The sequence below is a fragment of the Macrobrachium rosenbergii genome, chromosome 46 (genome assembly GCF_040412425.1).
Source record: "Macrobrachium rosenbergii isolate ZJJX-2024 chromosome 46, ASM4041242v1, whole genome shotgun sequence".
NCBI lineage: Eukaryota > Metazoa > Arthropoda > Malacostraca > Decapoda > Palaemonidae > Macrobrachium > Macrobrachium rosenbergii.
The window spans coordinates 51,865,877-52,010,055 of NC_089786.1; the positions used below are offsets into that span (position 1 = coordinate 51,865,877).

At 37.6% G+C, this 144,179-nt stretch overlaps 4 protein-coding genes across 6 annotated transcripts in view; 3 read left to right on the plus strand and 1 right to left on the minus strand.

Moving 5' to 3' along the window:
• The first annotated feature begins 18,922 nt into the window (after positions 1-18,922).
• Positions 18,923-23,559, plus strand: LOC136830495 (UDP-glucosyltransferase 2-like). Its single transcript, XM_067090033.1, has 5 exons — positions 18,923-19,122; positions 19,424-20,048; positions 21,514-21,612; positions 22,765-22,888; positions 23,289-23,559. The coding sequence occupies exons 1-5, from the start codon at positions 18,923-18,925 to the stop codon at positions 23,510-23,512; spliced, it is 1,272 nt and encodes a 423-aa protein (XP_066946134.1). The 3' UTR covers positions 23,513-23,559.
• Positions 23,560-28,494: 4,935 nt separating this feature from the next.
• LOC136830338 (UDP-glucosyltransferase 2-like) lies at positions 28,495-34,949 on the minus strand. Its single transcript, XM_067089777.1, has 7 exons — positions 34,660-34,949; positions 32,595-32,845; positions 31,343-31,961; positions 30,854-30,952; positions 30,426-30,549; positions 29,530-29,749; positions 28,495-29,175 (listed from the first exon to the last, which is right to left on the minus strand). Exons 2-7 carry the CDS (start codon positions 32,843-32,845, stop codon positions 28,884-28,886), a joined length of 1,605 nt encoding a protein of 534 aa, XP_066945878.1. The 5' UTR covers positions 34,660-34,949; the 3' UTR covers positions 28,495-28,883.
• Positions 34,950-43,831: 8,882 nt separating this feature from the next.
• LOC136830339 (uncharacterized) lies at positions 43,832-113,823 on the plus strand. 3 transcript variants are annotated; one of them, XM_067089780.1, is made up of 12 exons: positions 43,832-44,517; positions 55,638-55,748; positions 60,050-60,149; positions 62,144-62,232; positions 63,809-63,877; positions 65,782-65,920; positions 67,944-68,092; positions 69,689-69,788; positions 71,686-71,752; positions 73,424-73,688; positions 105,944-106,096; positions 109,504-113,823. In XM_067089780.1, the coding sequence occupies exons 2-12, from the start codon at positions 55,647-55,649 to the stop codon at positions 109,570-109,572; spliced, it is 1,302 nt and encodes a 433-aa protein (XP_066945881.1). In that variant the 5' UTR covers positions 43,832-44,517; positions 55,638-55,646; the 3' UTR covers positions 109,573-113,823. The 3 variants fall into 3 exon arrangements, with proteins under 3 accessions (XP_066945881.1, XP_066945879.1, XP_066945880.1); XM_067089778.1 differs by having other exon boundaries at positions 43,846-44,058; XM_067089779.1 differs by lacking the exon at positions 43,832-44,517 and adding an exon at positions 46,057-46,184.
• A 12,901-nt stretch (positions 113,824-126,724) lies between these two features.
• Positions 126,725-144,179, plus strand: part of LOC136830341 (WAS/WASL-interacting protein family member 1-like) — a 45,798-nt gene continuing 28,343 nt past the window's right edge. The window contains 2 exon segments of the mRNA XM_067089784.1: positions 126,725-126,916; positions 141,718-141,930. Of these exon segments, the coding sequence (XP_066945885.1) occupies positions 141,738-141,930 (193 nt within the window). The 5' untranslated portion in view covers positions 126,725-126,916; positions 141,718-141,737.

The window sequence follows — 144,179 nt, forward strand, 5'->3', positions numbered from 1 at the left end:
ACACAAACATTGACACACAACAAGATCAGCTGAGGAATGCGGGAACAGACAGGTCATTGTTGCATGACACTTGAACGTTCCGGAACAATACTGTTTTTTTCAATATAGTACTTCTTCCTTTGAATGCAGTGGTAATAAAGGGTCCCCCGTCCTCATACGTCGAAATGTTTACCCAAACGTCAAATTAGAGTGATTGATACTTTATTGACGTTTTAAAACGTACAGAGAAAATGGGGAGGTTTGCCAATTTAAAATGTCGAAGTGTGTCATTTCAACTGGCATTTATTCGGCGTGGGGTACCTTCTTATTACTCTAATTGTTATGGTTATAAATGATTGTTCTTCTCCTTTTTGCTCTCTTCTTCTTCTTCTTCTACAACATTCCATACGTGCGACAAAAAGCTTATTTTGTGGGTATTGTACTCTTGAAAGTCTTAGAATGTTTATGTACCGCCAGGCGTTTTTCATTTATTTTTCATTTGTTCGTTTATCTATCTATTTGTCTATTTATTTATTTACTTGTTTATCTATTTCTTTCTTTCTTTATTTATTTATTTATTTATTTATTTGATTGCAGAATTCTAAATCACAATTGCGGTAATATATATATATATATAAGACAATTCCTGATCTGATCATTTCAAAAGAAATTCACAAGCAACATTACCACCATCATAGATCGGTATTTTAATACCACTAAAGAGTACCAGAAACCTGATTATATAAACAAGAAATACAAAGAAAGAGAGAGAGAGAGATAAAAGTTAATGATAGCAATCAATCGATCAGTTAATACCAGCGGGAGCCTAAAAAGGCGCCTAGCGGGATGCCGTGAGGCTCAATGAATTCTTGCCTGAAATGTCTGACCTGTACCAGCCCACTGAAATATTTCCACCATTCCTCTTCTACTTTCATTCTTCTCAGCCATTTCTCCCTCGTTCTAGTACACCTCCCATGGCTTTTCCTACGGTCTGCTCTTGTATATATACCCCAATTTTCCCTTCTCTTAAGTAAAATGGCCCATACGGTTCTTTCAGGACAGCCCGACATATTGGTCAATGATTGCACTTGAGTTGTTGTTATTATTATTATTATTATTATTATTATTATTATTATTATTATTATTATTATTATTATTATTATTATTATTATTATTATTAAGGAGACGAACCCTATTCGTATGGAACAACGCAACAAAAGGGGGCAGTGACTTGAAAATTCAAGATTCATTATTATTATTATTATTATTATTATTATTATTATTATTATTATTATTATTATTATTATTATTATTATTATTCAGGAGATGAACCCCATTCATAGGAAATAAGACCATGGGGACCATTGATTTGAAATTCCAGATTATTATTATTATTATTATTATTATTATTATTATTATTATTATTATTATTATTATTATTATTATTATTATTCAGGAGATGAGCCCTATCCATATGGAACGAGCCCACCACGGGGGCCATTGACTCGAAATTTAAGCTTTCAAAGAATATTATGGTGTTCACTCGAAAGAAGTAGCAGAAGGTAATGGGGAATACAAAAAGAGGAGATCACTTATTAGAGAAGCAGATAAGTTAACAGATTAATAAACAGACAAATGAAAATGTTAACAAAACACTGATATACAAGTTGGATAGTAATAGGGCAGTAATGCATTGCATCTTCGCTTGAACTTCTGAGGTTTCAACTGCACGACTTGATCTGGGAGGCTGGTTCAAATGTCTTCTTCAAAACTTTGTTTCCACTTTAACACCTGAGCTTTTGTGTCTCTATATATATGTGTATGTCTAACCACAGACTTATAAACAACAGAAAAAAAGAAACAAAAACAAATGAAAGACTATTACTACCACTTATGGCCATCATTGACCAAACTCCGTCGCTTAACTTAGTCGTAAACAAATGCCTCTTAATGGCTCAAGTTCCTGAACGCCCGGTGATGAAGGGGAAGTTTTGTTTACCTAATTCCTTATGGCTTTATACGGGGTGTTAGGGAGATGGTACGGGTGTAATATTAAGTAGGATATTAGGTTGTTGGGTTGCTGAGAGCTAGTGAGTTGTTTTATACATATATGTATATAATGTATATATATATAAAGAATTATTGGACCTCATTTAAACGGGACGGTGTCTAACGGAGATTTTATTCTTTAAAGGTACTGACTTTCAAGGACTGACTGTCCCCATCGTCCTATAGCTGTACGATGGTGAGGGCCTTTTCTTTGAAAGCTTGTAACTTTTGTGAATAAAATCTTATGTTAAATACCATCATGCTTCAGTGAGGTCCTGTAACCCTTTACATATATATATATATATATATATATATATATATATATATATATATATATATATATATATATATATATATATATATATATATACTGTTTAGCTTTCTACACCTCAGCCATATTTAGCCAAATTAGACTGACATTTTTCGTCATATATCATATTCCCAGACGTAAGATACGCTACGCCAATTTAACATAATACAATGGTAAAGGTATTATGGTACCATGACACAGACGAGGCTACCATGCTCCCTCGGTAAGTGTCAGCCACCTTTAATATTAATTTCCATGTCTGTTCATTCATTCTGCTTCTCTGAAATACATTGATGTACATAGCATGTTTGGTTCGCGTACAGAACCGAAAACGTAATTATAGAATAATGGCGGTGCTTGAGGGAAAAAAAAAACTACATGAATGGAGAAAAGAAACCTTCAAAGGATCTATGGAAGGGGTTTTTATAAGAAAAAAACGCCATGAAACCCTCAGCGCCTGCCAAAGAGAAGTTAACCATTCGTGTTTTTTTTTTCTGCCGTCAATAATGAGGTTAATGTTGGCACGCCTGAAAAAGGCTGTCAACGGTTCCATTGAGGTCAGCGCCTTGTTATTCTTTGATATCACACTGCCAGGTATACAAGAGAGAGAGAGAGAGAGAGAGAGAGAGAGAGAGAGAGAGAGAGAGAGAGAGAGTTCAATACGTTGACCATATTGTTGCAAAACAAAAGTCTCAATAATGCCTTCGAAATAATATAACATTGAAAAAAAAACTCTTCTCATACAAAATCTCTCTCTCTCTCTCTCTCTCTCTCTCTCTCTCTCTCTCTCTCTCTCTCTCTCTCTCTCTCTCTCTCTCTCTCTCTCTCTCTCTCTCTCTCTCTCTCTCTCTCTCTCTCTCTCTCTCTCTGGTCCCAGTAAGAATTCTCTCTATCTCTCTCTTGGTCACAGTAGGAATTTTCTCTCTCTCTCTCTCTCTCTCTCTCTCTCTCTCTCTCTCTCTCTCTCTCTCTCTCTCTCTCTCTCGTAATACTAGTATGTTATTTGTACAATAAGATATTTTTCTTAATGACACCATCAAAATTATTATAAGACGGAGCATATTACAAAGTGAGAAAGAATAAATACAATGGAGTCAATATCAACTTATATCTCTCTCTCGATAGCCGGGTGGTCAAAGTCACTGTCTATCTGTTTATAAACCAGGCCACGGTTCGAATCCTTCCTGGGACGGAAGAACTTATCAATTGTGATAGTGAATTCGATATGAAACGGTATTTGTGGTTTCATATTCGTGGATTCAAAAGTCAGGCGTGTTTCAGCGACTAAAAAAATAAAAAAAAAATAAAAAATAAAAGAAAAGTAGATGAAATCATTTATTCCAACAAAGACAAAAGATAAACATGATTTGATAGATTTTTTGGCCGATAAACAAACATACGTACGCACATAATCTACAGATAAAGAACTGATAATTCAATTGACGCCAAATTATCTCACTTTTTTTGGTAAGCGAAATTCAACACGCGGTTTTTAGTCTTCTATTAAAGATAACTATTGTGCCGACTTTGTCTGTCCGTCCGCACTTTTTCTGTCCGCTCTCAGATCTTAAAAACTACTGAGGCTAGAGGGCTGCAAATTGGTATGTTGATCATCCACCCTCCATTGATCAAACATACCGAATTGCAGCCCTCTAGCCTCCTCAGTAGTTTTTATGGTATTTAAGATTAATTTAGCCATAATCGTGCATATCGCAACGATATAGGACATGCCACCACAGGGCCGTGGTTAAAGATTATACGCCGTAGCGGCTGTACAGAAAACTCGATTGTGCCGAAGTCAATTAAAGTATTTCTTCAAAAAATGTAAGTATTTTTATGTGACTTTTAAGTTAATTTAATATAGGTGAATTTCTTCTAAAAAATTCTCAGAGAGAGAGAGAGAGAGAGAGAGAGAGAGAGAGAGAGAGAGAGAGAGAGAGAGAGAGAAGGCTAAGTAATAGAAAATAAGAGAAACAGCAAGCAGAATATGTGGAGAAAAAGAGAAAGAAAGAACGGGGTGAATAAAAATTAGGATGAGAGAGAGAGAGAGAGAGAGAGAGAGAGAGAGAGAGAGAGAGAGAGAGAGAGAGAGAGAGAGAGTCGAGACAACACATCCCGCTGACCACAAAAATAGTCTTCAAATATCCGTAATTGATGGTGGCCATAAATTACCCTGACTGGCCACAATTACCCGGTAATTATCAGAGGTTTATCTAAACATCTACAGGCAAGTGTTAGTTAGTTTTCTTCTTATGTGGTGAAATATTGCTCTAATATGATTCATTCAAAATGCCAGATTTTTCCTTCTTCTTCTTCTTCTTCTTCTCTCTCTCTCTCTCTCTCTCTCTCTCTCTCTCTCTCTTCATTATTCTTCTTCTCACTGACTTTTTCTCACTCTCCCTCTCTCTCTCTCTTTTCTTTGCAATCTAGTTTGACGCTATGATTTTAATCTCTCTCTCTCTCTCTCTCTCTCTCTCTCTCTCTCTCTCTCTCTCTCTCTCTCTCTCTCTATTTAACCAAGATTATTTAATAATAATAATAATAATAATAATAATAATAATAATTATTATTATTATTATTATTATTATTATTATTATTATTATTATTATTAGCTGCAAACACCCTTCAGTAACGCATAAACTGCCCAACAGGAGGTGCACCGACGGCACTGACCCTCTGTTGGTTAAAATGTTGGTTAAATAAAAAAAAAAAACACAAGTAAAAAAATGCGCCGAAGTGTCTTCGGCGCAATCGAGTTTTCTGTGCAGCGTATAATAATCAAGGCCACCGAAAATAGATCTATCTTTGGGTGGTCTCGCTATAACGCTGTATGAGCCGCGGCCCATGAAACTTTAACCACTGCCCGGTGGTGGCCTATCCTACATCGTTGCCAGAAGCGCGATTATGGCTAACTTTAACCTTGAGTAAAATAAAAAATAAAAAACTACTGAGGCTAGAGGGCTGCAATTTGGTATGTTTGATGATTGGAGGGTGGATGATCAACATACCAATTTGCAGCCCTCTAGCCTCAGTAGTTTTTAAGATCTGAGGGCGGACAGAAAAAGTGCGGACAGAAAAAGTGCGGACAGAAAAAGTGCGGACAGAAAAAGTGCGGACAGGAAAAAGTGCGGACAGAAAAAGTGCGGACAGAAAAAAGTGCGGACAGAAAAAGTGCGGACAGAAAAAAGTGCGGACAGAAAAAGTGCGGGCGGACAGACAAAGCCGGCACAACAGTTTTCCTTCACAGAAAACTAATAAAAGCATTACTGAAAATGATTCTCCAATGGTTCCTAATACATATTGATTGCTTTCATTCGTTTCTTGTCCCTTATTGACAGACAAAATGTGTTGATAATTTATTTTTTCAAGGACTGGTAATTTGACAAATTTGACAGTCCTTAACGAAGGCGATTTGCATACAATAACAATTAGATTAGAAATCATTTGTCTTTTTTTTTTTTGGTAAAGTATTTTAATAATTTTTTGAAAATTATTGGTAATGTGACACTCTTCAGCGAAGGTCATTTGCATGCAATAACAATCAAATTTGTAATACAATTATTATTAGACAGAAATCATTTTTCCATCAAGAATTATTTCAATAAAATGTCAATAAATTATTTATTTGAGCTAAGAAGAGGAATGTTTATCATTTGTGATTATCTGACAATTTATGAAAGTGAATCTAATATCTTGCTCGGCGGAAGAGGACTTGGAAAGCTGAGAAAGCTTAGAGCTTTCGGTAAGGTCAAGTGAATATCAGGGATTCTCAGATGGCTTGGTCATGTGGGGAGAATGTAAGACAACATGCTGGCATGAATAAATATATGTATGTATATATGTACACATGTATATATGTAGATATATATACAGTATATGTATGTATATACATATATAAATTTATTCATACCAGCCTATTGTCTTCCACTCTTTCCACATGACCAAACCATCTGAGAATCCCTGACATATACTTGACCTTACCGAAAGCTCTAAGCTTTCTCAGCTTTCCAATTCTTCTTCCGCCGTCCAAGATATAAGCTTCAATTTAATAAATTGTCACAATCACAAATAAACAATAATAATAATAATAATAATAATAATAATAATAATAATAATAATAATAATAATAATAATAATAATAATAATAATAATATTATTATTATTATTATTATTATTATTATTATTATTATTATTATTATTATTATTATTATTATTATTATTATTATTATTATTATTATTATTAAACTTACCAGAATATAATTCGCACTTCTTAAACCGTAACGCAACTCTAAAAGTCCTAACACTCTTAACAGCTACTGAGTCGTGCTTGAGACTAATCGAGACCTCACGAATCTTTGAGGAGCAAAAAAAAAAACTCAGCTAGGAACCAGAAGCAATGGCGCCTGGTGTAAACACAGGTTTTTAAATTTCGCGTGAATTTCGTATGAGGGTCGCGTTCGTGTGGCCTCTACACGCTCGGGAATGGAATATAGAGTTTAGGCTTGCCAAGCACTGGGACCTATGAGGTCACTCAGCGCTGGAAAGGAGATTGAGAGTAAGAGGTTTGAAGGGTGTAACAGGAGGAAAATCTCAAAGCAGTGTGAATCAATTGTTAGGAGAAGGTTCAGGAAAGTCAGATGGAAGAAAGATAATATGAATAGGGCTCATCTTCTGAATAATAATAATAATAATAATAATAATAATAATAATAATAATAATAATAATAATAATAATAATACTAATAATAATAATAATAATTGTATTTATTCTCACAATGCAGTTTAAACTTCCGAAACCAATAAAATCGATTACTTTCGTGCACGAGGTGTTTGCTTAGTGTAGTAACAGGTCACAACAAGGCCTGAGTAAACAGCAGACTGTATCAACTCTTGCAAGACAAAATCAACTTTACAGAGAGAGAGAGAGAGAGAGAGAGAGAGAGAGAGAGAGAGAGAGAGAGAGAGAGAGAGAGAGGAGTGTTTTAGGGGTGGGTGGTGGATGGGAGGGGGGAGTACGAGACAGTGGGAGAAGGGGTGGGAGAAGGGAAAGTGTTAATACGTGCCATTACGTTAATTATCTCCTCGTAGGAAGCCTTTAATGGGAGAAGTTTTCTTTTTCTAATGAAACTATCATAAGATTAGAGTGATTTCCAAAAACTGTAGGTAAGAGTCTCTCTCTCTCTCTCTCTCTCTCTCTCTCTCTCTCTCTCTCTCTCTCTCTCTCTCTCTCGGCAGACGAGGTAGGTGGGACGTGTCGACCTTAATAGTGGAATGGGTTTCTTGTAGTTAGTCGACTGTGGTGGGTTGTTTCAGTGAAATTATATATATAGATATAGATATAACAGATAGATAGATAAATAGATAGATAGATAGACAGACAGTTGTGCGGACAGAAAAAGTGCGGACAGAAAAGGTGCGGACAGAAAAAGTGCGGACAGAAAAAGTGCGGCCAGAAAAAAGTGCGGACAGAAAATTGCGGACAGAAAAAAGTGCGGACAGAAAAAAGTGCGGACAATAAAAAGTGCTAACAGAAAAAAGTGCGGACAGAAAAAAGTGCTGACAGAATAAAATGCGGACAGAATAAAGTGCGGACGGACAGACAAAGCCGGCACAATAGTTTTCTTTTACAGAAAACCAAAAGAGTTAAATTGACTGGGGCTACACAATAAACTATTGATCATATCCTGGTTCGTTTTAAATGAAAGTTCCTCTCAATTATGAACAGGAAGTAATTTCAATAGGCAATTATTCTTCTTCGTTTCATACACGGTTTTAAATAAAAAAAAACTTTTATTTGCCAATTACATGAAGTTATTGCTACAAAGGAAATTGAGAGCAGAAGGTTTGAAAGGTGTAACAGGAGGAAAACCTCAAAGCAGTTGCACTATCAATCAATTGTTAGTAGAGGGTAGAGAGTAAGATGGAATAAAGAGAATATGGAAGGAGGTACGGTAAAAGGAACGAAAGGGGTTGCAGCTAGGGGGCGAAGGAACGCTGCAATTGTTAAGAAGAGCTTTGAGCTTTGAAATGGAATATAAAATTTCTCTTCTGTATCGAGATCATTCATTTTGAGCTGATGAACTAAAAATACACTTTAATTCAAATTTATATGAATTTGAAATCGTTTTCCTGTATTGTGGAGATTCTATGATGAGTTGAACTAAAATTATTAATTTGAAATTGGAAGAATTATGAAAGAAAAAATCTAACAGTGTAATTACAAAATATTGTATTAATTCTAGAAACATAGTAACTACAATCTGAAAATATTTACTAACCATTTGGTGAAGATTTTGAGAAGATAAAAATAAGTTATCAAAGAAATTTGTAGTAATTCTCTGAAGTTAAGTATAAAAGAACGGAAATTTAACATTCATAAGATTGCTAAGGTAATTAAAACCAGTACGAAAAAAGTAAAAATTACAAATTTTAAAAAATTGAAAATAATTAAAGATAATCTTTTAATATTTGCAATAATAATTCAAAAAACAGTGTTAGCTGATTAGAAAAAACGTGCAGTATTTTGAAAACTTTTTAAACTAAAAATCAAAATTCAAAACTCACAATTTAGTGCCTGTCCACTTATCAGTTCAACTGGAAAGCTGTCCGGGTCTGGGAAAAGTCTTTTTTGACTCCTTTTCTCTCTTGGAAAACTTTCTCTTGAAAACTGTTTCTCTTGAACAAACTCTCTTGGAAAACTCTCTTGAAAAATTGTTTCTCTTGAACAAACTCTTTTGGAAAACTCTCTTGAAAAACTGTTTCTCTTGAACAAACTCTCTTGGAAAACTCTTGAAAAACTGTTTCTCTTGAAAAAACTCTCTTGAAAAACTTTCTCTTGAACAAACTCTCTTGGAAAACTCTCTTGAAAAGCTGTTTCTCTTGACCAAACTCTCTCTCTCTCTCTCTCTCTCTCTCTCTCTCTTGAAAAACTGTCTTTCTTGAAAAAACTGTCTCTCTTAAAAAACTCTCTTGAAGAAACTCTTTCTCTTAAAAACTGTCTCTTTTGAAAAACTGTTTCTTGAAAAACTCTTTGTCTTGAAAAACTGTCTCTTGAAAAACTGTCTCTTTTGAAAAACTGTCTCTCTTGAAAAACTCTCTCACCAGTAAAAGGGAAAAACTGTCCCTCTACATACTGATGGAACAGGAAAAACTGCCTTCCCCTACTTTTTGCTTTGCAAACACAAAAAGACTGTCCGTTTCACCAATAAAACGTAAAAAAACAGTTCATTTCATCAATAAAAAGTAAAAAAAAAAACTAGTTTCACCAACAAAACGTAAAAAAATTTCCTTTTACGAATAACATGTAAAAAAAAACCTGTCCGTTTCACCAATAAAACGTAAACAAAACTTAGTGTTACCAATAAAACGTAAAAAAAAACTGTTCGTTTTACCAATAAAACGTAAAAATAATTTCGTTTTACTAATAAAACCTAAAACAACTGTCCGTATTACCAGTAAAACCTGTTAATTTTACGAATAAAACTTTTAAAAATCGTTTCACCAATAAAATGTAAAAAAAATTAGTTTTACCAATAAAACGTAAAAAAATGTAGTTTCACCAATAAAACGTAAAAAAACTAATTTCACCAATAAAACGTAAAAAAAACTCTCAGCAAGTTTTCCTTGATCCCAAGAAAAGAAGAAAAAAATTGTCTTTTTTGGGGACAATCTCTCAAAGCTAGCTTTCCGTAACTGTCTTTTATGGGACACAGTAATATAGTCTTCACACAAATGCGCTTTCCCGAGTGGCAGTTATAAAGAGTACTGTCTATAAGACAGACGGTGTTGACGGACGGACAGTAGGTACGTCCTACCCCTCAGACAGGCCACACCCAACTGTTTACACAAAGGACAACACGGGTCGTTTCTCCCGTTTGAGTGTAATTCGGTCGGAGGGGACCTCAAGAGTCCTCTCTCACGCGACCGAGCATGCGCAGTAGGCGTGGCCGTAGCTATAGGTGAGAAAGTTTGCTCTCTCTCTCTCTCTCTCTCTCTCCCTGACTATGTGACTGACTGTTCCTCAGTGTCATTGCGTCTTTTATTCACGTTTCCGTTCCTTATCTCTCTCTCTCTCTCTCTCTCTCTCTCTCTCTCTCTCTCTCTCTCTCTCTCTCACACACACACACGCACATCCATAATCACGCAAATGACTACCACTCATTATAAATGAACGCCCTCAAAACAACCTTTCTTCATGCTAATAAGAACATATACCTTCTATTATCACCAAACGTCATCAATTACCTCACGACTCCACGAGATAAACCTAAGAACCCGAAGAAGGTAATTAAGAAGCAATTACGATATAATTACCTTATCGCCTGGTATCAGCTCTCGTGTCGTATAGTACTATCAGATTCACCCATCTCAGCGTGAGCGTGACCCCAGGTTACATCGAGGCCAAGAGAGTGAATGGTGGTCACCCTGACCTCTTTTAAGCTGGTGGATAATAATAATAATAATAATAATAATAATAATAATAATAATAATAATAATAATAATAATTGTCTTAAAATCTCACGTGGCAACTATAGGACCAAAAGTTGCCAACAAGGTATTTTTTGTCTTGATTATATGCTACAGGCTTTTGAAGTTCCAAAGGATTCTAACGTTCTGATTATTATTATTATTATTATTATTATTATTATTATTATTATTATTATTATTATTATTATTCACTGAATGAAACACCACTAACTAAAAAAAAAGCAAAAACTACAAATGAAATTAATATAAATAATTAATGAACTGAATATCACATCAGTCTAGTATCGAAATCTGTTCCCCTTCCGATCTAATTCCTGATAAAATCAACTAATCTTTCGTTTATTTTTTATCAAATCCAGAGAAAATTCTTCATCGAATAAAATTCGTCCTAACACGAAGTATAATATAACTCAATACATATATAATAAGTATATCAATTGTCTAGGTGTCAAAAGTTGCAGGAAATATCACCGTATATATACGTTCATTTAAAACACATTTGTGGGGGAGGATCACGCCTCTAATTAACTAAATGCAGGTTTACATTTTACATTTTTACCTGTGCTCTGAGATACGAGGAATCTATTACAGTAGTTCCCGCTGGTCTAAACACGGAATTATGGGATAGATTTGGAACAAAGGTACAGCACTTTTGGAACGAAATGCCCATTTCAGAATTGCATTTTGGCTTACACCGGTTTAGGCCGAGGCCAAACTTTCACAGAGCAGAATGTTGTTATACTGTTTTGTTACTGTTATACTGTTGGTCTAAAATATAAATACTGAATTATGGGATAGATATGGAACAGAGGTACATGCTCCAATTCAGAACTGTGTTTTCGCTTACACCAGTTTAAGTCGAAGCCATCCTTTCACAGGGCAAAATTTTGTTCAACTGTTTCAGACGTTCCCTTGGTCTAAACAGTGAATTTACGGAACAGAGGAACAGCACTTTTGGAACGAAATGTCCCACTTCTGAACTGCGTTTTCGCTTACGCCGGTTTAGGCCGAGGGCGAACTCTCTCAGAGCAGAATTTTGTTCTACTGATTCAGTAGTTTCCGTTGGTCTAAACACTGAATTTGCGGGACAGAGTAACAGCACTTTCGGAGTGAAATGTCCCATTCCAGAAATACGTTTCTCTTATACCAGTTTAGGGTGAGAGAATCCTTTCACAGAGCAGAATCTTGTTCTCGTGCTTCAGTAGTTCCCGTTGGTCTAAACACTGAATTACGGGACAGAGGAACAACACTTTTGGAGCGAAATCCCCCACTTCAGAACTGCGTTTTCGCTTACACCAGTTTAGGCCGAGAGCAAACTTCTGCTTTGTAAAATTTCATTCCGCTGTTTCGTTTTTCCTCTCGTACATTCAGTCTCGGTTTCGCTTTGCAAGGATCGTGAAAAAGTACAAAGACATTGGCTCTTCGTCTCTCGAAGTGGTCCATTTAAAAATTTTGTGTTGACGTTTCTTTAACTATCCAGTATTAACCCGTCTTTGAATAGCTTCGTTCCTTCTGCTTTATTTTTCTGTTACTTTTTCATTTATATATATATATATATATATATATATATATATATATATATATATATATATATATATATATATATATATATATATATATATATATATATATATATATATATATGTATACATATATATATATATATATATATATATATATATAGATAGATAGATAGATAGACAGATATGTATGTATATATTATGCAGACATATATGTATACATATAAGTAGCATATATATGTATGCATAACATTGTTTTTGTATAAAAACATGCTTCAAATGTTTATAGGCACTGATATTGGAAAAAACAGTAATACTTCTCTCTCTCTCTCTCTCTCTCTCTCTCTCTCTCTCTCTCTCTCTCTCTCTCTCTCTCTCTCTCTCTCTCTCTCTCTCTCTCTCTCTCTAACCAAATGGAGACCCATTACTTAATAAAAGCTGTTTCACGCAAACAACTCATTATCATACGCCCATTTCTGGGTACTCAGTTCTAGCAAATTATATATATATATATATATATATATATATATATATATATATATATATATATATATATATATATATATATAGAATGCATGTGTATATATATATATATACAGTGTATATATATATAAGTCCTTTTCCTCCAACAGGGGTGGTTCCAGTAATTAGACAAGCCAACAGTCTCTGTCTCATTCATACTTTAACTGCTGAATTGAGAAGGCTAATTGGCAACTCGCTGAGTCCCCATACACACACTGCGCCACTCACCTCTATTTTGTACGGAACCTCTCTCACTCCCAGATGCTGAGGGGCCGTTCTATCACCTTTCCCAGTGGGTGTTTAAGGTGATATATACATATATATATATATATATATATATATATATATATATATATATATAGAGAGAGAGAGAGAGAGAGAGAGAGAGAGAGAGAGAGAGAGAGAGAGAGAGAGAGAGAGAGAGAGAGAGAGAGAGAATTCTCACTCGAGCAAGTCTGACTTTATATGAAACGGGAAAAGAATGAAATTCTAATACATAACCTTCCAAAGAATGTGATTTCAATTTGATAAATTAAGGAAAAGGAGATGAGAAATATCAAATAAATAAAATGCAAATAAAAATACAAGATAAACACACAAACTTAAATAAGAACAAACGTCAGCAAAAAGAAGCATTAAAACTTATCGAGACTAATACGAGACACCTGTTTTTGCCTGAAGGTAAGTCTTGAGAATTCCCTGTCACTAATACCATTAAAAGTACGAACTTTTTTTTTTGCTCATTTATTAATATTATCCAACCGTACCCTTGCTCCTAATCTGCAGTGACTCTAAAGCCTCATTTGGACCCAGGGTAACTTGAGATACACATAAGGCCTGCTATGAGTTCCTATGATTCTTTAACAAGACAGTTATATAATTATGTACCTGGTATTTGTATGTGTTCTATATAACATTCTACGCAAATGTATATCAATGCATTTTTATCTATTTATTCATTTATTAATTTATTTTAATAAGCGAGATCTATTCTTTCTGTATTTCCCCTTACTTCCTCTTATTTGTTCCTTATGAACTCCATATTTTTTGGAAGTTTGAATTTCGATTCAGTGGCCCCTTTTGGTGGACTTGTTCCATGTGAATAGGGTTCATCTTCTGAGTAATAATAATAAATATACTGTGTACCTGTTTCCAATTACCCGGTATTCGCGTATCTATGCAACATTCTACGCAAATACAATGCCTACCTGCCCTTATCAATTACCTGTAATTAGCTAACTCAAGCTCCTAAAATTTCCCAGTGACGTCACAAGGTAAACAAATAACAGTTCCGCGCCATCCCACGAATTCGCGGTTCCGCATCCTCGCGCGTGAGAGAGACGCCTCGTCGGCGCCCTGCTTAGAACAAAACGAAGAAGAAGAAGTTGTTGTCGAAGGAATTCTAAGTAGGTCGTTGTTGTTCGGCAATCTCCATTCGTCATGGAAGTTTCCCAGACACGCGAGAAGTACCTATATAAATGAAGGACTTATAAATGAATGAAGTGGTAAGTGACGTTCTTACGAGGGGAGCTCATATTTTATGAAGGGTCTCGAGTTCCAACGCAACTCCAATCCTCCGTAATGGAGGGTAATGAAATGTCAATAGTTTGTTGTTTATTGTTCTTTGATTATTTATTAAATGGAAAAGCTGAAGAAGAAGAAGAAGAAGAAGAAGAAGAAGAAGAAGAAGAAGAAGAAGAAGAAGAAGGCGAATGAAGGAAAACAGAAAGAATGATATCCAGAGATCATTCTATTTCTAGGAGATGAATTAAATAGATGAAAGAGGTCACTAAGATATTAAAGTAAATTAAAAACCATGATTTTATAATAAGAATTCTTATCTCCAAGCCCTATCTCCACCCACGTCAGGTCCATGGGGAACCAGGCACTGGCTTCTGATGACTTAATAAGTACCTTCGCAAGTTGGAGGGAAATGGAGTTTTTTTTTTATATAACTTAGCTTTTCTCAGGCAGCCATGATGGTTTGTTTGCTAGTTAGAGGAAAGGTTTTTCATATTTTTATGAGAATGAAGTTTTTTTTTTTACAATAAACCTTCCATTTTGCCCAAAACAGTCAATTCAAAAGGGACGGTAACATAAGAGACGATCAAGACGGAAAGTCCCAACCCTATGGATGTTATGTACCGTTCCAAAGCTCAGACTAAAGTTACCTTATATAAGGGGTCAAATTTGAGCGTGGCTGGGCCCGGGTTGGATGATGGCAAATCCAAGAGTGGAGTTTATTAACCATAGACTGTTTTTATATAATAATAATAATAATAATAATAATAATATTATTATTATTGTTATTATTATTCAAATATGGATAATGATCAGAATAATAATAATAATAATAATAATAATAATAATAATAATAATATTATTATTATTATTATTATTATTATTATTATTATTATTATTATTACCTCAACATGAATACCAAAGACAAAAGGAGTACAGTAAACAAACAAACAAACAACTAAATAACTAAAACCAACAGGTAAATAAACATCACATGACAAAACCACTCCAACTTTTGGCCACTCCAACTCCCTCCCACCCCGTGTGATTGCGCCCCATAGAATAAATAACAGGGGCCAAGTGATTTGTCAATAGCGCGTAATAAGCGTAACTATATACATCATATTTCATGGAAATTGTATGGCAGCCATTTCGAGAAGGTGATGAAAGGGTTAATGCCATATAATAGGTGTTTCTTTTGAGGAGTTTGCAGGTGTGTGTGTATACGTATCTGTATATGTATATGTATGTATATATATATATATATATATATATATATATATATATATATATATATGTATACATTTATTTATATATATATATATATATATATAGAGAGAGAGAGAGAGAGAGAGAGAGAGAGAGAGAGAGAGAGAGAGAGAGAGAGAGAGAGAGACTCAGGCTTGCCCAACAAAAAAAAAAAAAAGACTGTTCAAGCTCACAACTCTCTCTCTCTCGCTCTCTCTCTCTCTCTCTCTCTCTCTCTCTCTCTCTCTCTCTCTCTCTCTCTCTCTCTCTCATACTTTAACTCTCTCTTTTTTTCACCTCTTCCTTACTTTGACTCTCTCTCTCTCTCTCTCTCTCTCTCTCTCTCTGGACCGAGGTACAGCACTCTTGGAACGAAATGTCATCTATCAGAACTGCGTTTTCGCTTACGCCAGTTTAGGCCGAGGGCGTCCTTTCACAGGGCAGAATTTCGTTCCACCGTTTCTGAAGTTCCCGTCGGTCCAAACATCGAATTACGGGACAGAGGAACACAACTTTCGGAACGAAACGTCCCGTTACAGAGATCCTTCGGAAGTTCTCTTCTGGGAAAACATCACGAATGGCGCATGGGTCTAATTCACACACTCGTTCTGCTGCCACTTTGTGACTCTGGCACCTCCAACTATCAGCAGTTATCGGGACATTCTATTTCCGGTATTTGAGAATGAAGGCACTCGAACCGGAACATGAACTGTTTGTTATTATCTATCATAAACTTCGATTTGATAGCTATTAAAACCTTTCAATCTAAGGACGAGGAAAATCTAGTATTATACATCGGTATATATAAATAAAAACAAAATGTTCAAGAACGACCTAAAAGATAAAATCACTGTCTTAATTACAAATTAGTTACCTTATATGCATTTTCTATGTATTCGTGCGTTTAATATAATTTTTATTTGTGAAAATGTTCATCGTCCAGAAGGAAATTATTGTTCTTATAGATTTATTTTTCAAAAATCTGTTGTTTTGTTACGCGGTAGTCTCCGTGACGTAGGCCTAATTAAGTTTGTTTCTGACGTAAATTTTGATTTTTATATATTTTTTTTTAAACTGACTGGATTTAAACTCCGATTACCCACCCTACAGACACAACATTAATTTATCTACGAGCTGTTCTTGGAGCAAGAGTCCGTGATGGCATAAGGCCCGCTTAATCTACAATAACATTGGCTGCTCCCTCGCTAGATAAATGATACTGTTAGTTGTGCTGTGACGTAAAAAGTTTTACTTTTTACTGACGCACTTTTTATATGAACTATGAATGGAATGACAAGCACTATCATTGAAAACAAAAAACAGTAGTTTGTTCTTGCAATGATCCCCAAGGTTAATGTCAGGACATGAAGAGATAGCACATTACACAAAGATTCATTTGCGAAGTGGTTATTATTCCTCACGTGCCTCCAAGCAAGCAGGGGGCCGTGACCTCGAAGAACTGTCAGCCCCTGGAAACTTGTTTTGATCGCAAGCACAGGTGTAATACACTGTAGATCTATCAGTCGTGTGTGGAATAAGTGTTGGGCTTGAACGTACGTATTCTCTGGCGTCGCAGAATGAGACAGGTTGCGTAATTCACAGAGGTAGATGTAGTAAGGTTGGAGCCATCTTTTTCTCGAGAAAAATGAAAGAAGAATGAGCGAATGCAGATCATTTTTTCTTCCTCTCTCTCTCTCTCTCTCTCCCTTGTAAGTCGTCTCCCTTCTACCTCGCTATCTCCCTACCTGGCAGGATATACTCCCACTCCTTCTCTCCCATGATCTTCCTTGATGACCTTTTCCGTTGTGACGTCAATTTACTCGATAAACAATTCGAAACAAATTCTTTCCGGGAACGAAAATAGATTCTGCTTGCAGCAACAAACAAAGGATGTCCACTTTAGACTCAGGGTTATAACGGAGAGAGAGAGAGAGAGAGAGAGAGAGAGAGAGAGAGAGAGAGAGAGAGAGATGTAATACATTAATTCTGGAAGGGTGTCATAAAAACTGCATTGTAAAGCTCTGTCTTCGGTCTAGGGTTTTAGATCAGATCAGAGTCATTTGGACTTGATCGCTTGACAAAGGCGCGTAGCAGTGCTCTTCGATCATCCGCCCTGACGCCGCCTCCAGCTACACATTTTATATATTTCTCTGCTTCACCTCGATTAAAATCAGTTGTCAAAGTGGGTAATTATACCAATTTACAACTAATTTTTATCTAATAACCTCTCGTTTGCTCCGTTTTGTCATGCTCACCCGAGAGATGATTTCTCTGGAGAGCTAAATTTAGGAGTTGAAACTCGCGTCGTGGTTCTTGAGTCCGAACTGAAAGGTGGGGAAGAAGAAGTGACTAGAATTATGTATGGTGCTGTTAGTAGATTATAAACGAAGAAGAATAAATGTATCAAAAAGATTCCTTTACTCTTGTCTCAAGATCTTAACTCCATTCAAAGAAGTTTGTATTCTCTCATATATATATATATATATATATATATATATATATATATATATATATATATATATATATATATATATATATATATATATATATATATATAGTATATATATATATATATATATATATATATATATATATATATATATATATATACAGTATATATATATATATATATATATATATATATATATATATATATATATATATATAGAAAGAGAGAGAGAGAGAGAGAGAGGTAAAGTGGGTAGCATAAGAGAAGGTAAAGTTTAGAGCGTTTTCAGGTGGTTTGGTCATGTGGAGAAAATATAGGACAACAGGACAGATTTGTGATAAGAGTGTACAATTTAGAGGTTTTATGAGGAAGGAGGAGAGAGAGAAAGATGTAAGAAAAGTTGGATAGATGCGGGTGAAAGGGGTGTTAGGCAGAAAGGAAGGCCTCTACATTCAGGAAACAAGAGAATGAGTGGATGACAGAGTTGAATGGTGCTGTAGGGGGCTCGACGTCCTGTTGAAGCTGAATTGTGTTGAACTCTTGGTGCAAAAGAGATTTTCACTGCATTATCCAGCAGACCTTTGCTCTAAGGAGCCAGTGTTTTTGCACTGGGGGCAAAATTGAAATCCCACACTTCTTTAACATGACATCACCTGAGTGCAAATAGCAAACAAAGCCTCTGTCTTCTGTAATTAAAACACTACTTTATGCCTAAGCAAGTTAGTCGTCTGCAAAGAGTGAAGGAGAGTTCACGAAGAAGTACCAGCACTGTACAAAGTAATGTTCCTCCATCTCACACTAGATATCTCTTCTGTCTTCAGGGAAGTCAGGCGAAGATATGGCCTGTCTCTCGTCAGTCCTGGTAGCAGGGATCTTGGTCTCCCTTGTGGAACCTTCCATTGCCAAGCAGCACAACTTGCTAGTTCTGTGTCCAGTTGGGTCACGCAGCGTCTACCGCCTGACGCTTCTTCTTTCCGAGATCCTTGCCGACGCCGGTCACCTCGTCACCCACGTGTCGACTTATGGACCTTCCTCCAAGTAAGACAGCTGAGTTTCTTACTGTTGTTGGTTTGATTAATTATCAGTAACTGGTTCTCAGAGGAGAGACTTGAGTATGATTGTTGGCAAGAGTAAGCTCATGAGGATAAAATACTGATACTTGCAAAAATGGAGCCATGAATGTTAACTGGGATGCTGAAAGAATAGAAGTTTATTCATGTTCAGAAGCTTCTATATATTGCAGTTTGACTACCATCATGATGTTTCATTTCATTTTGTCCTTATTTTAAACTTTGGATGTGAAGTATGCTCTTTGTTGTAGGAAATTTTCCCATTTCAGACACCCAAACGTCACAGAAGTTCCCATAGGAGTTTCTGTCGAGCGCTTAGAAGACACGAACATCTTCCGCTATAGGAACACCCAAGCTGGATTCGACTGGATCAGTGACGTCACTAAAAAATCAGGGCACAAAATGTGGAGGAACGAGCACATCAGACGCCTCTGGGAGAGACGGCACGATTTCGACGCTGTTGTGATTCTCAGCGCAATGAACGAAATTGCAGGTCCTTTCCTGCTGGATTACAGGGGAGCGTTTGTTACCCTGTGCTCCTCTGGAGCTGCTGTAGAGCTCCTGAGCTTAGCCAGCCAGGGCAATTGGCTCCCTCTGTCTGTGATACCGAATAATAAGTTGGTGTACGACGAAAACTTCTCCTTTCTTGAGAGGCTGATAAACCTGTGGAGCACGTGGACCCTGTACAGTGAATACGAGCAGAAATCCACCTCCGTGGCTCAGAAAATTCTCGAAAGATACTTCCCTGGCATGCCCCCAGTGGAACAGCTTTTCGAGAGGGCCCACCTGACCTTGATCAACGGTCACTTCGCGCTAGACGGACCTATGCCCTTGCTGCCCACTCAAATTGAGATCGGAACTATCACTGTAAAGCCTCCCAAACCTTTGCCCAATGTAAGTCTACCAAAAAGAAATCAGAATATTGTCACCAGTCTGTAGATTCACAGGATATGGTGCATTGTTTACGAAAAGTCCAGTTTTACTAGAGAAGTTGGAGGTGGTGGCAATAAAAGTTATTTTTGCTCGTACCAATGTTATGTTAAAGGCTCTGCTTGCTGTACAGTCAGAAAATTCAATTAAGCTTGCCTACCTTCAACAAATTTTGAGATGTGTGCACTAAAAGATCCCAAAGTTGTAAGAGCTTTTTGAAGGCAGTCTAAGTCTAGATTTGAGAGTTTTACCACTAAGAGCCTCTACCCCTAGTCTGAACCATGTCTTTTGCACTTAAGTCACTTCTGAACAGCTAATGGGAAGAGATTGACTTTAGGTAACTTAGAGTTGTAACAACACTTTGGAGTTGTTGCTCTCTGCTGCAGTTATATTTCATAAGAGTTAGTGAGGACATATACCAAAAGAATAAGTTATAGATGAAAGGATTGACCTCCCTTGGAATATAACCTAAAACTTGAGGCTCAGAAATACTGAATAGGTAAATCTAAGGCAACCCCAGACTTGGAATCATAAGAATGAATTGAATGACTGAGTGACAAATGAATTGAGACACTAAGCTTATTCAGACACTGAAAACCTCTAGAGGACAGGATAAACTCCTCTTTAACAGCAGTGATAGTAGTAGTGGCGGTAGGGATTTGTCTTTGGAACAGCTCTCTAATACTTGGGTTCAGTTAGGTTAGGTTTTTTAGGGCTTAGGCTTTGCCTTTGTACCGGCACCTCAGTCTTTCTGTCACATATGATGCAGCATTCCCTTGTTGCTTCTCAGTACTGTCTTCAGTAAATAAAAGTTTTGTCAGCTACTTCTCACTTTTACATAGTGTGGATAAAATATAAATATATCTTCTGTATTTTCACAAAAAGGGGACTTAGTGCTTCTTTATGTATGCCTCTTTATAATATTTAAGCATTATGCATTTGTTCTTGCTACGAATAACGTCACATGCAAAAAAAAATCTTTGGATGGCCAGAAAATAGTACATTTAATAGATATCACAGATATGGTAAAATGGATTAAGCGCAGTGTGCTGTGAAACTTTATTTGGATAACTGCAATTGTATTCTTCTCTGATTCTCCCTTTCCATTCCTTTTACAAACACGCACACATACACACACTCTCTCTCTCTCTCTCGCTCTCTCTCTCTATCTCTCTCTCTTAAATACATATGTGTATATATGTGTGTATGTATATATGTGTATACTTACACACATACATAAATATATATTCACTCTGTTCTCCAAAACCTCCCTCCTGCTATGCCACTCAGAACTGCGACATTCTGTTCTATCTACTGACATAACAGACAGAGTAATAAGCTATAGAAAGACTATACAAATATATATATATATATATATATATATATATATATACAGTATATCCCCTCACACGATCTTCTCTTGTTTTAGGATCTCGAGGAATTTGCTGAGTCGGCTGGCGTCTCGGGCATCATACTTTTCACTCTGGGCAGCTTCGTGAAGAGCAGAGACATACCCCACAACCACAAGGTGAATTATTTTGTGGATTTCCTGCTGACATGATCATTAGTGAGAGTTATCATTTCGCGAACTGTCTGTAACGTGAGAGACTACACACACACACACACACATATATACATATATATATATATATGTATGTATATATTTCTGACTCACATCAGGATCGAACACGGGACTTTCAACTGAAAGGCAAGGACGCTGCCCACTAGGCCTTACGAGTCATAAAAGAAGTTGGAACCTGAGCGCCACTGCACACAGGAACTTCTTTTACGACTTGTATGGCCTAGTGGGCAGCGCCCTTGCCTTTCAATTGAAAGACCCGGGTTCGATCCTGATGTGAATCAGAAATTTATTTCTATTCCACACGTGATTGTGTGTTGGTTATTTCTATAAATGTGTTTCACACGTGATTGTATGTTGGTGATTATATATATATATATATATATATATATATATATATATATATATATATATATATATATATATATATATATATATATATATATATATATATATATATATATATATATACATATATATATATATATATATATATATATATATATATATATATATATACTGGAGTGAATGCAGACAATAGAGAGAGAGACAGAGAGAGAGGGGTGGGAGAGTGATTTGATTTATTAAATTTAGGCTGCCAAAAAAACCCAAAAATATCCAGTTGCTCTTTTTGTCCACCAGACTGGAATAAGTAGCACCAGTCTACTTTAAATTCTTAAGCACATTTACACCAGTGATTCTTTGTAAGACATTATTATTATTATTATTATTATTATTATTATTATTATTATTATTATTATTATTATTATTATTATTATTATTATTATTATTATTATTATTATTATTCAGAAGGCGAACTCCGCTCATATGGAACAAGCCCACCGCAGGGACCATTGACTTGAAATTCAGGCTTCCAGAAAATGTTACAGAGTTCATTTGAAAGAGGTAACAGAAGATAATGGGAAATACAGAAAGCAAAGATCAGCTGTTAGGCAAAAATATCTTAACGAATTAATAAATAAGTAGAGAGAAAAAGGTAAATAAATGACGGGAGTAGGGCAGTATTCATTACATCTTCGCTTCAACTTTTGAAGTCGACATTCCAAAGAGTTTCGAAATCTCTGTTTGTTTTTCTCCCAGGTCATTCTCCTCGAGGTCTTCAGAAGACTGCCCCAAAAGGTCATTTGGAAATACGAGGAGGATGACCTCGATCTCCCGCCAAATGTCATTACGAGGAAGTGGCTGCCACAACAGGACATCCTGGGTGAGAATGAAATTTTGTTTAGTCAAAATGGGTGATTGTTGAAATAAACTTTAGCATCAGGATCACCCTGAACAACCATCCTTTTCCTTCACACTAGGTGACTGGTGATTGTCACAATGAATTTTAGCATCACGATCACCCTGAATAGTCATCCTTTCTCCTTCTCCAAAACCAACCTGGCAAAAATTTGAAAAATATCCCTGAGATTTAAACAGCAGTTCTCTCAGAGCAATGTCAAGTTAACAGCTATACTTTTTTACAAACTTTGATAGTACTTTGACAGTACCTGGCGTCTCTCAACCACACTGGATGCAGTCAATTGTTCTTGTTCTTAGGCCTATAGAACCATGACTTGCCTCTTCGTCTCGCGCAACTCTGTTAATTCCACTATCTCCTCCAGGTCATCCTAAAACACGGCTTTTCATGTCTCACTGCGGTAATTTTGGAATTCAGGAAGCGAAGTACCACGGGGTTCCAATCCTGGGTTTCCCTGTAGCCTTCGACCAGAACAGTAATGCGGTTCAGATGGCCAGCAAAGGACTAGGTCTAGTGATCAGATGGGAGGAGCTTACACACGAGGTGCTCTTCAGTTCAATCCAGACTCTTCTGAATGACCCGTCGTGAGTTTTGTGTGTGTTGGTTTTTGTTATCTGTCGTCTTTTTGATATTTTTCGTTCATGGGCCATCTCCTCTGCCCCCTTCTCAAGCCGGTTCCGTGTTTCACTTAACCCTGACAAAAGTTAGCATTGCAATTCTGGATAAGTTTGACAGATTGTTGTACTCTGGAACCAGCAAGACGGTACTTTTACCCTTTATTGGGAAGTGCTGCTTAAAAGTTCAATAAAATCTTGCATACAACCACAATAAAAATACTTATCTGTCATTCAGTACTTTGGTCACATAGGTATTTCAATGCAAGACGGTTTACATTTAAAAACCTATCTGTCATTTAGTACTTTGGTCACATAGGTTTTTCAGTGCAAGACAGTTTACATATAAAAACCTGCCAAAAACCTGCCACCTCTTGCTTCCCTTGCAGATACACCGCCAGAATGAAGCAAGTGTCACAGGCTGCTCAGGACCAGAAGGAGACGGCAGCCGAGAGAGCCATCTGGTGGATTGAGTACGCCATTCGCTGCAACGCTCGAAACTGCTCTTACGCAGAGTACGGGGGCAAGACGCTCCATTTCCTCCAGTACGTGATGGCGGACGTGGCAGCTTTCTTGGTGCTAGCCTTCCTTGTGCTGGTGTCTTTCTCCTGTCACGTCTGCTCGCGTGTGCGCAGGCTTAGCTCCAGGGTCTGGATGAGGCAAACAAAGCGAAAGATCAACTAACAGTTAGGTTACTCTTGTTATTAATCAGAACACGAACCCTTTTCGTATGGAACAAGCTCACTAAAGGGGTCATTAGCTTGGAAATCAAGCTTCCAAAGTATAGTACAGTGTTCATTCCCAAGAGGCAACAGAAGTTAATATGAAATACAGAATTATTATTATTTTTCAGGAGATAAGCCCTGTTCTTATGGAACAAGCCCACCACAGGGGCTCTTGACTTGAAATTCAAGCTTTCATAGTATATTACAGTGTTCCTTCCAAAGAAGCAACGGAAGTTAATATGAAATACAGAATTATTATTATTATTAATATTCATAGTCTTATTATTATTATTATTCAGAGATAAGCCCTGTTCTTATGGAACAAGCTCACAACAGGGGCTCTTGACTTGAAAATCAAGTTTCCAAAGTATATTACAGTGTTCATTCCAAAGAGGCAACAGAAGTTAATATGAAATACAGAATTATTATTATTATTAATATTCATAGTCTTATTATTATTAATATTATTCAGAAGATAAGCCCTGTTCTTATGGAACAAGCCCACAACAGGGGCTCTTGACTTGAAATTCAAGCTTCCAAAGAGCGTTACAGAGTTCATTTGAAAGAGGCAACGGAAGGTAATAGGAAATGCAGAAAGAGAGGATCAGTTATCAGAAAAGAAAAAAAAATAAATTAACATATGAATGAATTGATAGAAAGAAAATTAAACAGGTAAATAATGCTCCGAAGTTTCTTCGGCTCAATCGAGTTTTCTGTACGGCATATAATCAAGGCCACCGAAAATAGACCTGTCTTTCGGTGGTCTCGCTATAACGATGTATGAGCCGCGGCCCATGAAACTTTAACCACGGGCAGGTGGTGGCCTACCCTATATCGTTGCCAGAAGCACGATTATAGCTAACTTTAACCTAAAATAAAATAAAAACTACTGAGGCTAGAGGGCTGCAATATGATATGTTTGATGATTGGAGGGTGGATGATCGACATACCAATTTGCAGCCCTCTAGCCTCAGTAGTTTTTTAAGATCTGAGGGCGGTCGGACAGACATAGCCGGCACAATAGTTTTCTTTAACAGAAAACTGAAAAAATATTCAATGCAATCAGAAATGGTAGCAAGTGTATAGTTTCCTCTTAACGCTTCTGTTGACTCCTCAATAATGTATGAAATTTATTTAGAATATATGTAACATGTAAAGTGTTGGGTGCTGCTTTGGCTTGTTATCTATGCGTCACCTCCAAGGGGTTAGTACTAAGCATGGCGGAAGATTAGTGGGACACACCGTGTTTAGTACTAGCACCTGGGAGTAGGTGACGCCTAGGTAAGAAGCCAAGGTAGCACCAAATTTTCTTTAAACTAATTTTCTATACAACGGTGACTGGGACAAGTCAGCCTGGATTTGAGATGTGATTTGAGCCACTCTGTTTATGCTATAACCTTTAGTATTTTTGTAATTATGAAATTTCAATTTCAGAATAAAGGGACTTCTTCTGTGCTCATATTCCTGACCTGAAATGTTACCTGTTATTATTATTATTATTATTATTATTATTATTATTATTATTATTATTATTATTATTAATTATTCAGAAGTTATATGTATGGAACAGGCCCACAGGGGACATTGGCTCGAAATTCAAGCTTCCAAAGAACATCACAGATGTTCATTGAAAAGGAATTACAGAAGATAATAGGAAATGCAGAAACAGATCAGTTATTAGAAACGAAAAGAGATAAATGAATAAATGACAAAGCAAACAGATAAATAAATAGAAATAAATGAGCAAAAGGATTCCAGAAATGTTAGACTAAACGGGTCTGAACTATAGACTCATAACTGACAAGTATATCCTAAGTTTACGTTGCCCAGAGTGGTAGAATTCTTTAGGGGGTGAGTTATATTAATAATAGTAATAATGCTGTCTCGTCTCTCTTATATCATGGCCGCTTTTGCCGAGAGAGAGAGAGAGAGAGAGAGAGAGGCTACATACAGGTCCCGTAGCAGAGTTGAACCAGCGGTCAGTTCTGGTTGAATAAATGAACACGCTGGATGTGTTATTGCGCGTTCAGTCGAATCTACTTGTGAGAACGGAAAACAGTTCGGTGTGTGAACGTTATCTTCGTAAGCGTGCATCTGCGAAATTGATTATCTTATTGTTTAAACAGTTTTTCAAAGTGTTCAATTTAACATTCTTAGAGACAGACCTAAGTAAATCATTTAATTATATAACAGCTTTAAAATTACTACTTTAAATTAATGATATGGGAAAGATGTCAGATAAATCCAGAGTATTTGGCTAGAAAAAGGTTTAGAACATCTGCTCTATTTGGACAGATGACTGAGAATAAAAACTGTCAAATTCTTCATCATAATAAATTATCACTCAATCACTGATTCTGCTGACCTTGCAAAAATCATTTTGACCCATCTCCATTCCCAGAGGACCCCCCAAAAAGTTTTTACAAGTATGTAAATCATTCTGGCCCACCTCCATTCACAGAGGACCCCCCCAAAAGTTTGTTACAAGTATGTAAATCATTCTGACCCACCTCCATTCACAGAGGACCCCCAAAAGTTTGTTACAAGTATGTAAATCATTCAATAATATATTATTGAATGATTTACAATGCATTGCCCATTCTAGGGCTAATCATTAGCACTGTAAGCACAATCTCTCTCTTTCTCTCTGTCATTTCTCCGGCCATCACAGACAAGGGAATCTAAACTGCATTATGTAATAATAATAATAATAATAATAATAATAATAATAATAATAATAATAATAATAATAATAATTCTATTGCCCTGAAAAGTAGGTCAAGGTTACACACCTTGTGATTGTGTGGAAAGGTCAGACAGTTAGTGATGCGTACCCTCTGTTGTCAACAGATATGCGTCTAGGCTGAAGCAGATGTCAGAGTCCAGATGTTCTTAAGGACCAGAAAGAGAGCCCAAGAGAAAGGGCCGTTTGGTGGGTCGAGTACCCACTTCGCCACAGTGGCCAAAACGCTTCCCACTTGGACTACGTAGGTGGAAAGCTACAATTCCTTTCAGTACATTGGGGCAGATGTGGTAGCGTTTTGGATGGTGGTTCTTTCGCTCTGGGCTGTACTCTGCTACAGAGTCTGTTTGAGACTGTGGTCATTGGAGTCAGGAAAAGAGACGCAAGAAGAAGAAAGTGAGTTGAAAGTGGCTGTTTTGCCTCAGAGCTCAAGAGGTGCCGTTACATGGACAAGTACCTCCACTAAGCAAAGTAGTACTATAACTACTACTATTGCTGACGTCGGTTGCGTTCTACATAATCAAAACTGCGTCTTTCCTAGCAGTGGGATTTTGTTCATAATCCATGTTAACCAGTAGCTGAATGAATCAATTTTAAAAATTATATATGTAAAATCTGATCTCGTAATTGAGGTTTGAGATTATTTCGCTGTCTCAGAACTTTGATATTATATTATAATAAATCATATATTATATTGCATTATATTTTATGTATCATATTGTATTATGTAGTTCCATGGCATATTTGGGTAGACATGATATTCTGTAATGTTTCTATGGCAATTTTGTAACCGTTTTTACAAAATGTGAAATATTTAGTGAACATTGCATTTAACAATATACAAACTCCATTGTATTTCTTTCAACCTAAGCATCGGTTAGTCGATTGTGCTGGGTAACAGACACGGTAGAGAAGAGTGTGAGGCCAGCAACCTCATCCCAAAACACTCATTAGGAAAAATAAACTGGATAACAAAAATAATTAGATATACAATGTAATATTTATTAAATTTACCCAGATTAAGGACATTATGATATTACATCTTTTACAGTAATATAATATTAAATCTTATCACCATGATTGTCCATAGATCTTTTTATTAATGCCTATTCTAATTGTTGGATTAATTAAACATGATTTTTTGCAATACTGGTCTTATTCAAATCTTTTTAATAAAGAACACACATGTGTGACTGACTGTGTATATATATATATATATATATATATATATATATATATATATATATATATATATATATATATATATGTATATATATATTTATATCTATACCTATAAAATATGGGTGAATGGCAGTAGAAATTTCAGTTTGAATTATGCAAGGAGATTACATATTTTAATTCATTTGAAAAATCCCGTGGGATTAATATTCATAATGTTACAATTTGGTATGTTAAGTCTACAGAATGAGTAATAACTAAAAAAAAAATTCTATAATAATATTGCACTCCTCTCACCCCACCCTCCCCCTCTCTCTCTCTCTCTCTCTCTCTCTCTCTCTCTCTCTCTCTCTCTCTCTCTCTCATATCTGATAGTGCACCCCGTATAAATGGACCGATTACGTGCTATTTTGGACCGGCAGCTACAAGGACCAAGAAAAAAGTTTAATCTTGGAAAATGTATTGAGTATATTCATGCCCTGCGTTCTTTATGAAGATCTTCCTTCCATGGGCGTGAGGCTGGCAACCTCACCTCCAAATTCAACGTCTGGACACTTGGAAAGTCTCAGTGGGTCACAATAAGACCCAAGTTTATTCTCCATGCCTTGAACCCTGAGAGAAACAACACAAAAAAAAAAACAAACTGCAACAGACTGTATCACAGACATCCAACAACTGTTTCCCCTCTAAACTTCTCTTTAACTCATCTTCTTCTTCTTACTTTTCCTTCCATGACGGCAGCGCCTGCACCTTCCCGCGCAGAGGAAGTAGCAGAGTGCTATCCAGAGGTGGAGAGCAACTGCCCAAAATGCTATCACGTCTGCTCCCACGTACTGCAGGAAGTGCAGCTTCCTGCCCGCGTACTCGAAGTGAGAAGCATTACGCAGGTTGTGACGGATGGCGTACTCGACCCACCAAACGGCTCTCTCTTTTGGGCTTTCCTTTTGGTCCTTCAGGGCTTCGGAGACCTGCTTCAGCTTGGCTGCATAGCTGTTAATAAATAGATAACCAAATGAATAAACAAAATAGTCTCCTACGATTACTGTGAAAAAAAGTTTTTCCAAACACAGGCGTCTCCGGCGGTCACGAAAGAGCAAGATGGCTCCCCGCACCCCTTTCCTCTACTGCTATATTTCATTTTCATTTCTTTTCCCTTCTTAACTTTACATCAGCATCTCCCTTTCAATCTGACAAGCTACTAGGTCTATTCTATCCCACGTGCAAAGGAGATGGGGATTCTAGTGACTTCATAAAGTGAATCAAAGAGTCAAAGACACTCACACGTGGTCTAGCGGTAGAGTCAGTCAAGAGTGTCCACTCACTGAAGATTAATTAATTACTTACGCTGGATTGTGCAAGAGTGTCTCGATAGCTTCTACTATACTCTCAGTGGTCATGTCCTCCCAGTTGATCACCAGCCCAAAGCCCTTCCTGGCCAGGCGAGCAGCGTTTCTGTACTGGTCGAAGCTCACTGGAACAGCAAGGACTGGGACCCCGTGGTACTTGGCTTCCTGAGTCCCGAGATTCCCACAGTGGGATATGAAGAGTCTGGTTTTTGGGTGACCTGAGGAGGGTTTGGCAGTGAAATTCGGTATCATTCTTCGGTGAGAACAGACACCACCCTACTTACGAACGAGTGATGAATAGTTCATAAGTTAGTTACTGTACTCTCCACGCCTATTGAAGTGCAGTATGACATAAAGTCAATACAGCACTGTATGTTTTTTCATCCTAAAATCCAATACACTGTACAAACAGTATTGCATTTTATAGAGTACTTTATTAATACAAATGATACATAAAATCTGAACTTGCGGGTAGCAAAGGGAAGTGCTTTGAACACAATTTTAATTTGCAATCCCATTTGTTCGTATCTCTGAATGTTCGTAAGTTGAGTGTTCGTAAGTAGGGTGTTGTTTGTAATGTTTCATGATCTTGATGCAACTCATGTATACTGCTCAAAGGTACAAAGCTTGATGTCAAGCAATGTCAAGAACATGATCTTGATAGGAACGGAAATTTTTTTGGAAGAATTTTCTGCAGCGTTATAACTTCTGTCAATGTTTACAGGAATTCCCCACAGCCCTTCAGTAACTGTGCAAGTATAGAGTTTACAGAAGGACAGCAATTTGTATCCATCAGTGCTCTAAATACCTACTGACATTTATAGAACCTGTTGGAAGACCGAAGGCCACTAGAGTAAGTAAGAGTTGGTAAGAGAGATAGACTGCATTCCTTACCAAGAATATCCTGCTGTGGCAACCAGCTCCTCGTGATGACGTTGGGAGGGAGGTCCAAGTCGTCCCCTTCATATTTCCAGATGACCTTCTGGGGGACGCGACGGAATGCCTCCAAGAACATCAGCTGTGGAAAAATGGAGTGTCAGGGATGCTCTGAACACAAATTGAATCTGTCCACCCTAAGCTTTTCTAGTCGCATGTGCGTAGGTGTAGCTTCTGCAAGTGCAGTTATGCTACGTGTCCAACGTATGAGCAAGAGAGTTCAAGCTAACTTCTGCATGTCATACGTATCATCATAAATCTTTCATCTTGGGTTTACAACAATTTCCAGTTACAGAATATGATTAGGCATGTCTTCTTTCAGACTGTATTAATGTAATCTTCGAGGCTGTCTTTGCAATAAGTGCACCAGAACACAGAATCTTAACCTTGTTCTGAAGAGGTATGTCCCTGGCTTTAGCAATGCTGCCTAGACTGAAGTACAGGATACCATCGTCGCCTGATGATTCTGCAAATTCTTCCAGGTCCTGCAACAGATCAAAGGTTTATGTTACCTATAAAAGTTCAGTTTTTTGTATATTGCTCTAAACATTTCTGTAACCAGCAATGGAAGGTAAGGTTTAAAGAAGATGCCACTAGGTAGAACCAGGTTGCTGAAAGACAGCTTCTTAAAGTGTCTATACATAACAGAAGGAAAAAGTAATAACTTGCTGTCCTTCCAACACCTACATAAAGTGAGTACAATCTGCTAAGAAAACTTGAATGAGTTACATGCTAAAAAATATATTTTCTTCTGAAAGAAAACTTGACCTGAACTGTTGTTTTAAAGAAAATAAAATCTATACACTGAGAAACATTTTCAGCCTAGGAACACATGCAAAAAGGTTCCTATTGGCAAAAAATATTCACCTTCTCACCTTAGGCAACGGCCTCGGTGGCCTAGCATTTATAGTTCCAATTTCCACCTGAGTTGGCAGCAAAGGGACAGGTCCATCTAAGGCAAAATGCCCATTAACCAAGGTCAAGTGACTGCTGTCGTAGAGCTCAGGTATAGAAGGCATCTGAGGGAAGAACTCTTCTAAGACCTTCCTGATGGCCGGCTGAGTCGTGTGCCTGTAGAGCAAGTAGGTGGCCCATGCCACCCAGGGGTTCACCAGCCTCTCCCAGAAGGTCATGTGCTCGTCGAAGGACAGCAGGATTGTCGGCGTGACGGACAGAGAGAGCCAGTTCCCCTGCCTGGCGATGGTGAAGAGCTCCACCCCGGGCGTGCACAAGTCAACGTAGGTGCCCTCGAAGTCCAGCAGGAACGGTAGGGCTATCTCGTTGACGTAGCTGATGATGACGATGGCGTCGAACTCTCTCCTCCTTTCCCAGAGCTTCCAGATGTTCTCGTTCTGCCACATCGCTCTGCCGACGCTGGTGGTGACGTTCATGACCCAGTTGAAGATGCTGAACGTTTCCCGGAACTCGAAGATGTTGAAGCCTTCAAGGTACTCAATGGGCGCTCCCGTCGGGGTTTCTGTGATGTTTGGATGGCTGGAAAGGAAAGTGAATTGGTTTTCTGTGACATAATGGTGGGTGGAAGACAAAATCAACTTTATAATTTTTTCATCTCTATTGATTTTTTGTTGGTGTGTTCTTTTACGAGTTTCCGACATGGTATCCTGTCTGTAGAAGCTTGTTTTGCAAAGTTAATAGCACTTGAAGGCTTGGTTAAATATGTAAGAAATACACATTTTGAGCAATGATAATGAAAACACTAATAACTGACTAATGACAGCTGTTAAAACCTGCAATTCATCGCTGTAACAAATATTAAAGACTGATGGATTAATCCCCTAACAGACAAGAAGGAAATGAGTTGACTGATTTCTGCATCAAGGTAAACCACACGAGTGCTTTACCTCCAGTAAATGTAAAATCAACCTGTGATAATCGACGGAAGATTTCCTGTGGAACCAAAACAACATTGCTCCTTGACCGTTCCTTGATTTCCTAAACCTAGGCTCAAGAACCTTATGAAAATTCTTGTGCTTTCAGATATTATTAGCAAGGCATACCCTACAGATGCCTTCTCAGCTGTTTATGTGCGTATGTGTGTATGCCTCTGTTTCAACAGGTCAGTTAACACATGATCAAAGACTTATTACGCGGGGCCTTTGTACTCACGTGGACGAAGGCTCAAACGTAGAGACCAGCGTGACGGAATGTCCGGCATCTCCAAGGGCCTCTGAGAGGGACTTTGTCAGGTGGTAGAGGCTGCGACTACCGACGGGACCCAGCACCAGCACCTTGTAGGAGGTTTTGGAAGGTCCTTCTGCAGTTGTCGCCAGGGGAACTTCCCCTGGGGAAGAGTCTGAGGAAGCTCCTGCAGTTGACAGAAGAGCTACCAGAGCCGTTGAGAGCCACAGCATTTTCATCTGAAAATGTATTTTTAAGGAGTTTTATATACACACACACACACATATATATATATATATATATATATATATATATATATATATATATATATATATATATATATATATATAGGTTTTAGGAACTGGGGAAAGTTAAGTATATCTTAGTTTAACCAGACCACTGAGCTGGTTAACAGCTCTCCTAGGGCTGTCCCGAAGGAACAGATTTATTTTACGTGGCCAGGAACCAACTGGTTACCTAGCAACGGGACCTACAGCTTATTGTGGAATCCGAACCATATTATGACGAGAAAAGAATTTCTATCACCAGAAATAAATTCCTTTAATTCTTCATTGGCCGCTCGGAGAGTCGAACGCTGGGCCAACGGCGTGCTAGCCGAAAGTTCTACCCACCCCACCAATGAAGAACTAGGAAAACTGAGGCAGAAAGTGAATTCCAAAGCTTGGTAGTAGGGGGAAGAAACAATATACATGCACATATATAAGCAGAGAGAGAGAGAGAGAGAGAGAGAGAGAGAGAGAGAGAGAGAGAGATAAATTAAATGTGACAGTAAACGTAAATACTATAATAACCTGTACAAGAAGTATTAGAAATTCAACGCATTTACCATTATTATTATTATTATTATTATTATCATTATTATTATTATTATTATTATTATTAAAAAGGATGGCTGTATTATGCGAATTTATCTCATATAGTGTCTTTTCTATCCTCCTTATGATTCGCTTTTCAGGCTCAGCGATGTTAGTCAGTAACTGGCCGATATTCATGTTGGAAAAGGACAGTGTGCGGAATATTGGAAGTCTTTTATTAAAATATCCAATCAGAAATCGTTCGTCTGGGTTCAGGTTCTATTTCTGATTGGATATTTTAATAAAAGACTTCCAATATTCCGCACACTGTCCTTTTCCAACATGAATATCGGCCAGTTACTGACTAACATCGCTGAGCCTGAAAAGCGAATCATAAGGAGGATAGAAAAGACACTATATAGGATAAATTCGCATAATATAGCCATCCTTTTTAATAAGACCTGTTTAAAAGAGGGTCTACTCCCTTCATATTATTATTATTATTATTATTATTATTATTATTGTTATTATTATTATTATTATTATTATTATTAAAAGTAACAAAAGATATAACAAACAATGAATAAGAATGCAACCAAATAAAGATGAAAATAATAAAGTAGTAACGAATTATACAAACCTTTACAACGGCGCACCTTCAGACAAGCCGCGACTCGGACAAAAAATTACTTCCGTAGGCAAGATTCAAAGTTGTCTTTGGGTCACTTCTTGCATACCCGGGTCTAGTCTAGGGAGATGGGAGGGGATGATGGGTTGTGGGTGTGTGGGTGGGATGGGGAGAAGGGGGAGAAACATGCAAAAAAAGCCAAGGAGGGTTGGGGTGAGGTTAGGTGGGGTTTTCCTTATGGGGTGTGGGGAGGTTTGATGCACGACTACTATATATGTATTCAAAACCAGTCCTGTTGTCCGTCTGTTAATTATACAAATGCGTTCATATTCTTTATATATTATTATTTATTATAGATAGATTCTAAAATCATCCATGATCACGTCATGACGCAACAAGCAAAAAATTAGATGCAGGCATTCTCTGCAATCAGCCTACGAAAGCAGAACCCAGAATGATTGATATAATAGCTGATTGCGATTGATCTGGCGTCATAAGGGCTGGAGGCTATCAAACCACAACACTATAGACCTGTAATGTATAATAACGTAATGTAATTAGTTTCTGAAACTACGAAAAGAATAACTTAGAGATTTCATTCAAAACTTACCGTTAATTATACTCCTGAAGAAAGCAGTTAATTGATGACGTCCCATGAAATCGTTCTTATGGACGCGCTTTGAACCATAAATTTCCGTCTACAAACATTATTTTCACTTCACATTAAATCCACGATCTTGTATATTTTAAAAGGAAAACGTTCAGTCATAGGCCACATGAATATTATAAACTGTCTCGTTCGTTTTCGCACGAAAAATAAATCGAGCGTCCAAAGGAATTTGTCGCTAAGACTAAATTCTTCTCGACGGTCTTACTCGGCATCGAAGTATGACCTCGTACGTCTTCCAGCCACACTGCTTGAGGGACGTGAGCCCCTTTGCCCGCAATTGTTGTACCAATTCTTGATTCGGATCTTTGTCACAAATCACCTTCCCTTTTTGATTGATCATACTGAAACATAATCCAAATTTTATACGTACCATAGAGGAAATATTTCAAAAATAACGTATCCATTCTCAAAGCGGAATCAAGAGCTCGTAAACATTCCGTTTCATGGAAAATAATAAGACTAAGCCATGACCATAGAAACGCATTGAAACGAGTGATGTATGTACATGGCAGTTTCGTCTGCCGAGTAACGATGAGAAATGCTTTGGAAATGACGGACGAATGTAACCCCAGGCAATCTGATCCACTTTGAATCACACGCAAACGTGCACGCTGCTTTTTGTGCTTTCATCAATCGTAGACATACATACGGTTTCTAATTCTAATTCAAATAACATTATTGCAGTCCAAGTGCAATTTCCTGACTGCTTGTACAAGCGAAAGTGTTCGAATACGTTTAATGAAAGCTATTCTATTGTTTTTGTTAGTACCATTATATAAAAAGGTCTGTTTAACTACGCAGATAGGACAAGATCTTCACACAAATTGAATCACCCCCCGGCGGAATTTCTCGAAGGCTACTGAAGAGATTTGTACCAAATTTCCAACAAAAATCGACGGTAAATCAAAGACTTAATGAAGAAAAAAATGTTGTTTATTCTTCAGACATTCCCCAAGACAGAATTCCCTCGAGACAAACGGTCAAAAAGGGCCTGGATAATAGTAAAGAGAAGTAGAAAAAGTGCGAATCTGAGTTATTTTCGACTGAGGCGCATCATTACTAGAACAGAAAGGAATCTTTGCCTCTCTCGGCGAAGGATGACCCCAGCATCTTAAGAGCATTGTGTTCGAGTGGCCTTGGTGGATTTGCGTAATTGGATCTTGACACAATCTATAGATCAAGGTAGAGAGTATTCTTGTATCCATGGAGGATGACACACACACACACACATATATATACTGTATATATAAACAAATTGTCTCCAGGAAAACGAACAACATGCACGGTTGTAAACAAGGAGTGCCATCAATTTTTAATCAAACTCAGTGGCATGGCAGTTCCTCAGTTCAACGCCAAATTATCTTTCTGCTTCTGATCTTCCTGATTCTTGTTTATAAATCTTATTAATAAGCTTTCCTCTCTGATTCCACACATGATTTCTGATCTCTCTTTGAATCTTATCAGTGCTAAGGTCAAATTAAAGATATAGGTCTATCCAAATTCTGTCTTTGTTCTTTTATTGGTTGACTCTGAACAACAGGCAGTATTGAGTACACTGAAGATCTGAACAACAGACAGTATTGAATACACTGAAGATCTGAACAACAGACATCAAGAAGTACACTGAAGATCTGAACAACAGGCAGTATTGAGTACACTGAAGATCTGAACAACAGACAGTATTGAGTACACTGAAGATCTGAACAACAGACAATATTGAGTACACTGAAGATCTGAACAACAGACAGTATTGAGTACAGTGAAGATCTGAACAACAGACAGTATTGAGTACACTGAAGATCTGAACAACAGACAGTATTGAGTACACTGAAGATCTGAACAACAGACAGATTTGAGTACACTGAAGATCTGAACAACAGACAGTATTGAGTACACTGAAGATCTGAACAACAGACATCAAGAAGTACACTAAAGATCTGAACAACAGACAGTATTGAGTACACTGAAGATCTGAACAACAGACTCAGTCTTGTATGGGTGAAGATATAAGCAAATGCATGAAACTGAATTAGCTTTGTCAAATCCCATCAAAAACATATTTGAAGCCTTTTTATCAAGTATTTTGGTAATCTGCCAATGTTACTGTACTGATTTTAAGCTGCTCTGATATACCAAGAGACCACATTACATATTTTAAGGAATGTTGCACCTGCAGATGGGTCCCCCCAACTTCTTGCTCTCTTACTGTAACTGGAGTCTCTTTCCTTTCATGGCTAGCATCCCCAGACTTGACTAGTGCTAGTTAACTCAGATGATCACAATATTTCCCAAAAGTGACATTCCATTCAACTGAATTTTTCCTTCCTACCCCCTACCTTTCTCCCCTTGTAACACCATCTGCAAAGCCGTGCACAGACAGAACAGATTATTGCAATAGAAAGACCGAGAACCACTACCCAGAACGCGAGGAAGTGGAGTTTCCCTTCCCAGCTAGGATACTACACTTAGACATTTATTTTCCTAGATACAAATAATAATATCAGGTCTCAAATGTGCCGTTGCAATGACAACCTTCCATACTAGGTTTGTTTTCCTCGTTCTGTTGATTCATATCTAACAATCAGCATGCTCTCATAGAATTACAACTTTAAATTTATTTTAAAAGACCACTGTCAAATATTTCTGGTGACGTGCAGTATATCCATTTGTTTTATTGCAACTAACCTTAGGCAATGGCTTTGGAGACTTAGCACTTATAGTCCCAACCTCAACCTGAGTAGGGAGCAGTGGAATAGCCCCATCAGGGGCAAAGTACCAATTAATAAGCATCAAATGACTGTTTTCATAGAGGTCTTTTATCGCCACCACCTCCAACTTTTCTAGTAAAACTGGACTTTTCCTAAACAATGCACCATTTCCTATGAATCTACAGACTGGTGACAATATTTTTATTTCTTTTTGGTAGACTTATACTGGGCAAAGGTTTGGGAGGCTTTGCAGTGATAGTTCCGATTTCAATTTGAGTGGGTAGCAAGGGCATAGGTCCGTCTAGCGCAAAGTGACCGTTGATCAAGGTCAGGCGGACCCTCTCGAAAAGCTGTTCCACTGGGGGCATGCCAGGAAAGTATCCTTCGAGAATTTTCTGAGCCACGGAGGTGGATTCCTGCTCGTATTCACTGTACAGGGTCCACGTGCTCCACAGGTTTATCAACCTTTCAAGAAAGAAGATGTGTTCGTCATACACCAACTTATTGTTGGGTATCACAGACAGAGGGAGCCAGTTCACCTAGCTGGCTAAGCTCAGGAGCTCTACAGCAGCTCCAGAGGAGCACAGGGTAACAAACGCTCCCTCATAATCCAGCAGGAAAGAACTAGAAAATTCTTTCATTACGCTGAGAATCACAACAGCATCGGAATCACGCCGTTTCTCCCAAAGGCGTCTGATGTGGTCATTCCTCCACATCACGTGCCCTGTTTTTTCCGTGACATCACTGAACCAGTCGAATTCGACTGCGGTGTTCCTATAGTGGAAGATGTTCATATCTTCTAAGCGCTCGACAGAAACCCCTGTGAGAACTTCTGTGACGTTCGGGTGTCTGAAATGGGAAAATTTCCTACTACAAAGAGTATACTTCACATCCAAAGTTTAAAATAAGGACAAAATGAAATGAAACATCATGATGGTAGTCAAACTGCAATATATAGAAGCTTCTGAATATTAATAAACTGCTTCTATTCTTTCAGCATCCCAGTTAACATTCATGGCTCCATTTTTGTAAGTATCAGTTATTTTCTCTTCATGAGTTTACTCTTGCCAACAATCATACTCAAGTCTCTCCTCTGAGAACCAGTTACTGATAATTAATCAAACGAGCAGTAAGAAAATCAGCTGTCTTACTTGGAGGAAGGTCCATAAGTCGACTCGTGGGTGACGAGGTGACCGGCGTCGGCAAGGATCTCGGAAAGAAGAAGCGTCAGGCGGTAGACGCTGCGTGGCCCAACCGAACACAGAACTAGCAAGTTGTACTGCTTGGCAATGGAAGGTTCCACAAGGGAGACCAAGATCCCTGCTACCAGGACTGACGAGAGACAGGCCATATCTTCGCCTGACTTCCCTGAAGACAGAAGAGATATCTAGCGTGAGATGGAGAAACATTACTTTGCACAGTGCTGGTACTTCTTCATGAACTCTCCTTCACTCTTTGCAGGCGACTAACTTGCTTAGGCATAAAGTAGTGTTTTAATTACAGAAGATAGAGGCTTTGTTTGCTATTTGCACTCAGGTGATGTCATGTTAAAGAAGTGTGGGATTTCAATTTTGCCCCCCGTACAAAAACACTGGCTCCTTAGAGCTAAGGTCTGCTGGATAATGCAGTGAAAATCTCTTTTGCACAAAGGGTTCAGCACAATTCAGCTTCAACAGGACGTCGAGCCCCCCTACTGCACCATTCAACTCTGGCATCCACTCATTCTCTTGTTTCCTGAATGTAGAGGCCTTCCTTTCTGCCTAACACCCCTTCCACCCCCATCTATCCAACTTTTCTTACATCTTTCTCTCTCTCCCCCTTCCTCATAAAACCTCCAAATTGTAGGCTACACTCTTATCACAAATCTGTCCTGTTGTCCTATATTCTCTCCACATGACCAAACCATCTGTAAACACTCTAAACTTTACCTTCTCTTATGCTACCCACTTTACCACTCTCTCTCTCTCTCTCTCTCTCTCTCTCTCTCTCTCTCTCTCTCTCTCTCTCTCTCTCTCTCTCTCTCTATATATATATATATATATATATATATATATATATATATATATATATATATATATATATATATATATATACTGAGACAGAGATAACACCTACCTCTTTGAATGGTGTTAAGTTCTCGAGACAAGAGTAAAGGAATCTTTTCAATACATTAATCCTTCTTTGCTTATAAGCAACTAACAGCACCATACATCAGTCTAGTCACTTCTTCTTCTGCATTATTTCTTCCTCACCTTTCAATTCGGACTCAAGAATCACAACGCGAGTTTCAACTCCTAAATTTAGCTCTCCAGAGAAATCATCTCTTGGGTAAGCTTGACAAAACGGAGCAAACGAGAGGTTATTAGATAAATTAGTTGTAAATTGGCATAATTACCCACTTTGACAACTGATTTTAATCGAGGTGAAGTAGAGAAATATAAAATGTGTAGCTGGAAGCTGTGTCAGGACGGGTGATCGAAGAGCACTGCTCGCGCCTCTGTCAACCGATCAACGGTCCAAGTGACTCTGGTCTGTTCTAAAAACCTAGACCGAAGCCAGACCTTTACAATGCAATTGTTATGACAAGCTTCTAGAATTAATGTATGATATTGCCTCTCTCTCTCTCTCTCTCTCTCTCTCTCTCTCTCTCTCTCTCTCTTTCTCTCTCTCTCTCTCTCTCTCTCTCTCTCTCTCTCTCTCTCTTCGTTATAATCATGAGTCTAAAATGGATATCCTTTTACCTGCTGCTCCAAGCAGAATCTATTTTCGTTCCCGGGAAGAATTTGTTTCGATTTGTTTATCAAGTAAACTGACGTCACAACAGAAAAGGTCATCAAGGACGATCATGAGAGAGAAGGGGTGGGAGTATATCCTACCAGGTAGGGAGATAGGGAGGCAGAAAGGGAGGGAAAGAGAAGGAGAAAATTATATGTATTCGCTCATTCTTCTTTCATTTTTCTTGAAAAAAGGATGGCTTCAACCTTACTACATCTTCCTCTGTGAATTATGCAACCTGTCTCGTTCTCCTTTTAAATAAGAAATTAGTAACTATATCTATTCAAAAATCCAGTAGGAGGATTGGAGAATTATCTGCAACGCCAGAGAATACGTACGTTCAAGCCCAGCACTTATTCCACACGCGACTGATAATCTATAACAATTCCCTTAAACCTGTGCTTGCGATCGAAATAGGTTTTCAGGGGCTGTTAGTTCTTCCAGGTCACGGCCCCCTGCTTGCTTGGAGGCACGTGAGGAATAATAATCACTTCGTAAATGAATCGTTGTGTAATGTGCTATCTATACATGTCTTGACATTAATCTTGGGAATGATTTCAAGAGTTTGTTATACATTCTCCTTAGACCTAGAGCTACATGAGCCACTTGACAGAAGAATATCTTCTCAGATACTTCGCTTGTTTCAAAATTCTTGTACAGTTAACAAAGCTGGTGTTTACATCTCAATGTAGTATTTGTTCGTGGACGTAATAATTTATCTTGTATTCTAGTTTTTGGCCTGAAAAATATTTAGGCCTATTTCAAGCAAAAAAATGGCGGGGTAATGTTGCTAATCATTTGTTCGTTTAGCTCAAACCCAGATTGGAGCAAGAACTGAAGAGGGGAGGGGAAATTAGGAGCTTTTTCAAAGACGTACACTTATTACTACTACAATTATCGCAATCTTAAGCCTTTACTTAGAACTACTCTTTCAAATACTACTACTACTGTAGTAGGCTACTATTGAAACCTGGAGCCTTAATCTAGGCATAGCTCTACAGCCTGTAGGTAACCCATTGCTACCACTACAGGGAACTAACTCTGAAGAAAACTATCAAACCACCTCGTTAAATACAAAACGTTGTAAGATATAAATTAAAAAGCAATTAGGGACAGAATTCCACTAGACCTATAAAGTCGTGGACTGCAGAGAGTGATCTAACCCGTCTCTTGTATTCCCTCCATTTGTGACAGAATGAGCACACCAGAATACAACTCATTACGAAAAGTAAATACCACATACACGCATATAAGTTATGGATATAAACAATTACAAGCTTGTGACAAGTATCACAAACATAAAGCCTTTCTCGACTCGGATAGATTCGGACGCTACACGCACACACACACACACACACACACACATTGTTACGTATTAGCCTCGAAGGCAGTAACAAAAATTATTTAATTTAAAACCCAAAGATGTTGAAAGGATTTTATGGGTTCAATTGGGATCCCAGGGCTACGTGAAGAAAGAAGTGAAGGATAATAAGAATAAAGAACTATAAAAAAATAAATTATATTAATAATAATAATGTAATGATAATAATAGTAACAATAATAATTAACTTCGGCTAGTATGACGATACAGGACCTTAGATAGATAAGGTATCCGGATGACGATGGATGGGTCCAAGAGCTTCTATCACCAGGTCTTCGTGTTGCCAGAGACTTCCAGAAAATTGCAGAACAGCCGTTCTTCTAGTCGTAGTCTTCAGTAGTTCGACAGGGAGCTCTGTCGGGATGTTTTTACGTCGCATAGCAATTACGACGGGAAGCCACCTTTATAATCAGAGGAACTCAGGAGCAACTTCCAGCAAGGGCAGGATCCAGTTCGGAGCCACCGCGAGGGATCCACCAGTCTGAACCAGCCAATTACACGAGAGAACAACTAAACGAGAATAATAAATATTAATAGATAATTTACGGCCATCAATGAACAATTAGTCAAAAGGGTTAAACTGCCATGATTATGAAAGTAAAGCAGCTAAGTAACCACTGCAGCAACAAATATACGGATGTCAACATCTGATAAACAACCAACTATCGTTGACGAGTGACTAAACTATCGTTGACAAGTGACAACAAATAAACCCTTAAAGGCAGCTAATACTAATTCAAGAAAACAAACAACACACACACACACACACACACACACACACATATATATATATATATATATATATATATATATATATATATATATATATATATATATATATATATATATATATATGTCTCTGTGTGTGTGCTTTTAGTAAGAAAATAAGTTTTTACGTCACAGCAAAACTTACAGTATTATTTATCTAGTGAGGGAGCAATCAATGTTATTGTAGATTAAGCAGGCCTTATGCCATCACGGGCTCTTGCTCCCAGAGCAGCTCGTGGATGTATTAATGTTGTGTCTGTAGGAAGAATAATCAGAGTTTAAATCCAGTCAGGTTTTTAAAAAAAAATAAATCTAAGAATGAACATTTACGTCACAAACAGTCTTAAATTAGACCTACGTCACGGAGACAATCGCGTAACAAAACAGTTTTTTTTAAAATAAATCTATAAAAATATAATTTCTTTGGAGAGGCAAAGTCATAACGAAATTCACCAGGTGTTCAGTTGTTACTGACGCGTGTCACCTGCCAAATTGACTACAGATGAACACTTAGCCCTTTCGTGTGTTCTCTAGGTGCTATCTTGACACAGGAATCTATATCTATATATTAAAATCAAGGCGGTATATCACATAGGCCTACGCCAACTCGATTAACTCGAGCAACTTTGTTCGATCCCTTGACCAGTCTCTGGGTGTCCCTCTTTTAAATGCAAATTAATTATTAAAGAAAAATAGAGGGTTAACATGAAAATCAAGGATAAAACTAGACTTTTCTCGAGTGTAAACCTTGGAATGGGAACTGTAGCCTTCCTAAAGCTTGAGGAATTTAAAACTATATTTAGCCATATTAAGATTTACATTAAGAAAACGGTCCTATTTTATACTTGTCTTTAAAGAAAATGGTTGTTCTTCACAGTCTGCGAGCCAGAATTATTGGATTACCGGTAGGTCCTAAGGAAAATGCTTATGAATGACAGATTTTTGGACGGAGACAAATATTGCGCAATGCTTTGAAATGTCCGACCGACGTATCAGAGCATGCGCACAGTGGTCTTAAAGGTCCAAAACTGCCGCGTCATGCTTTTCGGCAATTTAAAAGCAACGTCATTAAATCTTAGCAAATTTAATATCCTGAAATGAGATGAATAAACTCGACGGACGTAAATTAGAAATTAAAATAACACCTGATCATTAGCAATACAGGGGGGCCCTTCTCCAAAGCAATCGCCCTATAGGTCTAAAGTTTGGGTTAATTTCGTTATTTTATAATAATAATGGTAACAAGGTTCGTGATTTGTTCAGTAGGATGAAGAAAGATACTTGATACGTATATACAGTATATAATGATGTAGAATACTAGATTTTCCTCGTTCTTAGGTTTAAAGGTTTTAATATCTATCAAATCGATATTCATGACAGATAATAACAAAAAATATGTCCGATTCGAGTGCCATCATTCTCAAATACCGGAAATAGAATGTCCTGATAACTACTGATAGTCGGAGGCGCAGGATTAACAGAGTGACAGAAAGAACGAGTGTGTAAAATAGACCCATGTATGTGCCAGTCGCGATGATTTCCCTGGAAGAGGAATTTCGCCATCATTCAGTCAGCAATCACAAGTGTCCAAACGTCGATGAAGCAGCGGCGGCAACATCGTCATACTTTCCCTTTCAGTCGCCTCTCGCGGATTATCAGACGAGAGGAATGACGTCAATGGCGGGCGTGCTTGAGGCCATAAAGAGGGTGGGTACGTTGGTGCGGTTCGTTTGGGCTGGGTGAAAAGACGCCGCGTTTCATAAATATACGAAGTAGTTTGGTGATCTTCGAATTAAAGCTTCATTAAATAATTAAAATTAATTGTTTTGACTAGTTGTGGCGTTATCATACTGATAAAATGAAAGAATGCGATGCCTCGACACCAGTGAACGCACCCAAATGCCTTTCGTGTTATGACGTTGAACCTTATCGATTGTTTACGTAAAATCGGACATTGTCATTACCCCGAGGGGCATAAGTGTACTTGTTTAATCTACCACTTTGCTTGAGACTACATCGCAATTATGTTCAGCGTTTCGAACGGGATGAGTGGGCGACTGTTGCCATTCAGCGTTGCCTTGACTGTGTCCCACTTTTCGGAAGCCCAAAGACAGGACCAACATCGCTTCATCTAGCTTCAAATTCTACAATATTGCAGTTTATTCGGTAACTGAGGCTTTTGAAACGTTGATTTAAGCTTTGCATGGATTTAATTTTAACAATTATCGCTATTGTCATCTCGTGTTTAGTAAAAGTTAATGAAAGAAGATTCGTCTAGACTGATATATCCAAGAATGGGCGTAACATGACTCAATAGTAGCGAAAACTCGCTACTTTTCGTCGCCCCTCCGTAATCCTGACTTCGAAAATGGAGGAACATTTTTGCAACCTTTAAATTTTATAGTTCAATTTAGGTGGATGTATGTACGTAGTCCTTTGTAAAACATCACATTACTACTTCAAGATCAGAAATTCCCAATTGCCAATGCGACTTTCGACTTTTTTCTTTTTTTTGAAAATTGACATTTGCTAACTATTTTCAGTTAGGCCTAAACAGGTTCGATTGATTGCTTAGATAACTAATAGTTATTCAGTCAGCCCTTCTTGGTTTTGAAAGACTTGAGTAGATTATGTTTCTAAAATAGTAGTTGGCATTATATGAAGGTAAATTTGATCTGCACAAAGCTGTACTATATTTAGATGAGGCCTTTTGCAACTTACTCTCTTGATTTAGATAGTATATATGGATGATATTTTGACATTGTGGATCAGGTTTGGGGGGACATGAAAATTCTGAGCTTCTAGCTCTGAAATGCTTCATGCTAAGAGAGTACAAGACATTTACAAACATTAAGCATATATATATATGTGTGTGTGTGTGTGTGTATGTGTGTGTGCGTGTGTACTGATGTGTTTATATGTATGTACGTGCGTGCATGTCTGTGCATGGTCAAGCTCGAAAGTGTAGGTCTAGGAAAGGGGAAACATCAGAGGATTTTGAGATGGCTGAGTCTTGTGGAAAGGAGGGTGTATGATTCAGAAGTGTTCATTAGGTGGAAGGAGTAGAGGACAACCCCCCCCCCTCCAAAAAAAATCCCAAGATAGATCGATTAAAATTGATTCTGGAATGGAAGAACCTGAGTGACAAGAAATCAAAGAAGAACGCTAGGGAGAAGTAAATGGCATAGGCCTAGGTCTGTAAGAGGATTTGGTGCACTACAGATGGGCCTTCTGTGCATGTGTGGGTAGCTACTATTCTTTTTGGTGGTTTTAAGAGGCTCATTCATAATTCACCAATTGAAATATGAGTGTAGTAGGAACAGATTTTTATCACCCTGGTGTCACCAATGTATATATATATATATATATATATATATATATATATATATATATATATACAAAGATAAAAAGGTCCATAAAACACTATTTGAAAGCTGCAACAATATATTTCAAGTACTTCCTACTGTGCCCCTGTTCACTGGTAAAAAATTACATTTTACCAGCGAACAGGGCCACAGAACGAAGTACCCGAAATATATGGCTGCAACGATCAAACAGCGTTTCATGTGCCGTTTCATCTCAGCATTATACCGTTGCATATTACAGTAAAAGACATATATATAAACATATCGACATTTTCGAGTCTCGCTAGTATTTTGGCGCGACGGCTATGGATTGGCAACGCTGCCTCAGCTTCCTAGCCCCGGAGTTCTTCCCGGCGACCGCAGAAGAAGAAGAGGAAGAGGCAGAAACCCAAATAAGACCAAACGTATTAAGCAATTCATCAGTAGTGCTTCATTGACAGTGATAAAGAGTGCACGTCCTTAATCCTAGTGAGTGAGGAAATTAGTGTATATATACTTGGGATATTTACTTCTATACTTTCGCCAGGTCGTAGGATGGATAGGTTAGGATTAAGCCTAGGCCATTGTCCCTCTTGGTATGGCTCTGAAGGACAGTAGGCTTACAGGATCTGAGGGTAAAAGTACAGGGTAACTTGCATAGACGCCATTTTGTTTTATGAATGGTTCTGCGCATGCGCAGGTCATCAGGGAGCTATATGTTTAAGAAGGGATTTTCTGAGGGAATCGATTTTAAAAGGAACTGTACTAACCTAACGTACCCTAATCTAACCTAGCACGCCGTGTTGCTTAGTTGGGGGCTTCGCCCCCCCAAAATCCCTCCTGGTGAAGGGAAATCCACAACTCCCCTTTTTTTTAACCGAAAGCTCCCCTATAACACCGCATAATAAAACGGGTAGAACTATATAGTAGCTCCGCGGCCGCGACTACCTTTCTAACTTAACTTTTTCTACAGGATTTTGGTTGCCAATTATGAATTTGCCTCTAATTTTTGGCGCTCGAGTGTAATTAACCTGTAATTAACCCCCGAAGTCCATCCAACAAGGGGTTTCCATACGCGATCTTCACTAGACAGAGCACGGGTCTGTTTCGAACGGTTCATATCCCGTCCGGCAAGTGCAACAACTTGTTAACGTATGGGTACCCAACCCTTCCCGGGCCAGTACTAAACACGGCGAAGGGACATTCCATTTGGCCGACAACAAACGGATGCATCGCCAGTATCAGAACCCCTAAAAGTGTAGAAAAAACCAGTTGGAAAGGTAAAAACAGGCGCGGAGCTAATATATAGAATTACCTTATAGGAACTTCATATACTAACCTAATGTACCCTAATCTAACCTAGCAGGCCGTGTTACTTATTGGGGGCTTCGCCCCCGAATCCCTCCTGGTGAAGGAAAATCCACAACTCCACTTTTTTACCAAAAGCTCCCCTATAACACTGCATACAAAAACATATTTCTGAGGCTAATTACATGTTAATTAAAGGTTAATTACAGTCCACCGACAAAAAATAATGGTAAATTCTCGATAAGCAAACAAAATACTATAGGTAAAGTCAATTTCCAAGGTCATACCCCCATGCGGAGTTGTACTATAGTTCTACCGTTTCACCTCCTAAATTTCGTCCCACCAGTTTGTATACCCATCTGATATTTATTGTTACTTGTGGTTGGGGAGGGGAGGGGAGGGCAAAGCCACCACCCCCTCGGGCAGGTCAGGGCACGGTGCCCTATGTCAGGTTAGGCAGGTAAGGCCTGGTTAGGCCAGAATAAAGTATTCTAGGAAAGGTTAGGTTGGGGCCATGTACGTGCACACTATGTAGTATGTGGTCATAAATTAATTGGGGGGTGTCCAATGGTGCAAAGCACCCCCCCCCCCTTTTCCCTGGTCAGGTGAGGACACAGCATCCAAGGTTAAGTTAGGTAAAGGTAGGTCTAGTTAGGTCATATTCCCTCTGAAATGCCTACTAGGCCTACAGCAGCCCTGACCGCTTACTCTGAGTTCAGTACAACCAATAGGCCTATTACTTTATGATGTTATCGTAGGGATTGTTTTAACCCTTAGGTTGCATCAATATGTATTTTGAATTTTCCCCCTGAATGTGTAAAACTTCATAAAAAAAAATAAATGCTCCAATTGGCTTCATGTAACTTTTGCTATAAGAACAGACCCTAAATTTTCTATATCTTAATTTATTTTTTTCTTGAAAGGTGATTAAAGTACTGAAAAATGCTAAGTTTATCAGAAAAATTATAAAAAATGGCAAAAAAAAAACAATAAACCTTAGGATGGCATCATACACAATTATTAACCCAGCATTTTTTGGGGAGCTAAATCTGAAGAAAAAGCATGTGGATTAAATTTGCAACCATCTGCTGATAAATAACTCAATACAAAAATTATTTGTTTTTCAGTGAAATAGGTACGTTTTTACATAAAAATATTTTGAGATTTTGTAGTGTTGAAGAAAACACTGGAAAAGAATTTACGATATAAATTTTATTTTATACAAGACAACTTTTATTATATGAAAACAAAGAAAACCTCTTTTATATGATGTAAAGACAGGAATGAAATCTAACAATATTGAGAGCATTATAAAAAAGTATTTTTTTCTTATATACTTTCATCTGTGAGAATTGTATATATAAATGAAATAGGAATTTTCATTCAGAAAACTCTTTAAAACAAAATTTCAACTAACCACTGGTTTTGCATAGCTTATTACATTCGCAGGCCTTTTTATACTTGCTTTGGTATATTTTGAAACACGGCAAAATACACAAAGGTGGCTTGTTAGGACAAGTTTCACAGAGACATGTTGTTTGTCTTCTTTTGCACAGCCCGTTTTTCTTCAAGCAACATCACTGCTTCTTATACTGTAAACAGTACAATCAGGCTTTTGAGTTTTGTCTGCAAATTGAGCAATGACATTCCTGCCTGTGAATCTTTTAATGATGATTCCAGTTTCCTCTTACTAATCGGTGGCCTTTTTGAATAAACCTCCAACAATCCATTTACTATAGCAAAATCCACTCTGCTTTGCAGATAAGCCATGCCCACTGATTACTTCACAATCATTCCTTGAAGCTGATTGGATGGCAACGGTTTCGAAAAGTTGGTTAATCTGTGGTTCTTTTCGTCTTCATTTATTTTGCAATGGTTGCTTTACCAAACTAAAGTACGTTCTGCTGATTATCAGAAGGAAACCTCATATTATCCCCTGAAACAAAATCATAATGCACATCTTCCTAAAAAGAGTAAAAAAAAAAAAAAATAGGCAATTGTGAGTGAAGTCAGGACTGTTCCGTGAGGCTGCAATGCTCTTTTTCGTAAATTGAGGTTCACCTGAATACGGAGATGACACGGGATGTCTGTGTTCAAATCAGTACACTTGAATTGCAGGACAATGATAATTACCATCTGGTGCCGTCAAGCGCGTTCACCATTCTAATTTAAAGACAAAGACTCTCAGAGCTGTGCAGACTGGTATTTCATATTGATTTTAGAAAATTTTATTACATTTTAATAGTCATAAAATCAATTTCATTGCAATCGTTTACACATCCGTTGGGGCGACAAGCAGTGACTGCACTCCACAAAACCAGAATAGGCCTACGTTTAACTCGAAGTTACAGGATGATAGGCTAAACAAGTCATATTGGATACAATTTGCTGAGAGTTTCCTTAAGGACATTTTCTCCTTTCAAAATAACAGGATCACAAAAAATAACGTAGACCTATAATGTCTACGTTATTTTTTATGATCCTGCTTACGTAGCTTATGACGTTTGGATTATAGGCCCATCTTATATTCAGCCGTTTTATTGTGGTTCTTGTTGATGTTATTCGTGTTTTTGTTGCTGCTGTTATGGTGATTGTAGTGTCTTCGAAAATTTTTACATGGTAACCTAGCATTGCAGAATAAACATAGGCCTATTCATAAAATACTGGTGTGAAGAATTAGTTGCCTACTATTGTTAATTCCTACCGTAGCCTTCATTTTCATAGAATTGCTATAGCAGCTTTATATTTATTCATCACAGTACAGGTAATATAATTTGTTATCCTTTTTTTAATTTTCAATATAGTTCATTGAGAACAGTTTGGTAGTTGTGTGTAAGGTTGAGACAGCCCTATGATTGGTCTGTGTGTGTCATCGGCTACGTGCCCGCAAGTTTTACTTTTATTCTCTGTGGTATAAGTGGCGTTACAATTACTATGGCCATCCATGCATGTACGCGTGTATGTGTATATGCACATGCCTATACGTGTGCATTCCACTGTATGTATGTACATTATATATCGTGGAGTTGAAACTACTATATTAATTGAAAGCTACTCTGTTTCCAACAGATGCAGGCAGAAAACTATTTACAGTAAGAAATTGATGTGTGGGCCCACGCCCTGTCATTGTCTCAAAACATACCACAGAGAATAAAAGTAAAATGTGTGGGCACATAGCCGATAACACACACAGACCAATCACAGGGCTGTCTCAGCCTTATACACAACTACCAAATTGCTTTCAATGAACTATTTTGGAAGTATATTTACAAAAGGGATAACAAATTATATTACTGTGATGAGTAAAAGGTTGCTGTAGCATTTCTGTGAAAATGAAGGCTATGGTAGGAAGGCATCATAAGATACTTATGAAAATAAGGAAAATATAAATGATAGCTGAAAAAGTTATGTATGAGATGATCCAGACCAGCCTGCGAGTAGCCCATGAATAACTTGATTTTGGGGGCATGCTTGTATATCACCCTGTTGGATAAAAGGGTACATATGAGTCAGTAAATTTTTTCTCTCTCTGTTGTTAGGAGATTCTAGTGTAGACTATGTTCATAAAGATCTCGATTACTTTTAATTAAAATAAAATACTAAATTTCAGTTCACAATAGTAGGTAGAAATTCTTCACACCAGTATTTTATGAATAGGTCTATGTTTATTCTGCAATGTTAGGTTACGTTACCATATGAAAAATTTTCAAAGACACTACAAGCACATAACAGCAGGAACAAAAACAAGAGTAACCACTAGAACTACAATAAAACGGCTGAATATAAGATAGGCCTATAATCCAAACATCATAAGCTGCGTAAACCAATAACAAGACATAGGACATTATAGCTCTACGTCATTTTTCATGATCCTGTTATTTTGAAATGATAAAATGTTCTTAAGAAAATTCTCAGCAAATTACATCCATATGACTCGTATAGCCTGTCATACTGTAATTTTTAAGTTAAACGTAGGCCTATTCTTGTTTTGTAGAGTGCAGTCACTGCTTGTCACCCCACCAAATGTGTAAACGATTGCAATGAAATTAATTTTATGACTATTAAGATGTAGTAAAATTTCCTAAAATCAATGTGAAATAACGGTCTGCATAACCCTGAGAAAGTCTCTTGTGTTAAAATATAGAATGGTGGACACGCTCGACAATATCAGACGGTAATTATCATTGTCCTGTAATTCAAGCGCACAAATTCGAACGCAGACATTTCCTGTGTCACCTCCGTATTCAAGTGAACCTCATTTACAAACAAGAACATTGCAGCATCACGAAACACTCCTGACTTCATTCATGTTTTCTTATTTTTTTACCATTTTTAGGAAGATGTGCATTATGATTCTATTTCAGTGGATAATATAACATTTCCTTTTGATAATCAGCAGAACATATTATAGTTTGGTAAAACAACCATTGCAAAATAAATTAAGATGAAAAGTACTACAGATTAACCAACTTTTCCAAACCATTGCAAACCAATCAGCTTCGGGGGATGATCATGACGTAATCAGTGGGCAGGGCTTAGCCGCAAAGCACGGTGGATTTTGCTATAGTTATTGCCATCAAGTTTTCTCTGATGATAAGTAAATAAAAATGGACCAGTAATTTTAAGGGCAAACATTTTTCTATGGTGGTAAACTGGAATTGACGCTCGCGCTTCCACTATAATTACCTCTCATCGTTCACAGGTGACAGACGTGCTCAAAGGGTTAACAGAAGCCATTGGGTAATATTGGGGAACCCGCGCCAGATAGACCTAGCCTAACCTAACTTTGGCTTCAACTGAAATGGATACAAATTCTTTTATGTGACAAAAAAAAAGTTGATTTGTAATGGAAGCTGTCACAAGGTGAAGATGTCCATGGTTAGGCCTGTTTAGGGCAATCCAGGTTATCAACTTGTTGTTAAGCTGCAAGCGTTTAGAATACGTAGGTCAGACATAGGCCTAGGGCCCTGGCTAAAACTGCAGTATATTTGAGCAGCAGAAATTTCAGAGGGAATACAACATAAACAAACTACCTTTACCTAACTTTACTTCACATGTCATGTTCTTATCTGGCCAGGGGCTCCCCCCCCCCCTTATAAGAAAGTCGTGACCCTTCAGTTGCACACTAGGCGTACTCGAACAAACAAATTTCAGTACATTTGCTTTAATCATGCTTTTTGTGTTTACTGTGGAAAAAAACCAGGTCAGTGTGGAAGTTTACCCCATGAAACAGGTCACGCCTTTGAATTTGTTTCAAAGGAGCGACCTGTTTCAAGGGTGTCATCCATCTCATGGTTATTGTGCATGCATAGTTTCTTACATAGGGCCTGTGAGAACCGTCGATCTAGTCCACCGACCTTTTTGTGACAAGTAGCCTATGAGCGCACTGTTTGTTCCAAATTAACCTATGATATTCTTCAGTTCAATTTCAGGCCTAACCAGCCAGTCATATGCCCCTTATCATAAATGATTTGGTGAGGGTGTGTCAACCTGCCCAGGAATTTGTCCTTTCAATCATGACTGTGAGGGCAATTGGTATGATGCCTATTGTGAGGTGATAGGTGTCAAAGTTGTTAGAATTTGCATTGAGCATAAATTGTTATTAACTCCACATCGCACACAGTGTTAAATACCAAATATGCATTGCCCAGCCAACAAGAGTGTTATCAAATCAATTGGGAAAAATAGATTCACTTGCGACACAGTTGCAGCCCTGTACCCACCTCCTATACACCCTGTCTCAGTCAGTAGTAACCACTCGGTTCACTAGGTAAGATCTTGTACGTACCATATCAGTTTGAGGTTAGAGTAAGGGGAAGTTAGGTTAGTCTGTATTTGTGTTATAATAGTGGAGCATGAGGGGGTCCAAAGAGGGCTTTACCTCTGGGCAGGTCAGAGCACAAGTCGTAGGTTATGTTAGGTTAGGGAAAATGTAGGCTAGCTTGCATCTCTATTAAACAGAAGGCTTGGTGGATTCAGCGTTGTCCCGGACTGGTCAGGGCACAACGCCCTAGGTTAGGTTAAGTAATCGGAGGTTGGGCTAGGTTGCATCTTTGCTGAAATGCGACTTTCCTTTGCTTTTACACTGGCCTAAGTTTGCCAAAATGACCAATTTCTGTGGATTTTTGGTCAGCAAGTTGCGGGACATAGCTCATAGTGTATAACATAAGTGCAGTTTTACCCGTCTCAGTCCCTCTTTTGCTCATAGGCTCTCTTTTTTATATTTTTTCAAATCCTTTAATACTGCAGAATAGTTGCACACAAGCTATTCTGCTGGACACAATGTCATGCTGGGAGAGTCCATTGTGGGCTAAGCACCCCCAGGACAGGGCTTGGTGCCAGGATCAGTAAAGTTGAAATACAGTAAGTCTTTGAACTGCTTTCATGAAGGCTGTAAGCCTCAGAAATAATGTGCGCAACTGTTCTTCATTTTTAACCCCTCAATAGTAGCTTATCCTTACTGGATTTTATTTGGAAGCCTAGTAAAAACTAAAGCCAATATAAACCTTAATTGTATTCTGGAGTTGAAAATATGATTTACCCATGTTGCAAAGTGTGTTTTGTAATTTGACATTCATTTCTCTTGCAAATTAGTAGCTTTAGGTACTAGAATTCTCTTGTATCCTAAAATTATATGGGGGACCACAGTTGGAAACTCAAGGTTTTTGGATCTGAGAAACACAAAGTGAAATACAGGACTACCAAGTCCTTACCGAGGGCAGGAGGCATACCTCCCCCTAGCCTAACTTAGATCAGTGTAAATTATAGTAATGGTTACAGTAACCAAAAAAAAAAAAAAAAAAAAAATTCAAGCATTTCTCAAATTTAGGAAATATGCTCTAAGTGCTGAATGCAATAGAATAGGCTTGCAGTGATTATATTTTATCATCAGAATAATATAATATACTATATATTGAAATTTAGTTTTGTAGAAATGGGAAATTACTATTACTGTATTGAAATTTTATGGATTTTTGCAATTGCTTTTATTTAGCAACAGGTAATTTAGTCAAAGAAATGTCAAATACAGCCTCTTATTTTTTTTACTTGAAATAAAAAAATGGGTTGGTTGCAGACTGGATGGGTATAAACTGTTTCAGAAATGGCCAAAAATATTCAAGATCTTTTTCGGAGGGAGGGCAGATCCTACCCCAGTCAAGTCAAGGCACATAGACATAGGTTAGGTTAGGTTAAGGGAAAGTTAGGTTGGGATGTGTAAAGATTTTTGGCAGTTTTTAGGAAAAAACAGTAAGTACCAGCAGTAAGTACCTAGGTTAGGGTAGTGTATCTAACATTTCCTAGCAAGCTACTATACTTTCTGGCTACTCATCAAAGAAGCCTAGGCTAGGATAATGTACCCAAAACTTTCTAGTTGACTACAGCTACTCAACAAAGAAGACGGACTGACTGACTGCCTGTTTGATGTGCAAATTCCTTATCAGACAGGCTATTGTAGACCGTCCAGTAGTCCAGTGTAACTGTAGTTCTTCAGAAGTGCTTGCCTGTTCATTTTATCACTTTTCACTTTAAATTACATGACTTTACTCTTCACACTTGGGACAAGAAATGCTATGGATTAATTTCCTACTAAATTACCAGGTACAGCTACCAGCAATATGGGTGTAAATTTTCCCCAGCGGCAGTATACCAGACATCACAAGAACAAGTCATAATACTTAACAAGAAATACTTACCAAAAAGATGTAAAAAATATGTATATGTATGGAAATGGAGATATTAAACTAGAAAAACGTTGAATATAATAAAATATGAATCGTCACTGCAACAGTTCTTAATAAAACGGGAACTGCTTCGTGATCCAAGAATAAAAACCTGTGCGACTCATTTCATATTATGTGCAGAGTGAAGATTGAACTGTCTGTATGGGCTCTGGAAAATGTTGCTTGCTGATTGTCTTGTTGATAAGGAATAGAGGGCAGGTAATCAAGAGCATTTGGGGTGGGAACTGATAAAGCCACTCACTGAATCAACCCCAGTTCTGCAAATCGCTCTCCGAACTGTGGTTACTGTTCTCCACTGTAGAGTTTCATCAGTTGTGCACTTTGGAATCTGTCACCATTTTTATATTGTCAAGGCATTTACTCTTATGAATTGTGATTATTCATGGTTGTGAGCTTTTCCCAAGGTGTAGTGAATTTGAAAGTGATATTTTTGAGTACTATAAAGAGTCACAGATATAAAAGAGACTGTCATTAAATAAGGGAGAAATGGATTGTGATGTCATTATCGTCTTAAAACTAATGTATACTGTATTGTGAAGAAGGCGCTTGAATGCTTGATGTTCAGCAATGCGGTCTGTAGGGTTCATACGAACATATTTTACGGGCAGTGTTCTACCAACAACCACGCTATACAGAGTTTATTTATCGGAGATCATTTTGTTTTGTGTTACTTAATGGAATAACTCCACAGATTCTGTGCAATTGGAATCTCAAAGTTCAAGCAAGAACCAGTGCATTACTACCCAAAAACAATTCTTTGTATTTTAACAATTTCCTTTCATTTTTATCAATTTATATGTTAATTTCTGCATTTATTTTTTTCTTTCCACTTTTAATATTTTGTAAAAGTTAAAGAAGATATCAGTGTAACATTCTCTTTCCCCCTTTTCAGGAAGTCACCATGGCTCATTACAATGACTATGCAGATTACGACGACCAGAGAGATTACGATGACAAGAGAGATTCTGGTCGCAGAAGGGATCATCGTCAGAAGATGTCCAGGGTGAGTTGTTTGTATGGGTTTTTCTCGTGGGTTTTCCAAGCAGGCTGTCGGCCGATGAGTGTGAGTTAGCGTGTTGTCTGTAATTACGTTCCGTGTTTTTTGTGTGTGATGTGAGGGCACTTGATCCCCAAAGGGGAGTAAGTAAACCCCCCCGTATTTGCGTTCTCACGATTCGCGGACTCACGCATTCGCGGGTTTCTCTGTGGAACATATCTACCCATTGTTCGCGGAAAATTCGCCCATTCGCTGTATTTTTCACTAATTACTGTATTTTCATATAATTTTCATGACTAAATACACTTTTTGTGATAAAACTATTAAAGTACTCAGGTCTAAGCATTTTTACAGGGTTTTTCTTGTGTTTAAACTATCAAAATGGGAAGTTTAAGTGTTTTTAGGGGGGTTTTAAGTATTCGCGGATGCGGTACGCGTCCCCCGCGAAGACGGGGGTTCACTGTAGTGCTTTCAGTGCATCTCATGCAGTGCACTGTAGGCATTACTAAAGGTTCTCTACATCGTTCCTTCGGTCCCTATCTGCAACCCCTTTCATTCGTTTTCCTGCATCTCCGTTTACTGTAAACCCCCCTGTATTCGCGGGGGATGCGTACCGCACCCCCCGCGAATAGCTAAAATCCGCGAATACTTAAAACCCCTCTAAAAACACTTAGAACTGCCTATTTTGATAGTTTGAACACTAGAAAGACCCTCTAAAAATGCTTAGACCTTAGTACTTTAATAGTTTTATCACAAAAAGCGCATTTAGTCATGAAAATGATATGAAAATACAGTAATTAGTAATTATTTCTCAGTGAAAAACACCGCGAATGGGCGAATTTTCCGCGAACAGTCGGTAGATACGTTCCACAAAGAAATCCGCAAATACGTGAGTCCGCAAATCGTGAGGACACAAATACGGGGGATTTACTGTATATTCTCTTCTTCCATTTTACTTTCCACCCTTTCTTAAGTATTGTTTCACAGTGCAACTGGGAGGTTTTCCTCCTGTTACACCTTTCAGACCTTTACAATCTCAATTTCCCATTTTGTGATGAACAACCCCCTAGGTCCCAGCACTTGGCCTTGGGCCTAAATTTTATACTCCCTTCGATTCCTGTGGCATGCGTGTGAAAAATTCTGAAGAATTTTTTGTAAGACTCAGTTAGGAGAGCTTACATCTACCCAATAAAGTCGACTAAGTTTGCAGAATGTAGTCATGCATCGAGTAAGGAGATATTGCAGAATGCATACAAGATATTATTGAGGGCAGCTGACTTGTCTTCCAAACAGTGGGATCGGTTATGCCTCAGGGCCCCCTTTGGGTGACTGGTATGTCGTCATTGCTCTGGTTCCTCGGTCTGTTACTGATTGCCATTATTTGGAATTCTTCAGTTGCCGGTTTATTTTGAACCCTGGTTCCATTTTTGGTTTGGTCGTTTATTATTTGTCTCATGTCTTTTACTTTATTTGTTGTTCGATATCTTACTTGCTTTCGTTTGCCATTTCTCTTTTGTAGTTTAGTCTTTACGTCTCGGTTTCCTTTTCTGTGCTGGGCTGCATTCCCGAAGGGAGTCAGTGCTGTTGGTGCATCTCATGCGGTGCACTGTAGGCATTGCTTAAGGTTCTTTGTAGCGACCCTTTGGCCCCTAGTTGCAACCCCATTTGTTCCTTTTACTATACCTCCTTTCGTATTCTCTTTCTTCCATCTTACTTTCCAACCTCTCCTAACAACTGCAAGGTTTTCCTCCTGTTACACCTTTCGAACCTTCTTACTGTCAATTTCCGTTTCAGCACTGCATGACCTTACAAGTCCCAGTGCTTGGCCCCTGGCCTAAATTCTATATTCAAATTATTAATAATCATTCTTCAGTAATTTTGCTAAAGGTTGCCCTCACAGCTGAGAACAAGTGATTAGATTTTGAGAGAGGTAGGATTGTAATTTATGGGATAAAAGGACCTTTTGGGAGAAGTTAATACATCGGCAAAAATTATCTGAATACATCACTTGACTGACTCTCACATCCTAAATTTAGCTTTCTGTCATCGTATTTTTGCCTAGACAAAATGCACTGAGTGTTGACAACTTTTTCCTCCTTTTCTTTTTACTTTCGTTTGATCGTCTTTGCTGGACATTGGAAAAATAACCTGTCATGGTCTGCAGCTTGGCTTATTTTTCAGCTATGAACTCATTCCTAAAGTTTTATCATGTATTTTACATCTAATGATCAGCAGCTTGGAAATTTAGATGATTGACATTTGCTTCAAGAAACAGCTTTCTCATACTGCTGTATCTTCCAGTATTGGACCACCTTTCTTATCGTACTGCTACTACTTTTTTTTTTTATCCTCTGAGTTAGTCTGCATTCCTTAGAGTGGCATAAAGCTCTTCATCTGCAGTATTCCTTTTTTGTTTCTGCTGTGGCAGAGGCTTCAGTTCTACAGTTCCTCTGTGTCTGTCTTTCATTTCTCCTCTTGTTAGAAGTCTGCCTCAGATAAAGATGAATGATTTGGCATTTGTTGACTTTTGATCCGGAGAGCATGCCTCATTGGGAACACTATACCTTAGTCAGGTTTACTGCCTTTGTCCCCAAGTCAGAGTCTACTTACAACTGTCGTCTCTCTAATCCAGTTCTTTGTTTCTTCAGGGGCGTGCAGATCACAAACTTGTCTTGAACAGGTCAAATAGGGATGAGTAAAAAGGCTTTTATTAGCATTTTTTTTCCTTCCTGTTATGAACGCTTTACGCCGACCCTATCAATCCCTAATGTTACATGTTGCTTTTGTATCTTGGGCACATTTTTTGTTTTATCTCTTTGAAAATTAAACTTAAATCTTCCCCATCGTATGTCTGTTTCCGACCTAGTGTCTCGGCCTGGAAGGTGACCTCTTTTTTTTTTCCTCATTTTCTTTTTTTTTTTTTTAAGATAAAATAGGATTTATAAATTTGGCCTACTGGTGCTATGATTTTGTTTACTTCCACTCATTGCAAATGGCTGACAGGCTAACTGCCAACGTATCAGGTTTTCATAAATTTGTGATAAAAGACTGATAATTCGGCTTGTTTTCAATATTTTATTATGAATAACAAACATGAAAAATTGCATACAAAACGTCGGCAGTTAGTTAGCCTGTCAGCCATTCGCAATGAGTGGATGCAAACAAAATCATAGCACCGCTCTGATGGCCTGTCATGGTAGCGCAAAAACGTTGTTTATTTATGGTAAATTTTATTTAGTTCCCTTTGAAGGTGAGTGTAAATTTACATATGATGTCATACTTTGTTCCAGGATACTCTCACAACATTGTATATTTCATGCACAGAATCAAACATTTTTCCCTTCAAAATCACTTTAAATACTGTATATTTCAATAAATGTATGGTGAACAAACTAATATTTTCTTCCACGAAATATCCTTGTAAGATAGGGGTGGGGTGCGTCTTACGTGAGTGTGTGTTTCATACCCAGGCAAATATGGTATATTTTATCCTATTCTATAGTTTTGGCCAATGTTAGAGAGACCTATATTACAGAAGTCTTCCTTCCCTCAGAGAGCTTCGTAATTCTGTGCCAAGATCACCACTCAGAAAGTCTTGGATTGCTGAAGTATGTGATTTTCTTTTCTCTCTGCTTAGAAGCTTGGGAATTCTGTCCCACAATCCATTCAGCAGTTAAGTGATTTTATCACTCCCTGTTTCAGGCATTTCTCTGCCACCAGGCCACCATGTCCCCTTTCGACACTGAGTGAGTCGTTATGGCAAAGGCTATGAGAATAAGGTTTTGTAAACTGGTGGTGTATAAGTATAAAGCAATGGAACTGTTCAAAAATTTGTATTTCACGATCAGCTAGTAGTATATTTACACAAATGCATTCCCATCCAAAGCATGGTCATGTATGTTGTTCTGATTTTCTTTTGTTATGTTTGTACAACCAGATGCAGTGGGGATAGGTAGTCCTCTAGGGCACAGTGAATCGTTCAGACTGGCTGGCCACTGCTATGGTCTAAGAAACGTGTAAGTTTAATGTCCCTCTTCCTCTTGATGGAGATGAGGAAGGTAAGGTGTTTTTAGATGAAAGGCAAAAATTGAAACGAGACAAACACAAGGAATTGGACTGCAGAGTAGGAAAAGTCCAACGGAAGGGGATGACAAGTGAAATGTAGAATGCATCGGCACTGCTTACAGTTTTCCACGAGGTAGACTGCAGGTAGTATCCTCCTGTTTGTCTGTAATGGAAGTGATTAATTATCCTTCAAAAAATGTTGCCCCCCTTTTATATCAGTCATTGTTTATTTATCATTGCAGGAACAGGCAGAGAATGTTTTAGAGGTGGAGGCGCGATTTCGCGACTTCTGGTACCTAGACAACGGAGAAGATAACCGTGACCTGCTTCAGGATGCAATTGGTGAGAAGTTTTGACCGGGATCATCGACAGATTGTCCTTTGTTGTCAGTTTTTCACGAGCTGCGTTTTAACAGATCTTTCACACAAACGATTGATCCCTGAACCTCTTTTCCTGCTGAAAGTGAACAGATTTGCTCAACAGCAGCAGCAATATGTAGTAAATGTCCCTCCCTGTTGAAGTTCTCAGTTCCAAAGGCCTTTCATTCCTCAGGCCGTTGGACTGTGGAATAATCTCCATGAGGGTGCTGTGCAATTGGAATCTCAATAGTCCAAGCTAGATGCAATGCATTGCTGTCCTAAAACAATTCTCCTTGTATTTTAATGATTTATTTACATTTTTATCTCTTTGTTTATTAATTGTTCGTTTATTTTTCTTTTCTAATAACTGATCTCTCTTTTTTCTGTATTTCCTCTTACTATCTGTTACCTCCAAATGAACATCATATCCCTGGCGGTTTCAATTTGTAGTCAGTGGCCCCTGTGGACTTGTTCGTTGTGAATAGGGTTCATCTTCAGAATAATAATAACAACGTGTATAGTTCCTTTTTTTCCTATTTTATTTTTGAATGGAGAAAATTTACGCAGGAAATGAAACTCGTCGAAATGGCATCAGCTCTGGATGCTGGATAACTTAGAGCTAGGTGTTGTTTTCCACACTTAGGCAGTGACGGGAACATTCCATGTACAGTATCATTAGGTTAGCAAGTACTGTAAGCAATGGCTCTATAACTGTGATTTCATACAGATTACATTCATAAAAATGATATAGATGGAAAAGTTCTGTCGTGGTTTCACTTTCTTGGGAGCCAGTGTTGATTATATCTTGATTATATCAAAAGCAGCAGTCTGGTTAAGCAATTTCTAGGGGAGAAAATCACACAGTCGTTGCTCAACCTAGTTATATTTACAAACAGTCTACAACCACAAGTCCTCTCAATTCCTCTGACTAAAACTTTACTGGGATTCCTTACCTAACTGCACACTAACCTGTAATCAGTCATGAGGAAAAACTAATGTACAGTAAACCCCCGTATTTGCTTTCTCACGATTCGCTGGCCCAGCAATCCGCGGGTTTCTCTATGGAACATATATTCACATTATTCGCGGAAAATTCGCCCACTGAGAAATATTCATTAATTACTGTATTTTCATATTTTCATGACTAAATGCACTTTTTGTGATAAAACTATTAAAATACTCAGGTATGAGCATTTTTAGAGGGTTTTTTTTTTTTGTGTGTGTGTTTGAACTATCAAAATAGGCAGTTCTAAGTGTTTTAGAGGGGTTATAAGTATTCTCGGATTTTAGCTATTCACGGGGGGGTGGTACGCCTCCCCGCGAATACGGGGTGTTTATTGTATATTTATACATCTTAATACTTATTAGTTCACCTAAACAACTTTTTCTCCTGACCATAAGCACAACAAAGTGCATACAATCAGCATTATAAAAAAACAAAAATCTCCAATCCAGAGAGGTCCACAGATCGCATAAGGACTATGTAGCCTACTCAGTTCCTTTTTTTTTTTTCCCTAACACCATTAGTACATATATATGGATAAGCAGCCCCTCACTCCAGCATTCAGATGAGATAGGAGAAAAGTCTTTCTTTTCCAACTGGTTAACTCAAATCATTCCTAGCTATGGAGAAACTTGACTTGTATGTCAATTTTTTCATACCATATACTATGTCTCACCCAAGAGCCTGCATTATTAGTTAGTAACTCTTGTAAATTTCTTCTTCCATTGCTTTACAAAAAATTCATTTTAATTGTAGAAAATCTTGCACAGGGAAAAGATCACATTTTTGGTAACAAAACAAGAAAATAAAGTACAGTACCTGATATGCTAGTTAGTACGTTTCAAACAATATATTGAGGATTTTTGACAGTTATAATTTATAGGCTCATCGTCACATTCATTTGTGGTTTGCATGTTTCTGCTGTGCATTGCAAAATGATCGTTATGTGTCGTTTTTTTTTTTTTTTTTTTCAGATATAGTTTATAACACGATCCCAGGGAATGATTATAACATTGACTACATGGAATGCCAGAATAGCTGTCGTTTGAAGGTCAGATGTTTGGTACGTATGTTTCTTTTTTTGGTGCGTCAAGAGGTTGGGGTTAATAAAAAGTAGCACTTCAACTTTCTGGTACTTTTGGGGGATCTTGTTTTCTAATAAGTTATATATATATATATGTGTGTGTGTATTAAAATATTAGAGTAGACACACAAATAATAGTTATATGAAGACTTCTGCAAACTTTGTTTTTACAAATACAGGCAGTCCCCAATTGTCGGTGGGGTTCCGTTCTGAGGGTGTGATGATAACCGAAAATTGCTGCTAACAGAAAATCGGCAATTTTGGGGGCTTATCGGTGCCAAAAAGCGCCAGTTTTCGGTCAACGGCCGGTGCCGAAAATTGCCAATTTTCATCACTAGACAAGCCCCATAAAACCGGATCGCTGTTAACCGAGCCTGCCGTTAACTGGGGACTTCCTGTGTATATATATATATATATATATATATATATATATATATATATATATATATATATATATATATATATATAGTGTGGATAATTATTTTATTCACATTACATAAGAAGTTGATTCATCCAATATGGTGGGATGGTGAAGAAGGGTGCCACGATAATGATTACATTAGTTAGGGTGCCATCACTAAAAAAAGATTGAAAACCACTGCCCTATACTGTAGCCTGCACCTGAATATTTCCTGGATATCTTACGGCTAACAGCAATCCACATAGTTCCTGACCTAAGCTAACCTGTCCTTTACTCTTAACGTCCCATTTGAGAGATTCATCTAAAAATATACCTTCTAAATTGGTAGCATAGCAAAAAAAGTACAGAAGGCTGCTAAGGTGAGGTGTGCTGTTATTGTCTGGTATTTCACTGTAGGTGAAATCTCTAATATTTGTATATTAGAAATTATTATTTGGTATTAGAGATAAATATTCTTGACGTTTATTCCGGGGAAAATTTTACACTCCTGGAGAATGTAGCCAGTTGTGAAAGCAATGTTGGTAAAATGACATTATTTCATCTTATATTTATTAAAAGACAAGAATTTGTGTCCTTGTAGGAATGTAAGGTACTTCTCACTTTTCCTAGATTCACAAACCCAAAGTGTCGGTCATAATCCCACCTGTAACCAACCCCGTGTTGCTGGGCTGTCGAAGGAAAGCTAGGAGTCTTATCGTGGCTAGAATTAAAATGTGGAATCTCCTGATCTCCAAATATATAAGCAAGGAGCAAATTCACTCCTCCTCTCGGCTGACATCACCTGAATTTCAGGTGTGTCAGTTTTATTTTCTATTCCTTTATATTTCTCTCTCTCCATAGACTGATTTCCCTTGGGTTACAGTCCGTTGACGTTGCCCAAAAGGGTCTTCAGCTGAGGACTTAAAGAAAGAGAGAAGGAATTTCACGAGTGGTTGGTTACCCGCAGTGCCAGATTTAAAAGCTTTGTTACCAAGTTTCAGAAACTGGACCAGCTGCCGCTGAAGGTATCCATGAAAAGACAAGGGTTTGTGTATCCAGGAAAATGCAAGTCATTAAATATTCCCCCTATTTCATTGATGTTTTGGTCATAAGTACAGGAGTTATACTGAAGTGACTCGTTTTCTTGTGTTTCAGACGTGCAACGTCGAGTTGACGGGCTATGATCCTTTCATCACTCATGAAAAGGGAAAACCACATAAAAAGGTAAGTTAATTATTTCATTTTGTATGCTGTGCATTGCCTCCTTCATATTATGTGTCTACAGACACCACCCTACTTACAAACGAGTTTGTATGTTGAATTTTGCAAGTTGGTTACGGTATTCTTCATTCTTATTTAAGTACAGTATGATATAAAATCAATACAGTGCTTTAAGTTTTTTCATCTTAAAACACAGTACACTGTACGTCCAGCACTTTATGTACAGAAGAGGCACTCAAAACAAAATTTGAACGTACGGGTGGCAAAGAGGAGCACTCTCAATAGAATTTTAATGTGCAATCCCATTTGTATGTATCTCTGAATGCTTATAAGTTGAATGTTCTTAAGTAGGGTGATGTCTGTACTAATACTGTACGCAGACCTTTTGTCACACATAGTGTAATGCCCTGTCCGGCGCTAGTGCCCTGGGACTTGATTCTTTTGAAAGAGGGAAGAAATCTGGAGTCAGTCTCTTGGGAGAGCATCAATAAAAGGTATTCATGTATTTTGGTAGCCCCATTTTCACCATGGACAAGTGGCTGGCCTCCAGTACATTTCCATTTTATAAGTGTTAGCCCATATTTCAGTATGATTTGGTTAATATATTTTAAATTTATAAGTATTAACTCAGTTTCAAGTGCAAATTGCATGGTGATATACCAGTAATTGCACAGAGATCTTAGTTAGAAATGGCGTTTGAAAAATACAGCCGTGATGCTCTTTCATGGCCAAAGTGCCAAAATTTGATTTTTGTTATTCAGAAGATGAAGAACCTTATTCATATGGAACAAGTCCACCATAGGGGCCATTAACTTGAAATTCAAGCTTCCAAAGAAAATGTAATTTGTTTATTGTGACTGCATTGTGAACTTGATTATAATAATGTCCATTAATTTGAGGTGTTACTTTTATATTATGGGCACTGACAAAGAATGGAGGAGATAGTGAAGAATAATAATGACCACAGAATGGTAAGTTTCATGACTGGAGTACAGTGGGCAGATCATAAGGTGAAATAAATTATGTGGAGGTGTTGTGCCAAGCATCTGGATGGTATGAAATCTTGAGACACCTTAGAGGCACTCCTTTCAAACCCATGTGACTGAGGCTTCTTTCAGTGCTCTTTCTTTGAAGACTTCCTTTCTGGGTTTGGCCAAAAGAGTAAGCAGTATAATCATTGGTAGGGTTTCCATGCACAGGAGTAGAACTATCTTTCTTGTCATCCTTTCGTGCTGAGAATGTCGCCCGAAGGCGGGTGGTGCCGTCAGTGCACCTCATGCGGTGCACTGTAGGCATTACTTAAGGTTCTTTGCAGCGTGCCTCCGGCCCCTAGCTGCAACCCCTTTCGTTCCTTTAACTGTCCCTCCTTTCATATTCTCTTTCTTCCATCTTGCTTTCCACCTTCCTAACAGTTGATTCATAGTGCAACCACGAGGTTTTCCTCCTGCTACACGTTTCAAACCTTTTACTGTCAATTTCCGTTTCAGCGCTGAATGACCTTACAGGTCCCAGTGCTTGGAGTTTGACCTGAATTCTATATTAAGTTCAATTCAGTTAAGCATGACGTCAAGGCCAAAGCTCTTCCAAGAGTTTTCTCTATCCCCTGTCACTTAGTCAGAAAAGCAATAGACTTGAAACAGAACGATTGAGATCCTCATTAGGCTAAGATATTTGTAGTAAGAAGGAAACAGATGAAGACCTAGAGTAAGGTGAGAGCACAGGCGGAAAGCACACAGCACAGGCAAGCGTGGAGAGAACCCGCTCTCGACACCCGACCTGACGAAGGGAAAGCGAATTAGAGTGTGTTCATTTTATTTTAATGTTGAAGCAAAATTCCTTTCGAAAGTAAGACTGTCATGTTTTCGTCTTTTATCTTTCTGCTGATACGCGTTTCTTTTTTGGTACAGGTACGACAGCAGAGAATCTGTATTAAGGACCCCAACATACAAACAAGCCTGAAGAAACAGCCGCATAACCTTCCGAAAGGAATCTTCGAACCAGATTCGCTAGAAGACATGATCGATCACTGCAAGGATACCATTCTGGGTTTGTGTCTCTCTCTCTCTCTCTCTCCTATTTCTTGTGGCTTCCTTAAAGCTTCATTTCATAAAGGTTAATCGGCTTTCTTCGACTATAGAGTCTCTTCTGGTAAATCTTTTTAAACAACTTATGGTAAGGTTATTGTGCTCTGAAGTAATGTACATTATTATTATTATTATTATTATTATTATTATTATTATTATTATTATTATCAGATACTTCAACCATACCACTGAGCCACACTTGACTCAGGGTGGGCCCAAAGCGTTTTTGTCTTTAATGGTAAAATATAAATATAAATAATAATGGATGTTTATATAAATTTATGTAACTGTTAATGTTGACGCTGGATTCCTTGATGGAAATTTGGTCAGGTTGCTTGGTATACTCATTTTATATTCACAGTCAAACAAGTGTGACCAGTTTGAGGACAATAGAATTACTTTATTATGGCTTCTTTTTAAAGGTGGCATAACCAGTCGATGAATTGGACTGTTTTAATATAGTGTCATCAGATTCAGTGCCTTGTAAAATCTAGTCATACACTTGATTTGTCAAGTACATGTAAACAAGACAACAAGTTGTACAATTGTAGGTCAGTCACTCACCCACCCTCCCTCTTACCCTTGATTTTTTTTATTTTTACCAGAGATGGGTTCGAGTACCCTTAATTCCACAAGTATTATATATGTAATGGAAAGGCAGATGTGATAAATGAACTGAGATAAAGAAGAAGTATGCCAACAGTGAAAGCATACATTATTGAAAACGTAGAACCCCTGTCGTAAGTTAAGTTAAGTATACCTTAGTTTTACCAGACCACTGAGCTGATTAACAGCTCTCCTAGGGCTGGCCCGAAGGATTAGACTTATTTTACGTGGCTAAGAACCAATTGGTTACTTAGCAACGGGACCTACAGCTTATTGTGGAATCCGAAGTCTCTGCAGTTTCATATAGGGGTATTAAAGTTTATCTTCATTGCAGGCTAAATTAGTAACACTAATTCTTTTTGATGTCCCCAGTCTAAAATTTATATTCTCCTGAATAAAGAAAGAATAGATATGTTAGGCTTTCTATTTAACACTTCCAGGGTAATTAATTTGAGAACTGGACAATCTTTTTTTTTTTACTTTTATATGTACATCTGTCTGATGTAAACTTTTCACCTTTTTTTTTTTTTTTTACTGCTCGAGATTCAATGGATCAGTTTCAACCAAACTTGGCTGAAGATAGTCTTTTGTAAAGGGGTTTATGTTTTTTCAACTGGAGCTGCAATCCTACCCCTTTGCAAGCTGTTAAAATAGGGGAAAATGGGTTAGGGTCAGTTGAAAATCTCCAAAACTACTTGGCCAGAAATTACAAAACGTATGAGAAACATTCCGTATACTGTAAGTAGTTCAGACCCCGTAAGGCATTAGTACCATCAGTGCACCTCATGCGGTGCACTGTAGGCATCACTTGAAGTTCTTTACAGCGTCCCTTCGATCCCTAGCTGCAACCCCTGTCATTCCTTTTACTGTAACTCTGTTTATATTCTCTTTCTTTTGTCTTACTTTCCACCTTCTCCAGACAATTTATTCATAGTGCAACTGCAAGGTTTACCTCCTGTTACACCTTTCAAATCTCTTTACTGTCACTTTCAATTTCATCGCTGATTGACCTCATAGGTCCCTGCGCTTGGCCTCTGGCCTAAATTCTATATTCTGTTGCGTGTTGCGTGTTGCAGTAAGTACTTACCCAACATCCCAGCCAACTCCTCAGGTACTGTGTAAGTACCCGGTTTCCAGCTTCTTCTATTACTTCTGTGGCCTGGTCAGAAATGGCCATGACTCGCCTAAGAGATCCCGTGTGTAATCCCAGCACGAAGTAGAAAGTTCATTAATGTGTATCATACATTATTGCGTGTGTTTGTTTCCACTAATAATAATAATAACAATAATAATAATAATATTGATGACGTCCCTTTGAACGTAGAATCTTCACCTTTTAAAATGTTAATCTGAAGGAAATCGAATTTTTTGGCTTTCAGGAGTCCACTTCCTTTACAAGGAAATAAAAGAGAGGCCCTATTTCACCTGCACGCTCTGTCACACAAAGAAGGGAAGCAAAGTGAGAGGAGTCTGCAAAAACAAGATGTATAAACATCTTCTGGGGAACACTCATAATGAAACATACATGGTAAAGTATCTCTTATCTGTTATTTTGTGAGTCAGATTCCTCCCTGTTCGACCAGTGCTAAATCACAGTTCTAGCCTCATGTAGTTAACTTAGAGATTTTTTTTCAACCCATGGAGTTTTCAAATCACAAAAAAAAGATGCGTTTCTAGTGTTTTACAGAAAATATCAGTCTTTTATAGTTAAAATAGTTTTTGTAGAGACCAGTTGCAACCAAGATTTATTGAATGACGTCTGTATTTTGCACCTTAAAAGAAACAGAACTGCCTGAGTTGTCATTTACAACCCAGGTGTTAAAGAGGAGGATAAGAGGAGCTGGACAGTGTTAAGGAATACTGTATAATAGAGCTTAGTGGGAATGAAATGCATTTGTGTAGCAAGAGTTTGGTGACAGAATTTACTAACCTCACAAAAGCAAAGGCAGTATGAGTCAATAACAGCCGTGGGTTATTGTCAGGGAAAGTATTTAGTTATTCATTTTTTCAGGCAAGGTGGAGAGGCTAAGCCCCTAGCAATCACTTTAATTTACCTTCGTGAACTAGTTTTGTGTTAAGTGTTTGATTTCTCTAATTATTTTCATGTGAGTAAATAATTTTGTACATTTATAGGAATCTTAATGATATCAGTTTAATTAGCTTGTTCTGTAGTTACCAGCATTGAAAGCAGTTGGTTAATAATTTTTGCAAATGAAAGGATCAGTTTATGATATTGTTGCTATTCAAGAAAATTATCTATAAAAGAGAGAACTCAAATGTTCACCTAGTCATTTGGAGTGATTTATGATGGAGGGTTGTCATTCACCGAAGATCGCAAAAGAAAAATCCTCAGAAACAGAACATTTAACATTTTGGTTGATAGTTGGGAACACATCTTGTCAACAAAATGGAAATACATGTATTGATAATGAATCTTGTACAGTTGTTAACTTTGTGGCTCATTTGTGCCGTGTAGTTACTCGAGCTGTTCATTGAAAAATTTTGCACTGTATCGTGTACTGTACTGGTGTTCATTCTGCGATATCAGTGAACTGCAAGTATACCTTAGGTTCCTGTGGTAGGTGATTTGAGTTATAGGAATATGTGTTAAAGGCAAGTGGTTCTGCATTTGTATTTGTATGTATGTGCAGTATGTACTCAATTTAGAAAAATGTAGAAATATGGAAAGGCAGGTAGTAAAGAAAAATAACTTAAATGTCAGAGCCATGAGTTACAGTAAATGGAAGTCTGGGGTAAAGTGATGTATACATGAAGAATAAAGTAAATTAAGAAATAAAATGAAGATTACAGAGAAAGTAACAAAAGATAAAAGAGTTGAAAGCAGAACACAACATGTGCGTATGTACGAAAATTCACAATGTATAGTTTCAGAATTTTGAGTACAAATATGATTCACAGACATGCAAGTTGCTTATGGTATGTACAACTAGGCTTAGGTATGGCATTCACTGGCAATAATTACAGGATTAAAGTTTTGCTAAAGGAAAATCTATATTAAAATGTCTTGGATATATTACATGTACTTTTTTTTCTTGTAATTGAAAGTGTACCTTATTCTCTTTCATTTTTGTCTCGTTTTTTACCCTCTGTATCTTGCTTTCAGAGTGTCAAATTTGGAATATACCCAAATAATGGTTTCAGCGACGTTCTCGCTCAGTATGAGAGGTTTGAGGGGAAAATACATGCTTCTATAATAGACTTCAGTGAGTATAGAACATTTGGTTCACTTACATTTTTGAGGTTTTACTTTAACAGCTTAGTTATGCATCCATTTTTATATGATTTTGAGGTTTTTCTTTTCCCGTGTAGTAATTCATCCATTTTTATATGCGAAGGTGTTTATGAAATAAAAGGAAAAATACATTTTTTTTAACTTTAGCAGATCCCAATTTCACATTTCAAATCAAGAGCCTCCACTGTGCATTGTCATTCTCCCAGGATTTTGCCTTATGCTTAAAAAGCATATCAAAGGCATATTTCAATAGGGATGCATGCTAACCTAACCTTAACTTAGAGCTTCATGTCTTGACTGGCTTGGGGACTCTCCCCCTCCCCTCTGCACCGCCCCAATATGACATTGTGCAAAGCAGAATGACATTTGTGCAACCATTCTGCAGCATTACCAAAATGTTTATAATAATAATAGTAACGATAACATTGCTAAATCTGATTAGAAAAGTTGGGCTATTGCTCGTGGAAGTTTATTTTACCTCTGTAACTTGATATTGGCTTTGTCTAGCCATTTTCCAAAATACTTTCATATTTCGCGTTGGGGGTCGTTTCTTGCCGTTCTCTCTTCAACATAATCAACTTGAGAGGTTAATTGAATTAACGTCCTGCTGTTAACCCATCTTAATATCATACCTTTCTGTTGCAAGGAGACCTTATTCCCCATTGCGTACGTTATCCACTACTTTATTTAGGCAGAGAAGGTAGCCCCCCTCTTGTTTGGCTTCATAACATCTGCTAGTCCACGCCATCTGGGAAATCAGTAAACCTTTGGTTTTACCATTTTTGTGACTGTTTGGTTCTCTTTGCTAACCAGCTTTGGCATTTTTTGTTTATTTCTGGACCGCATGGACTCAAAATGAGTGGCAACTTACGGATAACATATATAGCTCACGTACACTGCCTCTTAGTTGATGTCACATCAGCTTAGGGTATTTGTATTATTCTGCGAGTCTGGCTTGCAGTTATTAAGTTTTGAAGACGCCGCAGTTGATTGAATGAGATCTATCAAGAATAAACCCCTTCGGCCAGCCTTACGAGAGTGGAGAAGGTAAACTAAATTGTTAAATGAAGATAAGTTTTTATTTAGTGAAGGTTACTATATTAAGAATACTCTGACTTTGTCGTAGAAGACTTCTGACCTCGGTGAGTTTGGTGAAAACAGCGTTGATTATTCACAGAGGTTACATGAGCACAGCAGTAACCTAGGTCTTACAAACAGCACCAAACTTTCTTGCAGCATTTGGGGAAACTTTCATCAGGTGTTTCTCAAAAGTAAGATGTGAGTCAAAAGTTACACCTAGAATAGTTAAAGCTTCAGACTCATTCAGCACAGTCCTATCCTCCTGAAGGGGAGGATGGGATGGAAAATGTGTACAAGATCTGCTGATCAGTAGTGTTTTCATTTTACTGGAGTTCAGCCTTGTGCCCCACTGACTACACCATTCCCTGATCTGGTCCTTGTCTTGATTGAGGCTGAGGGCAGCTTCATTTTTCGTAAGTGGAGGCTTCACTGCATCCCCAAGTGTTGCGTCATCGGCATATTGAACAGTCTTCTTTTCCATGCCAACAACTTTATCGCTAGTAAACACTACGAATAACAGTGGACCAAGAACGCTACCCTATGGAACTCCAGACGCAATAGGTTTTGGCTCACTAAAAATCCCATCAACAGTTGTGTCACACTTCTTTTCCAGCTTTAACAATATCTCTTGTCCTTAAATGTCACTTTTTAATTGTTCTTTGCTTTTATATATATTGTTTGATTGATATCATAATCTGACGTAGTTAACTGCAGTTTCACTTACACCTTGACTTCTGTTAGGATGTTGTTGCATGACACTAAAGCTTCGACTTCGTCTCCTTTTACAGCAAACCAGATGGTTCTCGAAGTGGTAAAGAAGGAAGAGATAAAAATGGAAGAGGAAATAAAATTCAAGTAAGTATTACTCTACCTCTGGTATTTGTTATACTGTGTACTGTGGAAATCTCTTATTAGGGGAAATTTCTTTGCTCTTCAGAAATTAGGTTAGATATTAGTTACCACTGAACTTGTCAATTTAACCCGCTCTTTCTTGCATGGATTGGGTATCATTATTTTATTCCGTTTTTGACAAAGCTGATATCCCTTATTAAAATGTGATTCATTTCATTATGTATATCAGCAAGTATACCACATTACATATTTACCCAAGGTTTCAACCTGTGATATACAATAATCTTAAGTTCAAGTATTAAATGGCGTGCATTGGACTGTGATGGATTTTGTAAATTTTCATACGCCATACCAGATATTGCTGTAAAACGTCTCTGATAAACCCTGGACACACGTGGAAATCTGGGTGAAATATTTATTAGATATTTGATGTAAAAATGGCAAACTGCATTACAGAATGCTCTACTCAGCTCAGTATAAAATCACCAGACGAACACACTTACACCTCACAATGCAGTATATTTTTTATGTTATTAATCCCACTTGTATTGTTACTTTGTAACAAGAGAGGTAAGAAAGAATGAGATTTCCACACAATTGCGACCCCAGCTTTGAAGTAGTATCATGTAGCCTATACTAGTGGGTCTTGCCTTAACGTTACCTGTCTGCAGGCCCCCTGTAGAGGGAGTAGTGTAGTCAGTGCACCTCATGTGGTGCACTTAGCAGTACTTAAGGTTCCTTACAACATCCCTTCGACCCTTTCATTCACTTTACTCGTCCTCCTTTCATATTCTCTTCCTTCCGTCTTACTTTCCACTTTCTCCTAACAATAGTTTCACAGTGCAACTGGGAAGTTTTCCTCCTGTTACACCTTTAAAGCCTTTTTACTGTCGATTTTTCTCTCAGTGCTGAATGACCTCATAGGTCCCAGCACTTGGCCTTTGGCCTAAATTTTATATTCCATTCCATTCTAGTCTGTTAAGTTGACATTTAGGAGACGATCCCTGAACTAGTTCCCTCTCAAACGACGAAAAACCTTGTTTATACATTTTCCAGGTAAGATAAAATTCCATCCGGAAGTTACTTTTGTAATCATACTAAAACTGATTTTTTGAAAGAACTGAACACTGCCATCTTTACTTCTGCACGGTCCCTATAAAAACCTGGAAAGGCTAAGTTGAATGCACTTACCACATGAGTAAGTCTCTGTTCCTATCATTGTTACCCCATAAATCAACAAGACCGCAAAGCCATGTTGCCAGACTCAAACAGGGCTCATGTGAAATATTTGTTCGTCGGTAAGAAATGAGAGTAGAATAAGTTAGAGAAGCTGGACAGCTGAGTGGAATGCTTCAGTGGACCTTTGGCACCATATACTGTATTCTGTACCACAATAGATAGCACTTATGTAGGTCTGCATAGCACACATGCCATGGTGCAGTTAAACTGTATCTTATTAATTATTCAAGGATTTTGTATCATGAATCCTATAGTATATTTGTTGCATTTCTGTAGCACAAGATAAAAGTGTATAGTGTGTATAGCATCAAAGGAAGAAAATTCATTTAAATTGAAACATTTGTGGTTTGTTTGTTTTATCCTACCTCGACATAGCATTACCAATAGGATCATTTTAAGCACACGAAATGCTAAACACACTTACTTTCCCGACAGGCCTTTCCCAGTGAAACGGGAGCGTTCACCACCATCTGAATATTTCAAAAGGAAATTTTCTCGAGTTGCAAGCCCGGAAATATTCGTAAAAAAGGAAATCAGATCGCCAAGTATATCTCCTATAAGAGAAATCCCACCAGAAATTGTACCACCTGTAACGGCCTCTGTATCCTTCCGAGATGCGGAAACGATGACTGGAAGCGAAATCAGAAGAGGAAGCGCGCCTATTTTCCAACTTTTAGAAGAGTCTGGGAACCTAAAGTTGGTGAGTAGCCTTTTGGATGAAGTTCTAATTACGCTCCACCCCAGTGGTGTACAGTTTTTTGTTTTTTTTTTTCCTGTGAATTTAAGCTTTTTTTTTTTTTTTTAAGTGTAATATACACAGTAATGCCTCAGAATGCATCATTAATTTGTTCCAAGACTCGCAACTTCAGTTGAAAGACAATCTTTGTTGAATAAACCCTTAAAAAACAACCTTGACACCCTACAAGCCCCTATGAGCAAGCTATAACCCCACGTACTTTTACAGTAAGTTGTGCCATAATCGAGCGTTTTGCTGTCTTTTCGGTAAAGTATATTTGTACTGATCAGTTTTCAAGAATGTAACAAAAAAATTAAAGGATATGTAAAAAAAGAATTTATTTGTGATGTCGATGTGCTTGATGGGTTGGAGAAGAAGCAGTGGAGAGAGGAGAAGACTTTTACAGATGGCGTCGAAAGCTGAATTTCTTCATTTGGATTTGTACGCAACATGAACTTGTTGAGAGTACCCTGAACGCTGTTATTCTTCTTTTCATTCAGAAATTGTAAGAAACAACTGAGCCACCCACTGTCCCCACTACCTCGGCAAAGCATTCATTATTGGGGTTCGTCTCTTCATAAAGCACCGGGGGTGGCCGGAGGGTTTTGCAGTGTACGCAAAGGCCTATTGCCCTAGCTGCAATCCCTTTAATTTCTTTTACTGTACCTCTCTCTTCATATTTTCTTTCTTCCATCTTACTTTCCACACTGTCCTAACAATTGTTTTAGAGTGCAATGGTAAGGTTTTCCTCCTGTTACACCAGGGGTCAGCAACCCCTGCCCATCGAGGGATTTCAGTCCAGCCCACCAACTCAACACCTGGACACTAATTATCTAAGTGTGTCGACCAGCTGAGTAACAGAAGTGGAATTTACGGCAACTTTAACAAAGATCTTTGAGGAGAGTGGCCTTCATGCAGAAGTCTTTACCCAGCTTCAGGGTCAGGAAAGCTCATTTAACCCATCTGTTAGAAGGAAATTGTTCTGAGGTTTTAATTAAAGTCACTGTTGGTGTTTAATGCCCAGAGTCCTGTAGCTCTGAAGAACATCAAGGCCTTACTTCCAGTTATATGAAGGTCAAACACCAAGCTTGGCTGACAGTCAACATTTTTGAGGATTGTTTCTTCAGACTCTTCCTCCCATTCAAGATCCTTCTTGTTTTAGACAACATTCCTGGCCACCTGCAAAACATCATCAGTTTCCATTCCAACATCATGGTCGTTTTCTTCCCCCTCGATACCACCTCTTTTTTGCAGCTTATATACGAGGGGAACATCATTTTCAAGGACTGTTACCGTGGATGTTTGCCAAGGCAGTCTATAGCTGTGAAAGAAATGGCCGACGATGTCGCAGTCCATGGCGTTTATAAGAAATACATTTATAAGCTGTGCTCAATATAAGTAGTGCTTGGAACTCTGAATGCTTTGTTCAAGTTTTGGGGACACATTACCGTGACATTGTTCCCTTGTAAACTCATTTTAGAGGAGAATGAAAGCAAAATCTCAGTGATGTAGTCCCACACTCTCCTCCAACCTCCATTTCTGGCTTATCAAGCACATCAGTGTCTGCCATCTGGTACATTTTTCTTGCTTTTCTTTGGATTAGTGCATGAATGAAAATTGGTACAGGGTAGTTTTTGTTAAAAACTGTCATGTCAAACTGTTGAAAAGACTTTATATTAGCATCATTGTTGGTTGTGGATATTCTCAACATTAATATGAAGGATAATGTATACTGTATTTTTAAAAAAATGTTGCAAAAAGCCTGAATCATTAAAAGGGTTTTTTTATTATATCTGTGACGATGCTGTTAATGATGATGTGTGTGTGTGTATAGGGAGTCTAGGTCTTTTTTCAAGGTAATTTGATTTTCAAACCAGTTTTGGAACCAGTTACCAATATTACTCGAGGTATATCTGTACAGGAACAAAATGTAAAATAAAAGATATAAATGATAAATAATAAGAAATTTACTGAGTTTTGTATCAAATATTACTCCAATAGAAAACATTCCACCATATCCCTCTTCATAATGTGAAACTATGCCATACAGTGCCCAGCTGCAAAAGCCAAACTTTGTGAGAATACCTTGTCCATCTGTATAGCATCAATTTGGGAATTGGCATTTCTTATATTGTGGGTGAAAGTATTAGTATACAGTCCCTGCATTACTAGACATTAACCGGTCTGTTGAACTGTGAGCAGGTAACTCTGAGAGTCCTAATATTTCAAATTGAAATTTCTTCAATTGTCATGAGAAAAATGCGCTGAAGTTTCTTTGGCACAATCTTTTTCTGTACAGCCACTATAGCGTACAGGCAGTCCCTAGGTATTGAAGTGGGTTCCGTTCCGACGGTGTGACGATAAGCAGAACTCACAGATAACTGAAAATCGGTGCTGAAAATTGCTGATTTTCGATTGTAGCCGCCTCTGTTAGGTACGTATCGGCACTGATAAGCGAAATCGGCGCATATTGATGCCGAAATCGACGCATATTGGCACCGAAATCAGTTATCATCGCTAGACAAGTGTTGAAAAAGCGGATTGCCGATAACCGAGCCCGCCAATAACTGGGGACTGCCTATTTAATCAAGGCCACCAAAAATAGATCGATCTTTCAGTGGTCTCGTTATAGTGACGTATGAGCCGCACCCATGAAACTTTAACCACAGCGAGTTGGTGGCCTATCCTGTATCGTTGCCAGAAGCACAGATATGGCTAACTTAAATGAAATAAAAACTACTGAGGCTAGAGGGCTGCAATTTGATATGTTGATGATTGTAGGGCAGATGATCAGCATACCAATTTGCAGCCCTCTAGCCTCTGTAGTTGTAAGATAAGAGGGCGGACAGAATAAAGTGCCGGTGGACAGACAAGTTTTCTTTTACAGAAAACTAAAAGGAACTTGCTTTATATGGGTTACTGTTAGCCATAGGAGGTATTAAGAACTTCAGAATACACAAAAATCAGTGTCTATATTACTCAGTGATACATTATCAGTAACTCAAAAGGTGTAACTCTTAATCTACTATCAATGTGATTGATAGTTAAATATTTTTATATAAATTCTTGGTATAAATGAGCTATGGTAGGACTAGAATTAGCACCCACGCTTAACATATCTCAGAATTGCTGCTGGTTAAGAAATTCTGAAATTCAGTGTTGAGCAGAATATTTAACAATATAAGAATCCAAAATCATCACTGGTTTCATCAGTTGATAAAATATATTGAATCTGAATGCCAGCTGGTTGTTTATGCCCCACTCACGCCATATAAATCATACCCCATATCGCAGGAAATGAGAGTTCTTGTACAAGGACTTGTTTTGTTTACTTTAATTTTCGGTTCTCTCCTCTCCATTCAACTCTTCATCTTTAGAACATTTCTGCCAAAAACTTTACGGAGCCCTGCTTTCTACATTCGTTTGTGCATTTTTCTGTTACTTCCGTAAAAATAGCGAAGACCTCAGTGCTGATCCTTGATGTACACCAATATACAGTATCTCAAATTCTTACGTATTCTAGTTGTTGTTTTATGGTGTATTACTGTCACTTTCTAGGGGAGTCCTTTTGGTACATTACCATATGTATTTTTTATCCCCTTTTTATTGCGTGTCTCGATATCCTGCCAGTGTCTCTTACACTATGAGGGATGTCATCTATTCGCAGATTTCTCTGTGGAACGTATGTACACATTATTCGCAGAACGTTCGCCCATTCACGGTATTTTACACTGAGAAATATTCACTAATTACTGTATTTTCATATTTTCATGACTAAATGCACTTTGTGTGATAAACTATTAAAATACTCAGGTATAAGCATTTTTAGAGTTTTTTTTGTTTTTAAACTATCAAAATCGGCAGTTCTAAGTGTTTTTAGAGGGTTTTTAAGTACTCACGGCGGATTTTAGCTATTCGCGGGGGGCGGGGGGTGGTATGCATCCCTCGCGAATATAGGGGTTTTACTGTAATGTACAGTATACAGTACAGTATGTAATAATTTGAAATTGTCGTGCTAAGTAGCTAAGTAATTCCTGGTGAAATGCTGGTGTGGCCATTTTTCAGGGGATTCTGGAATGCAAAAATTTACTATGTATCTTAGTATACAGTGCTCCCCCCCTTTTACGCGGTGATAGGTTCATGAATCCACCACAGAAATGCAAAATCCCCTCTAAAAATGCTTATAACTGGCTTACAACTGCCAAATGCCCTGTACCCCTCAAACTAAAATGCTTATAACTGCCTATTTTCACAGTTAACTGCCTCATTTAATAGTTCAGACAAAAATATACCTTAAATTATCGTACTACAACAATTTAATATCATTTCAAGCAAAAATACACCCCAAAGCAACCAAAGCCAGCTTACATTACCCTTATGCAACTGTTACTCTTGAGTATATGCACCCCTAAAAGGCTTATAACTGCCTATTTTAACAGTTCATCGCCAAACTTAGCAGCTCAAACAAAAATATACCTCAAACTGACAGAAATATTCCTCAAACTATCATCCCAGAACACCCCAATATCATTTCAAAGTCATCTTACAACATTACGTACCCGTCTACAATTGTTACTCTCAAGTATCCCCTACAATTCAGACATGCACATTTTCTTTTGCCTAACGTAACTTTGTGCATCATCTGCTGTACTACACATAATGTACATACAGTTTATCATATTTTGCTGTGTTGTGAGATGATTTTGAAATTATTTTTTCTGTACAGTACGTATTTTAGGATATTGCTACTGTATAGAGCATGTCTAAAATAGGTGGGTAGTTGAGAACAGCAGGACGCGTTCTTCATAACAGAATGCTAGGTTTGTTACGTCATGGTAATATTTTCATGCTTATGTACAAATACATTTATGATCAAAAAAATGATTTAGTACAGCAAGTTCTTGTTTTAGTTCCTTGTTGGACAAGTCGGTAGAGTTCTCGGCTAGCACTCTGCTAGTCCCGAGTTCGAGTCTCTGGCTGGCCAATGAAGAATTAGAGGAATTTATTTCTGGTGATAGAAACTCATTTCTCACTATAATGTGGTTTGGATTCCACAATAAGCCGTAGGTCCTGTTGCTAGGTAAGCAATTGGTTCTTAGCCACGTAAAATAAGTCTAATCCTTCGGGCCAGCCCTAGGAGAGCTGTTAATCAGCTCAGTGGTCTGGTTAAACTAAGGTGCACTTAACTTTTGTTAAAAAATTCTTGTTCCGTCATACACTGCTGTAAAGAATTGTGTATAGTATTTCATAACACAATATATAGGTTAATAAAATGTATAAAAGTGAAAAAAAGGAAGAATTCCTTACCAAATTTCAGTGATTTTGAAGGACGTTACAGCTGTAGGCTAGCTTGTGGGAGATGAAGATATCTTTCCCATGTGTTAGGGAGCCTGGAATGATAAGGATAAAATTACTATGTTATGCAACAAATACTACTGTATAGTACAGTACTGTAGTACAAAAATTTATAAACATGGAAAAAAAGTGAAGAATTCCTTACCTTTCAGTGATTTTGCAAGATGTAGGCTAGGATGGGGGAGCTCTAGTAGAGGTCAGTAGGTAAAGGTGCTTGGCAGTCTGGAATGATAATATAATGATAAAAATTAGAATAAAGTACAATGCATAAATATTACAGTACTTTGTAGAATGTATAACAATTCATAAAATAAAAAAAAGTGAAGAATTCCTTACCTAATTCTAGTGGTTGGCTTGCTTACTGGGATGGGCATACTGTGTGGATGTAGAACAGGCCTACGATGTGGAGTCTGGAATGATAAAGATAAAAATGATACAATAAGTAATAAATACAGTAAGTGCTTTATATCACAATCTTTAAAAATCTGAACTCCTAAAAATAAAAAAGTGAAGAATTCCTTACCAGATGGACATTGGGAGGGTACAGGGACTAGTGAGTTGGAATCAGAGGGTGAGATCACTGTTTCTGAGGAAGCTGGAGAGGGTGAGTTGGGATGGGAGGATCTGGAATGATGATGATAACAGTTGTATATTATGTCAAGTATATAAATTATTACTGTACAGTCGTAGTATGTAATGTACACTTTCTTTTTCTAAAATTATAACAATTTATAAAACATTTAAAAAAAAAAAGTTAATTCCTTACCTGCTGGACTTTGGAAACCCATGAAGGGTTCAGGGGCGCCCAGGTCATCAGTCTCAAAGAGAAAACCTGGAATGATAATGAAAAAAAATCAGGTTATGTAACAGTAAATATATTATATACTACAGTAAAAACAGTTCAGTACAGTAAAACAAATTATAACAATGAAAAAAAATTGAAGACTTCCTTACCTGATGGAGCTGGAATGGTTACAGGTTCAGGGGAATCTGGGTCAGGCATCACTTCTGTAATGATAAAAATTATTGGGTTATGCAATACAGTACATATGCAAATATAAATAAATTACGGAAACAGTTTTATAAAATTAATAGTATTAAATTTTATAAAACATATATACAGTAGTAAAAAGGAATGTGAAGAATTCCTTACCTAGATTAGGAATGGCAGATGGTGTTAGAGAATTCTTCTTGAAGTGTCCACCCTAGACTGCACACTTTTCTTCATCTGCTTCTCCTAAAAAGGCAACCCATGATCCCTTTTCAAACCTTGACAAACCTTTCCATGTTAGGTCCTCAGCCTCAGAACATGCCGTCAATCTCTCCAAGTGAGAAAAACCCTCTGCCAAGCCCTTAGCACTTAATGCCCCGGGGTTTGGGACTGGTGCCTCTTTCTCCTCTTGTATCATCGGCTTCTCCAGGTCAGTGAGATCTTGTGCCTATAACTCCTCTCCATGGGATACCAACAGCTCGGTGACATCCTCAGCTTCCACCTCCAAATTTAGCTTCTTGCTTAATCCAACAGTTTTCTTTGTCAGTTTCCAAATCCTCTGCCTTGTCAAACCCCTCAAATTTATTCAGAAACTGTGGACACAGTTTCTTCCAGGCCCCATTCAAAGTTGTCATCTTTACTTCATCCCAAGCACTTGCAATATTCTTCACAGCCTCTGCAATATTGTAGGCCTTCCAAAATTGCTTCAGAGTCAACTCCTGGTTACCTTCAGCAGCCCTCAAAGCACTGCAAATTGTCCTCTTGAGTTAGTAGGCCTTGAAGTTAGCAGTGATTCCCTTGTCCGTCGGCTGTGAAAGTGAAGTAGTATTTGGAGGAAAATACACTACCTTCACATTCAGGTGCATATCACTCAGACTCAGAGGGTGACAAGGGGCATTGTCTAAAACAATCGGGACCTTAAACGGTAGACCTTTTGAGGCACAGTACCACTCCACTGCAGGCACAAAGTGATCACTGAACCAGTCTTCAAAGATCATCAAGGTAAACCAAGCCTTCTGGTTAGACTTCCAAATAACAGGGAGTTGACTCTTGAAGGGGCCCTTTAAAGCCCTTGGATTTTCAGCCAAATAGACCAAGAAGGGCTTAAGCTTGAAGTCGCCACTAGCATTACCGTCAAGGAGTAAAGTCAGTCTCTCCTTACTGACCTTAGGGCCTGGTACTGACTTCTCCTTGGAGAGGTAAGTACGACTAGGCATTCGTTTCCAGAATATGCCTGTCTCATCCACATTAAGCACTTGCTGAGCACAATAGCCTCCCTCCCTGATTATCTCAGCCAAACCACTAGGAAAACTTTGCTGCTGCATGATCAGCACTAACCTTGCAGCTTAAGGTTGTGCACAAGCCTTAAACTGGTTAAACCAACCTCTGCTGGCTGCGAATTCTTCACTAATGCTGCCTTCCCCATTCTTCTGCATTATGCAACTCCCTAGTGTTTTCCTGAATCACACTAAGGCTCACTGGAACACATCATTGGTTCTGGTCTTCATGCCAGACCAACAATAATTTTTCCATGTCCACAAGGTTTTGACTGTGTTGCTTTGTATTAATTATTGTCACCTTCATGGGAGCAGCACCTTGAGTGTGCTTTAGGATACGCTTTTTATCCTTTACCATGGTCACGACCATTGTCCTACTAAGGCCCTTGCGCGACCAATTTCAGTGTTTGTTTCTCCCTTCTCCGAACGCTTTACAATGTCAAATTTACCGTCCTTCATGATGGCCTTCCTCTTCTTGCCATCAGGCGAAGAAACTTGACATTTTGGAGCCACAGTAAATTTTATGATGCACAACACGCTGAAGCAACAACAACAGCAAGATACAACCTAGCACAACGGAGACAAACGTGTGATGGTTTGTTTGGTGTTGTTACACACTCCTGCTTGAGCGACCCAGTCAGGTCGTTCTCCGGTCAGTGAGTACACCCTCAGAAACTAGTATCGTCTCTCACGCCACGACATAAGACTGAAAACTACGAAGAAACTTGATGCACAGTGAAGATGAGGAAGCAGGACACTCTAAAGTAACAGCAACCTAGCAAGATGTATCCTAGCACAACAGAAGCGAAAATGTCAGTATGGTATGTTTGGTATAGTTACAAATGCCTGCGTGAGCGACCCAGGCAGGGCGTTCAGTCAACAAGTGCACGCTCAGAAACTACAGTAGTCCCGTCACTTACGCCGCAACGTAAAACTGAAAATGGCGTAAACGCAGAACATCCACTTCAACCCGGAACGATTTTTTGATGAATATATTTGAAAAGTGTAGTAAACTGAACGACGTAAGTGTAACCCAGGGACTGCCCGTATGCCTTTTGAAAAGTCAGGTAGCCTCCTTTGGGGACGAATTTACACGTAGGTGCTGATTCAGTTCACAATGTGCGCATTATTAGGGAACAAGGGAAAACAGGCATAGCTTTTGAAGGCTGGCAGCCATTTTATTTTGCTGTCCAGGAAAGCGGGGAAGGTTGAGAGTGTAGTTTTTGTAGTCAACTAAAAAGACTGCACCAAAGTCAGTTTTGAGTATATCTGGATATGACCACTGTCAAAGTTGTTTCTGTCAGATGCAACTAACTTGAATGAGGATGATATCACAAATGACCCGCCTTTCCTATGAGCATACTGTCAGAAAACGAGTTCTTAGTCTGAAGTTTCATATTTAAAGATCGCTTTTGTAGCAGTGGTAAAGAGTGCTGTAACTGTCGTATTTGATGGGCTCGTTGTGCACCCTTTACAGAATTGTTCAAATTCTGATCATTCTTTGCATGCAGATCTTCTCAGACTATGCCATATGTAGTACAGACACCCTATTTATAAACGAGTTACGTTCCAAATGGCCGTTCGCATCTTGAATTGTTCGTAAGTTGGTTTTTAGTATGTAGTGCGTAATTTTTGTTGATGTTTACATTACCAGGTTAACTCGGGAGGCATACTATTTTCACTACATTTTTAAGTCATGCAGTATTACGTATAAGGAATTACTTTGGATGCTAGAAAGGTATAAAGAAAATAAGATTTAGATTCAAGCAACATTCAAAATTTAGTAGTTTTTCCTTGCTTTGAAAGTTATAAACTTGGAGAGAATTTTGCAGGAGCACCGTCTAGATATAGAAAATGGGAATTCACCAACAAACCTAGTGTGATCGGGAAGATAAAAATAAGTAGGAATATTTTTCAAGTATGAGCGGGTATTCTCGTGAGCGTAAGAAGAATACATGGTGGTTAATCACGAGAATGCTCGGTATAATCAGGGAAGGAGTTAGAGGAACAGGTTCTTCATCTTCCTCGAGTTCGTCTGTTCTTTGCAAAAATTCTTACTGGCAGAATAGGCGCGCAAGAAAAAAATTTGATTTTCGGACCCTGCCTGTTCATATCTACGAATATTCATAACTTGAATGTTCATGAGTAGGGTGGTGTCTGTATTAGATATGCAGTTATTTTTAAGTCCCGCCTTTTCATATCATAAGTAATAATGTCTGGCATCGTGTTTCAATTAGCTTGTCATGCATGTTTTATGAAGTCTATCTGTACTCTGATCATCCTATGCATTCCAATCTTCTGAGAGAATGCCATCACCCACATAGTACTAGATATGCTGTTAAGTCTAACAGTCTTCCATTTTCTTCTGTGAGGTTCAGTGCTCCAGAGTTTTCTGAATGTTTTGTTCCAATTTTGACTAAATTCTGGAATGGTTTTCATGGCTGTGTAGTTGAATTGTAGGAACTTGTGAAGTTCGGTCTTTGTGCAAATATTTTTATTATGCATGCTCATGCAAGTCTGATTTCATGGTTTAATTGTTTTATATTTGTTATTGTGTGTTATTTCTCTTGTACTGTTGCTATCTCTGCATTTATTTTTCTTCATTGAGCAGTTTTCCAAATTGGAGCCCATGGACATGTAGAGTGCTACACTTCCAACACTGGGTGCAGCTTGGCTTGCAGTTGTGTATAATAATTTGTATTACTGGAAGATGCATATTGCTGTAGTATTTCGTTTTTTTGTGTTCATGTCGGAAAATGGTGTTTGGAAAGGAGGCGGTACAATGTCCAACGTTTACAAAAATTTACCCCAGACATCTTGTTTGAAAAACAATGTGAAAACCAATCTGGATCCCCTCCACCCTACTTCTCTGGTGATAAATTGTCCAGGAACACAAGTTTCTCATTATTGTTTCATAAAAAGGGGATAATATAATGAACTAGACCTTAATTTATTATGCCTGTCTGCACTAGTGAATTCAGGGGTGTTTGCAGTTCTAAATTTCATGATTTTCATCCCAGTGGAAAGCTGAAACTTACAGTATTTCTGTATCCGCTCTTTTGAATGTAATGGGTACAGCGAATCAAACCATACTCTTGTTCTCCTCTTGCCTTAAGACTGGAATTCTCCCAAAGGCATGGATTAGATTAAAGTTGCTAACGAGAGTTGCGTTTCGATGCATCTTTTTCTATTTGTCCAGTACTTGAGGAAGGAGGCCACTGGTTTCATCAAAAATATCCCCCTGGGCAATTGCAATTTTTAGTGCTGACAAAAAAAAATCTGTTTCGAAAGGGATTATTTATAATTTAATGGTATAAGTGTCATTTATGCATAGTATTGTGTCAGGTGAACTTTAAAGTTGACAAAAAATCTAAGAAAGCCCCAAAAATTATCTAGAATTTCTGAATCAAACTGGCCTCTATAGGGCCACCAGTATATCATGCACAATAGAAGTCATCCTGGATCATACAGCAAGGAGAGACAAAGGACAGTACTAATGCAGGATTTGAAGTTTTCAAGGAAGAGAGCAGAAAAATAACAGATTCAAGCAAATGGATAATAGCTTTATCCAGAAATTTCAAAATACAACTTCTCTTTCGACTTGTCACACATCACTTTGAAAATAGGAAGATGGCATTCCACAGTTCTTGGTGTGAATTACCCTCCTGATGGAGGTAATTCACACCAAGAACTATGGATGGTCATTGTACAGAAGGTACTGCGCAGCCCGAGGTTTGAGAACTGGTCAAATTATCCCAACCCTTCGCATTGCAACTGGATGTGGCTTCTTGAGATGGCTCAACATCGACGAATATGCATAGTGTATTGGAGAAGTGCGAGATCAAATTATGTTAATGAATATGTTCTTTAGGTATGGAAAATCAGCTGAGTTGTCAGCTTTCAATCAAGGATCCTCCTAGGAAATCAACTGAGGTAACTCTGAGGGCAACTAGCAGAGTTTCACTTTTCCTGTGACATGTCAGGATGGGGCAGTGTTTTTCCTCCCCTCTCACTTCTGGTAGTTTATTAGTCTTATCTAGGTCTCCCTGAACAGTACTTTGAAGGTAGGGGTCAGAGAGAGTGGACCAGACAGCTGTGCAGTGTTTCGGAGGAGGACCATGATGTCAAATGTACTAATCTGTAGTGCATTTTATAGCAAGGATCACTGAACACCTTAAATTAGGTAACAACTGTCAGATAATTATTGTCCAGGTGTTAAGCTGGCAGGCTAGAATGAAATTCCTTGCAGGCCAGGGCTTGCCAACCCCTGCTTGAAAGTGTGAATATTGGTTATTGATTGTTTTCAGTAATCCTCTTCAGTCTGTAGACAACAATTTATGCTTTCCATGTAGCAAGGTGTGTTTCAAGTTGTTTGTAGGTGTCGTTTTAGATTGAAGTGGTCACATGGCAGTGTAGACACTTTTCTCCCTTTCCGGGGCAGCTTGTAATGTGTTTGAAAATTATTCTCTATGGAGATAGTTTATCTAATCTAGAAGGCTCAGCCAAAGCCCCTTGTTCTTCTATATATGGAAACTTTCAAGAAAGTCCTGTTGGCAGAAATGGCAGTCTATCATCTAGCATCTGAAAGAGTTTAGCTAACTGTTTCCTGTGCCACTTTAAACATTACTCAGTTCCCTACCATAAAATCCTGATCTTTAGTCACTTATCAAGATCTCTAATGCCTGTCAAACTTGTGTGTTCATAGAGAATTTTTGTTGTGTATGGCTTTTGATGGTGTTGCCTTCAAGTTGAGGTAAAATGTATGCACGGTCTTCCATTCCACCATCTTGAGACTTTTTAGCTCTCAGTACTGTGCAGCATATTTCTGGACTGTTGTGTCTAGATCCTCCATTATTTTTTTCTTCAGGCACATGCATTATCTTCTTTTTATCCTGACCATGCCCATGATGTTCGAGGGCGAAAGTTTGCCAAGGCTTTGTTTAGTTCTGGGTTCTCATAAATGTGGTCCTGAACCTTCCCAAGAGACAGGCAACTCAGTCTCTCTGGTGTAGAGCTATATTGGGCAGTACTGAATTTCTGAGCCATCAGAGTGTGATGTGCAGAAAAGTGGTCATTTGTTTCTCAGTGGGTGCCTCAGCATGTGCATTAGTGGCTTCTTGCCTTGGAAGGGCAAGCCATTCATATTCTTCCCATCAGAGGGTAACAGTTATTGTACTACAAGGGACTCTGCTTTGGGGCTCAATGACCCAATCAGAAAATGTTGCAATACAAATACAAATCAGTTTTCCATTCAAGAAATGAAGTTCACTTCATTTCACGGGGTCGCCTCTCTTTTCTCGTGTCATGGAGTCGCCTGTGCCAGGTGAGTAAAATAGAAGAGTAATTGGGCCTACTTCTTCTTCCAGTGGAGTCACACCACCTATCAGTAACTGGTCTATTTAGCTGAAGAGGGGGCGCTTAAAGATGTATCCGTATATTTGCTAGGAAAGAAGGGGAGAACGTAAAGACGGGTGATGGTAAAGGGTAAGCACATTGCTTTTATGAAAGTAAATTACGGCATTTTATGTGGAAATATGTTGAATAGATCTCGTAAATTTATGTGGGGTTGAAGCTGAAAGAAATTAATAGACTGGACAGCATCATCTGAGAAATATCTGGGAACTGATATCAATCCATGACACTAAACATGATGTAATTTTTTATTTTTGAATTGCGGCGTGTTGGGCAAATATATTGAAACATTCAGTGTCTGATAACTTAACATTCAACAACCTCTCTCCTACGTATTACCAGTAGTGCACCTGACTGGAAAAATATTTGTGTTTTGCTCAGACAGTTTTCAAATATCCTGCACAGATATATGGTATAACTGTAGACAAACTGGAAAGAGAGACGTAAAGGCTCTTCTCCACAAATAACAACTCTCTTGCTCAGAAATATTTTTTATTTAACAGTGTTGATAAACAAACAAAACACATTAAGAATAATCACAGTAAACTGAACAGTTTGTTTATGGTTTCTACTTCTACTTGTATTTATAAATTCTTTGTTTACCACTTCCAGTTGATTAATAAGGTGTTACGAAAACATCTATAGAGAGGACTGTAAATAAAAAAGTAATTGTATAATCACACAAGAATTCTTAGAACAAAAAGCATAACTTAGGGATTCAATAGCACCAAGTTAGGTTATTTGTACTCGAGGAGTAGGGATTGGCTTTCAAGGTTTGACAGTGTTTATAAGATCTTTACTATGTTGAATCAAATTTTGAATAGTGCTGATTTTTACACAGGCTAATAAATCTGAGCTGTGGAACTTCAGTAAGTGAAGGGTGGATTCAAACTCAGTTCCCAGTATATCATCAGATGAACTGTTACTTGTTTATGATACTTGCTTTGCTTCTTCTTTCTAGAATCCTGCAGCCACGTCTCGCTGATGGATGGCCCTAGCTTGCCTGTTTCAGCAGATGCGAAACAGTTCCATGCAAAATTTAAATGACACTTTCATTGCAGTGTACTGTATATGTTCAGATGATGGATGTACTGTTCTTTCGGTGCAATAATTCTAAAGTTGCAACCCAGAATGCATTGTGCTTACCCTTTAAAATAAAAAGCTAAGAAGAAAGGATTATAAGGCATATATATTGTTCAGGGATTGAGACATAGCAGCAGGTAAGCATCCAGTTAATGGGATGCGATTTTTGCCTAATATCTAAGGGAGAATGTATGTCCAAGATACAGGTGTGTGGTCCCTATGACTATTTACTGTTTTGTGATTGTCATTTTGTAAATGAAGTCATTTACAAAATGACAGTCGTAAAATACAAAATGACGGTCATAAAAAAGTGTAGGATGGAACTAGGGATCATGGACAGAGGATAGCACAGTCGACCCCCAGTATTCGCGGGGACGCGTACCACTAACCCCTGTGAATAGTTCAAATCCCCGAATACTTGACACCTCTCTAAAAACACTTATAACTGCCTATTTAGATAGTTCAAAGCACCAAAAAAACCCTCTTAAAAATCCTTATACCTGAATATCGTAATAGTTTGATCACAAAACTAGTCACGAAAATTATATGAAAATACAGTGATTTGTGAATATTCCTCCGTGAAAAATACACGAATAGGTAAATTTTCCGCTAATAATGTGTACATATGTTCCGTAGAGAAATCCACGAATAGGCAGGGGTCGACTGTAATGTTTATTGGGGATAATGAAAACGAAACTCCAGGAGCCAGTGAAAGTGTACAGAAGTAGGGTCAGGTAGAAATTTAGTGTGAGCAAGAGTTTATAATCTGGACATGTTAAAGGGACGCAGGAGGGAAAGGATAGATGGAATGGAATAGGTATTGCAGGAAATGGCCCTTAATATGCTGGGAGAGAGAGAGAGAGATTGTACGCAATACACACGTTCTAGGCTACCGTAGAGTGTGTCTCAGGTGGAACGATGCACTTCTTGCAAGTCTTCTGCTGGGAATGTTTTCTGCACAGCCTCTTACAGGGGTAATAGTTTCCTGTAGCATCATATATGATGGTTATGCACATATTAAAATTAATTTCAAACCGCTACCTGGTCCGAAGCCCAGGTATAACACTTTGTTAATGGTTTGTGCGCTTTTGTCGTTTCTTGGTTTCTCCGTTACCCCACAATGTGCTATGAACTGACTGCTAAAATCAGAGCTTAATTTGTTACAAAATGACCTCCATTGATGTTGGTGATATAAGTTAAAATCCTGTTATTTTTTGGAAATACTGTATATTAAAAATGCCAAATTTTACTACAGTTTCTAGACCAACTGGTCACATCTTCAGGTAATTGCAGTTTAATACAATACCAGAAGGAAAGTTACAAAAGTTAAAGAGGGGAGGGGAAAAAAAATTACGGCGTGGTGGTGCTTTGTTTTCAAATGCCGCAGAGAATTCCCCAGCCGTGAACTCTGCTTGAGTGATGTCATGAGTTACAATAGCCATTCAGGACTAGCATAAAACAAAGAGTTACTAATTTTTTTTTTATTTTAGGTCCCTGATGGCATGAATACAAACCATTTTGAGGAATTTTGTGTGTGATTATTGCTTTCCTACTTTATTTGCTAACATGAAATTTTGCTTTGCTTTTATTTTTGTCGATTTTCAATTGGAAATATTAAATATGGCCACTTATTCTGTTTCCACCTTTCCGTCACATTATTGTTTCATGGTCGTGTACGGACAAAGATTGTAGTGCAGTGTAAGTATAGGAAAAAATGCTCGTGGGTTTTAATTAATACATTTAATAATTGCCACAAGAATAATTATTGAATCTGCTTTATATTTGGTCAGGTATTTAACAACTAAATTTGACTCATTTCCAAGAAAAAAACATTTGAAATACAGTATCATTGTACTTGAAAAGTATCAAATGAATTTTTCCTTTTACATTTTGACATTCATTTAGACACCTGTCGGAAAGTATCAAATGAATTTTTTCTTTTACATTTTGATATTCATTTAGACACCTGTGACATAGCAATTTCATACACGCGACACATTCTCGCTGGACGGGAAATGACAATTGTAATGATACATAAGAGTTCGACGCACTCATGAGAAATGAGTAAAATATAATGGTGTTATAATAAGATTGATTTGAAACCATGTTACTGCAGTTGTCCTTAGAAAGCGTCTCCATAGCACGTCGTGGGTTAACACTGATTCGGTGCCTCTAAAGGTTTGTCATATATTTGTTATTCACTTGTGTTTTTTTATGTGCTTTGCATAATGTAGCGTTTAGTTCTTCCAGTTTTTATTTTATTTGTATCTTATATTTCTTTTTGTTTTTATTACTCGTAATTCTATAAACAGTAATTTACCTAGCACTGATTACTAATTAATTAATCTTGAATAATCATAAATTATAGTACTTTTCATTGATTTTAGTATTTGTTACTAATTAATTAATTTTGAATAATCATAAATCATAGTGCTTTTCATTAATCTTAGTATTTATTCCTATTTACTTTTTGAGTTTTCTACTGCTTAGCTCTAATTATTATGTTTTTTTATTTTCTGTATCGCACTACAGCACTACACTTCATCTATGACATCCTTTACCATCTTCATGTAAACCAGTTAACATCATGGAAAAGTCCCATGACAAGAGATGTATAACATGTCCAGCTTTCTCAGATATTGGATATGTCGGTAATTTCACCGATCACATGTAGTGTGTGGTACTGAATGTGAGGGTCAGACTGGTTCCCCTTTTGCTCTTACTAGTCAGTAATCACAGGAATGTACGTAACGTTAATTTGATAAGGATAGTTGTCGCGACCAACACGAGTACGAGCACTTTAGAGTTCATCCTTTAAACGTGTGAATGTCAGTATTCTCAATGATGTGGATGACACTTACAATAGATGAGAGTAGGAAAAATCTTACATTGTGAAATCAACAACTCCCCGTAGGCGGGTGAGTGCCGCCAGTGCACCTCACGCATTGCACTGTAGGCATCACGTGAGGTTCCTTGCAGCATCCCTTCAGCCCTAGCTGCAGCACCTATTGTAATTTTTACTGTACCTCCATTCATATTCTCTTTCATCCATTGTACTTCCAACCTTTCCTAACAGTTGTTTCCATATTTCAAGCCCTGAATGACCTCATAGCCCCCACCACTTGCCCTTTGGCCTAAATTTTATTTTCCATTCCACTCTATCCTTACGGACTGAAAGGTGGAGTTAGCAACAGTTCAGTTACTTCTGCTATGAACAAAATTATGTATTTGTAGCGAAATTTTTTATAAAGTTAACCACAGAACTGTAAGGAAATTTATCTATGGTCGTTTACAAGATTTAACAGTTGATCTAACTGAATTTAAACTTATAACCAAAATTTTACCTTGGAAGTAGATAATAGTAGTATAATTAATACTTAATTAGTATTAGATTTTGGTCATAAAGTAGCGATTTCTCTGAATATCCATGAATTAATTCACAGTCAAGGTTTAATGTCTGTTTTTTCTTTGAAAAATGGATACCTTAAATATCATCCAAACTCAAGCGTTATGTCACAGTGCATTTCATAATACGAACTGAAATAGAGTTGTTCGTATAGAGTCAAATCTAAAGATGAACATTATAAAATTGTAATAACTGAGAATTTAGATATATTCGTAATGATGATAATCGCAATTTTAATTTCAAATTGTGTTAATTCAGGCCCATACCAAATTTTAATAAAAATATGATTATTACTAATACAAAAGATGGAATAAATGACTTATATATAAACTCGTGTAAATTTAACTGAAATATTGGGTAGTTCATAGAATGGAGTGACACTGCTAAAAAATATTTACAACACTTGTACAGTGTGTCATCAACTTATGGCTGGGAACCCTTCCCAGCACCGTGCCATAAGTTGGTTTTTCGCCTTTAGTGGCGCTTACGGTGCCGTAACTTGATGCTGCATCAAGTTGCTGCACCGTTAACTTGATGCCTATCCTTGCCATTAGCTGCAAGTCGCTGTCGCCTGAAGTTGGTGATGCACTGTGATAACTTTCCATCTGCCATCAATCTTTAGATAATAAAATGAAGGATATTTAGAAGAAAAATGTGATATGGACCGTAGGTACGACTGATAGTAATTGTGGATTTATGCGTAAGAAATATTATGCTCAAGTTTTAACACCAGAAACAGAATCTAGCAATAACTTTGAGAGGTGGAACAGTGACCTAAAAAAATATTAATCATTTCTAGATGTACAGTACGTAATCTTGTAGAGATGAAACATATAAAGTCCAATAATTGCATATGAAAACTTCCGGGGCACAACATATGATAATCTTGTACTCCATGAAATTTGAATAAATTTTGCGGGAGAACATTCAGATCACTTGAATAGGTCATTAGTGATTATATGGCAATTCAAATGGCAACGCATACACACCACACCTCGGTGATACATGGAGAATATAGTCTCCCATGAGATTTCATGGGAGAAGGTACTACATCTCTCTGTCCCTGCACATCTCTTATATTTTTTCATATAAATTCACTCGTTGATTGTTGCTGGTTTTAGTTCTTATTTTTTGCTGTATTGTTGAGCTGTTACTGAAATTTTGCAAAGTAAAGTACCAAATAAAAAATTAGAAAGAACATGTATAACTTGTTAAAATTAGCTGATAATGGTGTCTCAGAATAGAGGGGCCCCTTCCAGTGTTGCAAATATTCACTTTGGGCTTGCTGTGGGCGGTACAGAACATTTTAGAGAGTTTTATTTTTATGCCATGAACATTTGCATATCTTCCTCTTTCCAGCAATGTCCCTTTTTTTTCTAAATTGTCAGACAGAAAAGTTTGCCCTGTCATGGGGTTTCATTAATGTATACGAGGTGTGTTAAAAAAAATATCCAAACTTTATTCATAAAAAATACTCGTATTCAGAGACATCAATCTCACACTACTCTCCTTCAAACTAGTCCCCTTGGCCTGACACACACTCTTCTCCCAACGGTTCTGCCACTGTTGGAAGCAGCCTTGGAACACCTCTGTTGAGATGGTCCATTGCATTCTGCATGATGTCTTCTGGACTGAAATCTGGTCCCTTTTCATAAAAAATAAAAACTCTGAGGAATCTGCCTGCCTTATTTGAGTCGATAAATTGCTTTAGAATGTGTGTAAATGTTTCGTTTTAAAGAGACGCTCCAGCATCGCTTCCGACAGTAGCAGAACACTGGGAGAAGTGTGTGTCAGCCCAAGGGGACTACTTTGAAGGAGATTAGTGTAAGATTGTTGTGTCTGAATACGAGTGTTTTTGTACAAGTAAAGATCGGATATTTTTTGAAGGGTTAAATCATATAAAGTGGTACCTTCCTCATACAATGTACATTTTGTAAAATCTCTTACTAAATTTATTTATGGGACTGGTACCATCAGTGCACCTCACAAGATGCACTGTAGGCATTACTTGAGGGTCTTTGCAGTGTCCCTTTGGGCCCTAGCACCAACCCCTTTCATTCCTTTTATGTTACCTCTGTTCATATTTTCTCTCTTCCATCTGAATTTCGTTAACCCTCTCATAACAGTTGTTTCATAGTGCAATTTGATGTTTTCCTCATGTTACACTTTCGAACCTAATTACTCTCAATTCCCCTTCCAGCGCTGAATGACCTCATAGGTCCCAGCGCTTGGCTTGTGGCCTAAATTCTTCCTTCTGTTCTATAACAAGCTCAGTTAGTTGCATTACTTAAACTTTATTATATAATTGATAGAGCAGCAAACATTAAATTGGAACATTAAATTAGCTGCAAAATATTCATTAATCCTGAAGGCCCTAGAATCTGATACTATCTGATCATTTCCTTGAAGGGGTACTGCCGTCAGTGCACCTCATGCTCTGCACTGTAGGCATTACTTAAGGTTCTTTGCAGCATGCCTTCGGCCCCTAGGGTTCGCTGCAAACCCTTGCGTTCCTTTTACTGTACCTCCTTTCATATTCTCTTTCTTCCATCTTACTTTCCACCCTCTCAAAACAATTGATTCATAGTGCAACTGCTTTGAGGTTTTCCTCCTGTTACACCTTTCAGATCTTTTGCTGTCAATTTCCATTTCAGCGCTGAATGACCTCATTTGTCCCAGTGCTTGGTGTTTGGCTTAAATTCTATATTCAAGTCAGAGTGATAATTTTTATTTTACTGATCTAAATACTATATTATCACATGATAGTCATATTAGATGCATTGGTGTATTATATAATAAATATATTGACTCATTCGCTCAGAAAAATCCTATGTCAATAACAAAGTACTCTTGATAAAATTTTGTTAAAATGTTAAAATTTTGCCCCAATAATAACCATATTTATATATATAAGTAGTAGGCCCTATTTCAAGCATGTAGCATTGAAGCTGATAGCTGCATTCAATTTATGAAGAGTTTTCTCTATCTTTCTGATAACTGATTTTTCAGGGTTACTGCATTCTGCCAGTAACTCACCAATGTTTGTCATTCTTGGTGAGGAAAGTGGTTGCAAACTTGGGTAGTTTTCATTTGGATGAATACACAACAGTAGTTACAGAGTAGGGACGATAGTAACTGAAGTCTAGAGTTCAACCTCTGTGGAGGTGCCATTTTGTCATTCTCAAGGAGTAATTCTTCCGTGTTGATTTAGCTCACATTTCACTTAAGCTCCACTGACTATGATCACCGAAAAACAAAGGGTAGACTTCTGTTTATGGTGAGTCTTGCACATTATATACGAGATGGTCAGCAGAGGGTGGAATGTATGGTGACCAGTGACTGGCTGAGGAGGAATTTGCACTGTTGATTGGGTAACAAGATTTCCTCGCAAGCCAAAAACTTGAGGGTTGATGGTCTCGCTGCTACAGCTTTGCTGAGCAGTGGGCCTGGTGTTTGACATCACTATCTGGTATCACCCAGCGAATATTCTGATTGGTTGTAGAATCTTGTGTTTCCCTGTCAGGAATGTCGCTTCTTGTGGTGTCTGGCGGAGGTCTTTTATCTACGTGAAGAATAGGCCACTGAATGCTGGTGTGTAGGAGGAATAACTCTTGAGTGGTTTCAACAAGAGCTACTACCTTGCTGTGTCAAGAGTGCCTATAGCAGCTATAGGCATCTTGGGTCAGGGGCCTTTCCAATTATTTGTCTTCCCCACTATTGCATTCCTTGCAATGCTGGTATGGCAGGAATCTCTCGTGGGTTTTTATGGTGCCTTGAGTATAACAAGATATCCTCTTTGACAGTTTCATGGTGGTCCCACCAATATAGGAGCTGGGACATCCACTGACTGGGGACTTGAATTGGTATACCAGCCAGTTTAAGGGGATCTCTCATTGGTGGGGCTGAGTTGTTTTTCATTGTTGGGTTTCTTGTGCAGCTGTTTTGATAATAAATGACAAGGTCCAGCCAGGTGTTGACATCGGTGAAGACATTATCCATGATGATTATTTTAATGGCACATTCATCTTCCAGGTACTTAGGGTGAATCCTCACCTTATAATAAAGTCTAACACTTCTTTGTGGATTGGGCTGTGGCTGCTCGCGGTTATTGTACCTCCAGTCAAGTACCATATGTAGTTCATTTTTCACTTGTTTGTTTGAATGTCCGTTATTTACAAGTACTTGGGAGACTTGGTTTACTTCTTGGTGTGTCCCTTACCAGGAAGAACGGTGCGTTAAAGCTTTGATGGTGGTGTTCGTATATCTTGGAGGACACTCACTATCTTCATTAAGGCATTGGCCGAGGTTAGTCATTTTTATGAAAACAGACGTGTTTGCAGCCAAGGATGTCAAGGAAGGGATCCTGGCCGTTAATACAGACATCAGATGTGTAGTTTAAAGGGTTACATTCAAGGAATGCATGGCAAATTTGGCATTCCAATTTCATTGTTGTCCTCGACCTGTACAAATATATCATCATTATAATGTGTGTAGATGCATGGTTTTTTATTGGAAAAAACCTCCTCCTCACTGCACTCGTAAAAAAAGTTGGTGAAAAGCACGGTTAAAGGTGAGTCCATTGCCACACCATCTGTTTGTCTATACATGTGGCCCTTATGAGTGGAAAAAGGGCCTTCTCTGTGCATATTTTGAGGAGGGCCTGTAGGAACCCTTCAGGAACATTCAGCTGGCGCGAGGAGGGGTCCCTGTAGACACTGTCGAGAATAAGATCGACGGTTTCATTTACAGGAACATTCCTGTAATTGAAACCATCGATCTAATTATCGACAGCGTCTACAGGGACCCCTCCTCGCCCCAGTTAAACACCCCTGAAGAGTCACTTAGGCCCTTCCTTGAAATATGCACAAAGAATGTTCCTTTTTCCACCCATAAGGCCACATGTATAGACGAAAAAATGCTGTGGCCGTGGGCTCGCCTTTAGGTGTGCTTTTTGCCAACTAATATATGGGTGCAGTAGAGGAGCATGTTTTTTCCCAAATCCAAAAACCTTGCATCTACACGTTACTTTGATGATATATTTGTACAGGCAGAGGACGAGAATGAAGTTGAAATGCTTCCCCGTGCATTCCTTGAATGTAGCTCTTTAAACTACACAGTTGAGTTCTGTAGTAATGGCCAGCATTCCTTCCTGTCTTCATGAAAAACACTAACCTCAGCCTGTGCCTTAATGGAGATTGTGAGTGCTCTTCATGATACAAGAACTCCACCATCAAAGACTTTAACACGCCATTCTTCTTGGAAGGGCACACATCAAGGACTAGACTGTGTCTCCCAAGAAACTGTAAATAACAGATATTCAAACAAACAAGTTAATAAAGAAATATGTACGGCAATAGATTGGTGGTACAACAACTGTGAGAAGCCGTAGCCCAATCCGCAAAGAAGTGTTAGACTTTATTATAAGGCAAGGGTGCACTCTTAAATACCTAGCAGACAAACATGCCATCAAGAAAATCATCATGGATAATGTCTTCACCACAGATGTCATCACCTGGCTGGACCTCATCATTTATTATCAAAACAGCTGCACAAAAAACCTAACAGTGAAAAACAACTCAGCCCCACCAACAAGAGATCCTCTCAAACAGACTGTGGTATACCAAATCAAAATCCCCAGTCGGTAGATGTCCCAGCTCTTATATTGGTATGACCACCATGAAACTGCCAAAGAGGATATCTTGCCATATTCAAGAAGACACCATAAAAACCCACATGAGTGATGCCCAGCATACCAGCATCACAAGGAGTGCAATAGAGCGGAACATAGAAATAATTGGAAAGGCCCCTGACCCAAGACACCCACGGGTGCTATGGGCGCTCTTGATACAGCAGAGCAGGAGGGGCCCTTGTTGAATACCACTGAAGAAGTGTTCCTCCTGCCTACCAGCATTAGGCAGCCTATTACTCATATAGCTAACAGACCTGCACCAGACACCACAAGCGACATTCCCAACTGGGGAACACAGGATTCTGCAGGCTGCCCAGCAACCAATCAGAATATTTGCCGGGTAATACCAGACAGTGATGTCACACACCGGCCCTGCTGCTCAGCAAGGCTGCAGCAGTGAGACCATCAACCTTAGTTTCTGGCCTGCAAGGAAATCTTGCCAGCCAATCAATGGCATGAATTCCTCCTCAGCCAATCACTGGTCAGTATACATTCGACCCCCTGCTAACTGTCCTGTATATAATGAGCAGGACTCAACACGAACGACAGTCTACTCTTGTCTTTCTGTGCGATCATGCTCAGCGCAGCCTAAGTGAAACATGACCTAGATCAACACTGAAGAAGGACAACTCCATGGAGGATGAACTCCAGGCTTCAGTTACCATGTCGTTACACCATAACTTGTAGTGTATTCATCCGAAAGAAAACTACCCAAGTTTGCAACTGCTTTCCTCTCCAAGAATGACAAACATTGGCAAGTTATTGGCAGAATGTAGTAACCCTGAAAAATCAGTAATCAGAAAGAGAAAACTCTATATAAACTGAATGCAGCTATCACCTTCAGTACTATATTACATTTGATAACAGGATTTATGATAAAATACATGAGCTAATTATACCCATAACATTAGCAATTTATATTTACATTTTATTAATCCAAATCTTTAGGTATTAATCCCATAGAAAGCAGACTTAGATATAAAGATACATATAGGTATATACAGTAGATGTTCTCATATTACTGAATAGAGATATTTTATTGACATTAACTTCAATATATCGCAGAGTACTTAAAGTTTCCAGTATTAATAAAGACCCTTATGAAACTGGATCCTTCTTCGCTAATGGTGATAAATTTGTTAACAGTAAATTTCCAACTAATGCTTACGATAAAAGAGATTTTAATTTTGATAGACTACTAGGACTGCCTGCTTTATACTATAGTATTATCTGATCTTGTATATTATCCGATCCTTAAAATTTTGTCCCAAAACATGATTTCGTCACATCCAATATTGTGTACAGTAAGAGATGCATTTTCAGTAGGTTGCATGAGGATATGCTAAATGTGCAGGTTTTTAGTCTTTTGGTAGATGACACAAGACTAAACTTCCTATGCATTATACAAGTCTAGGCTTCGTATGCCTGCCTTAGTTTCGGTAGATTTCACCAGTAAGGCATAGGGAAGTTAGCTTTAAAATAGGCTTAGGAGCAAAAGCTCAGTAGGTTATGTGCAAATTATCATACATCCAACTTGGCTTAACAAACTTGTGGCTTTTGTAAGAATTCAAAACTAGTTCTTACCTTCATCACTTACATGCAAAGCACTTGAATAAACAACATTAAGTACTGACATAAACAACTGAATCGAGAAACATTTGTTTGCCAAGGTTAGTTATCTTAACTAACAAACGTTTATTTAGAGTTGCGTGACAGTTGTTGACTTGTTAAAATGTTGCTTATTTTCAGTGTAATTCCTTGAATAAAAATAAAGTATATTTTTGTTCATCCTTCACACAACGAAGGTGTTAAGAAAGTATGCCACCAAGTTTAAGCGTCTGGTTATAGCTCTGTCTGGAGAAGCGAATAAGCAGACTGCAAAATGTTTTGGAGGAAAAAGCAACATCTGAATCTGGCAAAATCACATATGTACTTCATTTATTATGCTGCATTTATTTATAAAGTAATTACATTTTCCAACCAGCTTTGATAATTTACGAAAGAATTGTACCTCCGAATTAAGTTTCATTCAGCAACTAATGATGCCAGTAAAATGCAATCAGCTGATGATTTTAAGAATGTAAACAGAACCGGAATGCAAATGTCACAGTCGCTTTGTTCATATCTTGTAACACGATAATATGGGAGTATTATGTGCAATATAATAGGATTCAGTAAAACAACAGTTTTATCAAAATTATCATTATTATTATCAATACAACTATAATTCAACTTTTGCAAATGGATATCTGTCAACGGAAGAATCTTTCCAGGGCCAATAGTCTCTCTATAAATTTCATTGACCTTAATGCCATATAATGATGCTCCATCCTCCACTAAAAAAATCTGGTTTTTAGAACTCTGGATGAAGGATTGTAAACCTGTACTGACATAAACAACCGAATCAAGAAACAGCTGATTGCTGATGTCATTTACCGTAACTATTGAGCATTTATTAGGAGTTGTGTTAAAGTGGTCAAGTTGTTAAAACTTGCCAATTCTCAATGTAGGTTTCCATAAGTAAAAATAAAATACATTTTTATTCATCCTTCATGCAATGGAGAAGGCTCTTATAAAAGAATACCACAAAATTAAATCTGCAGGTCAGAGGCATGGCTGAATAAAACAAATAACAGGAAGGTTGCAAAACATTTTGGAATAAGCGAAAGCAATGTTCGGAACAGGCGAAAGCGATGCTTGGAACAGGCGAAAGGGATGTTCGGAACAGGCAAAAGCGGTGTTTGGAACAGGCAAAAGTGATGTTCGGAACTGGCAAAAGTGATGTTCGGAACAGGCGAAAGCGATGTTCGCAACAAGGCGAAAGCGATGTTCGCAACAGGCAAAATCACACTTGCTGCTCTTAAAATCAAGTAATCTGCATGTTTTAAACCCAAATTTGTTAATTTACAAGAAACCGTATCTCCGAACGATGCTTCTTTTAGCAACTACTGTAATAGCAAAGACGTGGTCAGTAGTACTCAATCAGCCGAGATTTTGAGACTGTAAACAATATGAAATGCAAATGGCGTAATGTTTATATTCTGAAATACAAAAAATATGATAATAATACATGCAATAAACTGTAATTGGTTACAGCAAGCAAAACAAATTTTACTTAAATCATCAATATTTTAAATATAATTGTACTGTTTGACTTCTGCAGATGTTTACTTTCCTGCAAAAGAATATTTTAGTTGTTATAGCTTTTTGGTTTTTAGAATTATGGTTAAGGGATTGTAAACCTGCATTATCAAAGTACATTATTTATTTATTCTGAAGGCCTATAGAAATAAATAATGATAGTGTTAGTTAAATATGTATATATACATATAATATATATATATATATATATATATATATATATATATATATATATATATATATATATATATATATATATATATATAACACACAATTGACTACCACTATCATTATTTATATGTATGTATGTGTATATATATATATATATATATATATATATATATATATTGCATATATATATATGCATATATATATATATATAATATATATATAATATATATATATATATATATATATATATATATATATATATATATATATATATATATATATATATATATATATATATATATATATATATATATATATATATATATATATATATATATATATATATATATATATATATGTGTGTGTGTGTGTATATATAAAATTATCTACCACTATCATTATTTATTTTTATATGCCTTCAGGATAAATAAATAATGCACTTTGATAATGCAGGTTTACAATCCCTTATCCATAATTCTAAGAACCAAAATGCTCTAAAAACTGAAATATTTTTTTGCAGAAAAGTAATCATCAGCAGAAGTCAAACAGTACAATTATATTTAAAATATTGATGATTTAAGTAAAATTTGTATTGCTTGCTGTAACCAATTCAGTATATTGCATGTATTATTATCATATTGTTTCTGTATTTCAGAATATAAACATTACGCCATTTGCATTTAATATTGTTTACACTTGCAAAATCTCGGCGGATTGAGTACTACCAACCTCGTCTTTGCTATTACAGTAGTTGCTAAAAGAAGCATCATTTGGAGATACAGTTTCTTGTAAATTAATAAATTTGGGTTTAAAACATGCAAATCACTTGATTTTAAAAGCAGCAAGTGTGATTTCGCCTGTTCCGAACATCGCTTTCGCCTGTTCCGAACATCGCTTTCCCCTGTTCCGAACATCGCTTTCGCCTGTTCCGAACATCGCTTTCGCCTGTTCTGAACAACGCTTTTGCCTATTCCGAACATCCCTTTCACCTATTCCAAACATCCCTTTCACCTATTCCGAACATTCGCCTGTTCTGAACATCACTTTCGCCTATTCCAAAATGTTTTGCAACCTTCCTGTTATTTGTTTTATTCAGCCATGCCTATAACCTGTAGTTAATTTTATGGTATTCTTTCTTAAGAGCCTTCTCCAATGCATGAAAGATGAATAAAAACGTATTTTATATTTACTTATGGAAGCCACCATGAGGATTGGCAAGTTTTAACAACTTCACAGCTTCAACGCAAATCTTAATAAATGCTCGATAGTTACGGTAAATGATGTCAGCAATCAGGTGTTTCTTGATTCAGTTGTTCATGGCAGTACAGGTTTACAGTCCTTCATCCGAAGTTCTGAAAACCAGAATTTTTTAATGGAGGATGGAGCATCACCATAAGGCATTACGGATGATGAAATGTAGAGAGAGAGAGAGAGACTGTTGGCCCTGGATAGACTGTTATACCGACAGATATCCATTTGCAAAAGTCAAATTATAGTTGTATTGATGATAATGATAATTTTGATAAAACTTTTGTTTTACTGCATCCTATTATATTGCACATATTATTGCCAAAGTATCGTGTTACAAAATAAGACCAAAGCGACCATGAGCCATTTGCATTCTGGCTCTGTTTACATTCCCAAAATCATCAGCTAATTGTGTTCTACCGATGTCATTAGTTGCTGAATGAAACTTAATTTAGAGGTACGTTTCTTTCATAAATTATCAAAGCTGGGTTCAAAAATGTAATTATAAATAAACGCAGTAAAGTAAATGAAGTACGTGCGATTTTGTCAGATTCAGACGTTGCATTTTCCTCCAAAATATTTTGCAGCCTGCTTATTATTCTCCTCTTCAGACACAGCTATAACCTGCTGCTTAAATTTGGTGACATACTTTCTTAACATCTCTGTTGCATGAAGGATGAATAAGATATTTTATTTTTGTTCAAAGAATTACACTGAAAATAAGCAACTTTTTAACAAGTCAACAACTCTAACACAACTCTTAATAAACGTGTGTTAGTTAAGGTAACTAACCTCAGCAAACAGATGTTTCTTGATTCAGTTGTATATGTCAATACTTAATGTTTATTCGAGTTTTTTGCATATAGTAGCAAGTGGTGGTTAATGTAAGAAATAGTATTGAATTCTTACACAAGCCACAAGTTTGGTAAGCCTGGTTAGATGTATGATGATTCGTGCTTAACCCACTGAATTTTTGCTCCTAAGCCCATTAGTTTAAAGCTAACTTCCATATGCCTTGTCGGTGAAATCTACCGAAACTGAGACAGGTATAGGAAGCCTAGACTTGTGCAATGCATAGGAATTTTAGCCTTGTATCATCTACCAAAAGACTGAAACCTGCACATTAAGCATATCCTCATGCAATCTACCGAAAATGCATTTCTCACTATACACGATGTTGTATGCGGTGAAATCATGTTTTGGGACAAAATTTTAAGGATCGGATAATACACAAGTATATGCAAAAATTACAGTCCTTGTTGATGCTGTATGTTTTTTAGTTTTACAGAATGTAGTTATTGGAAATGAAATGCGTTTGTGTATTTCAGAGGAACCATCAGTTCCGAAATCCGAAAAATTCCAAAAACCGAAACACAGCTTGCCCTGAAGGTTTCAGATGAGGGGTTGTGGCGGCCTGCACATATATCATTGGTTATGATTGTTAAAAGTAATTATATATATCTATATTTACATGTATACAACTTGTGAGTACAAGAAAATTATTTGAAAGTATTATAATACTTAATCAAACAATGTCTCATACTATTAAAATATTTACGGATGGTACGAAAACTCCTAACTTCAAGTTTATTCATAGATTACTTATGTAACCATATTGGTAATTTCAACATCAGTCATTTCATTAACAAAATGTTTGTAAATATAAAATCCCCACCACACATACAATTACTAGCAAATCTTAGATAGTAGTGAAGATTCAGTTCCATACGTCATATTAGATGCATTTTGAGCAGGCAGTCCTGGTACAGTATAACAAGATTAAAATCTCTCATTTTATCATAATCTTTATTTAGAAATTTGCTATTAATAACTTGTAACATCATTAGCTAAGAGAGACCCAGTTATTTAAGGGTCTTAATTATTACTGGAGACTTCATGTACTCGGGGAAAAAATTTGGATTCATAAAAATTTGAATATATATTGGCAAATGTTAGGGATACAAAGAACACCCTAGGGATACCTAACCTTTCTCGATAAATTACATTATCAAAATTGAAAAGATTATTGTTAGTGCAAAAGTTTAGCATTTTAAAGTTAATTTTATTTATAGTAATTTTGTTATTTTACATTTCTAAATCAGAGCCAGTATATTTATTACAAAATACATAATTGCATCTAATAAGGTTACTATGTGGTAACAATATATAGAGTACTGAAAGCAAAAGTAGATAGCATCAAAGTACCAGAGCCTTTAGGATTAATGTTACATGATGGAATAGTTCTGTTATTTTGCTATTATCTTTCATGATCCTATGATTGTTTCTGTAGTATCATCAATTATAATGAAGTTTACCTAACACAATCGATTGAGCTCGTCAAATAACTAAATTTATTGGAGACTTTACAAAATCTTTGTACGGTATTCATTAAATGTATATTGTATGAGGAAAGTACCACTTAATATGACAACCCTTACAGGCCAGTGTACGTATATACATTAACTTAAAAGGACATCAATGGAAAGAGGAAGATATGGGAATGCTCATGGTATAAAAAAAAAATTCTCAAAAATTTTCTCTATCTGCCACAGGAAGTTGAAAGTGAATATTTGCAACCCTGCCGGGCCCTCTTATCTGATACTCGTAGAAATACCAGCTAATTTTAGCAAGAGTTATACTTGTTCTTTCTGGTATTTTTGTGTACTTTATTTTTCAAAATAACAGTAACAGCTCACATAATACTGTAAAAAATAAGAACTAAAACCAGTGACAATCGCCTAGTAAGTTTATGTAAAAATATATACAAGATGTACAGGGACAGGGAGATGTACGTAGTACCTTCTCCCATGAAATCTCATGGGAGACTATATTCTCCATGTATCACTGAGCTGAGGTGTGTGTTTTGCCACAAGAGTTGCCACATAGTCATTTATGGCCCCTTTAAGTGATTTTAATGTTTTCCCACAAAATTTGTTAAAACATCATGGCAAGGAACAAGGATTATCATTATGATATGTGCCAGAAATTTACATATGCAATTGTTGGGCATCATAAGATATGTTCCATCCCCAGAGGATTAAGTGTATCTGCAAACAATTTATTGGTATTTTTTAGATCATTGCTGCAGCTCTCAAAGTTATTAGTAGATTCTGTATCAGAGAATAAAACTTTAGTTTAATTTTTTTCAAAAAAAATCCAAAATTACTTTTAGCCTTATCTACAGATAATGTCACATATTTCCTCTGAATATCCTTAATTTTATTATTCAATTGATGGTACATGGAAAGTTACTCCAAGTAATATTAATTTTATTGCAATTTCTTTCTAGCAGTTTTATTTCCCTTTATGTAAATTGCCCAACATTTCTATTAAATTTACACGAGTTTATGAATACAATTCATTTAATCTGCTGCTTATATTAAAAATAATTATATTTTTATTTAAATTTTGTATACTTTTCATTGCAGTTGTACTTTGATTTAAAGCAATGTTACCCAGTGTTTATGAGTATATGAATAAGTTAGGGTATGTGTTTTAAATGGAAAATTGACTTTAAATCTTAGTCGTCACTTAGCTTAGGGATATTCAGAGAATCATTATCAAAATCTGAAATTAAGTATTATCAATATTATTATTATTATCTGAATATTTCAATTCCTAAATCCTGTGAGTGACTACTCAGATCTCACTGCTTTAAAATAATGAACTAATTTTTTAACTTTGCTTCATTTCGGCCCCAGAATTTTACCTTTAACAAATCCTATGAAATTGTTTTTACCTAGAGCAGTTTTGCTTATTTCATGTACGTTTGTTCAAATCAACGCATGCACTTTGGTGTTGAGATGTCGAATTCTTTATGTTTTCTCTCATATTTGAATGTCTTTTGATGTATCTGTTGTGTCGAGTCAGAGCCTGGTTGGTGCTTTCAAGTTCGTTTGAGAGAAAAACTTTTTCCCAAGACCCTGTAGGGGGTTAGTGCCGACAGTGCACCTCACATGATGCACTGTAGGTATTACTAAAGGTTCTTTGCAGCATCCCTTTGGCCTCTAGCTGCAACCCCTTTCATTCCTTTCACTGTACCTCCATTCATATTCTCTTTCCTCCATCTTACTTTGCACCCTCTCCTAACAATTGTCTCATAGTGCAACTGCTTTGAGGTTTTCCTCCTGTTACACCTTCCAAACCTTTTCACTCTCAACTTCCGTCTCAGCGCTGGATGACCTCATAGGTCCCGGTGCTTGCCCTTTACCTAAATTCTGTATTCCATTCCATTCTGTACAGTTTTGTTTTATAAGAGTCTGTGCTAAGTTACTCCTGTTAGGAGGCCGAGTCTCAAATCATCTTTGTTTTCTGAAAAGAAAAATGCCCACTGTGTCCTACCATGTCCTCCTGATCCTTGATGACATTTCGGATTCTGATTCTGCATTGTATTATTCTTGTTTTCCGCTCTGTAGTATCACGAGAAATTCTTTTTTCCACTTCCAGCCAGGTGCGTGCGAACTGCTGCGGGACGACCCCTACATGCTAGCCTTGCTCTGCCAGGGCGTGATAACGTTAAACAGAAAAATAGCGCTTTTGTTCAAGAGCCAGGGGACAATGTGCTGGGATGACAAGGGGGAAGTAGTAAACATCGCTTATGTAAGTAAATTAATATTATTTATTATTTATTATTATTATTATTGTTATTATTATTATTATTATTATTATTATTATTATTATTATTATTATTATTATTATTATTATTATTGTGCAGAGCTCTCAATGTCGAGAACAGGAGTAATTTTGTATAAGGTCCGCAATAGTATATCAGTGGTAGAATATGAGACTTTATAAAGATATATAAAAAGCTTTCAAACCTTATCCTGGGTTCATCTTCAGTCCAACTGCAGATGAACCTAAGATAGGGTTCGAAAGCTTTTTATGCATTTTTATAAAGTCTCGTATTCTACCACTGATATATTATTGTGGACTGTATACAAAATTATTATTATTATTATTATTATTATTATTATTATTATTATTATTATTAGTATTATTATTATTATTATTATTAGGAACCCAACTGAGTTATGTTTCTTGACTCTTCTTCTGGGGTTCACTGAGAGGATTTCTGCTTCAGCTATAATTGAAAATTGAATTAAGGCAACAAATAAAAAAAGGCAGAAATCTGCAAAACAAAGAGACAAAATTACTGTAGTTACGTATCGTCAGTAATGAAACCAAGGCAGCGGTCTATCTTCAGTAATTTCCTTTTAACCTTTTCAGCCATTCTTGTTGAAAACTATTCTTGGCAACAATAAATATAATATATATATATATATATATATATATATATATATATATATATATATATATATATATATATATATATATATTAACTTTATCACTTACACAGTTGTTCTGTGCATTAATACAATTACTAATAGGGCCTCATTAAAACTGGGTGGTATCTAGCAGAGATAATTATTCAGTGAGGACTCTTAGTCCCAGAAAGCTTGTAACTTTTCTTGAATAAATATCCCCGCTAGATACCATCCAGTTTTAATGAGTCCTGTCATAATATATATATATACATAATTGGTTTATGTGCCCCTACGATTTTTAATTCTCAAGTCCTCTTCAGAAGGACCCTTGTCTTTAAAAAAAGCATCCAGGATTGGGTTCATCTTCGTCAGGGAGTGATATATTCATTTTCCATTGTTCATGATATTAGATGCTTTGAAGCCGATGATCGCCCAAATCTTGATTTAAGCAGGAAGAGTTGCAGAGTATGGATTGCTCAAGTGATTTCGTAGGAGTTACCAAGAGCAGGTGACATTGCCCATCATAGATGGATGGAATTGCCTAAACCACCCCATAGGATTTCATCATATTTTGGACAGTGTGTTGTAGCGCTGATATAGGACTGTGTATCCTAAAAGTTTCTTTATGATATTACCTTTCAAAACCTCTGGTCTTTCCTTATGATCGGAAAAAGCTCCTCCTGAACGAGGCTACGCAGCATTCTGGTACCTCTATCGACAAAATCTGATGGGACAGCAACTTCTGAGTTCTATAGGAGGCTCCTGCTTTGTACAGTACACAGCGTGCTGTACATACTAAAAGGGTGATGAAAAAAAGGTTTTCTGTGTGAAGGTGCATTTGACCCTATAACTACTCGGTTTGAAGTAATCCCTACATGAGTTTAAAAACATTATTAAGTCCGCTGGTTAAACTGTTTCATCCGAATGCTAAAATTACTGCATGTTTTCTCTCTTTCTTCCCCCTTACTTTCCACTCTCTCCTAACGATTTCAAAGTGCAGCTGAAAGGCTTTCCACTTGTTACCCCTTTAAAACCTTTTTACTCTCACTTTCTGTTCCACCGCTGAATAACCTCATTAGGTTCCAGTGCTTAGCCTTTGGTTTAAATTGTATATTCCATTCCAGCATCTGAATGCAGAGTTAGTTTCAAAATGTTTGTGCAGTTTTTCAAATGAAATTTCTTGCAATTTTTCAGAAAAAAAATTTTTTTTTGTGACTGGTGATGTTGTAATAGAAATTTTGCTCTATGCAAACAGTAGAATAATGCCATTACAGGCGATTCAGATTTTCAGGAAAGCGTATTCAAAACTTTTTACGAGGATGGCATCATAAGTAAAATATCTGTTCCACAAGTCACACAAAGTTGGCAAAAGATTTTGGGGTCCCACTTGTATAGTGGAGGCAGCCAAAGTTGCACTCAGTATCACTCAGTCAAAAATTGTGCCTTAAACGACTGTTTGGCCTCACTGAAACCCCTTATCCATTTTGAAAAGAAATTAAGCAGATTAAAGTAACCTCATTATTATTATTATTCAGAAGATGAAGCCTACCATAATGAACAACCCCACAGGAGTCATTGGCTTGAAATCCAGCCTTCCAAGGAATATGGTAAAGTATTCATCTGAAAGAAGAAACAGAGAGTAAGGGAATGCAGAAAGAAGAGATCACTTATTAGAAAAGAAAAAAAAAATAAATGAGCAGCAAATTAATGAATAAATAGATAAAGATGTCAGTAGATCATAAATACAATGAGAATTGCTTTAGGGTAAGAATGCATTGCATCTTTGTTTGAACTTTTGAGGCTCTAGTTACATAACATCCTCAAGGAGACTGTTCCACAGTCCAACAGTTTGAGGAACAAAGGACCTCTGGAACCGAGAATTGTCGGCACTCTAGGCATGTGGTCCTCTTCATTTCAAAAAGGACACCACACTGCAATGGTTCTGTCCTATTATCTGGATAAGTTTCATTTGTTTAACCGATAAGTATTTGACAAGTACACCACATGACACAGCTCTCATGTGCAGTAAGTGTAAGCTAATATTAAATGTGAAGGGTACCATGCTACTGCCTCATTTTGAAAGAAATGGGAAATGCATCAGAGATTTTGTCATAATCTTCAAGGGTGTTAATTGATCAGACTGATAAGTTTTAAGAATCTGTAACTTTCTGAATAAGATCAAATCATAGTGTCCAAGATCAGACTATATGGCCATTCCCTGTAGAATTATTGAATTTCAATTCTGGCACTTGTTAAACCAGTGGTTCTCAACCTGGTGGGCATCAGCAATTTCGTTGTTCTCTGAACAAGAGTAGCTGAGAAGCAGTGTCAAGTATCTCACAAATTCATTCCCAAAAGAATAAAAAACACCCCTTCCCTTTCTCTTTTTTCATTTTCCTTTAAATCTAGGAGGAAATTTTACTCACAGATGCAAGGGGGCCATGGAGGGAAGGACCAACTCTTAGAGGGGGCGTGGTAATAAAAAGGTTGAGAACCGCTGGGTTAAACTATTTAATGAGAATATACATTTTCAGTAGGCTTATCATGGTGGTTGTTTGTACAATTACATTTTTGGATGTCTGTGCATAAGTCTGTCATTGTGTCAAGTATGAAGGAGTAATTTCATGTCTTTAGATCTGAGTAATGGCTAAATAATTTTTCCAGTGGATTCAATTTGTCCATGCAGCAGGTATTTATTAACTCACCTGGATTCTCAAAAACTCCATTTTTTCTCTATTACAGGATTGTGCGATGAATCTTGAAAGGAAGCATCTCGACGAACTCAAAATGTTGATCCAGGAGATGTTATAAAAGTGACAGAAAGTTGATTATGTACTTACCAAACTTTAATAATGCTGTAGCCCATCCCCACCATGCTCGCTGTTCCTAGTACGGTAGTTATGTGGGGCTTGGAGCTATCTGAATGTTGTCTAATATTTATGGAAATACAGTATTAAATTTTATGTTGGTACAGTTTATAAGTTCTCGTGTACATCAAGGAGGTGTGCAGATCTAGGTGGCACCCTTAACTGAATCTGCAGGAAACGTATCGTATTTTACAAGAGGTGATCATTTCTTTTCAGTGCATATTTTTTTTACTCCTTGTACCATACATTATGTATATTTTTTTATGTTAAGGAATGTACATTTAAGCAGTCCTTTTTTTTCTAATGAGTTACAAGAGTGTACGCACATTCGCTGAAGATTTTTGAATATTTTAAGTTAAGACTTGCACTCTGTAAAAAAAAAAAAGGATAGGACACCTTTGCTTTCTCGGCATATTGCAGGAAGTTAGCGCACTCTGTACCTTTTATCATACCGGCCTTGATGTTAGCTCTTAAAAATTGTCTAAAAGGTTTGTTTGACACCAACAAGACAGTTAAAGTAATTGAATACCAAAAGAATAGGTTATATACCATCTTTTCCTTACAAAATGTTTATGCCCTTTGACTTCATACTTCTCTCAACCGTAAATGCTCTCTCACTCACAATGTAACAGTATTGTGATATACCTGTGACGTTTCCTTGACTGAAACAATTTACAAGTGTGAGGAGACAGGTAAGGTTAGTTCCTAGTTCTTTTATGTTTGATTCAGCTCACTAAGCTTCAGATTTTCCTCGGCGTATGTATTTATTTTCCGAAACATTTCGTTGTGTCCCTGTCCACGCTGAAGTAAATGTGAGTTGGCAAGTGATATTCACAACATTGCAGTTCTTTTGTGTACTTAGTACATATTGTCTGTACCCATGAGTATGTAACTCATTTCAGTGCGGTTTTCATCACTGAGTGATACGAGTAATACTGTACTATATATGCTGTGCCTTGTACTGTAGGGTTCTACATTATCTGTCATTGTAATAATTGGTTTTTATGTTAGGTCATATGTTAAGCCCATGTACGGTATCTAGTTTTCACCAATACTGTACCGTATTTTTCTTATTTTTAAATTTCTCTTTTAAAATGTTAAAAGAGTTGGTGAAGTACTCCTGCACAAATTGCTAAAAATATTTACTATTTTTATACATAAAAAGAAAAGATGGTTAGTTTTACAAAAAAAAAAAAAAAAAATCAGGATTTTTATTGGCATGAAGTTGTACAGTGCAACCCAAACCCAACCCAAGAAATAATTTATTATTGCTGTGCAGAAGTATGGCTGTACCTTTGTACTGTTGCATGTAACAGTCCAAGGGTTTATGTCAGCATTGCCGTCAAATCCATTGTCAGAATTTTTGTCATTTTAATGTATAGTTCTAACAGCTTTGCTGTGTTATATTTCAGAGCCTAAAAATTTGCAACAAACGAGAAAGAGTACATTGTCTCGACACAACAAAAATAGACTTCAGTACAGTCGACCCCCAGTATTCGAATAGCTAAAATCTGCAAATACTTAAAACTCCTCTAAAAATGCTTATAACTGCCTATTTTGAGAGTTCAAAAAAAACAAAAAACCCTCTTAAAAATCTTTAAACCTGAATACTGTATTTTAATAGTTTTATCACAAAAAGTCCATTTAGTCACAAATATATGAAAATAAAAGTAATTTGTGAATATTTCTCTATGAAAAATACAGCGAATAGGCGAATTTTCAGCAAATAACGTGCATATACGTTCCACAGAGAAATCCGCGGATAGGTGAAGCCGCAAATCCAGAACCGCGAGTTGGCGCGGGTCCACTGTATTTCTGAGCCTACAAACAGGAGTGTAAAAACTCATTAAAAGCTATAATAAGAGTTCCAAAAGTATCCTCTTGTTCTTCATTTCATGTTTATTTTCCTTATCTTCAGTATTTTAGCTGACATCTACTTATAAACAAAGCTTCTGTTAGCCATTCCTCCTGTCTCTTTTTGTTCCTCACCAGCTTGATCTGGTAGCGTGGCTTTTATCATCTAATAAATTTCTCCTCACGCTGCATCATTTCTTTTCGCTGGCGATTACTTCGCCTTTCTTGGGTTTCTTTTTTGCGCGAAATAAAATTGACGAGTGAGTAAGCGTTCTTGCAGAACCAAAGCAGATGAACATGCTGCCTAAGCACTTGGTGTTCACTGATATACAGGACTCAATATATTGGTTTTAATTGTGGAGGTCTCAGGTATTTGGACACACAGTACGTGTGTGTTTGTGTATCTTTTCATGGACTCGAGTCAGTTAGGTCATCCTTGAAAAGGCTAATTATGTGATGCACACAAATGTAAGAATTAGATTGTTGAATAATGGATGAGATTCTGTCATAAATGTAGTTTAGACCTTTCTAAAAGGGAAGGATTCAGCTACTTTGTAAGTTGAGTGTGATTTCCAGAATCACTGTGTGGGTTACAGGCAGTCATTTTTTTCATCTGATCAGACTAGTTCATGCTCTGTAGCCCTGGAAATTGCCCAATATAAGCAGAGTTCCCTAGCACATTAGGTGTGTTTTTGTACTCTTTCCGTCCTCTTTTTTTATTTTTCTCCTGCGAACAGGAAATTATTTTATCGGTACATTAAGGGAAGAATATTTTATCAATATTTCCCAAGAAGGAAAGCCTAATGAATCTTGTAAATATTTTATACATAAGATATATTGCCATAATATACATATACCAAATATGATGTGTGCATGTACGTAACGGAAGAGTAACTTGGGTTGGAAGCCTCGTTGTATTAGCGTAATATTTGTGTAACCATTCGTCACTTGGCCTTGTAGAAATGCTGGATTTCCGTAGTAGTTCCCTTCAGTGTGAATTACAAACGAGCTTGATGCGTGTTTTTCTTTTTTTTTTTTTTGTAACTCATAAAAACACTGTGACTTTTAAACACTGTTCAACAGTCTGTGTAATTCGAGAGCGTTTGCTACAGCAGCGTCAGATGACAAAAAGAAACTTTTCTCTAAAGTTCAGAAGTTTTAAGTCTTCGTGAGGTCAGTTCTTTCTGCCGCCTCTTTTGTCTTGCATTCTGTCCGTGGTACAGTTTACATTTCCCTGTTTTGTCTTCAGAAGGCATGTCCAAGTTTACATGGTCACCCTTTAGAGTAGTCCAACAAAGAAATGCCTGATGTTACACTTCTTCATGCTGAACGCTGCGACGTTATCTAATAGATCTTTTGACGTGATCGTTGCATTCGTTGTTAATACCACTAAAGTTCTGTGATGTATTGTATAGCATTTGTTGGTACTGTATAACTTTAGCAAAATGGTATGAAGCAGTATTTTTGTATCTCTGTGAGATTTTCCGATGATGTAAATATTGACAATACTACAAGTGCTTTTAACTTGATCACTGCTTTGAAGGCTATAAGTAGCTCTTTTTTTGTTTGTTTGTTTATAAATAGTCTGCATGTTTGGTTCAATGTATAAACTGTGATGCTCAAGGAAGTATTATCTTTTGATAGTAGTACCGTTAATGATTTATGTCTAAGCTGTGCTGGTTGTGGGAAGAGCATTTTATTTTGCTTGCAAAGCAGTGTGTAGGTTGAACAGGACAAAAATATCAGTTTTTATAGCAAAGCTTTTTGTTTTTCAATACAGTATTAATCGTAAATCTGGATAGTTTGAAAGAAGATTTTTCATAGATGTGAGATTTGTGTTGAATAGCTGTTGAGTAGAGAGCATCTTTGTTAAATTTTGAATTCACCTCAAAGTTTCAGTGATCTGTCACTGTTGACTTTCCTCTTGGGAACAGTTCATCAAAATGATTATTGCTATTATCCAGGTTTAAAAAGAGAATTCACACTTTGTTTACGCAAAAGCTTGTTACTGAATTCTCAGATCCTTGAACCCTTCACGTGTGAATATGAAACTGCATTGTGAATGGAAACAGTATATTCAAAATATACTAGTCTAGCTGCCATTAGGATCATTTCACGTGATGGCGTGTTTTCATGCTGAATCTGTCTAGGACACAGTTGCATATTGATGTTTATCTCGTGAATTTTGCACAAATAATCTTTAGAAGCTGAAATGAAGAAAGGTTCTAAAACATCTAATCTTAAGTCCTTTCAGGAATCCCAAGTGCAATTGCATATGTTTGTCAGAACTATAGAAACGTGGCGAAAGTGCGTTACAAAGAATAAACGGTCTTATTTTCCATTTGTTGTCTCAATTGTAATCTTGTATTTATCTCTAAATATCAGGTGACAGGGTCTGCCCCATTGGAGGCCAGTTAAATGGAGTAAAAGTTAAACAGAGAATATTATAATTCCTATTTAAAATGTATCTTGAAAAGGAAAGCTTTTTTTATCATCATGACTGGAGTTGACAAAGTAGTCAGAGTCAGTTCCATACCTTTTGAGTGGGGCTGAGGACATGTCCTTTGGACTTTCTCCCCTGCCTTTGACTCTCAACCAAGGGCTGGTACCCATTTACAATTGGGTGAACTGCAACTGGGAACCAAATCGCAGGCTTCGTAAACTGAAAATAGTCTTGGTTTTGGTATCTGATAAGGGGAGGCAATGAATCTGAACAACAATATCTGGGAGGGCTTGGAAAATCAAGAAGTGGCACCAGGATCATACCAGCAACTTGATAGAAAGGGCACAAGGTAGAAAAGATTAAAGGAAACTAATTAGACCTCCGAATCTGTAAAGGGAAACCCTCACATAGTCACTGATGGTCACCATCATGTTCATCTCCCACTGTGTAGATTATCTCCTTCCATTTAGGGCAGTTCTGTATTGTATGGGGCTGTTTTGTATGGCGAAATGCACAAGCTATCCTGTGACCCCATGTACGACCATAACGTGAAAGACATAAAGATGCCATACACTTTTTTGCTAAACTTTTACAAATTGCCCGCAATTACCTAGACAAGTTTTTTCTTTACCTTGGTCACTGCAACTTTTCCTCTGTGTGATGGCCGACAGATGTATGTAATTACCCTGTGAGTGAAATGTAAGGTGCAGTATTAGGTAAACAATATATTTCAAAGTAAACAGAAATATGAAAGCAGAGGAAGACAAGGAAGCACATACTATAAACAATTTATCAAACAAACGTCAAGCTTACTGTACAGACACACCAGAAAAGAAGGGTGAGGTAGAACAATGACCAAGGACATAAAAAGACCAGGACTTAGTACCTGGTAGTGTCACAGGGCTTTGACGAGCTCACCCTCAACACTCCATTTCTTCAGAGCTGAACCCCCGTGGGGGTGGTGGTGTCAGCGCAACTCTGGCAACCGCAAGGTTTTTCTCCTTTGACACCTTTAAAACCTTCTTTATTCTTAACTTCCCTCTCAGCACTGAATGAACTCGTAGATCCTAGCACTTGCCCTAAATTTTATATTCCGTTCCACGATGGTTTGCTAAAGCTTTCAAGTATGCAACCCTTCGTGTACCCCATTGTAAATTCTCTAAAAGTAAAGTCCACAAACTTTATTAAAATGTTCAAAATATTCAAAGCAATCTTAGTACCTGCTAACAGAAAACCATTATGTCAGTCAAGTCTAAAGTTGCGTCCTACTGTGAAAACATGATCGAATTTACAAAGTTGTCAAGAGATGATCTCGAAGGTTGCGTCTCTTATGCGAGATGAAAATTCTGGAATTCCTATTACATAAAGACCCCTATTTTGTCATCAGTTTTATTTTAGAATATATTACTGCAGATTTTGATATTTCCCAAGACAACCCTTTTAGGATCCTCATTGATTCTAGAAACTCCAAGAATTCTAGAATATATATATCCAATTATTTATCCGTTTTGCACAAGCCTGTACAGTAGTTAAGTACTCTGCGTTATATTGCAGGTCCTTTTCATCAATCAATCGCTATAAGAGTGGAAAGGAGTATACAATTCAGCCCGTAGACCAAACCCTGAGGCCTGTGAGGTCATTCAGCGATGACTGGGAACTTGAGAGTAGAAAGATTTGAAAGGTGTAACATGAGGAAAACCTTTTGCAGTCACACTATGAAACAATTGTTAGGAGATTGTGGAAAGTAAGATGCCAGAGAGAGGGAATATGTATGGAGGTACAGTAAAAGGAATCAGCTAGGGGATCACCCCTCTTTAACGTACCCTGCCTTGAATTATGAATTATTTCATTATCTGCAAACGGCACCATATTTATTTCCTCTTAAAGAGGTAGTGTCATCATCACTGCCACGTCCCTTTGGCCCTTAGCTGCACCCACTAATTAGCCTTTTATGTTACCTCCATTGCTGCTTCCTCTCGTCAGCTGTGCTGTCCAACCTCTTTGGCTCCCTTTTTTTTACCTGTCTTAAGCACTGGATGGCCAGAAGTGCACCAGTCCCAGGCTTGACAGCCTAAAAATTTCATGAAACCAAATCACATCAACCATATTTATTATGAAGTATGTTTAAGTATACAATATTTGGTCTAGTTTATTGTCCTTTGTCTATATTTATAATGACAATATTGACATTAGCCACTGACAAATGTTTTGTCAAACATTTCTGTTACTTAGCCAATCATGTGATGTCTTGTGCCGTGTCTACATTTTTCTAACTTTTATTGTGAAAATTTAAATAGTTTTGCCCAGTTATCTTTTATACAAATATATTTTTATTTTATATATATACTTTTTTTTTGTTAGTTGTCACAATGTGGTTAATATCATTTACATCTACGTACCTAAGTCATCTGCACAAACATTACTCCCATTTCTCGAGGTGAACATATTCTCTAGTAAAAAATAAATGACATTTATCCTCAAGTGCTTTTAACAATATGAATCTTGTTTCGAACACTCTGCCTTTTATAAATGAAATCATACTTAACTCATCTGCAAAGGGCATTACTTTATGGAGATACCAAATTCCAGTTATATATTCACGTATTAAGATCATTGCTGTATTTTTATCGATTTTTGTATAGGCTTGAAAGTCCAGTTTTAAAACCTTTAGAAAACTTACTGTATTTATTTTACAAATTACAAACCTGGCTTAGTACTTTTTTTTTATCCAGTTCACAACTTTTCTCTGCAATTTACAAAAATAAACTAACTGCTAGGTGGAGCTCTGCTGTAGACTTTTAGAATCCTTGCATTTTTCAGACCAGATCACTGTTTCAAGGAGTCTAAGTCTCTGTTTACCCAAGGTATCAGTGGTGTTTGTGGTAGTGGCTGTCCAATTTTCCATACAAGGTTTATTACTTTGTTGTGCTGAAGATAACAAAAATATAGTGAGCGTGCAGATGGTGATACTAATTTAAATCAGGTAAGTTTATTTTTTGTGTGTTATGCTGCGTTGTGGGGTCTGACGCAGGTCAACAGAATTTTACAAGCTGCCAGTTATCAAATCAGCAGTGAAATGCAGTTTTTCCAATAGCTTCTGGGGTTTTCTATGAGATTTTAATATTTTAATCTTATCAGAAATGATTTATCTCGTTACCCAACTCCTCAACGCATAGCAGTTTCTAGGCCTAGCTGCAACTGTGGTAAATACCAACATGACTCATTCAAGGTAATATTATTATGTAAATTTCATTATATTCAAGGCAGTGTTACAGAGGGGCGATTCCCTAAGGGAGGGTAGTGCTACCAGTGCTCCTCATGCAGTGGACTGTAAGCATTAAAAAACAATCTTATTTTTTTAAAAACACGGTTATAAGAATACATCAGTAAACGTTAGATTAAAATCACTCATTAAAAAGAGGGTAAGCAGGTCCTTTGCAGAGTCCCTTCACCCACTAGCTGCTACCTTTCTCATTCCTTTTACTGTACCTCCATACATATTCTCTCTCCCTGGCATCTTACTTTCCACAACCTCCTAACAATTGACTGCGAAAGGTTTTCCTCCTGTTACGCCTCTCAGACCCATCTACTCTCACGTTCCCAGTCATTGCCGAATGACCTTGTAGGTCCCAGCGCTTGGTCTATGGCCTAAATTTTATATTCCTTTCCAGTCTTATAACCATTTCCCTCTGACAGGTTATATAGCTCACCACAGCAGGCAAGCAACGACCAGGTACATATTTCGCTCTTAAGGACAGCAGAGACACAGTGGATTACTTTTTCAGGGAGTGAGCCTAAGTCAAGGCGCTTAGCGTTACATCTCCCCTGGGATCGATCTCGGGGCTCTTTGTATGAGGGAAGTTGGTAAGCAATAGACCATTATATATATATATATATATATATATATATATATATATATATATATATATATATATAAATTAATTTATATATGGGTGCGTGTAGAGAGAGAGAGAAAGAATTCCATTACGTAAATCGTATGAACTTAAGACAAACATATTTTGGCGTAAACTACAGCTAACCATCCCCCACCCCTCCAAACTCCCCCCTCCACCTTCGCCACCACCACAACAGTCGAGAGAGAGAGAGAGAGATACATTACTAAAACTTAATTCTCTCTCTCTCTCTCACACAAGCAGAACAAGGTCAGCCCACGGCGACGGACGAACCTCTCCCTTGAGTATGCCTCTCTCTCTCTCTCTCTCTCTCTCTCTCTCTCTCTCTCTCTCTCTCTCTCTCTCTCTCTCTCTCTCTCTCTCTCAGGAATGTGTGTGCGAGTGTGAATCACTACTCCAGCAATGCAAGGAAATCCCCCCACCCCCTTTTTTTTATTCCCAAGCGGTCGAGTACTACTACCGTCAAGCATTCCGTGGTGAAGGCTTTTAAATTGCGATGACGTCATATTGGTGGTTGTATGCTGGCTTTTCATGTGCTGGTTTCGGAGTTGCTGGTGTCAGCGTATAAGTAATTATTGTTGTTTATTTTGTATTTTATATTTGTTATTATATTGCTGTTGTTGTCTGTCTTTCCCGTTGATGTCTTCGTTGATGGTGATAACATCATCATTATCACCATGATACGGTAACAGTAATTCTTTATCGTCTTCTTCTCCCGCTTCTTCTTCTTACAACTTTATTATGATCATGATGACGGAAATAAATAGTATCGATGATTGTAGAAACTGAAATAGGCAGGTAGGAAGAGAGAGAGAGAGAGAGAGAGAGAGAGAGAGAGAGAGAGAGAAAAGGACCGCAGTAGTACTATACTCGAGGTTCAGCAGAGTCCATCAATTTACTGGTCTGTTTATCTTTGGAGATGAAAATTTCAGACTTCCTGCATTAGGCCAAGGTCGAATTGGAAGGTCATCTGGCGTTGCAGTGACTGTGGTCATCAGCCTAAAATCCTCGAGTAAAGACAGATTTATTATAACAATCAGTACATCTCGAGTAATCATAACTCCTAAGAGAGATTGTAGGAAGACGAACGACTATTGTTCTTGTGAGGACGCAGAGGCCACTGGTATGGTCATTGGTCAAACTCATGTCCGTAACTAGCCCAGGTCCGTAGAAAGCAAGGAGAGCGGACGAAAGGTTGTTAGAGGCAAGGGAACGTATAGGCAGGAACAGATTTCCAAAGCTTGGTAGTAAAGAGAGACAGAAAGAATTGCTGAAATAGTCTGATGTCAAAAAGAATTTCAAAGGTTCGATTCCCTTTGTATGTTAACCTATTCAGTGAACTGACTAAACCTGACATTTAGTCGACTGTTGTTGGTAGCAGCAACCGGGATGAAGCAGAGCATAGGACCAGCAACCTCATCCCAAATCCTTCACTGGAAACTGGAAGTATACCATCTTCTGTAGCCACCACGCAGAAGTCACTCATAAATACATACATAATAATTAACTATCACGTGATTGTACACAAAAACACATACACACACTTGTATACATATTCACAGACTCATTTACACCCCAAAAAAAGAAACAAATTATCCCCCGTGACCACAAGGACACCAATTTTCCCAGCCGTGATATGATTCATTGACGGAAAAAGTAAAAAAAAATAGATTTAAAAGATTTACGATTAACGGCTGTCTATATATATATATATATATATATATATATATATATATATATATATATATATATATATATATATATATATATATGCAAATACCCAATAAGGGAAAGAGAAAGCTAAACCCGACGGAGGAACGAAAACCGACTGTTGAATTTACGCGTGGCAAGGTCGTCAGACGCTAATTATTTCCCACAAATAGCAGAAGAAGAAGGAGAATCAAGGTGAGTCGTATTCTGACGTGGGCGATCTCATTGACGTATAAGAAAACGGTGTGTGTAAGGAAAAATCTCAAGAAAGTATAAGGTAACGACTTTGTATATAAAAGTTAGCTTATTAGTGGAAAATGAAGTAAATGAAAATGAATGGTAGACCCATTTGTCGTGGTGATTAAGGCCCATAGCAAGAGTTTAAGTAATGATAATGTTTCTCTCTCTCTCTCTCTCTCTCTCTCTCTCTCTCTCTCTCTCTCTCTCTCTCTCTCTTATCAGGGCTTAATGGAATATCTTTCTATAAACTCAATGGGATTTTTAGCTAGTGTCATAATAATAATAATAATAATAATAATAATAATAATAATAATAATAATAATAATAATAATAATAATAATAATAATAATAATAATATACGCTTAGAATTATCTTCACGTTCTCTGCAACCCATGTAAATTCATATTCATTGCTCCGATTGCATATGTATATTCACTGGTGTGCATGTTTTAGTCTCTCTCTCTCTCTCTCTCTCTCTCTCTCTCTCTCTCTCTCTCTCTCTCTCTCTCTCTCTCTCTCTCTCTCTCAGTACTTACATCTAAACCGTCCCCTTTTCTGAATCCTTAACCACAGTCTACCACCCATGCATAAACTGACTTATTAAAAGCTAAAGAAGAAGAAGAAGAAGAAGAAGAAGAATGAACTCAAAGACAACAGTAAAAAAAAGCTTACGAAATCTTCTTCTTCTTTTTCTTCTGCCAAAGAGCACTACAATTTCACGTCTCCAAACAGATAAGCGTCGTTTCGCGCCAGGGACTCTGATAATTCGCTTAACTCTCTAACCGCCTTTGTTTTATTATTCGTTTTGGGAAGGAGTTTAATGCGTATGTTTGTACGTATGTAAGTCACATACAACAGCGTCGTTGACCTCCGAATTGTGACGTCAGTTCGTTGCGTGTAAAGAAGATAAACACCAAAAAAAAAAAAAAATGAAATACACTCTTATAGGCTGCGTTATCTTCCCCCCCCCATGAGTACACCGAGATAATGTGTCTTCTATGTCAGTTGGCGTCCGTTAGCTAATACGTCTGTTTATTGAGCAACTTACTTATTTATTCATTTACGATGAACCCGCATGTGCGTATGCACGAACTCCCGTGACGGACAGATCGCGAATGCGTTTGGTTTTGAGGATATCGCAGATGGGTTTACCCCACTCTTTTCTCTTCTATTTTTATCTTCTCTGTTTTTCATTAGGCCTACTCTGCTGGTAACAAGATAATGTGTGTGTGTATGTGTGTGTGTATGTGTGTTTACCATCACTCCTCACAAGCAGGCTAGTGTGAAGGTTCATCTCTATATCATAGCTTGTTTTTCTTTCATTCTTTCTTAGTTTCTAGAAATCCCAACATCCTGTGTAGCGCGATAGCTCGTTTTACCGCTTAGGGACGTATATGATAAATCCTTGGGTGAAAAGTACAATCAGATCGAAGTTAGTCTAACATAATACTGGCAGAATAATAATAGCATTGCTCAAGAAAGAGGAAACTTGATATCATCAACAAGCACTTTTTACGTTGTTGTGTTTCCGTGGACTCGAGAGTCTACTTTCATTTATCTTTTTCCTTGAGGCTGCAATGGCGCTGCTCTGTTGAGAAACACTTCATGTCAAAATTCACGCTTTAAACGGCATTATTTGAGGAAATATATACATCTAAATCCTCTACTTGTCTTTGCGTAAGGGATATAATTTCAGCAAAACGACTCTACGAGTTAAAAGGTTCTGTAGAAGGAAAAATTATACAAAACTTTCGTCATTTGTTACACCGAGCGTTTCTCTGATCATCGACGCTTGGAACTTAAGCTTAACTGCGCAGCTGAATGAAAACGCATTTTTGCCTTTCTTTTTGAGTCCAGAGGTCTATATTAGGCACTGCAATCCTTTTAAACTTACCACACTTAGCATAAGAGCCCGGGCTGGCTATGGCGTCCTTAATCTAAACCAGCCAACCAATTCATTGGTGCCTTCGTGAAACTGAGTCGGTAATTAGGCCCATGTTTTTTTTATTTTATTCCTAGCAAATTCGTTACAAAATCAGCACTTATGTATGTGTGTATGTACATTATGTATGTTCTCCTCTGTTATTTATTTTCATTTTCTTACTCATTTCAACTCAGGGCCCGGGTACTAAATGAATAACTTCGAATAAAATGTAGAATTGGGACCGGTGCCTCAAATGTAGAACAGAGACCCACTAGGCTTACTCTCAAGTAGAATACGATCCCCATAACATAATTCACAAAATGTAGAATACAGACCAAAATTCCAGGCCACAGCAGACCCAAATATAGAATGCAGACCTAATTAGGTAACTTGAATAATAGAATACTGGTCCCTATACCCTTCCCCTTACGTAGAATACGGGTTACAAAAAACCTCTTAAATGTATTACGTAGACCCCTGAGTGAGGTATGATAAAGATCCCAGCTTTCTTTCGATTTGGAATGGAATGTAGACCTATATTCCTTTCCCTAATATAGAACGAAGACTCCAGTTTTCCTTACGGTAAAACAAAGCCCAAAAGCCATTTAAAATTACATTCAAGTCGGTGCAATTCGCGCGAGGCGCAAACGAGATTAGAAGTCTCTCGTATAGGGCAAAACTCGCACCGAAGAAAACCTACATCTTTCAGCAACAAGTTAGGGAATGTAGTGTGAAAATGGTCACCAATGACCTTTTATTGCGACAAGAGTCTCCCGGGAAAAAAAGGAAGAAGATCGTAACCCTCCTTTCCCCCTTTCATGAGAAAGACGCAGAGGAGGAAAAACTGGAACACTGCAGCAACAAGAGAAAGAAAGAGAGACAAGTATATTGAAAGTCTTCTTAAATCAATGACGAAATCTTTGGCTCGTGTTGACGGACGGACAGACAGACAGACAGACTGACTGGCAGACTGACAGAGACCGTACGGACGGGAAGGAACATTAACATGCTACGGAACTGACAGATTTAATCGGACTGTAGGCCTGCAGTAGTTAAACCGTTCGATGGCGGAAGTTGCAATCGCTAGACCTACGCAGCAGTTCTGGCTATTAAATAGCTGCCTAGTCGAACTGTTCTGTTGACAGTTACCGTCACGTTAAGTGGATTATAAACTGCACGTGGGTGGCAGTTGCAGACGGATGACCTTATCGACAGTTGCATGCAGTTGCTTGCTTGAACTTTTATCTCTATTGGTATTTAAATGGCCTCGAGTTGCGTACGCACTTCGGTACTCGTTATGCATTATGTCGTTTTTCTTGCTGTTACCGAGTTATGTATCCGCTTATGGTGTCAACAGTGTCTATTTTTTTTATATACTCATTTGTTTATCAATATATACCCTAACTTCTGTCCGTTAACGTCAGTTGCTTATTATCCAGTTATCATTTTTATTTCCTATCTACTTTTGTCTTATATATTGTTTAGCTATTCGTTTGTTCGTTCAATCATTTAGCAAGTTATCTATCTATCTTTTTACGTTTAAAAACAAAGAAATTCTCAGTGTTAGTGGTTATGGCGTTGTCACCCTCAATTTTTCTTCTTCTTCATCTTTACAATAAATACTTCATTACTTATTACCTTCTCAACATAATCATTTACTGATATGTGATGCCCAGTGAACTTCCGTCTCGTTTATATCAAGGGAAAGCCGACGGGACGGGCAATTTAAGAACATGAGATTTTGTAACAGATGATAATGGATTAATAAAAGTGTGGTAAGGTGTTAGAGGGGTATGGGAGGCGCCTGTTATGGACCTCTGGACTTTCCCTTGCCAATAGAAGTGGTGTTTGGAACTTCAACCGACCTGGGTTATCCGCCTTCGTAAAATTGTGAAATGTTTATATTATTTAAGTACCAAGAATATATAAACTATACTTTATAATACAAAGCACAGGAATTACATCAATAATAATAATAATGATAATAATAATAATAATAATAATAATAATAATATATAGCTTTGCTGGTTACTGTTAACTGTCAACTCCTCAACCTCTCGTATGTCAACGCTACAGGTTAGGAGATACGCGCTCGCGCGTTCGTATGCGTATATATACTTTCGTATACAAGCATATCTTGTGACCCACACATACGCACTATAAATACGTGAGCCCGTGAATTGAACGAAATGAATATGAGACTAACGAATCGTTCAGTTATTCACCAAACAAAAGTTGTTCTAACGAACATGTGTGAACGAAGGTCGATAAAACGGTTACGTGTCGATAAATATAAGACTAATGAATTATTATTATTATTATTATTATTATTATTATTATTATTATTATTATAATTAAGAAGAAGAAGAAGAAGAAGAACCCTATTCATATGGAACAAGCCCAATGTTAACTCAGTTTATTCAGCTAAAAACAAAAAAATATAAACAAAACCATAAAGACTAACAAGTAAATATTTAGTTTCAAACAATCTCTCCCCCAGAAAACAAGAAAACAAAGGAACAAGTAAACAAAACGAGCAAATAAAGACGTTGGAGAAAAAAAAAAAAAACCTGACACGCTCTCACCTAATTACGCTAAGTGCGCGCTGCCTTCAACAGAGGAGGTTGTTTTAGACCTAAAAATACCTCCGAGAAAAGTACTGTTCCCTCTTTCATTTTTATATACAAGGTTTAGGCGGTCTTTCGTTCCATTCCGTCGTGAGGTTGTTGGATTAAGTGTGTGTGTGTTAGTGTGTATGTTTATATTTATGTTACTTTATTGTATATTTATATATACAAAAATTTATATATATATATATATATATATATATATATATATATATATATATATATATATATATATATATATATATATATGGAGAGAGAGAGAGAGAGAATACGTAGAATTGGTAAAAGGCTTAGTGAAGGAACAAGATAATGAATCAAAGAGTTTTGAGATGGTTTGGCCATGTGGGAGGAAATGGAGGTAATAGGCTGGCAAAAAAAAAAAAAAACTCATAATAGGGACTTATGAAAAGTAAAGAAAAGAGGTCAGTAAAGAAAGTGCTTTCAAATCCACGTAAAGGAGCACGTACTGTGTGCACGGAGAGAGAGAGAGAGAGAGAGAGAGAGAGAGAGAGAGAGAGAGAGAGACTATGTCATGAATACCCATATTCACGTAACCAAACTGATGTGCTATGAGCGCGTCTCTTCATCCAAGCGAACAACACTTCTGCAAATATTCGACTCTAAAGAATCCTGTTTTAAAACTTTAATGACGTACATCAGTGGCAGTGTTTTTCTCTCTCTCTCTCTCTCTCTCTCTCTCTCTCTCTCTCTCTCTCTCTCTCTCTCTCTCTCTCTCTCTCTAACAGTGCTTACCTTTCATCGTCTCAAACCACGAACCTCAACTATTTTTTTATATCATTAAACTAATTCGTGTTGGCCAAAGTTATAACTGTTATTTGATATGCTTGCTGACGATGTTTTTCTCTTAGCTATCATAATTATTAATATTATCGAAAGCCAAATGCAATGTGCCTTTTTTTCACGTTTGCCCTGTAGGCCTATTCCGGGTCAAAGCAGCCGGTTAAGGAAGGGCAGTTAGACCCATAATGCCCCGGAAGAAAATGGCCCCCCTGCACACTGACACTCTCTGCAATAAATAGCACCCCATTTCCTGACTGGCAGGGATCGTTCGTCCGATTCCTTTGGACTCGGGTGCTTCCTACATCCTCTGACTCCTCGCAATGGCTCCTCCTTTCCTCCTCCTCATCCTCCTCACTGGCTCCTCCTCCTCCTCCTACTCCTCAAACCCGGGGCCACCCCGTCAGGAGACCCCATGGCTCGTGTAAATGTCTAGATCCGCCACAGGGCAGGAGAGCTATAGCCTAGAGATTCTCTTTTTTTTTATTCATTTTCTCTCCTAAATTCTTGCGTTACGCTATTTAAAATGGAGAATTAAACAGTACGAGGACTTCAGCAGGACTTCACTGACGTCCTCGATGACGTAACGTTCGCCGGATCGTGGGATACCTTATCAGGACTCAGTAAGAGTGAAAGGAAGTGATGATATTTGTCGCCAGAGATAGACGGAGTTCGGTGATGATATAATGCTTTTATTTTTTCCCCCCCTTGTGTCTTTCATCTGTCACGATACCTATTTTCTGATTCTCTCTCTCTCTCTCTTTCTCTCTTTCTCTCTCTGCGTGTTTAGTGTGTCACCATTTGTACACGCCAAACGGAAATGCCATTATGATTACTCTGTGGTTACTGAATAAACTGTGAATCTTACTCGGAATACTGAAGCTTTCAATGGAAAAAAAATGAGTAAAGTAAAAGGCCACTAGTTGTTCGTCAGAGTAATTCTTTTTCTTCTTCTTCAATTTGTCTTCTCCTACAATCTCCTCCGCTGATACAACTCTCTCTCTCTCTCTGTCACATCCCATCGCAGAGGCTTCATTACCACAGAATTGCATGAATAATAATGAGAGAGAGAGAGAGAGAGAGAGAGAGAGAGAGAGAGAGAGAGAGAGAGAGAGAGAGATATTATATATGTCACTTTCCCAAAGCAGCGAATCCTCTTATGGATTTCGGCTGTGTCCCGTCAAGTTAATCTGCATTTGAGAACGTGTTGTATATGTTACTCCGAGGATGCGTCACGCATTAATCCCGCAGATATATATCTGCTCTCTCTCTCTCTCTCTCTCTCTCTCTCTCTCTCTCTCTCTCTCTCTCTCTGCCGTCATTATAATATGCACTTTACACCCAGTCTCACCAGATGACCTTGATCGCTCCGCCAGAGAAACATTTCCGCCGAGTTCCAAACGCTCTAGCCGGTGGACCCCGGCCTCCACGACCCACCCCCGAAATTCCACCTACACGACGTTTGACGTCGCTTGAAACGTGATATTCCCGACTGATGTATTTTTCGTCAGTTTTCGACGTCGAAAAGAGGGAGATTGGCGACAGCTTTCTTCGTATCTTGACCTGCTGGCCGAAGGTGTCATCCTACCCGCCGTCAGTGCGGCCATATTTGTGTTGGTTGGGTGTCTGTGTGGAGAGGGATTTTGACGTTTGTGTCAGTATTTGACCTCCTTTCGACAAGCCGTTCATATATCTCGCGAATTATGGATGTATACCGATGAATTCGCGCGCCCGGTGCTTCGGGGGAGAACGGACCTATTGAATTCAGTCGTCCAAAGGTGAGAGAGGGATCGTCGTACCTTTTTTCTTTTTTTTTTTTTCTTCCTTTTTTTTCGCACCCTGAATTTTCCACGACCTCAAAATGAAAACACGACGGAGGAGGAGGAGGAGGAGGTCTCTTTCTTTATCTTTCTTGTTTCTTTTATTTATTTAAGTGTTTCTCTGTATCCGGGGAAGTGTTTTTTTTGGGGGGGAGTTTTTTTTTTTTTCTCCGTAATCGTTTAACTCGCGGAAGTCAAATTTCTTTTCGGTCGTCCGTCCGTCCATTTTCCTCCCGATTTTTCGCACCTGTGTTTTTCGAGGACCTCTCTCTCTCTCTCTCTCTCTCTCTCTCTCTCTCTCTCTCTCTCTCTCTCTCTCTCTCTCTCTCCAGCCCCGAATTTCGATTGGCCAGGTGGTGACTTGACCAAATGTCAAAGGGGCCAGACCGAATGGTCTCTCTCTCTCTCTCTCTCTCTCTCTCTCTCTCTCTCTCTCTCTCTCTCTCTCTCTCTCTCTCTCTCTCTCTCTCACCAGCCCCGAATTTCGATTGGCCAGGTGGTGACTTGACCAAATGTCAAAGGGGCCAGACCGAATGGTCTCTCTCTCTCTCTCTCTCTCTCTCTCTCTCTCTCTCTCTCGCTCTCTCTCTCTCTCTCGATTGGTCAGGTGGTGACCTAACCTAAATGTCAAGGGGACAGACCTAATGGTCTCTCTCTCTCTCTCTCTCTCTCTCTCTCTCTCTCTCTCTCTCTCTCTCTCTCTCGCGATTGGTCAAAAGGGCCAGACCGAATGGTCTTTGTGATGGCTTATTTGTAATGTCTTAATTTTAATGTCTAATAAACCTCCTTCCTGGGATAGGCCTAGGCTACGGTAGGCCTACTGGGTCCAACCCACGTAGGCCAAATTGTTGAGGAGGCCTTGGTGTAATTATATAGGCAATAATTCATTGTAGAGATTTGTTGGTTTAATTGACCGCAAAATCGTCGCTTGTAACTGTTGGAGGCAGATTTTTATTGGAACTGTAGCCTAGGCCTAGTTAGGCTACTGTATAGTTTTATTTAGGCCTAAAATTATTCATATCAGGCCTAAAGTTGTTCATATCAGACCTTGAATTATTCATATCAGGCCAAAAATGTTCATAAGACCCTAAAGTATTCATGACTTAAATTTTTCTTATCAGACCTAAAATTATTCATATCAGACCTAAAATTATTCATATCAGACCTAAAATTATTCATATCTGACCTAAAACTATTCATATCAGACCTAAAATTATTCATATCAGACCTAAAATTATTCATATCGGACCTAAAATTATTCATAGACCCAAAATACTCATATCAGACTTAAAATATTCATATCAGGCATAAAATATATTTATATCAGACCTAAAATTAGTCATTTCAGACTTAAAAGTATTCCATTGATTTTATCACTGTACCATCACTTTTAACAGTTTTGGGCAAATTTTTTGTCAATTAGGCCATTAGCCTAGGCTAGGCTAACATATAGATTAAATTTGAGTTGTTTGCCAGAGGTCTACTGTCTATGATTCAGGTTGCATGATTTTTTTTCTTGTTTATTTGTGAGCAAACAAGGTACCATAAATAGCTAACCTAGCCTAGGTTCATTTTTAAGGATACGTTGGCACGAGCTTAGGAGTTATATTGTAATTATGATCGAATGTCATAATTGGCTATTTCTTTGATTTGATGATGCCATGTTGGTCTTTTAATTATGGCAGTATTGCAATATTGCAATCAGAGGCTTTGGCAAATCAGTATTTTAAGGTACCTTACTATAGGTACCATACTGTTCAAGATGGTAGCCATGTATATCCGATTTTCTAGTGTATAATTTGCTAGTTTTTGAGATTTAGGTTTTTGTATAAATATAGCCAAATGCAAAATTGCCATAACAGAAAATAATAAGGATAAGCATAAATTTTACTGACATCTCAAGTAGACTAAATGGTTCCTTAAAGATTCTTATTTCTTCAAGTACAAAACAAGTAGGGGTGAGATTGACCGTAAATACCTAACCTAGGCTAGGTTCGTTTTCAAAGATGAGTTTACGCCAGCTTAGAAATCATAAGAGTGGCATTCAGAATTTTGGCTTTTATTTACTCTGTTAGCAACCAGGATGTGGGCAGGACAGAGACAGTACTTGGAAAACATTTTAGGTTTAAAGGTTTTGTTTGGTAAATGCGAAGGAGAGGGCCGTAAGAAGGTATCGTTTATTTACTAAATAAATAATTTGTGAAAGCAAGTCAATGAGAAATTTACTGTCTTCTATGTTAATCTCCAAGGGGCTGGTACTAAACGTGGTGGAAGATCCACTTTGCACTGTGTTTAGTACCAGCCCCTTTGGGATGAAAGCCAAAATATAAAGAATAGACGATAATTTTCCTATCAGCTATGTCAGTTTACCAAATGATCGCACCTAGGCTGCATTGTAATCACCATTTTCTATATTCAGTCAAGAAATTACATTAAATAGACGATATCTTTGTGCAGCCCTCTACTTTACATTTACCCAGTACTTTCCCTGATTGCAATTGTAGAGTTACTGAGTGATATGATGTTTTAATAAGTTTTTTGTTTTTACGCATGTTGCCATATTCCGGATAACTTTATGGTTATTTAGTCTGCTGTACCATTAATCGAAAATGAATGCTTTCTCAAAAGTCACCCTTACCCATCTAACCACACACTTCATGTGTGCTAGGAGGTGATGCTGTCATATTCATAATTTTAGGATCCTTGAATTTGTTTGAAGGGATAATGTTTTGTACATTACAGTTGGATTCGGCTATGGAAGAATTATGTAATAGAATATCCTAGGTTAGGTTAGTGTTTCCCATCGATTGCCACTGTTGATTAGGGTGTACAGTGCACAAGCATATCTGTATAATTCATTACAGTTCAGAAAGGCTAAATTATTGTTTAACTGGTGTATTTTTATGTGTTTTGACCGATTTTGATATTGAATACTTTTGGAAATAGTGTTTATTAAAGTTGAGAAGTTCACCCTAACTCAGCTTGAAAAACTGAGGATTTCAAGCAAACATCAATATCAGATTTGTTAAAAAATACATGAAAGTATATTTTAAAGTCCATAAACAGTTCTAGTTACCGTGATGATAAAGAAAGCATTTAGCCATAGGTTTCTTCAGGTTGAAAATCACTTTTAGCAAAACATTACAGGAAAAATAAAATTGAACTGAAGTGGTCCTCTCTGCTAATTGGTACTGTAACTTACAACTGATTAATGAAGAATGACAGTTCATTGGACGGGGCACATACATATTTCATATTGATATTGATGGTAGTGTTTGTATGGTACAGGATGTAATGTAATACAGCTTAGTACTGTAGGTTACTGTAGATTTATCTTCCCACTTCCCCCTCCCCCTTTGTCCCCCAAAAAAGAAAGCCCCCACACCAAGGTGCCGTTCGAGTAGTCAGTTAGCTTTCTGATTTTTGAGTTTTGTAAACAATCCATGTCTCTTTGTAATTTACAAAGCAGTTTTTTCCCTTGTCATAGGGGTGCCACCACAATTCAACTTGTATTTTAATATTTTAATTACATTTTTATTTATTAGTTTAATTTCTGTTTTTGAAATAACTGATCTCCTCTTTTTGTGGTTCCAATTTCTACCTTCTGTCATTTATTTCGAATGAACACCATATTCTTTGGAAGCGTGAATTTCTGGTCAGTGGCCCACAGTGGCCCATGTGGGCTGTTTCAGTATGAATAGGGTTCATCTTCTGAATAATAATAATGATAATATTTGTGGCATTTTTATTGAGGATGATAAAGGATATGCAGATTAGCTTAACTTTAAATAGCCATTTTTTTTTTAATGCCAGCTTACTTAGAACAGAATATTCATCAATAAAAAAATTCAAAAAGGCACCAATAGATTATACTGTACTATATACAGAACACTAAAATCACAAATATCAGTTAAAAGATAAGTTCATTTAGACATATGCCATTCTATACCTCTAGGTAAAGTAGGCTACTTACCAATAACATTTTGATTGCACGTACTTGTAAATAAAATATAGCACTTATAAAAATAATGGTACTTGAAGTCTCTGCTGATTTGGATTCTGGAGAGAATATTTACCAAAATGGCGAAGCAAGTGACATTACAGATAATTAAGTAGTTTAAATAGGTTCAAAACTAATGTGATTAGCGTGATGGTTTTGAATGCGGTGATCAGCATGCATAAATAGGTTTGTAGCAGGTGTTGCATGTATGTTGGCGTTGCTTCTTGTAAACAGCGTGTGGCTTATCCTACAAGTTCGAATTTTAGTTAAAAGTTAGCTCTTAAAGGTTACAGCAGGAGGTGTCCTTTTGAACGGTAGTCTGCGATGCCCACCATCGCTGTACAGTAATACGGATTTTTGGTCTTCTCATTCAAAAAGTAATCTTAAAACAACGGGGAAGATAAAGGTAACCCTTTGAGATTTCAATGACATATTGCAGTCATTATTACAGTATTTTAAATCTTACATTCCAGTGGTTGGTGATGTCATCCACAGCTAATTTCATCTAATTTCAGCATGTCGATTTTTTTCTTTTCTGGTTTTGCTACAATAAGGTAAAATTATTTAGCATTAAAATGACTCTATAACAAACTGTATCCCATGAAAACTAATTTGATATTAAGCAGTAGCACAAAGAAAAATACTGATAACGCCTAAGTAGGGCATTTATCGTGGTCATGTAGATTTTAGTGTGTACTGTACTTTCTTGGAAATGTAGTGTAGGTTTAACCACACCTTGCAGCTGACTAACATGATTATGCTAACAGCGCTGAAACGTGCTGATAAGCCAGGAACAGCGGGCTGCAGTTAGGCCTAGCTAAAAGTTCTAGATAACACAAAGGACCTGCTTTTTGAAATTTTACGATAGGTACTTAGGTATTTATATTAAGACTGATTTTGAATGACCATTTTCTCTCTGTTAGCGCATTATGCAGTCTTGCTAATACCATAGGAGAGAGAGAGAGAGAGAGAGAGAGAGAGAGAGAGAGAGAGAGAGAGAGAGAATGTGTTTTTTCTATCAGGAATTTGAACTAAGGTAATTGCACCGTTAGTCATTGGCCTTGCAAATTCTTAGTGATTCATCGGTCAGAAAATAGTTCTGTCACCTTCAAGTCTGCCTTTGTAATGTGTATCCTTCCCTCCCATTTGCAGTAGTGTCTAGAGTTTTATAGCAGAGACTTCCTTCTGTGGGTCCATGGTTGTTTTTTGTTTGGGTAATTATGTTTGGATTTCAATTTTTGTAGCCTCTGTTTAACATAGTCTTGGTTGTTGTAAGGTGATTCAGGCTTGATCTAGTAGTTTTAGATTGTCTTGTGTATACTTTTGAGCGATTTTTTTTCTCTAGTGCATAGCTTGTGTTTAACATGGTCATTGATAAGTTACAGAGATGGTTTAGGCTAGGTAATTTTGAGGGAATTTTTTGCTGCAAAATCGGGGGATTTTGAAAAATCTGGATTGTGGGAGAAGGACTTGGAGATCTTTTGAGTGTTTTATGATGCCACCAGTAATGTACAATCTAATCTAGTATTACCTCGGGACATGTTGGTGTATTGACTCTTCATTATAACTCTGCATTGTGGTCTGGGTGAATGTATTGGTGTGGAGATTCATTGTAAGTTTATGCACATGAGAGTGCTTTAAATGTAGTGACCAGTCTGAGACTGTGCTTTAAATTATAGTGACCAGTCCGAGACAATGCTTTAAATTATGGTGCTCAATCTGAGACAGTGCTTTAAATTATGGTGCCCAAGTCTGAGACAGTGCTTGAAGTTATGGTGCTCAGTCTGAGACTGCTTTAAATTATGGTGCCCAGTCTGAGACAGTGCTTTAAATTATAGTGCCCAGTCTGAGACAGTGCTTTAAATTATAGTGCCCAGTCTGAGACAGTGCTTTAAATTATAGTGCCCAGTCTGAGACAGTGCTTTAAATTATAGTGCCCAGTCTGAGACAGTGCTTTAAATTATAGTGCCCAGTCTGAGACAGTGCTTTAAATTATAGTGCCCAGTCTGAGACAGTGCTTTAAATTATAGTGCCCAGTCTGAGACAGTGCTTTAAATTATAGTGCCCAGTCTGAGACAGTGCTTTGAATTATAGTGCCCAGTCTGAGAATGATTTTCTTCCATTGCAAACATCTGAAATAACTGTCCAAATAAAGTATTCTTGAGCGAAGCCGCATTCGAATACTGTCCGCTAAGCCCCAGTTCCTGGACCTTTCCCCAAATAACGTCCATTCACCCAAATAAGTGATTTATATTTATGAAAATCCAGTTGTATTTGGTTATATAAATAGTCCGCCACAGTTTAAAATCTATGTGAACATAAGTTGAATTGAAAGAGTAAAATGCTGTGCTATATGCTATAGAAATGTAACCGGTCCTAATTTCATTTGAAATTCATGAAGGTTTTCTTCACCATGTCTTATGGAAATATAGTATATAGGAAAATCTAATGAGATTTAAAAAAGAAACCCATTTATTTAAGTTTGCAGTTAACGTACTAACTCAGCAAATGAATGTTAATTTATGCATGAATAGAGGAGGGTGTTTCGTGGTCTGAGTTCGGTTGGAAGTGAGGAGGATGATATTCTACAGGATGTTATGTAACCAAGTTGATATTGATAACGTGCCATTTGAAAAGGAACAGTGGTCGAAAAGTTTTCACAGTCGTAATCAGCTTAGTGGAGATATTTACCTTTTTTGTAAACAGAAGTTGGCCAGCTGATTTTAAATGGTTTAGCCTCTACGTGGATGTGCCTTGAATGAGTAATTAAACACTTTTAAAATGTTAAAAGTATGAAACAAAATTGCAATTGATCAGAAAATTTTAGGTAGTTTTCGTACCTTCAGTATGTGGAAATACCCCTTATTAAAATGGTTGGCACAAATATAATTTTATTTATTGATTTTCATGATTGTCTAATAATTATAAGCAGCCTTGGCTTGACGTGGTATGTCAGTTGACTTATCTCCACTGGTCAGGGTCCAGTGTACCATAAATGAACATAACATTAGGGTACTTGGAAAAATGAGTTATAATTATCCTATCTAGAGCATATTTTTTTAGTTGTTTGCAAACAGTTTAAGATGTATGATGATTTAACCCTTTTTGTAATCCATAATTCCATTGTAATTTTCTGTAATGTTATAAAGACTTTGTAAAGAAATAATCGGTAAAAGAAGGGAGTTGCAAATTAAGAAGTTTGTGTATACTGTTGCTAGTTTATAGTATTTTATATATATAGCATTTTTTTCATGAGCCTCAGTAGGTTAACCACATGAACCGTGTGTTGTGAATAAAGAACGAAAATCTTGGAGAGTAAATTTGGAGTTAAATGCTTCAGGTTCCCTACCAAAGATAACTTTTAAGAGAATCAGCTTGAGTTTTGATTGTAGTGGTTACTTTGGTCAGCTTGCACTCATTCATAGGGTACATCCTCACTCCTCTTCTGGATGACTGACTAGTTCTGGTGTCATGAGAGGCACAGCTACTGCAGAACAGAGACTGCTCTCTTACACTTTTTTATGACCTTGGGATAATGATAAACTGGGTCAAGTCAGATCGTAAACCCAAGCAGCAGACAAAGTACCTGGCCATGCCTACGGACATGATAACAGGTGGGGGTCTTTCCCTCAGATTTTGTGTCAGCAGGCTCAGGGAGGTTTTATTGCAGTTTCTGCCGTGACACAAACAACCAGCTCAGCCTTGCTAAATAATCCCATGCTACCTGTTGTCTCTGAGAAGCTTTTCCTGCACAGGCAACTCCTATGTTAGATACTCTTGTGGCAACTAAAGGGACATTGGTTGGCCTCGAGTGATCTTGTCTTTCAGCTCTTGCCCTTGAATAAGGTCGTCAGGGCGTACCTTGCATGGTGGCTGGATGAGAGGAACATCTGTGAGAATCCCTATGAACTTGCCACCTTCAGAGATGTTTCTGTTCTCGGATGCATCAAAATTTTGGTAGTGCGAGTGGCTTGGCTATCCCTGCAAGCATGCCAGGTGTGTTTGATGGGTCACTCCATAGTGTTGATGAAAACAACATCAGTTGACGAAATGGATGCACAATTGGGTGGTTTTGCATGCCATCAAGCTGTTAGCCAGATATATTCTGGGCAGGAAGAATGTTTTGGTTTAGGGGCAGGTATAGGAATAGTGTTTTCCTTCCACCCCATGCTTGCCAGAAAGGCTGTTCGAGCTGTGGAGAATACCGGTGATTGACCTGTTTGCCATGCAGCTACACAGGAAGCTCTGTGTTTTGGTATTTGTGATGTTCAGTGGATAATCTCAGGTCCCTCTCAAGGCCCTGGTTTTTGAAGAAAGGGCATTGAAGTTTGGTACAAACAGAACATGGTGTTGGGACTAAAAATTTGGATTGAACAGTAATTTCCACAATGTCAGCATCCATCAAGACATTTTTGCCTGTTCAAAACTTGGTTCTACCTTAGCTGTTTGAATCTCAGTTGAAGTTTAAGTGACACTGACCTACATTTTAATTATATCAACCAAGTTTAATGTCTTCCATCATATCAGGAAAGAAATAACAAGTCTAGGATGCAGGAAGTTTTATCTATATAATTTCAAATGAGAACTTACTGAATTTAAAGAGGCGAAAAAGTATATTATTGGTTAGTGTTATGGTGGCATCACCACTGACGAAAAGGTTTTGCCGAGCAGAATGTGAGGTTGCTCTCCAATTAGTGTCATGCTTTTGTGGCAGAGAAAGAGCAGTCACTTGCAAGTTGCTTGGCTGCTTGTGTTATGTTGTATCCTTATCGAAGAAATAGCAATTCCTAGCTCCCGAATCAAAATCGTTTCCCATGTACACGAAAGAAAATGGAGATACCATCATACCAACGAAAACATCAGCGGTGTTAAGTTTCAATTTGCTTGGGTATGGTTTCGGTACAGTCAAAACAGCATTATGTACTGCATTCATTGGTTTTAATTACAGCATGAGTGTAAATTTAATTGACTAATAAAGGCAACAATTATTCAGTTGATTTTGCCGCCATGATTTTGACGGATGCTTCAGTGTTGTAGCTTATAGAAAAAGAAATATCTTATGTAATTTAATCTTAAAAAGCAGTTTTTTTATCCAGAGGATTGAGCCAGTACTTGATAGTTGAACTTTGTCTTATGACATTTACTTCATGAATCACACGCTATTTCAGAACTTTCAAGCACTGCTTGTCAGTTTATTGGTTATGCTTTGTAGCATTAAATCATTGTTCCTGGACTGTTTCCAGGTTTTATTGTGGAGAACATTGCCCCCTCTTACTCCTGTTGTACCTCCCACTAGGCTACCACTTCTCACAGTTAGATATCTCGGCATTTTTAGGATTGCATGGTTCAGTGACTGTTTCAGCCTATAAGCTAACGCTTCGGTATTCTCCCCCACACCTCTGTTTGTCCACTTTGTATAATTCTCAATCTCTGCATGGACAGTTCTGTTGCTCTGGTTAGAATCATCTTCTCTTCTCTTCTCTCTTGTATTTAGGTTTCTTTCAGGATACGATGAGATAAGTGTCAGATTACATATCTCTTTGAGCTTTATGTGCAGGAAAGTGAGAGAGGAGGTATAGAGTTATCCTTAATTGTTGTTTGGTAGTTTGCCTTGCTTTGTTTCAAACACAACTGTCTGAATGATGTAGGCAGTACTGCATGTCATATCGCATAGGAGGTCCTATTGCATAAGTCAGTGATTGCCCCACCTATGTAAAGGGTACGTAAAGAATAAGCAAAAATTCATCTTCCCTCTGAGTTTTGTCAAAGTGGTCATCAGGTTACCATTATCAAGGAGGCATTGCTTATGTAAGGTCCCTTCCCCTTTTTTCCTCTTCTATTTAAGGAAGCTGTTATATAGATTCAGTTCCTGTTATCCCATTTGTGGTCTAGTGCTGTCAGTGTACAGTACCTCGCATGGTGCACTGTAGGCATTGCTAAAGGTTCTTTGCAGCACCCCCTTGGGCCCCTAGCTGCAACCCCTTTCATTCCTTGTAACTGTACCTCATAGGTCCCACCGTTTGACCTTTAACCTAAATTTTATATGCCACATCTCATTTCAGTTCCTTTTACACAATACGCATTTTGGAACGTATTTATAACGGTCTGTAATTCATGTTAGCAAAAGTATCGCGGCTGGAAGACGAAAGAATCGTTGCGAGTTCAGAAACTATACAAATCAAAAAAGTCTGATTGAAACATCACAAGATGGCCCCTACTTACCAGCATTGCATGGCTGAAAGAAAATCTCTATAGGAATGTAAGGGAGGAGCCCGTGAGATACGACCTACCTGTGCCCTAAATAACCAGCTCGGAAAGTCTCAAGTGGCAGGCTATCGACTATCCCATCTTCAAGTGGCTTGATTCACCTGAGTGTGAAGTGGAGTGAAGTACCCATCAGGAATGCAAGTTTCGTTGATGGAACTTTCAGAAATTAAATGGAAATTTGAGTTTTGAGGGAAATGAATAGCTCTGTGTTTTATTGTTTTGTTGCATATTTGAGGTACTTTTGGGCACGTGAATAATTTTCATTGAATTGAAGTTTATTTTCGTGTTAGCATAAGTACTGGAGAGACTTTCGTTGAGGCTCTTGTTAATATGTTTATGTAACGTATCTTAATACGGTTTAGAAAGTGGCCGTTCTTGAATTGTAACTACAGTAATGTAAATTTGAGTGAGTTTGTTGTTGGTGCTTTCCTTGAATTTCATTTTGACTCTCAAATAACATCAGTTTGGGATAAATGGTTTTGAAAGGTGATGAATTGTATACCTAGGAAAAATACAGATTGAAAAAATTTTTTCATGTTTAAACTTTTACGTGGTTTTAATTTGTTTTTGCAGATAGGGGGATATGTACTTTAAATCATTATCCCTTACTGATAATTCAGATTTTATGTACAGTTTTATTTGTGGTTTGCATCACAAAGATAGTCATCTGTTTTCCAAGAGGAGAAGGAAACCTTCGTTTACAAATTTATTATGATCATGCATCTTTAATTGATACCCACAGAAGTGGCTCCCATTATTATTTATGAAGAGTTCATTTTGTTGCATGGAAGGGAAGGTACAATTATTTGCTTTTGAATGTACAGTAATGTATATTATTAAGACTTTGAAATGGGAGATGAGGACACAAAGGTTCTGTTTAAAATCCAGTAGTTATTTGTTTTCGTTACTTGAAAGCGATTGAGACCGAAGTGATTTATTTTTGCCACTCTCAAGCATATTAAAGTTGAAGTTTGTAACAATATGACTGAGAAGAACAGGATTGAGGGAAGCTCTTATACAGTACTAGGTCTGTTTGTTTAATATTTTTGTTGTTGTTACATGAAACGTGACCTGTGGTCTTGTTTTAATTGGGACACTTCAATGTGCTAATTCACTTTATTATTATTCAGAAGATGAACCCTATTCAAATGGAATAAGCCCACAGTGGCTATTGACTTGAAATTCAGGCTTCCAAAGAATATGGTGTCCAGTAGAATTTAGTAACAGAATTCATGAGAAATACAGAAAGATTTAAAAAGAAAACATACATTAAATTAATAAATAAATAGAAATATAAGTAAATTATTAAAATACAAGAATTTTATTAGGGTAGTCATACATTACATCATTACATCTATACATATTAAAAAATGCACATAGTAGCATGAATCTTGAAATGGAGAAACAAATCCGCAGTTATGTATGGGTACATATATTTAAAAATAACTCTCTACAGAGAGCTTTTGGGAATCTTCGATTCCCCTTTTCAATCTCGAATCAAATATAACTGTGAATTTGTGTCTTCCTATTGCTTATTGTCTGTGTCGTGGTCTTGCAGTGACTTTTGACTCCAGGATTTCAACAAAGGCTGCTTTTTGAGACTTTTGCGAAGCAACGTTTCCAAGTTCCCTGTGAAGCATGTCAAGTGCTACCTATCTCCACTACCTGATGTGTTGTTGTCGTTGTTGATGCTATCTGGTTAACCTAGAGTCAGAGGTTCTCTCTCTCTCTCTCTCTCTCTCTCTCTCTCTCTCTCTCTCTCTCTCTCTCTCTCTCTCTCTCTCTCTCTCTCTCTCTCTCTCTGTCGAGGCAGGAATTTTAAAATGTTTATTGCTTGTTGGCTGCAGTGTGTTCAGTAGTCGGCGTACATTTGTCATTTATTAGGTTCTCCATAACTCCGTTACTCTGACAGCACCTTAGCAAGGGGTTGAATGTTCGTTTTTACCAATCTTGTTAGTGCTCTAGTCTTTGTGGAGGTTTAAGGAAGATGTGGAAAGTTTTAAGGATTCTTATGGATTTAGATGAAGATTGTAGCACACGTATGCACTCACACTCACTTGGGCTCTCTTCTCTTCATGTCCAAATGTCTGTGTCTGGGTGTAGGCGTATATGTGTAGTGGTTTGCAGGGCTACTTATTAGAAAGTCAACAGTTTTGTTAATTAGAATTAACATAGATTTAGACCATTTATGACACTTACTATTCTGTGTTCCGTAAGTATGCATTTGTGTCACAAGCTCTGATATCACTTACCTGTCTAGGAGTAAAATTGAATGCCCTCAAATGTGCTGATAAACAATGATGAGAGGTCTCTCTCTACAGTAGCCATGTTGTGTGTAGTACACTATACTATTTGCACCACTCTTTGTCTGTAACATTCTTTTATTCCTCTCACTGTAGGACTATGGAACAGTCTCCCTGAAGACGTCGTGCAATGGAACTTTAAAAGTTCAGGCGAATATGTAATGCATTACTACCCTAATACTTTTCTCCATGCATTTCAGTACATTTTTATCTATTAAATGAGATCTCTTCTTTCTGTATAGTACTTTCCTGTACCACCTCCTCTTCCTAATTAACTCCATAATGTTCATTGGAAGTTTGAATTTCAAGTCGGTGGCCCCTTTGGTGGGCTTGTTCCATCTGAATAGGGTGCATCTTCTGAATAATAATACTACAATAATAATAATTATAATCATTAGTTATTTGTATGTACTGTACCATATTAACATTTTTAGTACAGATTTTCTTTACTGTGGTGGATAAAACCACATCAAATTTCTTCATTTGAGGCACTGAACTCGGCCTTTGTTTCACAGCAGTTTGAAAACTCATGATTTAAGAAGGGCCAAAAGGCCATTCTCACCATTAATTTTAATTAATTTTATGATTACGATGGACTTAAATGAGTTTTAATGTTAGGTATTTGGTAGGTTTAGTAATATCAAGAGGTCTTATTTTAAACATTAATGGTGTCTTTAGCAGTAATGGAAAAAACATTGTAAGGAACTTGTTGAAAGCAGATATGTAGGGGTCTGGCAATTTAAGCAAGGGAAAATTATTGTAAGTTTGAGGTAATTTTAATAAAAATGTTCTCAAGTATGTAAGTTGATTTTCAGTGTTTTACGATGAAGTTCAAAGTGAGAAAGCGTAATAGGAAGATTTAGTTCCAGCTATGTACAGTAGTGTTGAATTGTCGAGAGCATAGCATTTTTGATTGGAGTATGATACAGTTGCTATGATCTGCTATTTTGTTTTCCCGTGAGATTCCAGAGCGTATGTCGAGATACTTAGCAGGCAGAGAGGAAGTTACACTTGGAAAAGAATCAGATTTCATCACTTTATCAGTGGTTTTAGGAAACAAACATCCTGAGATTCTCCCTTGTTTTGTAGAATATACAGTATTTTCTAATCAGTGGTGTGAACAACATAGTTTTAAAATGTATCTTCATTACCATCTACTTAAATGAACTGTCAGGTTTTCAGATTCATTCAGTTTCATTGTAGTACAGCCATTGACAATTTTACCACATTTTGGAAGAGTCATCCAGTCCATGAAAAAGAACTGTGTGCCGATTGGTCTAATATTGGAGTGATATTGAGAGTAAGTGGAAATACGGAGCATATAGGTAATGTTGAATGTTTCCAGCATGGATTTATATCAATATGACCTACTCTGATATAGTTATCCGTACCTTTATAGGGCACATAAAACCTGGGAGATAGTTAAATAATATTTTATACAGTACATGAATATTGCCAAACCTTTTCCTATTGGTAACCTATGGAGGTAGGGGAAAATTCTGAACTACGACAGTGAAGATGGAGCGGTGAATTCCCAACCGCGCGAGAGATTGAGGCTGGAATATCTCGCAGGATTGTACTGGCTGTAGTAAGCTTTTGTACCAATAGAGGTGGTCTTGAGCTGATAGTGGCAAAGTAGTCATGCTGACTTCAGTTTCTTGACTGATCACAAAGCCAGGAGGTCAGTGAAATAATTAGAGGGATAAGTTTTCACAAAATAAACTAAAAATCATATATATCAGTTACCTTCCTAGGTGTTTGGCTAGTATATACATAGTCATTTAGCTGATGTAAGTTTCAGTCATATAGCTAACGTAAGTTTCAGTCATTTAGCTGATGTAAGTTTCGGTCATTTAGCTGGTGTAGGATTCAGTCATTTAGCTGACGCAAGTTTCAGTCATTTAGCTAATGTAGGTTTCAGTTTGTGTTGTGCAGGTGGTGATTTTGTACATCCTGTTTCTTTAATGTGTAGCAGTGTTTGACATTTTATGTAGACATATTTTTAAGTACTCAATGCATCACTGATTGATGTACGTACAGCCCACAGTACCATGCAGTTAGGAAAAATATGCTTTTAATGGTTTTTTTAATACCTTTATTATATTTTAAATTTTTGTGATGTAATTTTTTTTTTTTTGTGATATATTTTGACATCTGCTGCTTATTAATGAAGGCCTCCAACATTTCAGGGTTGCGGTGGTGTGTGGTGATGCCACCGCCACCGCCCCCATGTGCTCCTGGTGGGCTGGGCCCCCGTGCGCCACCCCCTCCGCGTTTGCCTGCTGCCAAGCTCGGTGGTGGTGGTGGGGGCAATGAACGCAATGCTCTTCTGTCGGACATTAGGAGCGGCACCAGACTTAAAAAGACCGTTACAAATGACCGTTCGGCACCTGCCATCGAGGGTGAGTTTCTCTGGCGCTTCGCAGATAAGTTGATTTAGTGTTTAAGGCTAAGGGAAGTATATTTTGATCTAACCAACTACAGTAATAGGTTAATACAGACAAGTTCTTGAGTGCGCCCCTTTGCCACCCGTAAGTTCAAATTTTGTTTTGGGCACTGGTCCTTTTAGTAATTCTACTAAGGCACAGAACAATTGTGTATGTGATACAGCACGGTATGTGCAGTGTATTGCGTTTTAGGATGAAGAAACGCACAGTACTCTATTGATTTTATACACTGTACTCAAATAGGCATGAAGAATACAGTAACCGACTTAAAACAGTTCAACTTGCAAACGACCATCAGATATGTACCTCATTTGTAAGTAGGGTGGTGTCTGCATTAGGAAAAGTGGACAATGATTACGGAATGACGTGCCATAAATGTTGAAAATGATGAAGGGGCATGGTGTTTTATAGTAGCATTATTGTATAAAAACTCACGAACTCCCTAACATCAACACCTATGATACTGCCAAGGATTCAGTTTGAGTTTACTTTTGAAAAAGGAATAGAAGTACTCCAGTAACAGTCAGTTTGATATTATGGAACCTCAACAGAGTATCCAACATGTAAATTGAATGGTTTGAGAAAAAGAGGAGACCGCTACCACAAAAGACACATGCACTACAAGCTACAGTGAAATGATATCCCTAACCATCGTTTTGTGTTTTTGTTTTGAAGATCTGTTTAGTGTAGGCTGTGAGGTGCTGTATCTGCAAGACCTGTTTGGGTTATAAAAAAAAAAAAACACAAAATTAGTCAGACACCATCTAGTCTTGGAGGAGTAGCAGAACAAAGAGAAATCACAAGTCCAGACAATCCAGGAAATGTGTACAGTATAGACAAAGACCTTGAATACAAAGAATAAGTGAAGAAAGTGCACTAGAGAGCGAGAGTGGAGATCTCTCGCTAAATGGCTCGACCTTGCGAAAGAAAAACCAGACTTCATGTAGTCAGTGGTGGTATTTTTTGCATCACCTGTTAGGGAAAAAGACACTGGTTTAATTTGGATATGATATTCCCGATGCCATTACGTACATATTGTCTAATGGTAGGGAAGAACCTGCGACAAGCACGTGGCAGAAATAGCGAAGAAAGGGTTGCAGAGAAGCCACACTTGTGAATGAGGAGGAAATGTTGCATTGTAGTATTTTGTAAGCCTTGGGCAGAGAAAGTGCAACAAGATCTTATTATTCATGGTCAAGAGAAAGAAAAATAAACTCGTTGGAACACCACTTAAGGACTGGCAGACAACGTTGATTTAATAATTGCAACTCTAAAGTACATCATTGGGAAACTTGAATGACTAGTGATACTTAAACCTGATCAGGCAATATTAGTGGACGTAAAATATATGATTAGAGCCAGCCTTGATTTTAATGAAGACAGGACACCACACGAGCATGGCATGTTGGACTGTTGTGGATAAATATTTCTCTCTCTCTCTCTCTCTCTCTCTCTCTCTCTCTCTCTCTCTCTCTCTCTCTCTCTCTCTCTCTCTCTCTCTCTCTCTCTCTCTCTCTCTCAGTACAGTACTGTACTTACTCGTGGCAAACCACCTGTTAGGAGAAATTTCCTGTGTGCATGACCTTGTTGAATGACTTGTGTCTGCGATATCATTGCTGTGCTTCAGTCCAGTCATTGTTGAATGCAGCATTCCTCATAGCCAAGCCTTGGTTGTCACCAGTTATTTGACCTGAAACTGGATTAGAGGAACTGAGTTCTAGATTGTATTCGCTTTTAATCTCCCATGCTAGTGATCAGTCAGGAATACTTTCCCTGTGTTGTTCAAGGAGTCTTAAATATATTTAAGAATACTTTATTTCATTTTATTACGTCTCAGATATAACCTTTGCTAAGATTGAGAAATTGATAGGACTAAACACTTAACTTACTACCACGTGTTTTTGACCATTTTAATTATGCTAATCAAGTTATTGATACTTTTTTGTAGAATAATCGATTGAATGTAAATTTCAGGAATTATGGGAGTTTGTTTGGAAGGGAAGCAGGTTGCGTGGTATACAGTATTTTGATAATAGATATGAACTAAAAATGTATAATTTCTGATAAACTCCTCCATGACTTCTTTATCTTGAATATTATTGCAAAGTTATATTTTTGTTGTATAATAATTAAAACAGACTACTGAATCTCTCTCTCTCTCTCTCTCTCTCTCTCTCTCTCTCTCTCTCTCTCTCTCTCTCTCT

Bases quoted from the DNA above. Each gene is read 5' to 3' on its own strand.
- LOC136830495 (XM_067090033.1), top strand. From the start codon at position 18,923: ATGGCCTGTCTCTCGTCAGTCCTGGTAGCAGGGATCTTGGTCTCCCTT. The intron at 21,613-22,764 runs GTGAATTATTTT...TTTTTCTCCCAG, and splicing joins ACATACCCCACAACCACAAG to GTCATTCTCCTCGAGGTCTT. The intron at 22,889-23,288 runs GTGAGAATGAAA...TATCTCCTCCAG, and splicing joins GCCACAACAGGACATCCTGG to GTCATCCTAAAACACGGCTT.
- LOC136830338 (XM_067089777.1), bottom strand. From the start codon at position 32,845: ATGAAAATGCTGTGGCTCTCAACGGCTCTGGTAGCTCTTCTGTCAACT. The intron at 31,962-32,594 runs GTGAGTACAAAG...TTTCCTTTCCAG, and splicing joins ACGTTTGAGCCTTCGTCCAC to CCATCCAAACATCACAGAAA. The intron at 29,176-29,529 runs GTAAGTAATTAA...ATTTATTAACAG, and splicing joins ACACTCTTGCACAATCCAGC to CTATGCAGCCAAGCTGAAGC.
- LOC136830339 (XM_067089778.1), top strand. From the start codon at position 43,867: ATGTATGTGCCAGTCGCGATGATTTCCCTGGAAGAGGAATTTCGCCAT. The intron at 44,059-55,637 runs GTGGGTACGTTG...CCCCCTTTTCAG, and splicing joins TGCTTGAGGCCATAAAGAGG to GAAGTCACCATGGCTCATTA. The intron at 63,878-65,781 runs GTAAGTTAATTA...TTTTTGGTACAG, and splicing joins AGGGAAAACCACATAAAAAG to GTACGACAGCAGAGAATCTG.